This window comes from Diabrotica undecimpunctata, chromosome 6 (genome assembly GCF_040954645.1).
Source record: "Diabrotica undecimpunctata isolate CICGRU chromosome 6, icDiaUnde3, whole genome shotgun sequence".
In the NCBI taxonomy this organism is placed as follows: Eukaryota; Metazoa; Arthropoda; class Insecta; order Coleoptera; family Chrysomelidae; genus Diabrotica; species Diabrotica undecimpunctata.
The window spans coordinates 15,196,467-15,340,645 of NC_092808.1; the positions used below are offsets into that span (position 1 = coordinate 15,196,467).

The window sequence follows — 144,179 nt, forward strand, 5'->3', positions numbered from 1 at the left end:
ATAAAGCACATAATAATAAAGCGCGTATTGACATATTTTCAAATCATTATTTTTAAATCGCTTTTTATTCACTTTTTACTCGAAGAATTAAGTAAAATGAATCTCTTTCAATCGCTATGGATTTTCGTAAAGTAGGATTTTGAATAGAGTTCTAGCTGATTCCAAACTCACTTCAAATAATCTCCGAACTACATCTATTGTTCACATATTAATAGTAAAACATTTAATTCCCATTCAACCTTCAATAGACTCCCATAAAATCTATCCAAACTAAATTATATAGTATCGCACTCAAAAAGCCCAACAATAGCATGTTAAGAGAAACTAGGACCCTCCTTCAGAGTCCTATTATAATACCGGCAATATATTTGCCATTCAAATCTAGTTTGTATATTCCTATTGTATATAATACACTGAATATCCTGCGAAGGAGGGGCAGCGCCCTACGTCATCCGTATAGGGGCGCGGCTTTTCTCAGCTCGCGCTTCTCATTGGCCGATGTAACAAGGCGCAAGCGACCAACAGATGGGGTACTGTATCCACCACCGGTAACCGTATCATTTGACAGTAACTGTCAGTGAGTGCAACATCCCCGATTTGTGCGGCCTAACCGTCACCCCTTCACGTATGTTTCTGAATTAGTTGACAATGAGTATACCCGGTACCGGAGTGGATATGTCTGCTCTAATGTCTCAACACCCTGTGCTAGGCGCTATTCCTCCGGCGTTCTTTTTAAGAGCCTCAGAGAGATACCAAAGAACCCCGAAATGTGCAAGATGTCGAAATCACGGTGTTGTCTCGGCTTTAAAAGGACACAAAAGATACTGTAGATGGCGGGATTGCAATTGCGCCAAATGTACCTTAATCGCAGAGAGGCAGCGAGTTATGGCTGCTCAAGTCGCTCTCCGGAGGCAACAGGCTCAGGAGGAAAATGAGGCCAGAGAATTGGGGATCCTATTTCCCACGCCGATGACCCAATCCGTTGGAGAGACCCCCGTACCACCGCCTCCAGTCTCCAACGCATCTGATATGGGAATGGCTCCTGTTTTGCAAAGAAGTACCTTCACCACGGCGTCTGATTCTTCAGAGGCTTCTAGTCCAAGTAAGTGTTTATTTATTAAATCAAAATAGTTACACTGATAAACTTAAACGTTGATAGTGAATCACATAATATTATAAAAGAAAAACATTTTCTTTTAGAAGGTATTAAATATTCAAATTTTCTATGCAGATAATAAATACTTTTTGATTGTTTCTCTTTTGCTCTTGTTTAATTTGTTGGTTTTTGTTTTTAACTCAAAAAATCAATCTTATTTATATCAAATAATCCATACTGTCTTCTTTTTTGAGCACACTGTCTCCTAGCAACAATGTTTATAGGTGTTATAATTTTAAAACTTTATCAAAAGCAATTAATGGCATTAAGGGTAATAATGTGTGTGATAAAGTATTCAATTTTGTTGATTTTGAAAGTATTTTCGTGTTTTATAGATTAGAAGGTTTTATAGATTAACCCCCTTAAGTTCTCACTATTTGTAGTTATATCAAATGAAAGATGTTAAATAAGAATGTATAACATAATGGAAGCCCTAAGTAATTTTGTGATATACAGTGCTTTTTAGATACAACTATCCACCTTAAATAACTTTTGAACTTCTAGTTTTTAGGAAAAACGCAAAAACACGTTAATTCATATTTGAAGGGGGGGACATTATGTCAAATTTAAAGTTGCTGGGACCATCTCACCTTCCGCATCATTTCTTTATGTTTTTAAATTACTTACCGTTTTTTTTTTTCATTTTATATTTGAATTCTCCATTTTTTACTGATTTCAGAAATGTATAATACATTTGGCTTGAATAGTGATAGTTTATCAGCTAGACAATTTTTCTTTTAACAAGATAGTATCTCTCTCACCTTAATTGACTGTAATAAAATAAGTTGTAGCATAATTTAAACCTTTTAAATATTTAACCGTACTATTTGTAGTACCTTCAAAAACCAAGAAACAAAAAACGTCACTTTTTATTAGAGTTTTATCAAAGGTTTTTGATTTGGACATTCATTTTAATCGGTTAATAGCCAATTTGTTATAACTTGTAACAAACTATTTTGATACGTGTGCAATTTGGTTTATACTTTGCAAGAAATAATCGAAATTGTAGGTTCTTACTACAAAAATAATAATTGTGCAAGAGCTGTTGCCAGAATTTTTAATGAAAGACACCACAATGGACATGCAACTCATAAGTATATTGATTAAACTAATTCGGAAATTTAGAGCAATAGGGTAAGTTTTTCAATAAAAAACATAACCGACAGGGACTTATAAATAACGAAGCAATCCAAGTAGCCGTTTTAGGGCAAGTTAAATTAGAGGCTGAGCAATCAGTGTTTTATCTTCAACAGCCTTCCGAGTCCTCCATAAATTTAAGTTTCATCCATACAAAATTAAATTGGTACAAGAGTAAAATGAAAAAGATTTTGATCGTCGTTATGCATCATTAACAATCCACAATTTTTAAACAATATTTGTTTTTCGGATGAATGCTTATTTTCAATAAATGGTTTGGTGAACAGACATAATTGCCGATACTAGGTTGAGAGTGATCCACATATTGTGCGTGAATTTCACAAACGGCATCATCAAAGGTTAAACATATGGTGTGGTATCCTAGGTGATCACATTATCGGACCCTTTTTATCACTGGAAACTTAAATGGTGCATTGTATCTTGAGTTACTTAGGCAAGTGGTTGATCGTATTAGAACAATAGTAGAAAATGATGATAACCTTTCCAAAGATTTGGTTATATTTCAACATGATCGAGCTCCTTTCCACACTTTGCTCTACCTGTGGGACAATTAAACGAAACTTTTCCCGCTCGTTGGATAGGTAAAAGAAGATAGATGATGGATTGGCCACCTAGGTCACCGGATTTAATACGCCTAGACTTCTTCTATGGGAGTATTTAAAAACAAAAATTTATGCTACTCAACCAGAATGTCTGGATGATTTACAACAAAGAATACAGGATGAATATCGAAAATTAAATGCAGACGTATTAAGCAATGTCAGAGAAGAATTTCAAAATAGATTGTATGGAAGTGAATGGCAGTCATTTTGAACATTTATTGTTTTTGGTAGTAAAATGTTCATTTTAAATGTTTGTAATAAAATTGTTAAAAAAATGTTTTTTTTTTCAATCTAGTCTTCTTGCAATTGTATTTATTTTTCTCATAAACCAATATTTTTAAGCATCATGTGTTATACGTTTTTGAAAAATGTGTATATCTTTTCGAGCGAAGTTAAATTATACCATCGATTCCAAAAAAAGCTACTATGAAAAAGAAGTCAAGGCGTTAAAAATATTTAAAGTTCGTAATTTCTCAAGCACCAAAATTTTTCATTTTGTAGGGCTGTGTTATCATTCCTGTTCCATACCATGCAATTTATACGTTTACTTTGTGTTCCAGTTCTTCCTTTGACGGAATTTTTAGTTGTTTATTGACGCTTATAAAAAAAAAGTATTTGCTTCGTTGTGTAGTTACGGCAATCTGCTGACTCAGCTGTTGATTCATCTGTTATGTCTTTATTTTGTTGTGTAAACACATTTCGACATAACGTCAGAATATTGATTTATTTTGTTATTAAATAGACTCGGTTATTTGACACTCAAGAGAATTAAATTTTTTTCGGGCATAAACTACGAATCTCAATAATTGCATTTCGTTCTGTTTACTGCCGTTAACGCAATACGTAGAAATAATTGTGGGGAGTATTGTATTTGTAACAATATGATGCCTGTCATGAATGACTTGATGTATAAAACACGTTTTGATGTGTTTTTAAAAAACATTGTACAGTGTGACCCATTTAGATTGGAAACACCTCTATAAAAATTGAAGTTGTTAACCGATTTTAACCAAATTTTTTTTAATGTCATGTAATAAAAGGTCTATTGCGGGACAAAATATGAAATATTTAGTTAAATTTCCAGGGCAGTCTACGATACTTTTTCTTCGTCGAAAATAGAGAATTTGTATTAGCGATTTTTTTATTAAAAAAATTTCTACGCCGCTGGATTTACAGTGGCTTCAAATAGCTATGACAAAAATTTCATTAAAATATATTTATTAGTAACGAAGTTATGACAACTTAAAATTTTAAAACTCACTAAGCTGCGAGTCAAAAAAGAACACCCTGTATCAACAGATAACCATAAAACTAATTATTTTTCAAATAATTTTAATAATCAACCACTACTAGACAAAAAAATGTTTAAAATAGTATAAAAATGTAATGCAAGTAACGCACTTACATTATTATTATTTTCTAAAAAACGCGTTGTTTACCGACGAAGCCACTTTCACTACAAATGGAGTAGTATCATCACAGAATTGTCGCTATTGGACAGCAGATAATCCCCATTGGGTAATAAACTGTAAAAGCCAGTATTCTCAAAAAATCAATGTCTGGTGTGGTATACTGAACGAGCGAGTTATTGGTCCTTTCTTTTTTGAAGAAAACTTGAACTCACGGAACTTTTTAGAATTTTTAAACACCGACTTGTGGGATGCTATTCATGAGCTCCCAATTAATGAACGATTAAATTTGTATGTCTAGTTAGATGGGTGTTCTGTTCATTACGCCAGAACCGTGAAGCAATGGTTAAATGAAAATTTTCCGAACCGTTGGATAGGCCGGGATAGTCCGTTGATAGATTGGCCACCCAGATCTCCAGATCTCACAATTTTAGACTTATTTCTCTGGGGAGTTATCAAACAAAAAGTTTACCAAACCCTTGCAAGAGACGAAAACGAACTTCGTGCAAGAATTCGACAGGCATGTGCAGAAATTACTCCCCAACAACTAAGAAATGTAATTAGAAATATTCATAAACGCTACGACAAATGTATCCAATTAGATGGTGGATTGGTAGAGGCAACTAGGATTAAACTAAAATTAGGTTTCCATGTTTCTGTTAATACAGAGTGTTTTTTTAACGTTAATACAGAGTGTTTTTTTCTTAGTGAGTTTTAAAATTTTAAGTTGTCATAAGTTTGTTATTAATAAATATATCTTAATGAAATTGTCGACGAGAGTAGCGAAAGCGAATCCGACATCTCGGATGTAGAGGACGACTTTAGTATAATTAATTGAATATCTGTGAGTAACCTCGATTATTTTACACTGTATATCCAATAAAATGCATTTACCAGTCCAATTAGAGTATGGGCTTTTCGGATATTGGGCTGGGTGCACGGAAATCGAGTTCCCGGAGGTTCCACCCTGTATATTTATAGCTATCAAGAAATGTAATTTAAAATATATTTGTTAGTTTAATAAAGTATAAATATAATATAATGTTAAATAACTTACACTATAAACCTTATACCTGCTCATCTGGTCAAGTGTGGGCAAGGAAAACCATTATCCCATATGGAATAACACAAGGTTTCGCTGAAAACTACCAGGTTGCTATGCCAAGGAACTAGGTAAACTTATGTTGTGTGTAAAAAATGCGAGACTGCATTATGTTTTAACAAGGACAAAAACTGCACTTCAGATTTCCACAAAAAAAATGTTATAGTAGGTGTTAAAATTTCGCAGTGATTCAAGTGCGCAACTTGTTTTTTTAATAACATCGCCGGGATTAAAAAATGTGCAAAGCTTTTTCGATATTCCCGTTCCTGATAATTTTTCACATATTTACAAAAGAAAAAGTTTTTCTTGGATATTGGGCTGGGTGCACGGAAATCGAGTTACCGGAGGTTCCACCCGGTATATTTATAGCTATCAAAAAATGTAATTTAAAATACATTTGTTAGTTTAATAAAGTATACAGTTTTATAATAAAATTCTCGCTAAAAACTTAAGGTCTTTTTATTCAAATTCGTGCCTCTTATTTGGCTACTTGAAGGCAATTATTTTATCAATATATTATTTTATAATAAATAACAGAGCCCGGCGTAGAGATCTGGGTACGGTTCTGTGACTACCACTTGGACCTCTTTGTATCGCCAAGCACAAGGCGTGAAATCCGGCAATTGTGCATTCCTATATTAGCCGTACTGCACTCTCGGTGTGACATTTTCTATAGATCTAAATCTCGATTTATGTTGTATTTATAACCCTTGCCCTCTCTAGAAGCCTCAAGCAATTAAACAATTTACCTCCCATATACTTTCTAACAGTTCTTGTCATTTTTCTTATTCTTATGGAGATTAAAACTATCATTTTTCTTAATATTCTTCTATTTCTGTACGTTTAGTGGTCTAATATACTTCTGTTGTCATGCCTATTTTGTTTTTGATAAACTTTTGTAACTGTAAGAAGGGATAGTACCAGTGAACTTTGATAGATTTTTTTGAAAATGTTTAATACGTAGTGCGAAAACTATATTGTTTCAAAACACAAAATTGATCCTAGCATAAAGAAAATAGTGAAGATGCAGTGACATCAGCGTAAAACTCTTTTCTCTGGCAAAAGTAAATCAAAATATAAACAAGACAACGTATCTAAGTAAGTACTGTACAAACTGTTACACTATATGTTTCGAAGGTTTAGGATGTTTAGGATGATAATTATAGTCATTAACATCTTAGCAGGTTTGTTGTGGTTCATTATGAAGCTTCAGCAGCTTAGATAATTTGATTAATAATATTTTTTTACTGCTCAAGGTCATCTATCATATGTAATACCTCAGTAAACTGTTAGTTGAGAAGTTTTTCGTAATGTATTCTTATCGCTGTGGAGATTTACTACGTTGGAGCTGACTTTAAGACCTTCCTTGGAACACCAACCTCTCCATTTTGTAATCGATTCGATGGATATGACCAAAGAACTTTAATATTCTAAAGTAAACAGTACTAGACAGATGCTGATTGGGTTTAATATCAACTAGAACCGAGACATTCATGCGGCCATCCGTCCATAGAATTCGAACCAGGGTTGAAACGAGTCTCTTCTTGTTTGTCATAGTAATGTGAAGATCCCGCTATACCCTGTTTAATGTTTAGTTCGGTCATTGGGATCTTACCAAAGGTAATAAAAACAAACTTATGACAAAAGAGATAGATTATTTAAGACGAAGTTGTGGTAAATCAAAACTGGAAGCTGTTAAAAATATGCAAATATGAGATGAAATGAAGCGCGATCGTAATTTAGGGAACAGAGACAAGACAGTTGCCATGGTTTGGACACGTAAAGAGGATGCTATAAAAGAGATAACCCCGAAGAATATTAGAATTGACTTCCACTGAGAAAAGAAAGAGAGGACAATAACGAAGAAGTTGACGTGACGATATTAAACAATGATAGAAACGAACCTAGAAGAGGCAAAACCTCAGACAGAAAAACATGAAAAATGGAGATTAACACACACACACTGAGGAGGCCTATGTCCTGCAATGAACTTAAAACGGGTTGATGATATCGCCTTTACGATGATGCAAGTAAACCTGCCGAGCTCTCTAGTTGAAAATAAACTCTTATCCAAAACGGTTACCGCGCAAATCACTTCAAATGAGCATCCTTCCTTTATTAAAGACAACATTCCAAATGAACAAGACGGACTTGATGAAATTCCTTGTGCAGATTGCCCCCGATCCTATATAGGTCAAACAAATCGTAGAATCCAAAGTAGAATTTATGAACATTCCATTTCTGTTTGCAATTCCGATTCAATTTTAGTTGTAGGTCAACACCATCTTCATACAGGTAATAAAATTGATTTTGAAAACTCCACAATTATAGCTCCATACACTTCTATAAACCAAGAATTATCCGAGAAGCTATAGAAATTGAAAAAGGCCAAATTGTCTAAATAAAAAAGATGACAACATACGGTTACCTTCGACATCATAATGACAGCCAATGAGTAGATGTGAACGGTCTTAGAGTAGATGACATTTTTGTAACTTGCCACATTGCTGGATCAAAATCCATGTATGTTTTGTTGTTATCAGATGTTTTTCATACTTGCGCATGTTAGATGATAGGCAATAATCTTAAAATTATTTATACGAATTTAAATACAGAGGCTAACCAAGCGTTGCGCCCATGAAATATATGGCTGTTAGAGTTGATATAATATAATCTTCTTCTTTCTTTCTTCTTCTTTTGGCATCATAACCCTGAATTGGTCTTTGCTTGTCTGGCTATGTCCTTCCATTCAGATCTCTTTTGGGCCCTTCTCCATTGTCTTATATTCATGGTTTTCAGGTCGTCTTCCATGTCATCCATCCTGGGCCTCTCTTTTTTCCGCCTTCCTACCGGCTTCCGCTGTAACATCTTTGTTGTCGTTTTCGTGTCTTCTTTTCGCTGAACATGTCCCAGCCATGACAGTCTTTGACTTTTTATATATCTTACAATGTCATACCCTTCATTCAGTTCTTTAACCTCGTCGTTTCTCCTGATTCTTCATGTGCCGTTTTCCTCTTGCACCGGATCATATACTTTTCTCAGTATCTTTCTTTCGAATGTTCTGAGTTGGGCTTTCTCTTTTTCCGTTATTACCCAGGTTCCATAACCATAGGTTACTACGGATCTAATCAAAGTTTTGTAGCTAGTCATTTTAGTTCTTTTGTCTAATAATTTCGATGTTATATCAGTCTTTTTTTTAGCATAGTATGTACGATTTCTACTGGAAATACGTGCATTAATTTTGCTACTTACGGAATTCTTCTGATTGATTTCTGTGTCCAGATATGTGGAGGCATCCACATGTTCAATAGTATAGTTGTCTATTGCTATATTATTTTTATTCTCAGGTGTTCTTTTGATAGTCATGTATTTAGTTTTTTTTAAATTTATTTTAAGCCTTCTTTTTTGTGCTTCAGGATCAATTTCCTTGAACGTTTCTATTAGTCGTGTCTTGCTTCTACTAATAATGGCGACATCGTCTGCCTCTGCAGCAATTGGCACTTTTTTGGTGTTTATATGGCAGGTTACATTGGTTCTTCTTATGACTGCTTCAAGAACTAGGTTGACCAGCATAGTTGAAAGTGCGTCTTTCTCTGTCTCACCCCCCATGTTGATGTCAAACAGGCGAGACAGTTCTCCATCTATTCTAACTGCGGCTTTTGAATCCTGCAACGTCATTTTTATGAGGCTGATATATTTTTTTGGTATACCTAGATTTCGGAGGTCTTCCAGCATTTTGTATTTTTTCACACTATTAAAAGCTTGTTAAAGTCTATATACATATTATATAGTTCTATGTTGTATTCATAAGCTTTCACTTGTATTGTTCTAAGTATGAATATGATTGTAGTGGCTCTATTTGGTCTAAATCCATTTTGATAATCGCCAATTATATTTTCGGAGTTTTCTGACAATCTAGTGTAGATAAGGCCAGAAAGGATTTCGTATATTACATTTAGCAATGTATAATATAGTACCTTTGTAAAATTTCATTAAAAATAGCTTAAGAACCGTTTGATTGATTTTTATTAATTCCACAATCCTATCATGGTAGCAGAACTCTCCTGTTATCAAGTTCTAGTTCAGTTCATTAGTAAATCGTACAAAAATTATTTTTTATTATATAAATGATGCCTTCCGTGTTGTATTTTTGTTTTTATACGATTTCTTAAAGTTAGTTTTTTCTCAGATTATGTAACGAAACAATTTTACATTTTATGAAAAAATTATATTAAGTTCAGTTAGTTTCGTATACTATAATAGTAAATAATAAAATTGCACAGTATTCTTGCTATAACTTTTGTTTGCGTATTCGAAGCTGGCTTCTTTTATATGATTTCTTGGTATTTTAAAAGTTTGTCTGCAAATATCTGATAAGAAAGGGGGTCGGTAATTAAAATGCAATAAAGTGAAGAAAATAATTCAATATCGAATCGAGAAGTTAAAAGTTAAATCTTCGCCTTTGTTGGGAATTTACGAGGTTCTCCCAAGTTATTATCTCTCATTAAAAAGTTTCTGACTTTATCGACCTATTGTTACTGACATATTTAATTTAGAGCCACGTTAATCGTTCTATAACTTCTCTACAAATTATTTGCTTTTTATAGAAAGAATATATACATTGGGAAATAGTTATGAAATGAAACTTTTCGGAGAAAAAGTATTTTTATTGTTTTCCAGCTTTAATATCTTAAGACAATCTTTTAATTATCATCATTAAGCTACTTGCCTCATTAGCTTTTTACTGATAATGTTTTAGAAAGCTAGAGGTAACACCAAAACAAAAAAAAATATGTTATTTAGATAAAAAATTTATTTTTAAGAAGGGCGGAAACAGTGTGTTTTATATTTTGTATTACATGCCTGTTTTACATGCTTTTTTAAAATTTTCAAAGTATTCGCTATACAAATTTCATTTGTGTATTGGAAACTGCTATAACACCTGTTTTTTAATAAAAGATGAAAAGAGTTTGTCCTATTCTCTGTTCACAAATTGTTGAGAGCACGAAATATACCTCAAACTCCTAAAACGGTCGTAAATCATAGGCGTTCCTAAGGTTTTTATTCATTAAATAATAATATAATGTTTTAATACTGTTATATATAATATTGATAATATTTTAATACTAATATATTTAGCAAAAAAAACAATTAAAACTTTCACGACTAATGTTGGTTATTATATTATATTAATAAAAATAAGAATTTAACCTTTAACAATTTTGTAAATAAGAATACCTTATCTCTTTGGATATTTCAATACTAATCTTCGAGTTTAATCACTTTACTAGAAAACCTGGAATTTATATCCGAATGTACTATTCGTTGCAAGATAATTAAGATGGAATTCCCCAGATTTTTAATAATATAATTATATTCGAAACTTAACTTGAAAGGGTGAAGTTATTACGAACGAAAACAATTTTTTTGTTTAGTACGTTTTTGATCGCATGTAATTTACGGCTCGTCGGTGTTTCCGCGTCTACGGCAGTAATTAGCGTCTCAAATATTTCTTTTGCGAATTATATGCAGTGCGTGAGTGATTTTTTATTCCATATACCTACAAACATATACGTACCTTTCGCTCGTGCTCGTTTTGTTGGATTGTTTGTGATGGCTTCATCATCAAGTTTTACACCGGTACTGTTGCGTACAGTCAGTAAGTCTGTCTATTCACCAAGAGAGAAGACTATTGTCCTGAATGTTCACGATGCTCTGGTTTCTCAGAATCCCACAAACACTGTTCGCAACATAGTCGAAAGTTGTGCCAACATGACTGGCGTAGGAGAGTCAACTTTATATAGGTTCCTATCAGAAAGAAAAAAACACGGTATAGCTAACCCAAACACAAGCGAAAACTTAAAGAGAGGGAAAAAGCCTATTGAAATTGATGAATTTGCCAAAAATGGTATTCGAAGGAAAATTCATGGATTTTTTTTCAAAAAAGAAATACCAAACCTAAATAAAATTTTACAAGAAGTTAGAGACGACCCGGATTTGCCTCATATCGGACGAACTAAATTGTGGCAAGTTTTAAAATAATTAAATTTCCGGTGGGAGAAATCAGACCGAAAATCACTTTTGATTGACCGGGAGGAGAAGATGATGTTGGAGAAGAAATTATCTAAGATTCTTACGAAAATTCCGGGCTGAAGAAAGGCAAATCTTCTACCAGGATGAAACGTGGGTAAACTCAGGTCATACTCTAAAAAAAAATTGGTCAGATAAAAATATATTAAGCTCCAGGCAAGCCTTTATGGAAGGTTGGTCTACTGGTATCTCCCCACCTTCTGGTAAAGGCAGTAGATTAATAATTTCTCACATTGGCAGTGAAAAAGGATTTGTTAAGCATGGTTTGTTGGAATTTCATTCCAAAAGCACAAAAGACTATCACGAGGAGATGACAGCTGATGTTTTCGAAGAGTATTTTGAGCAAATGATTGAACACATACCATCAAATTCAATTATAGTATTAGATAATGCACCTTATCATTCACGACTAGTAGAAAGACTTCTAACGAATGCGTGGAAGAAACAGGATATTCTTGACTGGCTGCGGAATAAGTATCTGCCTTACGAAGATGGAATGGTAAAAGCAGAACTTTTAAAAATTGCCCGGCAACACAAATCTAAGTTCAAGAAATACGTAGTTGACAAAATGGCGGAAAGGCGAAACATCACAGTCTTTAGACTTCCACCCTACCACTGCGAAATAAATCCAATTGAACTCATTTGGGCACAAATGAAAAGTTACGTGGCTAAAAAAAATACGTCATATAAAATACAAACTGTACGTGAATTGTTATACGAGTCTTTATAACATATTACAAAAAAAAAAACTGGAAAGATGCAGTAAGACATGTAATAGAAGAAGAACAAAAAATGTGTGATCTTGATAACATAATTGATGCAACCGTAGAGATTATTAGCCTAATTATTAACCCTCAAGACTCGGATTCCGAAGTTGATCCTATTTATTTTGAATTTGAATAGTTTTCTAATCGTAATTATATAAGGTAAGTAATAGTAGTTGTAATCGTAAGGTATTAAAGGGGAAAGGCGCAAAATGTCGCCTGTGAAAATCTTCAATGTGTTTTAAATGTATCCATTTTTTTTTCAAATCCTGAGAAAACTAAAAAGCAACTTTGAAAAATTTAAAGGCAGAATGAAATATTTTTTAGAATAAATAAAAAGTTTCTTTTGCATGCAATATTTTCAATTAAAAATTATACTATATTTTCTCTTTTATTTTCACCCCTGTTACATAACATATTAAAATAAACATTGATAAGCATAAACATAAACAAGTTTTCAGAGACTTTCTGCCCTGAGTAATAATGTAATCTTTCATTCTGCGTTTAAATTTTTCAAAAATATTTATTAGTTTTTTCCGGATTCGAAAATAATGGATACATTTAAAACACATTGGAAATTTTGCCAGGCGACATTTGGCGCCTTTTTCCTTAATTAAATAAATGTATCTTTTACAAATGGCAAGAAACTTTTTATTTTTGAATAAAATAAATAGGTTTTATTAAAAAATACAATTTACATAAGTACAATTTAAAAAAAATATTTATTTAGTTCAAATAAATGTTTCAATCATATACTCTACGACACTGGTCGTTCATTTCTAACCATTCAAGATACCCCCGTAATAGGATTGATTATAAGGTATTGAATTCCTTCAGATATAAGGTGGGTTAGTCGAAAACGTCTTAAACCGTCAGTTTTAGGTTGGTTTTTACTATTATATCGTATTACTTATCCTCTCTGTATTTCAGTTTTCTAATTAGGGTTAAACTTGTAGTGAGCTATCAACAAATTGTGAACCGTGTATAGTCACAGTCACTGTCGATCTCGAGCTTAATAAATGTTGTGATATCTGCAGCCACCATAGTAAGTTACTTTCTCTTTCACAGAATTTTTAAAACATCAATTTTTTTCCACTTTATGCCGGTGCAACATTTGCTACCAAGTCATTCCCCAATAAGATTGTAATTTAGCAGAGATTTGGTTACTTTGGACTAAAGCGTCCTCTTACTGAGAAAGAAGTGGAGGTAATTATAAATAAAAGTGATTTCAGTGATTTAAGTGATATAGAAGATGATCTAGAGGAGTTAGAAAATCCATTTGACAGCGCCGATAGTATTGAAGATAAAGACTATGATCCTACAGAGGACGAAGAAAATGTCTTCACAAAACTAGCTAACACCTGGACAGATACACCAGCAGAAACTCACAAAGAAACAAGAAATACATGCTCTCGTAAAAGAATTAAAATTACGCAGCAGCCGTCATCAGAATCAACATATAACATATGTTATAATATGGGATATACAGTCTGTAGTAGGTAAAAACGGTTATAAGTGGAGTAATTTACCAATAAATAATGGAGGTCGTAAAGTCGCATCCAGAAATATTGTTTATATCCGTCCAGGTCCAACCAACTTAGCTAAAGATGCTATAGAACCTATAGATGTTTTTAATTTATTTTTTACAGATCAGATTCTGGACGAAGTTTTGCTACGCACTAACGAAAAAATTGCAGAGTTACGAGAGAAGTACCAGACAAAAAAAGCTACTGCTTTAGAAACGACATTGCCTGAACCTAAAGCACTGTTAGGTTTGTTATTTTTATCTGCGGCTTTAAAAATTAATCACCTCTCAGCTGAAGTTTTGTTTGATAGCACTTATTGTGGTCATAGATATAAAGCAACGATGGGTAAAGAAAGGTTTAACCTTTTGATCAATTTTTTATGTTTTGATAACTTTGTGACAAGAGAAGAACGTAAAAAAGAAAGTAGTTTTGCTCGAATATCTAAAATTTGGAACTTGTTTATTGAAAATTGTGTCATAAATTATAAAGCTAGTTCATACGTGACAATCGACGAACAATTTCTAGGATTTCGTGGCAGGTGTCCATTTCGCATGTATATGCCAAACAAACCTAGTAAATAGGGTATAAAAATACTTACGGTTTGCGATGTGGCTACGAAATATGTAATAAATGCAACACCGTATCTGGATAAATCTACTGTAACCAACGGCATTCCTTTAACAGAACATTTTGTCACAAGCCTGATGAGACCTGTACATGGAAGTAGACGTAATGTGACAATGGACAACTGGTTTTCCATAATAAATATTATTATGGCGAATAAATTATTATCCTCTTACCATTTGACAATGGTCGGAACATTCCGGAAAAATAAAGGAGAAATTCCTCCTAAATTGCTCGATAACAAAACTTGGAAGTGTGGTTCAAGTATGTTTGTAGACGATGAAAACATGACTTTATTATCTTATAAACCTAAGCAAAATAAGACAGTTCTTCTACTTTCAACTATGCATTTTTCTGGAAACATTAATCATGAAACAACAAAACCCGAAATAATCCATACATATAATTCAACTAAAGGAGCTGTAGATACGTTTGACCAAATGTCTCAGAACATTTGCTGTAATAGGAAGACTAGAAGGTGGCCGCTATGCATATTTTACAATATGATGAATATTGCAGGAGTGAACGCTTTTGTAATCTACCATCACAATGCAAATAAAACCAAACAGCCATTATCAAGATTAAATTTTATGCTGAAACTTCATGAACAATTAACGAAGCCGTGGCAACAAATAAGACTCCAAACAGTACCAACTTTATCAAAAAGTCTCAAAGAGAGTCTTTCCATGCTTTTGAATTTAACGCATGTTGCTGAAGACCGCCGAGGTCTCCAAGGGAAAGGAAAACGGACTTACTGTAGTTTATGCTCTACAGCAAAGAAACGAATGACAACTACCAAATGTTACAAGTGTGGGAGTGCCTTGTGTGGAGAGCATCAAATAAAAATGTGTATGGAATGTGTACATCAATAGAAGGTTATCGTTTCTATATTTGTAATGTTTATTATATATGGACGAAGGAGCAAATGCCAGAGGAATGAACAGTGGGCCTCATACAGCCAATATATAAAAAAGGAGATAAGAGGGAATGCCAGAATTATAGGCCAATTACATTACTAAATGTAATATACAAAATTCTTTCTGGTATAATCTACAATAGATTATTAGAATACTCCGAAAATATAATTGGTGATTATCAAAATGGATTCAGACCAAATAGAGCCACTACAGATAACATATTCATACTAAGAACGATACAAGAAAAAGCTTATGAATACGACTTAGACCTATATAATATGTATATAGACTTTAAACAAGCTTTTGATAGTGTGAAAAGAGACAGAATGCTGGAAGACCTTTGTAATCTAGGTATACCTAAGAAATACATCAGCCTCATAAAAATGACGTTGCAGGGTTCAAAAGCCGCAGTCAGAGTAGATGGAGAACCGACTCCCCTGTTTAACATCAACATGGGAGTAAGACAGGGAGATGCCCTATCAACCATGCTATTCAACCTAGTTCTTGAGGCAGTCATCAGAAAAACCAATATAACCGGCCATATAAATACCAAATCAGTACAAATTACTGCATATGCAGACGATGTAGCCATCATTAGTAGGAATAAGCCATGACTAATGGAAGTGTTCAAACAAATTGATCCTGAAGCAAGAAAAAGAGGTCTCAAAATAAACGAAGCAAAAACGAAGTATATGACAGTCAAAAGAATAACTGACAATGAAAATAATATCACAATAGACAACTATACTATCGAACGAGTGGATGCCTTTACATATCTCGGCACAGAAATCAATCAGAAGAACTCCGTAAGTAGCGAAATTAATGCACGTATTTCCAGCGGGAATCGTAGATACTATGCTAATAAAAGATTGATGACATCGAAATTATTAGACAAAAGAACCAAAATGACTATCTACAGAACACTGATTAGACCCGTAGTAACCTATGGATGTGAAACTTGGGTAATGACGAAAAAAGATGAAGCCCAACTCAGGACATTCGAGAGAAAAATACTGAGGAAAGTATATGGCCCAGTAGAAGAGGAAGATGGCATATGGAGAAACAGGAGAAACGACGAGGTTAATGAGTTAAATGAAGGTTATGACATTGTAAGATTTGTGAAAAGTCAAAGACGGTCATGGCTGGGACATGTGCAGAGACAAAACGATGCAAAAACAACAAAGAAAATGTTACAATGGAAGCCCATAGGAAGGCGAAAAAAAGGAAGGCCCAGAACGAGATGGTTGGATGACGTGGAAGACGACCTGAAAACAATGAACATAAGACAATGGAGAAGAAGGGCACAAGAGAGATCTGAATGGAAGGATATAGCCAGACAGGCAAAGACCCATCCAGGGTTATGATGCCAAAAGAAGAAGAAGAAGAATGTTTATTATATGCACAGGTTTATCGTGTACATATTATTACAATGATTCTGTTCTGTGTCAAAAGTATGTATTTTATGTTGTTTGTATTTGGATTGTTATTATTTCAATGTTTTTTTATTTGTATCGTTCCTAAATAAACTTCTCTTGAAATTAAACCATTTTATTTTAATTAGATGAATTAGATGAAATAAAAAGAAAATACTAAAAGAAAAAGACCTAAATCAGTGAGTACGTAAAATTTACGTATAGTTAGCATTTACGTATGTTAAAGGAACGTTAGTATTCTAGGGTTAAATAAGATACAAGATCAAGAAAATTATGAAATAAATAATTATATAAGGCAGTTAATCTTAAACTACGAGACATACTATTTAAAAAATATGAAGAATATAAGTTGGATAAAAATAAGAAAAATATCATCCTTACAATAAATAAAGAGTTAGAGGTTTTATTTGCCTTAAAAAATCACAATTTGGTTATAGTTTACAAAATGGTACGATATCTTGAATATATTATTATGTTGAGATTTTTCATTGATTTTAAGTTTGGGATCATTCTCAATAGAGTCAACAACTTCAAACACTATTAGTTTTGTATCACTTTTAACTAAAATTGGACCAAAAATATGTTAAAGAGAGTCACCTAGGTAATATAGTTATTACATCATAGACTAATAGTATGTTATATTAATAATAAGTCCAATTTGCATAACTAACTTATAATTTAATAACTGTATACTTACGATTAGTTTGAACTACTATATCGTTTTTCTTTAACAAAACTAAAATTTTCTGGGTTCTGTTTTTAACACTAGAGGAAGAAATTTTCAATCACCACTTAATTACAAGCAATAAAAAGTATTTCAAATAAATCATGTCACACGTTTTTCAAAAGTAAAATCAAAACACGGCATAAAAAGTGAGGTTACAAAGCACGATAACAACGACAGCAACAAATCTCAAAACTACAAGGCATAGCAATACGTCACTAACAGCTGTTTAGCCTACCGATATCAACAGTATAACTTGACTTGTACCCTTTATACGTATCACATAAACGAAGTCGTGACTTATAATCTTAGGATCAATGTGAGTTGTACAAAAAAGTATGGCTTTAACTGACTTGTACTTTTCAGAAAGTGCGGAGAAGTCAATGACAGAGTAGATGGTGAAAAATTCTCAGAATCAACAAAAACTGACTTATACTATTACTACTTATCACCCTCGATATACAAGGTGCCCCATCTATAGGCTTTCGTTTCTGTAAAAAGCTTTTTTCTTCACAGTACTATACAATATCATTATTAACACTACAATTTAAAAATAATGTGAATTATACAGGGTTCCAAAAAATAATGGAGTATCAAAGTTATATTTTTTAACCCCATATTTTATGACATTTTTAAATTATCTGTTAAAAATAAGTTATACTTTTATAAGGGTTTATTTTGATTTTTCACAAAATGTAAGATCTTAGAAAAAATTAAATACCTACGAATCTAAGAATTTAAGACAAATTTTGTTTTCTGCCTTAATAAACAAGTATTTTTCATATTTAAACAGATGTTTATTACAGCAAAATTTTCTCCGTAGGAGTGTGAGCCATATGGCTAAATCTGGATAATAGAGTTTATTTATAACAAAAAAAATGTGTTACATTATAAACTTACATATTTTATACAATATATATATATATATATATATATATATATATATATATATATATATATATATATATATATATAGTTTAAGTTTAGTTCTTGAACCTTAATATATATTTTTTAGTGGTATTTCTTGGGCTTAGGTTCATAAAAAAAAATTGATTTGATACTAAGACATTTTCATATATATTTTCGACGTTTCGGCAAAAAATCCATGCCTTTTTCAAGAAGTAATATTGACTAAAAAAACATTTTATGACAGACATAATACGGTTTAAAAGTTAAACTTTTGACTTACCAAGCATGTAAAAATTCGGTACTAACAAGTAGACGTCACAATTAAAATAATATTAAAAACATAGGACATACCCACTAAGTCACTACATGTAAAATGTATTTTAAATCTAATGTGTTGTTTATTGATGTTAGTTTATCGTTTAAACAATCAGTTATTTTAACATCATAGGCGTTCTGAGATTGTCTTTTTATGTGTTTTTAAATTAAGTTAAAATATATTTTGTTCAAATTTTTGACATTTTTTTTATCATTTATTGCATTATTATTTTTTTTTATTTGTATAGACTCTAGAAGCTCTCTCTTCTTCCTGTTGGGTTTACTTTTTAGGATCTTGATTTTCTCAAAATTAAATTTATGTTTTTTTTTTCGTTTTCATGTTTTGTGAGGGCGGTTGAGTTTTTTTTGTCATATTTGTGGGAACATATTCTTGAGTTAAGTAGCTGACTGGTTTGTCCAATATAAACTCCATCACAATTCGAGCAGGGAATTTCATATACTAAGTGCACTAACACTTAATTCATACCCACACCACCTTATCGACAACACTTTCAAATCGCGACTGCATAAATTTTACAATAATAATAATAACAATGAAACCAACACGGTAAAGAAAAACTATATGTCTCTTCCCTATATAAAAGGATTATCAGAACAAATTGCAAATCTTCTGTCCAAACATAATATTACGGTTGCTCATAAAGGGCACAATCTTTTGAAAAAGAATTTTACAATATTAAAAACAAAAACCCCTCTATTAAAAAGATCGCATTGTATGCGAAAAGATTGTATATGAAATTCCCTGCTCGAATTGTGATGGAGTTTATATTGGACAAACCAGTCAGCTACTTAACTCAAGAATACGTTCCCACAAATATGACAAAAAAAACTCAACCGCCCTCACAAAACATGAAAACGAAAAAAAACATAAATTTGATTTTGAGAAAACCAAGATCCTAAAAATGATAAAAAAGATGTCAAAAATTTGAACAAAATATATTTTAACTTAATTTAAAAACACATAAAAAGACAATCTCAGAACGCCTATGATGTTAAAATAACTGATTGTTTAAACGATAAACTAACATCAATAAACAACACATTAGATTTAAAATACATTTTACATGTAGTGACTTAGTGGGTATGTCCTATGTTTTTAATATTATTTTAATTGTGACGTCTACCTGTTAGTACCGAATTTTTACATGCTTGGTAAGTCAAAAGTTTAACTTTTAAACCGTATTATGTCTGTAATAAAATGTTTTTTAGTCAATATTACTTCTTGAAAAAGGCATGGATTTCCTGCCGAATCGTCGAAAAAATATATGAAAATGTCTTAGTATCAAATCAAATTTTTTTTTATGAACCTAAGCCCAAGAAATACCACTAATATATATATATATATATATATATATATATATATATATATATATATATATATATATATATATATATATATATATATAAACCCAGTTTCTCACCGAAGTTGTGTGTCACATGGACTACAGCTTGTTCGTCAGGGTTAAATTTTTTTTTAAAATATTCACACAAATTACAATTATGAAAACTTTATAATTTAAAAATATAACATTTATTTGAAATTTCAAGTCATTAATACCTGTTCATTAATTCATGCAATTTATATCTATTACCATGGATCCACTGTTTTAATTTTTTTTTTGATTTTTTATAGTTGTGTATTGTTTTGATGAAAAATTGGTATGTAGGCAATTAAAAATTTTTGGTCCAAAAAAAATCAATGTAACTTTGGCCAACGGTTTTTTCTTTTTTTGGTACTAATATCGTTAAATTCCTATTTCTAATTTGATATGTATAGTGGGTACAATTCAAAAATCATTTCTCACTGTCTAAATATAATAACGATTTGTAGGAGTAGAAGTGGTTTAAATCCATGAAATGATTGTTTTTAAATAATTGGTCCACTGAAGATCTTATACCCCTTCTATATATTATTCTAATTATCCAATTTTGTGTAACGTTTAGATTGTTAAGGTGAGCATTGTAGGCTCCATCCCATCCAATATTTCCATAGTCCAACTGTGCTTGTACTAGAGAATAGTGTGGTGATCATCCAGGAAGTCGCGAAGATATTAGAATTTTGGGAGTAAACCTCTTATTTTTTGGACTGCATATTTGATATGATGATCGTATTTTAGGTGTCTGTCTATTACAATACCAATAATGTTTTCTGCTTCTGGAATTGTTGAGTCGTTGTCAATTTCAACGTTGTTGGTTGAAGTTTGGTAATCAAGTGGTAACGGCAAGTACTTCTTCTAACTTCTAACACTTCTAGTGTATACAAAAACTATACTACTGTATTATAATCAATATGTATATATCGGTGATTATAATTGATTGCTGTTATACCAACAGCGGGACAAATCGTTGACCGATTTGGATAGCACTGTATACTTTTTGAGGATTAAATCCTTGACGGATTTTTAAGGACTTCTTCCAAACAGAGATGCTGCTTCGTCCACGTCTATATTCGCTCTGGGTTGTAGGCGGGATGCCTGATTTTTCGGGGAGTCTTTTTTGGAAGAGTTTTAAGCGCACAAAAAACTATAATACTAAAAACTGTTGACAAATGTTTTCCAATGGTTGACATTTTTTTGTTTTGAGTGGGTGCATTTTTGTCAAAAATGGAGTTAAATACTAAATTAAAAATATTGATAAATAGTTTTACATGTTCGAATGGATTTATTCAAACACCTGTACCTATTTACATATGTTTTTTATTCAATTCTTCTTCTTCTTCTGGTTCCTATCCGTTTCGGATGTTGGAAATCATATTGGCAATCATGACCTTGCTCGCTGCGGCTCGAAACAGCTCCGTTGAGGTTTTCTTAAACCATGTTCTTAAATTCCGCAGCCATGATATTCTCCTTCTACCGGGTCCTCGCTTACCTTTGACTTTACCTTACAATATAGACTGCAGCAGGGAGTAACGGTGCTGATTTCTCATAACGTGTCCCAGATATTGCAATTTTATGCGTTTGATCGTAAACACAATCTCTGGTTCCTTCTTCATTTTTTCTAGAACTTCCTTGTTCGTGATCCTTGCTGTCCATGATATTCTCAGCATTCTTCTATAAAGCCACATCTCAAATGCTTCAAGTTTTTTAATAGTGGTGTCTGTAAGCGTCCATGCCTCCGCCCCGTACAACAACACAGAGAAAACATAGCATCTCAAATGTCTCTAATTTTTTATTCAATATTCCGAAGATATTTTCTGCGGAAATAATTATTAACCTTCATTTCACCTTTCTTGGATGCATCTGACCGTGAAAATAATTTAAGGGCCGCGTATATCTAACAATAACCATACACAAAAGTTTTGCAAGCATTTCAACATTCGAAATGAATTAAGTCAGAAATCGAGATCGGAAGCTGAGCATATGGAGTGTTTTATTAGTGCGGTTTGACTTCGTTCGTACGGATAATAATGGAAAGTAATAAAGGAAAACGCGCTTGAGTGTTGCACCACGAGCCTAAGATTCAATACTTCGGTGGCTAGGCAGTAAATCTCTTTAATTGAGGCAGGGGAAGCCCCTCGTTCGCTAATGACTCTTGAAAACGATACACGAATCATTAGCGAATACTTAACTTACACCACTAGGGTGAACCGCATTCATTTCGAGGGAAATCAATCGAGACTTTAAATTTAATATTGAAAGAAATACAAACAGTAAATATTTTGTTATGTTTGATTTTAATATTGAAACAACCTTTCTTTTTGTTGCTTTTTAGTAAGTTCTATAACTTTCTTTATAAAATCTGTAGTTTGTGCATTGTAGTATATCTTCTTTATTTTTGTACTTCTTCTCTTCTTGATCATCTTTTTATGTAGACATGACTCATGTCTGTTTTTCAATGTGCGACCAGTAAGTTGTCGTTCCATAGTTTTCGTGGTCTTCCTACTGACCGTCTTCCTATTGAGAAACCGTCTCTTGCCGTCTTTACTACTAGAGTAAGATCCCAGAGCGATCAGACATAACTTATTTTCACACAGATGAAACCTTAGAGTCTGAGTAGCGTCTCGTGTGCTTTGAATACCTGCGTATTTATGAAACTTGCTGAGTGACACCTGGGCAGGTACCAGGTGAGAAAGGTAACTAAAAATAAGAGCTATTTAACTTAAATTTACATAACTGATTTTTATACATATTTTGTAGAATATTATTTTGAAAATACTGTAATAAGTGTCAGACACTTGTCATGGACCAGAACTTTTGTCAGACGCTTTAAAGCTCCACTAAAATTAAATGAACTTTACTTACTTTTACATGTCTGATTTTTAAATAGAGATGCAAAAATATTTAATCGGATCGAAAACAGTAAGTATTCTTAATGTATTTGAATTTTTTACTCTGAGGCTCATGCGCACAGCACTCTCCCGCTCATACTTCTGGTTAACTAATTTTTGTGTTTGAGGGATGTTTGGTCATTTTAATTTTTCTGACTGATTAAATATAACTTTATTATAGTTCAATTAATAACATATTTAAAAATCAGACATGTAAAAGTAAGTAAAGTTCATTTAATTTTAGTAGAGCTTTAAAGCGTCTGACAAAAGTTCTGGTCCATGACAAGTGTCTGACACTTATTACAGTATTTTCAAAATAATATTCTACAAAATATGTATAAAAATCAGTTATGTAAATTTAAGTTAAATAGCTCTTATTTTTAGTTACCTTTCTCACCTGGTACCTGCCCAGGTGTCACTCAGCAAGTTTCATAAATACGCAGGTATTCAAAGCACACGAGACGCTACTCAGACTCTAAGGTTTCATCTGTGTGAAAATAAGTTATGTCTGATCGCTCTGGGATCTTGGACTATACGCTATTTGTTATCATTTGACTTAAATGATCGTTCCAGTCTACTCTTCCATTTCTTACCCAATTCTTGATATTTTCCACCTTGCATCTACGTCGTATATCTGTACTTCTAGCTCTGTCCCATAGTGTCTTACCATCAATTTTTCTTTCTTTACTTATATGATCAATTATACACTGACTATGTTTACCAAAAAAACTCATATATTTCATAAAAGTGACAATGGCGAAGATGCTATCAGCAGTAAAAATTCAAAACGACTCGTCAACCCCATTTCAAATACATAGGGGGTTAAGGCAGGGAGATGCGCTGGCGTGTCAGCTTTTTAATGTCGCCTTAGAAAAAGTTGTACGAGGCGCTAATTTAGATAGCAGGTGAACAATATTTAATAGATCAGTCCAAATTCTAGCATATGCAGACGACGTGGACATTATAACAAAAACTAGGGCGAGAACTGCGGAAATCCTAACCGAGCTAGTAGTAGCAGCAGAACGAATTGGGTTACAGATAAATCAAAATAAAACCAAATTCATGGCGACTAACACAAACACAAGAGCTGGAAATGTTGACACAAATTTAATCATCAATGACCAAAACTTCGAAGCAGTCAAAGAGTTCATATATCTAGGGACATCGGTTAACCCCAATAATAAAACATCTGAGGAAATAAAAAGGCGAATAATAATTGCAAACAAGTGTTATCATGATCTATCAAAGTACTTAGCTAACAAACGTCTGTCTCAAAAAACTCGTATAAGGCTGTATAGAACACTGATAGTCCCCGTTCTCACATATGGATCAGAGGCATGGACGCTAACGAAAACAGATGAATCCGCTCCATCCATTTTTGAAAGAAAGGTGCTACGCAAGATATTCGGAGCGGTCTGTGAGAACGGAATATGGAGGCGTAGATATAACTTTTAACTGCAGAATATCTACAAGCATACGTTTGGTGGTAAAGATATTACCACTATAATCAAGCGAAACCGCCTGCAGTGGGCAGGACATGTAGCCCGGGCCCCTAAGTCAAACATGATAAAAAAGATTATAACACCGCAACCCGTGGGAATGAGAAGACGGGGTAGACCAAAGTTGAGGTGGATGGACGGGGTAACACAAGATGCCGAGAAGATCGGAGTCGGCAACTGGAAAATGCAAGCGAGAGACAGAATAGAATGGCGTAGAAAGCTTGAGAAGGTCGAGGCCCTCTAAGAGCTGTAGCACCAAGATGATGACGCGGAAATCAAAACGTTAAAATAAATAATGCATTTTAACTGTAATCGTGGTTAATTTCAAAGAAAAATAGTCAATAATATTAAAATGTTACAAGAAAATAACTTCGGAACAGGTATTGATATATTGTTTTTTCATTTGTCTGGCATTGGTCCCACCTTCATAATTCTATAAAACTAACGTGGACTCGGTTTTGCATCGATAACTGGGTTTCAATATGGGCTCCGAATATTTTTAACATTAACAAAGTTTAATGTAAGTTATAAATTGTGAATCTTAGTGATAAATTGAAATAAACTGTAAGTGTACATCTTTACATAATATCCAGTTAAATTAGCATTAAAGTCAGCAAATGGCAATTATTTGTTATTGTTGTCAATAAACAAATCCAGTTTTACCAGCAAATAACCGCTTTTAAAAAGGACCGATATACCTGTTTTAGCAGGTGTACAGGGACGGACTTACTTTTCACAAACGTTTGTCGAAACGAATTCAAACATGGAATCACACAACAGTTCTACAATACAAGACCATCAAAATCAAATAAACACATCACAGTCATACTCTTCGGCGGCGTCGAGAGTGCAATTTCCTTTAAAGTCCCAAGCAATTATCTTTAGTGCCTTAGAAAACACCAAACTTCAAGACTACCTTCTCCCACTTGGAAATATAATTCAACCAAAAAATATAATCTTCTCTTCTGGATTATCTAATAATCGCATATGTATGTATTTATCCAATAAACAAATAGTGGACGATTTTATAAATAATCATGGTCAAATAGAAATACAAGGTAAAATTGTCAGAGCAAGAAGGTTAGTTACACCAGCAGAACGACTTGTACTCTCCGGCGTATGTCCTTCAATACCGCACGACTTGCTAATCATTGAGTTACAAAAAATCGGCATAGTTCCTGTCTCCCCCATGACTTTCCTCAAAATAAGTGCTTCTATGCCTGAGTACAATCACATCCTTAGTTTTCGAAGACAAATCTATATCAGTCCTCACAATCTAACACTACCAGAGTCATTTACTCTTGTTTTTGACAACACGACATATAGAATATTCATTTCTCAAGACAGTTTAGTTTGCTTTAGATGCAAGAAGCCAGGACGCATCGCTTCACAGTGCTCCGAACCACTAGCTCAACTAAACCCCAACCAAAACAATGAAGCATCGGTATCCAGCGCAACAAATATATCCTTGCAAGCATCCAATGACACAAACCCTTCTCAGTGCGAACAAATGTCTATTTCTAATATCCCGGAGATACCGAACAAAGTAGATGCATCAAATAAGGACAGTCACATAATTAATCAACCAAAAAGAAACTGTGATGAAATTATTTCACCTGAAGCAGATCCATCTTCAAAAGAATGTAACATTTTTCCACCACCTAAAGTCCAAGCAAAATCTAAAAAAGCTAAAATTAGTTCAGGAAGCACTTCTGAATGCTCATTTTCTCTCTTACTTGATCCTGCTAAAAACTTCATAGAAAATCACCCTCTACCTTTCCCTCTAAACGTTGATCAACTTAACATGCTCCTAATGAATATCACGGGGTCAGCAGATCCTATAACCACAATTTAAGAATATACCACAGACCTACCAGCTTTGTTCCATATGCTCAGTCAAGTTTATCCCTATTTAAAGGAAAGATCCATAAAACGTAAATTCACGTCCATAAGGAAAAAAATCCTTAATTATATTAACAGCGAGCCATCGGAAGCGGAAAGTGGCACATCTCAGTTAAGCCAACAATAATTAAAAACATCCCTTGTTGTCTAGTCCTTTCTGACTCTCTCAGTGCAGTCAAAGCTATGCAAAATGTATACCCTAATCACCCCATTGGGAAAATTATCAGGGCCAAATTAATAAAAGCTCAAGAAAATTTCAGAAGAGTCCACTTCCTATGGATACCATCTGATATAGGCATAGAAGAGAATGAAGAAGCAGATACTAGTGCGCGTAACGCTATCACCAGTGACACATCAGAAACAGATTGTCGGAGTATCGCAGGCGATCTAAAAGTTTATTTTAAAAATAAGGTGTTAAGTGCGTGGAATCGGGAGTGGAATGACTCTAGTTCGAAACTCAGAACCATCAAAAATGATATTTTTTCATGGAAGTCCACAGCCAGAAGTAGAAGATGCCAAACTATTATTACATGTCTACGACTTGGACACTGTAGATATGCTCATGCTTATCTCTTCTCAAATAGTGAACCTCCAAAATGCGAAACATGCAATACAGTAGACAGTATAAAGCACTTCTTGATAGACTGTCCTAAATATGTAAATCAAAGACAGTCTTACAATTTGCCAAATAACCTGAAAGCACTCCTCAACAAAAGTTTAGTTCCGAACAATTTATTAGGTTACCTACTTAAAATGTATAAATATGTTACACAAAATTTAACTTAATTAATTGTTACAAATGTTCAATTGTTCTCAAATTCTAATTAATTGTTACAATGATTGATTGTTACAAATGTTAAATTTAATATTATTACAAATGTTAAAGGAATGTCGCTAGAAACCTTTGGGTGGATGCGACTTTATATATTTAAATAAAAAAAAAACTAACGTGTTAGCCAATTTATTCGTGTCTCTTCTAATGTTGTTCAAACGTCCGGTCCCCAGGAATATCATTCGATCCAACTGCTTTTCCTTTCTTTATTTTTTGAAGCCTTTTTCATGTATTTCAGTCGAGTAAAAACAAATTAAAAATATTTTTTACATAAAGATTAATTTCCAATAAACGTTTAAAAACGTATTTGTACATTAATAACATTATTCCGAGTTAATAATATGATGACCTATGTGAAATTATTAAATATTTGTTCTCCATTAAAAATAACACATTTCTGTAGTTGATTGCTTTAAAAATTCTTACGTGATTAAATTTTTTTGAAAAAGCGGACATTGTTTGCCCAGCCATTATCTTTGTCAATATTAAAGAGTTACTTTGCTGCGTAACAGTGTCACAAGCAAGAAATCGGTAATTCTCTTTGTTTAAGTAACACTTATCTTCAAAGCTAATTCTTTAATCGAAAATTGTTTGGTTTGAGGATTCCTGTTTTAACGGTATTTTTCAATGCTGCATATACATTTTCTACTTAAGGCTCGTCAAGGTTTTACCCTACTTTGTTGCTTTTTTACTTTTTACTCCAGGTAATTTTTTTTAAAGAAGCAAAAAGACTTTTTTACAGAGACATTAAAAAAGAAAATCGACAATATTTTCTACTTACGTGGCAGAAATCAGTTTATTTTAAGATGAATGATGAACTTTTGATGATGAACTGACGAAGACTGAATAAATCTGTTCGGTCATTTATAAAATAAAAGAAGTGAAAGAAGCTGCCAGCAATGATATCAACCAAATAAAAGTACTATTGAACATTGCTAGGGATCCACATCTATATTTACATCTACTTACTAAAGATTTCTTCTTCTTCTTCTTTATAAGCAATTCTGTTGCTCATTGCGGATTATTACTTCTATGGAAGGTTGTCAGTCCATCTTTTGCGCGGTCGTCCGATACTTCTTTTGCATTTTGTTTATGTGGTTATTCCATTCTTTTTTTCCATTTTTCGTCTATTCATTTATACACTGTACGTTATATTTTCTTCTAATGTCATTACTTCTCTTTCGATCTCTTAGCGTATTTCCTATAATTCTTCTCAGTACTCTCAACTCTGCCGTTTCCAGTAGCCTTTGAGTTGTGGCTATGTGGGTGTTATTTCTGAGGCATATGTCATTATTGGTCTTACACTGGCTTTATAATTTCTTCACTTCATCTCAGTGTTAATGCGTCTGTTTCGCCATGTGGTGTTATTAAGGCATCCTGCCAGTCTACTTGCTTTTTGATCTCTCATTTCCTTGTACAGATCTCCATAGCTGGATAGTGTGATTCCCAGGTATTTTAGGTATATTACTTATTCAATACTGATGCCATCAATTTCTATTTTACATCTGGTTGGTTCTTTGAGAAAAAGAACATAATGGGAAAGAACCTGCTTAAATATTGAAACATACATAGGAGGTACAAGAACTTCGGAGTCATGGAAAGTACTGAGAGGATTGAAACAAAACTCAAAAGAAAAAATTAAATTGGGAAATATACAGGACAAAGAATGGAAGGACTATTACAAGGAACTGTTAACAGAACAAAGACCACAATTCATTGGAAAAGAAAACAGGCGAAGACGAAGCAGATCCCTATAACAAGAAATAGAAATAACAGATAGGGAAATAAGAACGGCCATAAAAGCAATTAAAAATAGGAAAGCACCGGGACCTGGAGGCATCTCACCTGAGCTTATAAAATATGGATCAAAAAAATTACACCGGACGATACAATGGATATTTCAGAAAGCCATAAATGGAGAACAGCTCTTAAAGGAATGGACGGAAGCATATGACATCTATATTTAAGAATGGAGATAAAAAACGATGCGAAAACTACAGAGAAATAAGCGTAATATCATCAATAGGAAGATTATATGGAAAGATACTGCAAAAAAGATAGAGCAAGCGATAAAAGGCAAAATCGGGGAGGATCAAGCAGGCTTCACGGCAGGAAGACCATGCATAGACCACATATACACACTGGAACAACTGTTGGAAAAGAAAAAAACAAAAAATAGAGATATACATTTGGCATTTGTAGACCTGAGACAGGCGTATGACTCTGTACCAAGGTCAGAACTATAAGAGGCAATGTAAAAATTAGAAATACAGACAAAACTCATAGAAGCTACAAAAGCTCTGTATAAAGAAAATAAAGTGTCCATTAAAATGGGAACAAGAATCATAGGAGATCACCACAACAAAAGGGCTCCTCCAGGGTTGTTTCACATCTCCAACCCTATTCAAAATATACTTAGAGAAAGCCTTGACTACATTGAAAAGAAAATATGAATGCATGGTAATACCGGTACGAACTGAATACCTATATACGTTAAGCTTTGCAGACGATCAAGTAGTGATTGCACAAGACCAAGACGACCTCAGCTACATGATAAAGAAACTACAACAAGAATATACCAAGGCTGGTCTAGATATTAACCTCGCGAAAACAGAGTACCTATCTACAAGTGAAGAAGACATAGAAGATCTACAGATTGATGACAACGTAACAATCAAAGGAAAGGATAAATTCAAATACTTGGGGTTTATAATCACGAAAAAGGCAACAACAGAGGAAGAAATTACACAAAGATTAGGACAAACAAGAACAGCAATCCGACAACTTAACTCAGTATGGTGGGATAGACACCTAAATATGAAGACCAAAACGCAGATTTATAAAACATTAGTGCGAAGTATTATGGCATATGGGGCTGAAAATTGGATCATAAACAAGAAAAACAGCAGTAAGATAGTAGCAACAGAGATGGAATGCCTGCGAAGATGCTGCAGAGTAACAAGAATGGATAGGAGAAGTAATGACGAAATAAAGCAAAGAACATCAATATAAACAGACATACTAACATATATAGAACAAAAAAGACTAAAGTGGTATGGACATGTAAGAAGAACTAGCGACAGCAGATGGATAAAGAGAATAACCGAATGGAGTCATGATGTAATGAATGTACATGATTTTCCACTACAAAAACCCTGTTGTTCATCTTTATTAATTCTTTAAATCGTTATTAATTTTGCTGATTGTTCTGTCATTGCTGCTCCACTATATTTTATTAATTCGTTTGGTATTTCGCGTTTACCTGCTGCTTTTCTGTTTTTCAGCTTGTACAGCTTGTTTCAGCTATTTGACGAACTTTCTGTAAATTTATATTAAGTTCGTCATTTGTGGTAATTTTTGGCGTTTCCGGTTCTAGCGTCGATTGTTCTTCCTCTGCATAGATCTTTTCTGACTAGGTAGTCAATCCACTTATTCTTTTCTATGTGTGTTGGTTCTATTAGTTTCTTTACCTCCGTTTTCTTTAAAATGTCTTTGACATTTTATAAAGCACCATATTTCCTGTTGCAGATCGTAAAAATCATGTTTCATTTCTTTCGAAAAGCGTTCCCAGTGATCATTTTTTATTTTTCTTACAAATGCATGTGTTTCGTTTTTAATTGTCTTGTATTTATGGTATGCCACTATGCCTCTTGTGTTTTGGTTGCCACCTATTTCAGGTAGGCTTTTTTCTTATTTTTTTTTACATTTTTCCTTAACTTTTGGACAAATCCATGGAGTTCTTCGTCTTGGAAACGATTTATTTTTATTTATATTTCTTTCACCAAGAACTTCTTTGGTTGAGGCTAAGATGTTAGACTTAATTTTTGCCCAGCTTTTTTCGACTCCATCACTTTCTGTGATATATGTATTTCTACTTTTTTTTTTCTTATCGTTAATGCTTATTAATTTTTTAGATGATTTAATTGTGGTATAGTTACAGCCTCTTTACGAAATATTTGTATTTTTTTGTATAATTTTAATACGGTCTTTGGAAATATTCACTATTTTAGATAAGTTTTTATTAATTCCTGAAATCAGCTGTTTTTTTACTGGAATATTTTTTAGGTTGTTTATATCTCTAGTTTCTTAGGATTATGTTTCTGTTTTAATATTTTTAGTTTTATCTTTATTTTAGCTATAATGGGGTTATGGTTGAATGCTACATCTACACCAGGTATGACTTTATTTACTTAATACTCTTTTTTACATCTAGTATTAACCATCAAAAAATAATCTATTTGGTTTCGTAATATTTTATGTTATAGTGGAGATAAGTTTCGATGTCATTAAAACTAAGTTCATTTGAGTCAGTATTATTTGTCTAAGTATTATTTGTTTGACTATTCAATTCATAATTTGCTTCCCAGTATTGTCAGTACTTTAAGTCTGAGGATGGTCTCAGATAGATACAGGCTACCACCAAAGTAAATGATTACAGCGGAGGAAGCCTATGATTATCTCCAAAGATACCGTTCCATTACTATTTAAGGCTTCTATTATATTTAAAAGCGTTTATCTTTTTTGCTTGGTGAGGGAGGTCACATAAGATTACAAAGCTGTATTTTGCCACCAAAATACTGAATCATATGTAACTGTCGACCGTATCACTGATGTGTATAACCAACAGATGATTTTGGTTTCAGTATCCAGTCTTACCTCTAACTGGTCTGCAGTTTCAGAAGAGTGTCGAAGCCCTGTTGGTTATGTTGTAGATAACTGTTATGCTGATACTCATAGATAATCGGCCTCATTGGTTCTTTTTAGTTTCTCCCCAAATAATTTTAGGCCACTCAATTCAGTCAGCTTTCTCTTATATATAAATATTTTTTAGACACCAATTATATATGTAATGAAGGGTGTATGATCTGCAACAGTGCTGGGAAATTCTCACCTACTCACTGCTCGGCCCAATAATCAGGTCATCAACGACTATATTCCATAATGTTCATGACAATTCACACCTTTGGGGGCACCCCTTATTTGCCTTCAGGTTTGTTCTATCTTTATATCTAGCTGTGAATATTATTCTGCTCTAAAGCATCTGTATAACTCACTTGCATGTTGTATGGTTGATTTTCTTTTTCACCAGTGCATTATACATTGACTCGATAAATATGTTACCAAGTGCATCTGGGATGGCTAAAAATGTAGTAAGGATAACTTTTTTCTGATGTTAACTCCTTTCGAGTTTCCTCACCAGATTGTGCAAAGCGGCTTCACCTGATTTTCGTGCTTGATACACCTATTTTCGCTGGTGAAATGGGTTTTTAAGGATTGTTTTTCTTGATGTATTTATTTTAAAAAAAATTTCCATTATTTTCAATATAAATGAAGTCAGACTTCACTCAAATTGGTTTGTATATTTTTGCTAAAGTATAATCTGTTTTCCTGCTTTAGCAATAAACGCCACCCGTCTCCAAACTTTGGGAATGTACTCTACAGTAGTGCTGGCTCTTCTAAATATTTGGATCTGGGGAGCCATAATTATCTCCAATCTGTGTTGGAGTTGCCTGGAGTACCTAGATAGTAACTAGAGCTGCTATCTAGAACCCATTCAGACATTATTTGGGGGTCAGTAGCAACCCCTAGTGGGAGTCTTAGGTTACGATATAGGTTATCTAAGAAATACTCAAACATCACAATATAATTTCAATTAAAATGTAAGACATATTAAATTTTGTACCATCTAAAGGGTTTTTACCCAGGTATTTAGTGGCTTAGGTCATTTTTCTGAATTTTAAATAAACTTGTGGACAATATTATAGTTTTCACCTTCATACATACTAATTGCGTTCCACATTCCCATTCTTTGTCTTGACATTGCGTTTATAGTTCCATAAGGATTTTATTAGGTATGATTCTTTTGCATATTTTAAGTTTAACTCTAAACAACAACTCTAAAGAACTTTATAAAAAGCGAATACATCTTCGTAACATTCGAATTCTATTCAACAAATTCATTTTTATATCTCTCTACAAAGTTAAAAACGTGTGAAAATAAATAACAGGTAAAATAAAAACTTTTTGGAGAAAGAAATTTTGAAAGTATACTTTTTCCATCTTAAACAAGTAGGTACTATATTTGGCTTCGCGATTGCATTACATTTTTATTAATCGGCCAAAATGCAGCGCTTCATAGGATTCTATTTGCTTTTTTAATTAACTTGGGAAAGAAATTCTTATTTATATTATATAAGAGGTTTACGCCTTCCAAAAACAGTGGCGTTGAGCATATTTAATAATAATTAAAAAAGTGTATAACAATTTTGCAGTAGGAAAAACACATTTTGGATAAGTAAAAACTCTCAATATTTAAATTAACTTGAATTAATATGAGTAAATATGATAAATCAACTCTGTCATTTGTCAGAAAGTGACTTACAATTTTATTTTATATATTGCTACACTTTATTTAATAAACATAAACATTTAATGAATGTCCTGAAATCAAAGAAGATTGACTACAACGACCTCAGGATCATATCAAATTTATACTATAAACAGCGAGCAAACGTACGTGTTAACGAACAGCTGTCAGAAGAAATTGAAATTAGATATGGAGTAAGATAGGGATGCGTATTGTCGCCAATTCTTTTCAATGCCTACTCCGAAGAGGTCCTGAAAAAAGCTCTTGAGGGTGAAACAGCTAAAATAAGGGTAAATGGAGTTCCCATTAACAACATTAGATATGCGGACGACACTGTGATCTTAGCCGAAAACATTGAAAATCTTCAGAGACTGGTGACCAGAATAGCAGAGTATGAAAAAGAGTATGGTCTAACAATGAATGTTAAGAAGATGAAATTTATGAGAATATCGAAAACTCAAAGAAATCTTCTAATAAACGAAACCAACGTCGAACAAGTGGACAAATATGCATACCTGAGAACAATGATTAACTCCACAAATGATTACAATCAGGAGATAAAAATAAGAATAGAAAAGGCTAGAGCAAATTTCAACAAAATGAGAAAAGTTCTATGTACCAGGGATTTAAAACTGGAACTAAGAGTTAGGTTGGCGAGGTGCTATGTTTTTTCGACTTTATTTTATGGAATGGAATATTGGACCTTGAATGCGACATCAATGAAAAAACTGGAATCATTTGAGCTGTGGGTGTACAGAAGAATTCTGAAAATATCATGGACAGAACACGTCACAAACAAAGAGGTTCTGGGAAGGATGAACAAAGAAACGGAAATTTTAAATTCAATAAAAACAAGAAAATTAGAATATCTCGGACATATTACACGTGGAGAGAAATACACCTTGCTCCAACTGATTATGCAGGGAAAGATCCAAGGAAAGAGAAGCATAGGGAGGCGTAGAATGTCATGGCTGCGCAACCTGAGAGAGTGGTACGGATGTACATCAAATGAACTTTTCAGAGCAGCCGTCTCAAAAGTCCGAATAGCTATGATGATTGCCGACCTCCGCCGCGGAGATGGCACTTGAAGAAGAAGACACTTTACTTGGTATTAAGTAATAGTAATAACGCTTAACTGTTTAAATACCACTCCTTATGCGTACCTGACCTGTTCAAATACTATTTAAATCTTTATTTGGTATATAAATCTTAAGGTAAGAGTGTGTGTTACAAAAAATAACAAGAAAAATCAAGAAATCGACAAATTTTATAATAAAATATATGACGTTACGCCAATGACAAAGAAAAGTAAGTTCACAATGTTCATAGTATTAACATTTGAGCTGTTATTTAAGAAAATTGTTGAACAAGAAAAACAAAAGCCAAGGGGACAGTGCTGAAATATCTTGTTGTACTTTAAGGTGTGTTCTTAAGAATTTTAAGAAACTACTATGGTCTGATCTATGTGTTGACCAATAGTCTAGGCGGGATCTGTTTTGGATTGGACATTTTCCATAGGAGGCTATTTTTTTGCTGGAATCCCTTCAAGATGTACCCAATATCGATAATCACGATATGCGCCAGTCGCAAACCCTGTGCTAAATTTTTTATTTAACAAAATCTGAAAACAATTGAAAATTTCTCATTTTTTTGCTCCTATTTTCGTTTATAATTGGGAAAATATTTATCCTAGAGAAAAAATTATAAGAAGTTAAAAGTTTGGTTATTCAATTTTACACAATATTTCGTTAGCTAGAAATTGAAAATTTAATGTTTATTGTTGAAAAAATAGCAATAATTGGAAAAAAGTACAAAAAAATGAAGTTAATCCTTTAAATGTTTTCGACTTTCTAAACTTGACTTACAAGCTCCATATTCCGCCTGAAAAACCTTTTAATATGTTTAAAACGTGTGCTAAATTTTGTTAAGATCGGTCGGATAGGTTTTTGCATAATAATTTTGCAATCCAGCCTACTGGAAAAAAATCGCAAATTTTCAAATTTACAGTAGGCCCTAAATAAGGCCCTCAGATAGTTGCAAATTTTTTTACACATAAAGAAAGGCTCAAACTTTCAAACGCTTTTTGTAAAATTCAAATCGGTTCACTAGGAGAGCCTAGAAATTTTTTTAAAATTTTAAACATTTTTTTTTATATATTAGGCTTATAAACAAATTGAATAACTTTACGAGCTTTAAACATTTCAATTTCAAAATTTATACACTTAAAGATCATTAAAAGACGCTTCTTTAAAAAAAAAGACGCATTCGGCTTACTGATTGCCGAGATATTGAAGGTCAAAGTTGGCATACATTTGCCGTGTAACCATAAGTGATATAGGGCTCGTTTTTAAACAAATACCCTCGTCTTGTCAAGTACTTTTTATATCAAAAGTTTTACGTAATGCGCTTCATGGCAACATCCATAAAAAAGACAAATAAAAAACCGTTTTAAAATGTCGCTCGGAATGCATGAGAGGTGGTGGTGGGGGACATTCACTCGAAATGTGAATCGGCGAGTTCAAAATCATAGCGCGCGCTAAAATTGCATTATCTCGGCTTCTTGTTAACCAATTTTGCTTTTTTTTTGAATCGCTGTCTCAGACGACAAGGATTTCAAATATCATATTTTCAAATACCATTTTTAATTGCAAATTGGGAAATTTGCAATAAACAATTGTATGTTAAACAAGTAATTGCATTTTTTCTTCATGCATTTTTTTTGAGCTTGCAATTTATACATTGAAGTAAATTGTTACTTTTAGTAAACAAATATGTATTTATAAATTGTTAATAAATAATTTAAATTGTTAAAACAAAGGCGAACGAAAAAAAAATTTTTTTTCATAAATAAACTTTATTTTGACTCAATCTTCAATAATTTTTTTTAAAGTCATTTTCTTTCTTTGGAAGGATATGTTTAAAGCTCGTAAAGTTATTCAATTTGTTTATAAGCCTAATATATATAAAAAATGTTTAAAATTTTAAAAAAATTTCTAGGCTCTCCTAGTGAACCGATTTGAATTTTACAAAAACCGTTTGAAAGTTTGAGCCTTCCTTTAAGTGTAAAAAAATTTGCAACTATCTGAGGGTCTTATTAAGGGCCTACTATAAATTTGAAAATTTGCGTTTTTTTCCCAGTAGGCTGGATTGCAAAATTATTATGCAAAACCTATCCGACCGATCTTAACAAAATTTAGCACACGTTTTAAACATATTAAAAAAATTTTCTAGGCGGAATATGGAGCTTGTAAGTCAAGTTTAGAAAGTCGAAAACATTTAAAGGATTAACTTCATTTTTTGTACTTTTTTTCCAATTATTGCTATTTTTTTAACAATAAACATTAAATTTTCAATTTCTAGCTAACAAAATATTGTGTAAAATTGAATAACCGAACTTTTAACTTCTTATAATTTTTTCTCTATGATCAATATTTTCCGAATTATAAACGAAAATAGGAGCAAAAAAATGAGAAATTTTCAATTGTTTTCAGATTTTGTTAAATAAAAAATTTAGCACAGGGTTTGCGACTGGCGCATATCGTGATTATCGATATTGGGCACATCCTGAAGGGATTCCAGCAAAAAAATAGCTTCCTATGGAAAATGTCCATTATGGTCTTAATTTCCACAGATCCCGCCTAGTCTACAAAATAATAATTGTAAGATGATATTATTGTGTTACTATCTAATGTAAGTAATTAAAAAATTTTTAGTATCCGGACACAGGTTTTGACTCTGTGATAGGCATTTTGCGCTCATCGAAAAGATAAATAAAGCAGTAAGCTATATTCTACTCAAAATTTACTTAAGCTAATCAAATCACCAAGATAAAGAAAACCAAGTAGTTGAAATGAAACAGTAAAATTTTGTTGACGTGACCTCACTTGAAAGACAAATTAAGAACACAACATTAAAATACCAGAAGCACGTTGGATACAGGTCATAGCCAACGAACCGACTGTTCTGTGGATACAAGCGCATAATATCCTGCAACCATGACAGACATCACCTTTTCTAAAGAGTCCAAGAGGACAAGCTGCAGTCCGAAATACAATTTACAATCTTATTGAACCAGAAGCCTTGCCTCCAATGTACAGAGAACCTTTAACTATTTCTAATAAGAAAAAAGCTGAAAATGACTGAATGTATAGAAGAACAGTATAGATAATTTTATTGGGAATTACCTGCACATGGAACTTAATCTGATTTTATTTATCTACTATAGTTTTATTGAGAATAATTTTTTTTACTTTTCAGTTTTTCGTATTTTTAACATTTGCGTTAACACTAGGTACACATGAAACGTTTTTCTTCTATAAAAAATTAATTTTTGGTTTTCGGCGCCCATTAGACTTTTGTTCTGTGTTATTTATATTTAACATTATTATTTTATTAGTCATACACATAAGCAACACTTAATTCACAAAACTTGGTAAATAATATTATTAAAATAGTTTTTTCTTATTATCTGACAAATTTCATTTTGTCGTTTGCAACGTTTTTCCGGGCAGGTCTACAATTGTATTGTATTGTATTAAACTCTCTCAAAAACTTAGAAACGCCCTCGTAGATGTTCACGTTTCGTGTGAAGATCTCCTTTTCCTACTCTCGATATAATAATTGGGTAATTTGATGTCAATAAAGTCGAATAAAAGTGACCACTAATCGCATCCTAATGTGGCACATAAAAGGCTCTTTTACTGCCCCTCGTCGCTTCTTCGCGCTCTATATTAAATAGATACTCATATTTATAGACGCACATCTCGCATTCTTGCGTTATTGCGAATTCCACAAGTATCGTTTGAGGGGTAATGAAGTGGCGACAGACCTTTTATGGCCTCTTTTCCACTTTTCCACAGTCATCTTGCGCTCTTTATCCTTCGCTCGCACGCATCCTTTTCAAGGATTCACAAATTAGTGCAATTAGCTCTAACATTTCAAGGAGTTTTGACACTTTGTCGTCACGTTTGTCATTCCTATCATACCATAATGAAGAAATTAGTTGAAGTACTTTTTAATATTGCATTTAAAATGCATAAAGTATTCAATTAATGAGTTTTTTATTGTTTATTTATCTTTCTATATGCTTATTACGAGACAATAAATTAAAAATTTCCTTACATTGGTAAATTATTAAACACAACAAATCGGAAATGTATTACTTAAAATATATTTATATAATCTACACTTAATTTAGTATTGAGAGGGAGTTATTTATGATTCGTTTATTTGTTTTCCTTAGCCTAAAAAAGATTATTGACAGACATGTCATATTGACAAGTTTTCAGCGAAATAGTCATACACCCTAGTTTTAGATTTTGAATTATTATATATATATATATATATATATATATATATATATATATATATAATATAAAATTAGTATTTCTTGGGTTTAGGTTCAATAAGTAATGTTAAATTTGGAACTAGATTTTATTGTTCATAGAAATCAACATTTCAGCAGGAAACCCTTACCTTTGTCAAGATTCAAAACGTAAAACGGGACAATAACGTGTAAAAATTGTTGGCATACCTGTTGTCTTTTTCCAGTAATTAACAAAAATAATTTTACAATACACTGACGTTTTGATGTGGCTTCATCTACCCTCCTTCTCTTTGGCTCCTCTACTTCCATACAGAACCCCAAATATTGTAACTGTTCATTGTATGTTTATATACAAATGATTAAATAAGTTATTTTTCATTTCAATCGTAATTAACTGACATGTGTTAAACGAACATGCACAAGATCTAGCCTGAAACGAAAATATGAGTTTATAGATTTTTAACACATGTAACGTTTTTTTACTTACCACATTAGGAGGCAATTTTTCTTGAATAGGAACATTTTTATAATCTTTGTGAGGTTGTCCACTGATTTGTAAGCGCTTACGCTTTTCTGTCATCCAGTTCTTAAAAGTTGTTTTAAATGATATGCCACTCGACGACACTTGCTATTTAATAAAAAACGGTGGTTAATGCGGAGTAGTAAGGGGTAGCCATTGTAGCGGTAATAAACATTTTTCAATAATAACTACTTTAGCTTTATAAATCGAGTTCATACTTGACTGATTTTTTTAAAACTTTCCTTAAGGAGAAATGTAGGTTATTTTTTTGTATTTTTTTATTTTTTTATTCGATAGTGAAACTCTTCAAGAGTATTCAGTTAAAATTTCAGAGTGATTTTTATAAATCAGAGAGCAAAATTAATGGAGTTAGAGGCATTTAGGAATGATTCAGTCAGAATCGAAAAAGCACGTTCTAATTTTATGAAAATGAAAAAGGTTCTATGTGGCAAAGATTTAACATTAGCTCTTAAAGTACGCCTAACAAAATGTTACGTATGCAGTGTACTATACTATGGAGTGGAATCATGGACGTTAAATCTAGATACAATGAGACGACTTAACGCCTTTGAAATGTGGACCTATAGAAGAATTATGAGGGTTTCCTGGGCAGATAGAGTTACGAACAATGAAGTACTGAGGAGAATAGGTAAAGAGAAGTAAGTTGAACTTACAATTAAAGAAAGAAAGCTACAGTATCTCGGACATGTGATGCGGGGCGAGAAGTATGGCATCCTGCTACTCATAATGCAACGAAAGATAGATGGCAGAAGAAGCATCGGAAGAAGACGAATTTCATGGCTCAAGAACCTGAGAGAATGGTTTGGATGCAGCTTAAAACAACTTTTTAGAGCTACTGCCTCAAAAATTAAAATAGCTATGATGATTGCCAACCTCCGTAGCGGAGATTGTACCTGAAGAAGAAGAAGGAATGATTCAAATAAGTGAGTGATGTGAGTGAGATAGGCTGAGGGTTTGAGGTGAGTGATTGAGGTGAATGAGTGAGTGAAGTGAGTAATTGAGGTGAGTAATTGAGGTGAGTGAGTGAGGTGAGTCAGTGAGGTGAGTGAGCACTCACACAAAAAGTGGAATAAGTACAGTGTAAAGTTCTCATAATTATGCACTTGCGGCAGATAGCGAGTGAATCGCTAGAATCGATAGAAGAATCGAATTACTAGAGCGGATAAGAAGTTGCAGATGCAACAAAAAAAAAAGGTAGAGTTCGTCGAAAACAAAAAAATGCTCTAGATATTTAAGCAGGAAGCACGTCGCTATATGAGCCATGAATAGATGATACTAAGTGCGTATAAAAAGCCTTATATAATTATGCCTTATATTAAACAACTTCATCAAATAAAAAAAAATTTTAAAATATGTTTAAAACATTGAAAATAAACCTTCCCCTTAAAAAAGATAAATAGACTATTTAAATTCCCAAACGGCAAAATATATGCAATTCTACGAAAAATAAAATAAACAGTTTACTATTTTCCAAGACGCTCATGGCGAATGTTGCATCTGACATCTTATTTCTAGTGAAACGTTTCGACGCCAGTCATTCGACGTCGTTTCATTCAAATTAGAGTCTTTTTTTGATATCTTTTGCTATATTCGAAAATAATTGATTCTCTCGTGTTCTCAATTGTTTGTCGATGGAAATCAGGTATGGGATGGAATGGTATAAATTCTTTAGGCATTCCGAAGAGAGATTTAAAATAAATTAAAATATGTTTTTATACCTAAAGACACATTTGTTGAGAGTATTTAGTCAAAAAAAGCAGTCGCATCAGAACTGAAAAATATACAATGAGGCCTAATTGCTTTAGCGGTTTTTCGAAAATATGTTAGATGCGTAACATAGAAAAATTAATAAAAAGTCACATTGGCCATTGTCAAGCCAGGTTAGTTTGGTTTCTTTCAGTAGCAGATCTAGACATTTACGTTGAAGGTGAACTTTCAATGAAACACCAACCAAAAACATAAAAAAGATAAATCTAAACGACACAAAACAATAGGTTTTAAAAACAAGAAAAACCATACAATTTTCTACCTGGCAAAACTGAATTCAAATTTTTACCACTGTGCCTTCTACAACTTGCAAAGCAAACAGCTTGATGAATTACTCGGCAAGGGATTCTAAAATATGCATTCCACCTGTCGATCATTATGGTCAAAATTCGTAGTGAATTGAGTTTCTGGTACTTCAAACAGAGTAAAGAAATAAAACATACTGACGGTATTAGATTTTTGTTTCGACACAAGGCAGCTAAATACGTATAAACGGCTTGCCGTTTATACGTATTTCGCTGCCCTTTGTCTGTGTCTGTGCTATCTGGATCATATTCCAACAGAATATGTTCCAGATCGTAGAACGAATTTCTGCGAAAAAATGATGGATAAAATTAACACAAATGAAATAGCTCTTGGCACAATTCTTTTTCTGATGAATCAACATTTACATTGAACGGAGAGTTAAACCGACAAAAGAGTAGATATTGGTCAGCGGAGAATCCTCATTGGATGCGTGAGACACACACTCAGTATCCTCAAAAGTTGAATGTTTGGGCAGGTATTATAGAAGATCATATTATTGGTCCTATATTTCTAGATGGTAATTTGACAGCGGAAAAATATTTAAGCATGCTAAGAGACGATGTTATTCCTCAGTTAGCCAACTTAATATCCCAATACAATAGATCCGACCCTACCGTATGAAACTGTCTGGTTCCAGCAGGACGGTGCAACACCCCATGATGCTTTAATGGTGAGAAATTACTTGAATGAAATATTCTTCAATAAATGGATTAGGCGAAGGGGTACTATGGAGTGGCCAGCTAGGTCGCCAGATCTTACACCTTTGGATATTTTTCTGTGGTATTATCTCAAGAACAAAGTATATGTAACACAACCAACTAGCATTGAAGACCTCAAAGAAAGGATAACTACAGAAATATGGAATATTTCACCTAAAACTTTACACAAAGTCCGGAACGAGTTTTATAGGAGACTGTGTTGTTGTCAACAATAAGGTGGAGAACATTTTGAGCATTTATTTTAATGTATTCCAATCAATTACCTCGGGTATTCTATGAATTAATTATCTTGAAGAAAATTATACTTAATTTCAAAATGTCACCCTGTATTATTCACAATAGACCCTACATGATATAGTTCGTTGAGATCAGATTGTTAAGAAGCTTAAAAACATAAAAATAAAAAGGGTGTTTCATTTAAAATACAGATTATGGACTATGCCAGACTTGCATGGATCACCATTTACCGTAGATTGGGGATACTTTGAACTCGGGGATTATTTTGATCAAAACTTTAAAAATTACTTATATGCCTCAGGCGTGTGCGCTTAGCCACTGCCGATAACCGAATTTTGCCTAGTCGGCAGCAATGTTACTGTTATTTAGTATTTATGACCATTCGATACCGATACACACGCGTGTGCTAGAAGTACAAGCATTTTTTTGGAGTATTGAGTTTAACATCAATTTTGTTAAGTGAAAAACTTCGTACATATCACGGTAAGTATATTGTTTATACAACGTATTCTTTCATGTAGTGATTAGAAGTACTTTGATCATGAATCTCACTGAAAATAACGTAAGCAGGTTATGGGAGTGATTAAGAGTACGGCGTGAAATTACTGGGGGAAACATTGATCAATACAATGGGCAACATTGATCGTGTGATCAATGTTACCCCAGACGATCCGTATAATCGTTTTTTCGAACAGATGAAAATATTAATCAAATAAATATTATTTAAACGTATTCTTTCTTGCAGGAATATGCCCCGTAAGCATAAAAGATTACTTGGCAGCAGAAGTTACGCTGATTACCCTCCAGCAAATTTAGAAAGAGCCATTGAACGGGTAGTTGAAGGTACACTATCTATTAGAGAAGCATCAAGACAATATAAAATTCCCTTTGGTACCCTGTATAACAGATATAAAGGAAAACATATTGGCACCCCCGGACGTCCTACTATTTTCACCAAAGGAGAGGAGGTAGCAATTTTAAAAGCAGCCGCTAAATGTGCTGACTGGGGCTTTCCTTTATCTATTCAGGACCTACGAATGATGGCAAAATGGTATTTGGATCAACAAGGAAAAAACGTGGCTATATTTCAAAATAATCTGCCTGGTATTGACTGGGCATACAGCCTACTTAATAGGCATAAGGATTCGTTTGGGCAACGACTTGCAACAAATATTAAACGTGCTAGAGCTGCTGTTTCAAGAGTTACACTAGAAGAGTTTTATAATAACTTGGAGCCAGTAATTAAAGATTTGCCCAGTTCCAACATTTTCAACTATGACGAATCTAATTTGTCAGACGATCCAGGGAAAAACCGTTGCATATACAAAAGAGGCATTAAGTACCCCGAAAAAGTGATGAATCACTCCAAAAGTTGTACCACTATTATGGTATGTGCTGCTGCAGACGGAACTCTTCTCCCTCCCTACGTCATTTATAAAAGCATTCACCTGTATGATACGTGGAAGGAAAATGGACCGCGTGGTTTACCTTGCTGCGATAAACCATGCTGCAACCAAGGGACGAGGTATAATCGTACTCAAAGTGGATGGATAGATGGCGTAACTTTTAGAGACTGGTTCACAACTTGCTTTTTGCCCCATGCACGACGTTTAGAAGGAAGAAAAGCTTTGATAGGAGATAATTTGTCGTCACACATAGATGTTGAAGTTCTTAAGATATGTGCTGAACATGAACTTGACTTCATATGCTTAGTTCCAAATGCTATCCATTTGTGCCAACCACTGGACGTGGGTTTTTTCAGGCCAATGAAACAGGCTTGGAGGACGACGTTAACGAATTGGAAATTACAAAATTTGCGACTAAGTACAGTTCCAAAAGATATGTTTTCATCTCTTTTAAGGAAAACATTAAAAACTCTTGACGAAGTCACTCCTCGAGTTTCGAAAGGTGGTCCATCCCAACAATGAGTTATTAAATAAAATATTATATATTTTAAGATAAAATTGCGTCAGCAGTAAAACGAAACTTAATTAGCTCCTTTCGTTCTACTGGTATTTATCCGTTTTGCCCGGGTGAAGTTTATAAGAAATTGCCAACAGATGACGCTCCACAAGTTCCCACGGACGCCGTTGAAAATGCATTAACTGCACTTCTAAAGGAGCAAAGATTTGGAGGACCAGAGAGACCAAAAACAAGAAAAAAGAAACTAGATGTAGCTCCCGGAGCTAGTGTGTCAACAACAATAATTGAGCAGCATTCAGAAGATAGTTCAGATAAAGAAAGCCACATATCACAGTCAGATGAATCCGAGTACGAAAATGAATCAGACTTGTTAGAAAATGAAGAAAACTACAAAGTGCAGTCTGAAGTAGATAAGGTTCAAGCAGGTAGATATATTTTAGCAAAATTCTTATCTCAGAGAGGAAAAAAAACTTATATTTATGTCTGTAAAATTTTGGAGGTAGAGCCGGAAGTAATAGTCATAGGCTATAAATCCATAAAACCCAGCAAGACAGAATTTAAGATGATTGATGCCGACATATCCCAAATTAGTAAGGAGGATATAGTTGAATTTTTACCAAATCCTGCATCTATAGAGTGTTTAGATGGAAGCACCAAATGCATTTTTAAAAAAGACATTAAAGTAGTTGAAGTTTAGTTTAATTTGAAACACGTTAACACGTTAATAAGGTACACGTGTACCTTATTTTTCTGTAAAATTCGTAGTTTTTAAGTTGTTGAAGTTCAGTTTCATTTCATTATCATCAAATACATTATTTTCTGTAAGTTTCATAATTTTTTTTTACCCTAAAAAGTCATAATAAAATAAGATTTGTCAAAATATGTTTTCAAAGTGAATAACATTGGGGATACTTTCATATTAAACTAAAATTACATGTGTGATCAAAATATCCCCATCTACAGTATATCTTTGATCAGGTCCTTTAAATTTTTTTCTTGAAAAGTATCAAACATTTAGTGTTAATATTTATTGTGTGTCTTGATAAATGAAACCCGATTATTACTGATTTTTTTAGTCGATTTTAACTCTTAGATAAAAGTTTTGTTTAACATTAAAATTTAAAAATGATCAATGTCTCCCCATTCTACGGTACATTCAAATTTATGTTTAAAAAGCGCACATTTAAATTTAAAAGTTAAGGTATCTCAACATTTTTTATTCTTTTCTAAAATAAGGACTCAAACAATTTTATTTCATAAGTGGTGTCCACCCTGTAGGAATTATAGAACTCAATATTTTTTTGTTTGCTTGTTAATTACATTTAAGTTCATTAAAATAGAAATATTATTTAATTTTTTAATAGATTTTAAAATCATATTACTCAATATATTTTATCAATCACTAATATGGCCTTAGTAATATCAAAACAATTGTTTAATGAATCTATTAATTTGATTAAAAATGTTTAAGGAACGAACAATTACATAATTAGTAGATAATTCATAATAAATCTACTACGTCTAGCAAGCTTTTTTGTCATATATGTCACAGATACCATCAAAATCACCCCAGGTAGCAATTGTTACCAGATACTTTATGTACCAATAAGAGGTAATCGTTTGAAAATAGATACTTTTGTTAGTAACGTGAATGCAATACACAGTTTCCCTCTTGTCTCGTCTCTAAGAAGCGGGTATGTAGAAACTCGGCATTTCAAACAGATAAAAAGTAAAAGAATTTCAATAAACAAACACTTCTTTCATTTCTCCGAAAGGTAATTGTACACCAGGAGAGTTTCTCTGACTTGTAACACGAAGTTCAATAGAAATTTTTAAGCTGTCGGGAGTCCTTTCAAAATGAAATTATTTAAGGGGATCGATACTTAGATTACTCTTACTTAGAGACTGGAGTGTTTGTTTGTGTGAAGAAATTGTTTTTGAGGATGTTTATCTTTGATTTAAAATACAAAAAGTTTTTCAAACATCTTTTTGGAAGTAACCTTATTGGTAAAATATAAAAAATATTCTTTATTTTAGCGGTTCCAAAAAAGCAGTTATCGGATATTCGGATTCCGTGAATTTTTTTTTATTATTTAGAATTGCCGCATCAACCATTAAAGGTTATTAGCTGATTTTACGGTTATTAAGGATGGAAGTGTATTATATTATTCCGGTAACAGCTCACAAGAACCCACATCACAAAAATGGTGTAGGTATATTAGTAACATCAGAACTGAGTAAATATGTAACCAATTTCATACCAGTCTAGGAATGAATAATATTACTCCAAATAAATACTCAACCATTTAAAACTAACATACTTCAAATCTATGCCCCGACTGCAGATAGAAAATATGACGATGAAGTCGAGAAGTTTTATGATCAGATCCAAGACATCTTACAGAAACTTAATAAACACTAAATTTTATATATTATAGGCGACTTCCATGCAAAAATTGGGGAAGGTCGACGAGGTCAGACTGTAGGTCCTTATGGTCTTGGATAACCTAACGATCAAGGACAGAGATTGTATGAATTTTGTAAAGAAAACGATATGATCATTGCAAACACCTGGTATAAACTACCCAAGCGACGATTATACGCTTGGAAAGTCTCATTTGATGATGGCAATGAGCCTGAGTCCTCAAGAAATCAAATAGACTATATACTTGTAAATAAGCGTTTCCGAAATGCCGTCAAAAAATTAACTACATTTCCTGGGGCAGATATTGAATATGATCATCAACCACTTATAGCAGATATTAAACTAAGGTTAAAACGAATTCAGCGACAAACACCAAAAACCAATGTACTTAACTTTGACGATATTAACATAAAACATAACATTAAAAAAGAATTTAACAATAGAATAAAAAATATCGGAGAACAACTAGAAGATCCAGAAGAACTATGGAGTGAATTTAAAAACCAAGTTAACGAAATCTCCACAAAGAATGATTATAGAAAAAATTTAATCAAGAAAAATAAATAGATGACAGACGACATCTTGAAATTAATGGAACAACGCCGACTGATAAAATCTAATGAAACAGAATATAGACACCTACAGAGAAAAATAAAAAAGGAGATCAAATTAGCCAAAGAAAAATTGATAAGAGAAAGGTGCGACGAAATGGAGGATGTAATATCTAAACACGACTTATTTAATGTGCACAAAAAACTAAAAGAAATGAGTAACATATTTAGAGACAGAGATTCCTCTGTACTCGTTGACAATAATAAAATTATTGTAAATGAGCACGAAATCAGAAAAGAATGGGAGCTGTATACAGTGTGTAAAAGCCAAATGGAATAAATTCATTATTTAGGTTACTGTACTGTGTCAAATTTAAATTATAACTTGACATTATTTAACGTGAAAATGCAACCCCTACCTTCAACCCCCTTAGATGACAGGTACAACCCCCAATTTTTAAAATAGGAAGTATAGGCTTGTGATATATCGTTTGAAAGGTCTTTTCATTCTCCATTCAAAAATGTTGTCGCTTTCAAGTTTATTAAGATTAATTAAGATAAAATAAATTAAAATCATGTGGTTACCGAAATTCGCTAAAATATACTCAAAACTTATTTCCCGTTTAGGTCTTGATAATGAGAAAGTGAACAAAAATCATAGCAATGTGGTTTTTAGATGGTAACCAATAAAAAACTTTAAAGAATTTCTGTGGCAACGTTATTTTAACACGCATTAGTAAATTGTTTTATTTAAGTTGTCAGTATTTTAATTTAAGTAAAAAGTTAGTTCAATTCAATTCTGAAAAATGGTTAGATTAACGAAAATGCATAAAATAACATTTTTACAAATGATTGGTTACAGAGATAACACCCGAACACAACAGGAAGTAACTCGCCTATTTCATGAGAAATTTCCTAATTTACCGCCTATATCCCAAGGAACAATAAGTAAAATAGAGAAGCAGTTTCGCGAGTTTGGTCATGTAAGGCAGATAAAAAAAGCAGCTGCCAATGCACTGAGTGATGAACTTAAATTAGATGTGTTGCTTGAGTTTCAGGAAAATCCACATACATCGAGTAGACAGGCATCCACTACATTCAATGCTAGCCATACATCGATGGTAAACATATTAAAAGAAAATAAATTGCATCTCTATAAGATGATACCTACTCAGGAGCTCATGGAAGACGATTTTGATAGGAGAACTTTTTTTTGTGAGCAAATGATGGACATGTTGGATAACAATATTATCCAATTAGAAGACGTTATGTTTTCTGATGAGTGTACTTTTTCACTTAACGGTCATGCTAATCGGCAAAATTGCCGCTACTGGGCCACGGAAAATCCTCACTGGATGAGAGAAGAACACACTCAATACCCTCAAAAGGTTAATGTTTGGGCAGGGATTGTAGGAAACAATATCATTGGTCCCTTTCTCATTGAGGGCAACTTGAATGGCAACAACTATTTGGCACTACTTCAAAATGATGTCATTCCAACGTTGGCAAATTTATATCCTGATCCAGGAAACCCTTCAGTTCCAGCGAATACGATATGGTTTCAGCAGGATGGAGTACCACCACATTACCAACTTAATGTCAGGCAGTACCTCGATACAATATTTCCCAATCGGTGGATAGGGAGGCGAGGATCGATTGAATGGCCAGCGCGATCACCTGATCTTACATTATTAGATTTCTTTTTATGGGGATATGTGAAGAGCCATGTTTACAAAACTAAACCTTCTGATTTAAATGACTTAAAAGAACGAATAACGCTTGCGATTAGGTCGATCACGCCTGTTATGTTAAATAATGTTAGAAGACAGTTTTATTTGAGATTAGGATGTTGCCAAGACGTTCGCGGTGAACATTTTGAACATCAACTTCATTAACATTCATAGTTCTTTTTCGTGTTCTACACATTATTACGTTTTGCATTACATTTTAGGTTTTGATTGTATTGTAGCGAATTTCGGTAACCACATGATTTTAATTTATTTTATCTTAATTAATCCTAATAAACTTGAAAGCGACAACATTTTTGAATGGAGAATGAAAAGACCTTTCAAACGATATATCACAAGCCTATACTTCCTATTTTAAAAAGTGGGGGTTGTACCTGTCATTCTAAGGGGGTTGAAGGTAGGGGTTGCATTTTCATGTTAAATAATGTCAAGTTATAATTTAAATTTGACGTGTTTCGGTATTTTTTATAAATATGTACAGTTACCTAAATAATGAATTTATTCCATTTGGCTTTTACACACTGTATAGAGTTGTTTAAAGATGACAGGAATAATATTGCCGAATTCTACTAAAACTGTACTGACGGCCCAGAAAATATGAAATGCGAGGTAGAACACGCTATAAATAATGCTAAAATTAGAAAAGCCTGTGGTCCAGATGATACACCAACTGAGTTGCTGAAACTAATAGAGGATGATAACATAAAAGTAGTAGTAAGACTTTTTAATTCAATATATAACACCGGAGAGATTCCCACAGATTGGCTCAAATCCTTCTTTGTCGCAATACCTGAAAAACACAATGCGAGAAAATGCTCAGAATATCGATTAATTAGCCTAATGAGCCACACTCTTAAAATTTTCCTAAGAATACTTCACAACAGAATTAGACGCAAATGCGAAGAAGATCTCGAAGATACCCAATTTGGAATTAAGAAATGCTCTGGAACTAGGGAGGCACTTTTTGCGCTTAACATCCTATTACAAAAATGCCATGACCAAAGAAAAGATGTATTTGCATGTTTCGTGGACTTCGAAAAGGCATTCGATACAGTACAGCATGTAAAATTAATGCAAATGCTGAAAAATATCGGAATAAATGACAAGGATATTCGTGTCATTAAAAATTTGTACTGGAATCGTAAAAATTGGAGATAACTACACCGATGAAATTTTCATACAACGAGGAGTCAGACAAAGTTGCATTTTGTCGCCAACATTGTTCAATGTTTACTCGGACCAGTTATTTAAAAAGGCACTTGAGAGAAAACCATATGGAATAAAAATCAACGGGGAACTACTTAATGTAATTAGATATGCAGACAATACAGTAATTCTGTCAGATAATATTGAAAGTCTCCAAATTCTGCTTGATCGTATTTACGAGGTAGGAGAGGAAATGGGCATAAAAATAAACTCAAACAAAACCAAATTTTTAGTGTTTAGTCGTTACCCACATACCGATGCAAAGCTTCAATTAAACGGATTCCAAGTTGAGAAAGTCCACAAAATGACATATTTGGGAACTGTGATAACGGACCAACTAGATCCAGACATTAAAATAAAACGTAGAATAGCAATGACTAAAACTACTTTTATGAAAATGAAGTCATTTCTTTGCAATAATTATCTCAGTTTAGAACTAAGACAAAGAATGGTTAAGTGTTATGTTTGGTCCATACTTTTGTATAGTGCAGAAGCGTGGACGCTAAAAGTATCGATCATGAAAAAAATTGAAGCATTGGAAATGTGGGTTCATAGACGAATGCTAAAGATACCTTGGACAGCAGGGAAAACTAATGAAGAAGTACTAAGGAACGCCAACAAAGATAGAGAACTGCTTAAGACTGTTAAACATCGAAAAATGTCTTATCTGGGACACATAGTAAGGGAGAGTTAATATAAAATATTACAACTGATCCTTAAAGGCAAAATAGAGGGCCATAGAGGTGTAGGAAGGAAACGGGTTTCGAGGAACATTCGAGAATGGACTCTGAAATCAAATGCGGGACAATTATTTCATATTGTAGAAGATCGAGAAGCCTTCGCAATGGTGATCGCCAATGTCGGATAATTCTGATATGGAACGCGAAGAAGAAAAAGCTGCTTTTACAGATTTTGCAGTAACAAAATATACTAACTACAAATTTAATTACAAACAATAAATTATAAATTACAAAATAATATATATAACTATTAAATTTTATGTAGTAAACGGATTGATTGTATTAGATATATTACAGTTTAAAATATCTAAATTTGCTTCTTCTGGTATGTGGTTGATGGCTCTTTCGTAGGAATGAAGAGGGCATTCAATCAATATATGCTAGACAGTTATTGGATATTCACAGTAGAAACATTCAGGTGGTAGTTATTTTGTTATGATATGCTGGACAACTGAAACAACTAGAAATCTTAATTAATGCAACCAAAAAGAATGAAATAACACTTATAATGGGAGATTTCAACGCGAAAGTAGGACGAGGCAAAACAGGAAAGGTAGTGGGAAATTTCGGACTTGGTGAAAGAAACGAAAGAGGAGATCGTCTAGTTCAATTTTGCCAAGAACACAACCTAGTACTTACTAACACTCTCTTTAAGCTCCCGCACCGTAGACTCTATACCTGGAAATCACCGGCAGACTCACCTGGTAAAAGAATCAGAAATCAAATAGATTATATCGCTGCACCAATCAGGTTTAGAAACTCCATAGCCGTAAAAACTTACCCATAAAATTGTACAATCAATTAACTATAAAAAAATAAGACATTTTTAAAATTAAAGCATCAAAAATATTTAAAATTCGTTTATTCGTATTTTAATTCGTTATTTGACAAAATTTTTAGTTTTTTATTGATGCTTGTAAAATCAAAGTAGTTCCATGTTGATGCATTTGTTGTGTGTTTATTTAGCTGTGATAATAGGTTTCGATATAATATTAGGACATTGATTAATTCCGCTATTAAATAAACTAACTCGGTTATTTGGCACATAAGAGAATTAAATTTTTCTCAGAAATAAACTTCGAATCTTGATAATTGCGTTTCATTCGAAAAATGTATTCGTAACAATATGAATTATGAACTGCATGACAAGATGTATAACTTCTTTCAAATAAATACGTTCTGGTATAGATATTATGTACGAACAGACCAAACATGCATCTGCGGTTGGTAGTACACTTTCTATTGATAGACTAAATAATTAAATATTCTTCTGAAATAAAATGAATATACTAACTTGAGTATTTTACATCTTTAGGTATATATTCGACTTCTTCTCATCCGTTTAGTCGACACATTAAAAATGTGAATAAAATTATTTACTAGATCTAATGTATTATTTTTATTATTTTAACCAGAAATATAATATTCCATTATTACAATGTAAAGTGACCAACAAGGCTACATATTTTCTAATTTATTTCTAATTCAAAATTTCCGAGAATTCATGATAGGCACGTGATTTCGGCTACACTTCACCACTTAGGGCGCGTTATATAGGATGACTTATTCCACATAATTTTCCAGACTATACACTATCATGGTTATCAATGTGATCACCTCTCCGTTCTACTTAGAGTCAGATACGTTCAGTGAAACGTTCTCCAGAGCAATCGAGTACTTTCGTCTGGCTTCTAGAACTGTATTCTTGTTTCATCCATTAACAAAAATTTCCCCAATTGCTCCTCATTCCAGTTAGAATGGGTTTGTGCAAATTGTGCCCCGGAACTTTGGCAGGACGTTTTGGTCTTTGTTACAAAAAGGTTTATATTATTTATGTACCTTTTTACAAAAAGGTAGATTATGTATCTTTACAAAAATTTGATAAAAACACCTTTTAAATATTCTAGTTTTAATATTAGACCTTGAATAAAACATTAGCTTTTCGGAACTATCTTATTTTAGAAACCTAACCGAAACTGAATCGCAGTTTTTCAAGATATAAATAACGCCCGGAATATCCGTGTTTTTATTTTATATACACAGTTTACACATGGAACAGTTATAACACGTCTCCAACAGCAGTCTATATATTCTGACATATTGTGTAGGACAAAGCAGCCAGTGCTGATCGTCGAAAACCATTCAAACAATAGCAAGGAGAATACACAAGGCAAGGGTAACTAGATTTATAACGTCTACACTTGACGGCGAGGGCGTTACTAGGGATTCTGTATCATATTTGACGATAAATGCAGAGTTGTTCTATTATTCCGGTATCTCCGAATCCAAATTTCTTGTTGTAAGACAAGTATTGATATAAGTATGGTTTTTATCTGTACAGGTACATAGATAATGCAAAACTAAATTTAGATAAAGTAGTTGTTTAATTTGGTTTGGCAACGATACGATAGCGGTGACGATAAAAAGTGGTAAACTTTTTTGCATCTTTTTGGGATCTCAAAATTGACATTCTCAGAAAAATTCAGCTTGTTTATAAAATTTTTGGAGGTCAAATCTCAGACGACTGGAGTGAAATATTTTACCAAAGAATAAAATAATTTTTCACGATTCGAGATTTTCGAGAATCTCGAGCCCAACATCTTGAAACTTAATAAAAAAGTCTTGTCTTTATCTCGTCTCAAATTCGAGACGAGATTCTCGATCCTGCATCCCTAGTTGATATAGAGAAATGTTTAACCAAAAGAGATATCGACGTGACTATATATTCGAATTTTTGCTGCACTACATACATTTGTTGCTTTTAGAATATTATTTAATAAGCCCATTGCTCTAATTCCTTTTAAAAGGCTCTTTTCTATTTCTTTTTCTTCTTCTCCCTTATTCGTTATTGTAACACCCAAATCCTCGAACTGGCTGACATTTTGAATTTTGTATTCTTTTTCTCTCTTCTTCTTCTTAGTCGTTAACCTCATGCAGGTATCGTGATATCATGAAGCTATTAGCTAAATTTCCCAATGTTCCTCCACGTTTTTCTATCTTCTGCCATTCTAGCACATTCTGACAATGGAGCGCCAATGGTAGCAACAATATGGTCCGTGTATCGTGTGGGAGATCTACCTCTATTTCTTTTGCCTTCTACTTTTCCCTTAATGCTAAGTTTTTCAAGACCATTTCGTCGAAGCACATGTCCTAAATAGCTTATTATTTGTTCTGATATTTGTGTTCTTAGTCTTTTCTTTATGTTTAGCTGGTCCATTATGGATTCATTTGTTCTTCGGGCCACCCATGGTATTCTCAGCATTCGTCTCCAGCAGTACATCTTAAATACATCTGTGTTCTTTTTGTCTTTCTTAGTAAGGGTCCAGCATTCCGATGCATAAGTAAAAACTGGAAAAACTAGACTTCTTACTAGTCTCATTTTTGTATCGGTAGTTATTTCATGGCTTTTCAAAATTTTTGTTAATTTTGCCATAGCGCTTTTTGCGATTGCTGACCGCCGCTTTATTTTTTCAGTACAGCCTCCTTTGTTAGTTACTAATGGGCCCAGATACACAAATTTATCTACAACAGTGATATTGTTTATCATGACCAGATGATTTTGATTGTTGTTAGCTCTGTCAATTATCATGATTCTCGTTTTATCTTTGTTTATTTTAAGACCCATCGTTAAGCTTACGTCTTCTATCCGTTATAACAGGTGAATCAATTCAGCTTCAGAACTAGCGAGGATAGTAGTATCATCTGCATATCTCAAGTTAAAAATCTTCTTCCCGCCAATGGTGATGCCACCGTTCCAGTCCTCAGTAGCTTTCCGCATTATCCATTCACCATAGATGTTAAATAGAATTGGGCTTAGTATGCAGCCTTGTCTCACGCCCTTTGTGACCCTGAAACTATCGGTTAGTTCCCCATTTATTCTAACTCTGGCATAATTGTTATTGTACAGGCTTTTAATTAGCAGTATCAGATGATTGGGGACTCCCATTTCAGACAAAACCTGCCACATTTTACTCCAGTTGACCAAATTTAAAGCTTTACTATAATCTATGCAGCACAAATATGTTGTGATGTTGAATTCTCTGGATTTTTCTACAATCTGCCGTACGTTTAAAATTTGTTTTCTAGTACCACGTCCGGGGACGAAACCTACTTGTTTCTCTGCAATGTTAGGTAGTAAAAAGGGCTTTATCCTCTCGAGAATTATGTGTAAGAGTATCTTACTGCAATGCGCAATTAGAGCAATTGTGCGATAGTTGCTACATAAATCTTTCGCTCCCTTTTTATGTATGGGAATATATAGTGATTGTGTCCAGTCCTCAAGCCATTTACCTGTCTCCCACACTCTTTGACAAATTTGATGTATTATATCCACTCCAACGTCATCTAGGGCCCAAATCATTTTAATAGGTATGTTATCTGGACCGGCAGCTTTCTGACTTTTTTGCCTCATAATTGCTGCTTCAACTTCACTTTTGAGTACGTCAGGTTCCGTCGCAAAACTGGCATCTTCTTCTTGTGATGGGGCGTCTGTGCTTTCCTCCATCATCAGTCGTCAACAGTTTTGGTTTTATGCCCTTCTATTTCCATGCCCTTTTTCTCTCATTTTACCATAAATCCAACACTGCTCTTGTCTATTTCTACTATTTCATTTTCTAGTTGTTTTGTTTCTTACAACTCTAGCACGTCTAATCCATATTTTTCTATGATATTGGTTAAGTCACAAAAAGTCGAAAAGCTTTCTATTTGCCTTAGACATACAGGAAAGGGCTAAAGCTAAAATTTAAAGAGCACAACAGTAAGTGTATTTGATAACAATAATAACAACAAAGTTTTTAACGTCTCATTATACTTAAATTATTTTTAAAACGAAGTCTTAAGCTCATATTACCGTAAATAAAACTCCTAAACATAAAAAGTTTTTGCTCGACTAATTGTGACGAAACAAACTTGCAGTTATTTTGACGTTTTTCTCCATTTATTCGGTAAAAGGGCAACGCGCTTGGTCCTTCTGAGCCGGCCACTCGACCACAAACTTAAAACACAAATTGTTCTCATTTGAAAAGAGTTTTAATGAAGCCGAACGGGAATGTAAACTGTTTTTTAAAATTAAATCTCGGACTGACCGCACTTCAAGTGATTTGTTTTCATGGAAAATTCCATAACAGCCCTTTTGAAAAAGGCTCTATTCAAAAAATGAACAGAATATAAAAGACTAAAACTACGAAGTAATTTTTTTCACTTTATAGTAGGTACTTGACATTTTATTTTCTGTTTCAGAGAGACAGACTAAACCTTTTTAATGCCAGGATTGGAGTAGGGTTTTTAGTTTTTATTAAACATATTAAAGAGAGTACCATCCATTCAATCAATTTGCGATATTTTAGATTGAATACGACAACATCGACTAAAATTATACTCTGTGCTTAAAGGGATAATGGTAAATTCTTTGAGTGATCCACGATGAAGATCGATAATAAATTCTATCTACTTAAAATCTGTCTAAAAAGCCTAAATTATACACTGCTGAACGTAGACCTCCCTAAATTTTTGCCACTCCTCTCTTCTTCTTCTTCATGTGCCTTGTCCGTTCCGAACGTTGGCAATCAACATGGCTATTCTGACTTTGTTTACGGCAGATCTGAATAGTTCAGCAGATGACAATCCGAACCATTGCCGCAAGTTTTGCAGCCACGAGTGCCTTCTCCTCCCTGGACCCCTTTTGCTGTCTATTTTCCCTTGAACGATCAGCTGTAGTACTCTATATTTATTATGTTTCATAACGTGACCCAAGTATTCCAACTTTCTTTTCTTTATACTTATTCCTACCTCTCTCTCTTTACCTATCCGGCGTAGTACCTCTTGGTCACGTGCTCAGTCCAGGATATACGTAATATACGTCGGTAAGCCCACATTTCGAAGGCCTCTACTTTTTTCATCAATGTTGCGGTCATTGTCCACGCCTCCATTCCATATAACAAAACCGGGAATACATAACATTTCAGAACTCGAATTTTGAGAGGTAGGGTGAGGCTTTTAAAGGTGAAAATTTGCTTCATGTTAGTGAACGATGCTCTTGCCTTTTCTACTCTTATACGTATTTCCTTCGCTTGATCCCAATTTGAGTTAACTGTTGTTCCCAAGTAGATGTACGAATCCACGTGTTCAATTTTTTCATTGTATAATATCAGTTGCTGTGGTGGTTGTTGGGTTTTGCTTACTAACATCCATTTGGTTTTTGTGATATTTAGTCTGAGTCCGTATTGTGCACTTGTTTTTTGTATCTTACTCATTAGGCAACTCAGTTCCTCCACGCTCCACTCCTCTCTATCTTTTTTAATATTGTTCTGAAGCTATTTGCTTGTGGCATTTTAAAGCAATTACTATTTAAATGGGAATAAGCCACAATTAAAGGTTAAATTACATTTATTGACGTTTTTAATTTCCACTTCGGAAATCGTTCTCAAAATAAAAACATTAGTGATTAAAAATAATTGTGGTACAATTGTGGTATAGCTGTTCACTGGAGTGAAGTTGCTTTTGAGTGGAGACTCTTTTGGAGACCAGGAAATTCCTAAAGATTGGAATAAATCTTATATAAGCTCCATATATAAAAGAGGGAATTCCAATTATAGAGGTATTAGTGTGACGAGCTCTGTGGGCCGGTTGTACGGCAGAATATTAAAGAAGAGGGTTGAAAGACAGATACAAGATATTGAAGAACAAAGCGGCTTTCGTACCGGGAGATCCTGCCTTGACAATATATTTATCCTACGACAAATAATTGAAAAGCGTGTCGAAAGAAGTAGAGAGACCCATTTGGTATTTATAGACCTTGAGAAAGCATATGATAGTGTCCCGTTAAAAAAAAATGTTTGAGGTCATCGAAAGGTCCGGATTGAATTCGACGTATATCCGAGCGATATATAAATTGTACGAAAATGCAGTTAGTTTGTGTAAAAATTGGAACCAGAACCTCAAATGAATTTAAAGTCACTAAAGGCCTAAAGCAAGGATGCTGTTTGTCACCGACACTCTTTAAAATATACGTCCAAGAAGCACTGAGGAATTGGAGAAATAAATGTAGATTTATGGGCATCGAAGTGGGACAAGAAACTCTGTATACATTGTTGTTTGCAGATGATCAGGTGGTGGTTGCAACCGATGAGGAAGATATAAATTATATGAATCGAAAATTATTTGAGGAATATGTCAAATGGGGGCTTACTGTTAATATAAGCAAAACAGAATATTTAAAAATTGGAGGAAATACCACAGATCTGAGGCTTGAAAACGCAGTCATAAAAGGCTGCAACCAGTATAAATATCTAGGAAGCGTCATATCAGCAGATGGCAGAGTTAAGATAGATGTACAAAACCGAATAACCAAGGGAAAAAATGCATCCGAATACTGAATTAATTACTGTGGTCTAATAAAATAAAGATGCATACCAAACTTCGCGTATACAGATCAATTGTAGAACCAATTACCTCATATGGTGCCGAATGTTGAACGATGACAAAGAATGAACGAGATAAAGTAGACGTTGTGGAAATGGATTATCTTAAAAGGTCATGTCGAGTATCGAGAATGGAAAGAATCAGGAATGAGGAAATACGAAACCGTACAGGAATTAGAGATACTCTTTCAGATAGAATACAAGGAAGACAATTACAATGGTATGGTCACGCGATGAGAATGTCGGAGGAGCGGTGGCCAAAGAAAGCCTTAATGTATGTTCCGCCAGAAAGAAGGAAAAGGGGAAGACCACCAAATTCCTGGAGAAGAGAAATTACAAAAACAATGCAATCTAGAGGCTTAGAAGAGGGAGATTGGAGAGATAGGAAAAGATGGAGGCTGAAATGCGGGAAGCGGCAATCGCCGTAGGACCCCCGTTATATGATGAAGTTGCTTTTGAGTGCCAATATGGATGGGTGAGTACTAGGATGGTGAGGTCATGAATGTTACGAAGATAGCTGGCCTCTTTAGATATGGCCTCAGCCATAAATTTATGGCTAATTAGCTGTCTTTTGAAATGGGGTAGATTTAAGATAACCAAGACATATTCTCAAACATGTGTTTTTCTGGGCCTCTATTTTGTTTCGATGAGTATATGCTGCTGTTCCATATAAGTAACTGCCGTAGTCTAAATTACTTCTAACAATTGTTTTATAAAACAGTAAAGCGGTATTTAGATCTGCTCCACATTTGATATGGCAAAACGCTCTCAAAATATTTATAGCGTTCTCGGTTTTTTTTTATTGCATGGTGGATGGTATCTTCCCACAGTAATTTTCTGTCTAAATAGAGTCCAAGGTATTTGACACAATTTTTGGTTGGAAGAAGATATGGTCCAAGTTGTAACTGTCCTTGAGTTATTTCCTTTTTTTTGTAAAAATACACACTTCAAAATTTTTTTGGAAAGAATTAAGTTATTTGAATCTAACCAATACTTAATTAACCATAGGTTTGTATTTAAAATGTTCTGGCAGTTTGAAATAGTAGTACCATTACTGTAAATAACTATATTATCAGCAAACTGTATCATATTCACGTTATTCAAATTTACTTTTAAGTCCATTGTATATAGTATAAAAAGTAGCGGGATGAGTTTGCTGCCTTGATGGAGTCCTAAATTCGATGTTTGGGATCCTTTAAGATTTTGGTTTATTTTTATTGAAAGCCGTCTGTAGGAATATAGTAAAATTAAAAATGAACACATTTGATGAGGTATTCCTATTGATGTCAGCTTATGATACAAAATGTTTAGTTTTACGTTATCAAAAGCTGAGGAAAGGTCAAAAAAACTGCAGCAGTATGCTTTTTTAATGTATATCCTGTCAGTATATCTGTGATCAGGGCAGTTGTAGCATTTTTAAATTCTTGGGTATTTTTTTCTTTGATCGAAACCGCTAAATATCCTGCGATTCAAATAAATATTCCAGTTTATATGTTTTGTTTTTGCTAAGTTAAGACAATGAATTTAAAATATTATTAGATCACTCTCTCTAAAGCAGCTGTCGGCTATAGTCGCTTATAGTGTTAGTCAAAAATGATTCTGCGAATTTGTATTGTTTCCTGTTTTGTTCCTTGTCATGGAAATGTAGTATGCAGTAGCAGTTAAGTGTTTGGTATTGAGCAATTGCACAACAGTTTTTGAAGATGGCCTCATGTTGCCATTGTGCTGTGCCTGTTCCAGTCTTTGAAGGAGACGAGTTTTCAAGGTTTGTGTTTAGCCGGTGCTGATTTCCGCCCTCATCTTCTTATCCCTGGTCGTCATCACGGATCTGCCCCCAGTATAATTCCAGTTCCCGACCCCAGATGTGCAAAGTGAAATTTAGTGAAATTTAAGGTAACTTTTTGTGTTAAATTTTACCGTAAAAGTTAAGATAGACATTTTTTTTAAATAATAATTGCTTTCATTATTTAAAAAAGATAATTTTTTATTTGCCCAGTTTATAGTCCAGTAACATTTGTAAGTTTTTGTAGCATCTCCCGAGTTTGTAAATGAATAGAACACATGTAAGTTTTTCTTTGTTATTGTTATATTTAGTTTTGTGACTGTCTTTATGTATTATCTGTATTTTTGAAACTGTTTTGGTGAGACACAACAAATGTTTATAATGTTTATAACAAATAATTTTTTGTAAACCATTTTGTTTTGCTTATCTTGGCTAACTCTAACCCTTTTTTGAGTTTCATTTGAAAAAAAATGTTTTTTATTTTTAATAATTATTTCGATAGTTACAACTAGCTATTGTAATAGTTATAATTGGGAACCTCGAAGTGGCGTCCTTTTTAAATTACTAGAGGTGTTTCCTGTTTCCTTTCTGTGTTTTGTTTTGTTTGTCCCAATAGATCCATGTTAGTACCCCTTTGTTCCATTTTTTTGTAGTTGCCCCAATCCAAAGCCCTTGTCATTTACTTCTCCACGACCCCAGCTCTCCTAACAAACCCTGACGGCCGTTCGCACAAGTATCGATTATTTTGCTTGCCCATCTCCGCCCCAATAATTTCCGTCCCCAATTTTCTATCTCTTACAATAATACCCCATGTGGTAGGCAAAATATTTCGTTACACAGTAATACATTAAGAGTGGACCTACATTTTCGAAAACCATATTGTGATTTAGGCAGGATGTGTTCAAATTCTAGCCATTGTTCTTATCGATTTTTTTGTGATTCTCTCCAAAGTTTTAAGAACAAAAGATGCCAAGGATATAGGTCTGTACCAACTTAAGAAGTCTAACGGTTTGTCTTTTTTCAAATGGGTAATATTATGTAATTCTTCAACTGATTATGCAGGGAAAGAAGATCTAAGGAAAGAGAAGCATAAGGATGCGTAGAATGTCATGGCTGCGTAACCTGAGAGAGTGGTACGGATGTACATCAAATGAACTTTTCAGAGCAGCCGTCTCAAAAGTCCGAATAGCTATGATGATTGTCGACATCCACCGCGGAGATGTAATTCTTCCAGTTATCTGGAATGGGACTTTCACCAGTCCAGATACTATTATAGATTTCTAGCAGCGACTTTTTATGTTTATATGGGAGGTGAAACAGCAGAGTAAGTTATATTATCCTCGCCAGGTGAAGTATTGTTAGATAATTTCAAAGATCTCTCCAATTCCCACATCTCAATAGTTTAATAACAGTTTACCTGTCTCCGATATAATTTTAAACGTTTGTTTAACTAGAATTGCTGGAAATAATTCTTTTTCGTTTAAACTACCCACACGAAAATGTTTTAGGAGTAACTATAAACACAAAATGGTTAACTGTAAAGCATTTTACTATCCATTTGCTTGTGAATTTAAGAACCCACGCATGAAATACAAGACAAATAACGTTATTACCAAATATTAAAAGACAGTATGATTTTTTCTTGAAATTTCTCAATACACAATCAGTACTATTTAATCACTACATGGTAGAGACAAACAAAGGTACTGAATCTAGATAAATATTAGAAAAGGTAACGCAAATAGAGATCTTTCAGACAAGTCTAGTTTGCCGTGTCAGAAATAGGTAGTAAATACGTCGTGTTGGTCGTGAGTTGTATATATCAACCCACTGTTAGGGGTAATTTTAAAGACCAAGAAAAAATAAAGTAAGCTAATATTTTTGAAATCCAGTAAAAACACGACGTAATTGTCAGCTCTGCTTGTATTATATACTTCGATGGCTTTATATGTAATATACAGAGCGTCCAGAACTCTCCTATTAATCGAAAACAGGAGATTCCTCAGATAATTTTAAGACGATTTTTTTTCTAATACTTCCAGAACGCTACTATTTAGAAAAACGACAATTGATACGATTATTTATCCTCCAGAGTTAAATCGCTTCCATTAATTACAAATTTCTAGTACCGTTCATAGGCGTCCGTTTTGGGTAGGTCAACGCATAACTTTTTTGTCTTTAACTTTTAAGAATCTGTGATACTAGATTATTAAATTTTCAGGTATCTTAGTACTAAAAGAGACTGTTACTTCAAGTCTGTACAATACACTGTTTTCTAGAAAAATCGATTTGAAAATTTTTCGTTTTTTTGTCATAAAAGTTAAATTAATGGGCACCTTAATTAATTACCTTTTATTTCAATAAATGCAGTACACAATTCGTAAAAAAATTTGGGTAAAGAAGCAAAAAATGATCACAAGGATTCAAATCCAGCGACGCTGCTGGCGGGGCAACTAGACTGCCTCTTCCAATCCAGTAGTCTTCATAGTTATTACGAAGAAAGTCTCGTTCATTCCTGCTAAAGTTGGCCGGACAGCCGTCATGTAGAAATAAGTTTTGCTAAATATTTAAATATTTAAAGGTACATCATTTAACAATTTAGGTAAAACATTTTGCAGGAAATGTAAATAATCAGCATCATTTACACGAGCAGGCAATTCCACGGATCCAAGTAGATATTTGTCCACTACTCCTATCCAGACGTGTATGCTAAACCTATGCCGATGCCTTAATTTTTTAACAGCGTGGAGATTTTCACCAATGTACGAATAATTATCTTCATCATGTACATTAAAAATTTCAATTTTTTATGAATGTATATAATCTTCATGAAGGAAGGAAGATCTATTATACTATCTGTCATCAACAAAATTGACAAAAAATCTGTTATCTCACCAGGATTAGTACCAATACTTGTGCCTTTTATTTGAGTACTATACAAATTTATATGCTCAATTATGTTGTCTGAAATATCTAGTGAGAACAATTTGGTAAAATACGCCAATGGAGGAAGTAGTTTCTCATTTATTTTAGAAGCAAACTTAGTATCTCTTTCATTTTGGGGTAAATCGCTTTTTGTCCAATTGAATGTAATTCCTGACTTTTTCCTTTTTCTAGGAGGTTTATCTAGTTCTAGTATCTAGTTTATTTATGAGCCACTTACTTAAAACGTTCTTGAAAGTGATACACGGCAGAATATATAAAAAATGCGAAGAACAAGTATCATGGACGCAGTTTGGATTCCGCGATTCCTTAGGCACCCGAGGGGCTCTATTCGCTGTCCAAGTGCTTATGCAAAAATTCAGGGATGTTAACTGTGATGTGTATACTTGTTTTATCGACTACAAAAAAGCATTTGATAGAGTAAAGCATGATAAACTTATAAACATCTTGAAAGAAGTGGGGTTAGATGATAGGGACTTAAGAATCATCTATAATTTATATTACAACCAAACAGCCAATATTAAAGTGGATGACCAATTGACAGATGCAGTCTCCATAGATAGAGGAGTAAGGCAAGGATGCATTCTGTCCCCGGTGTTATTTAATATATACTCTGAATATATCTTCGAGCAAGCGCTAGGCGAACTACAAGAAGGCGTATTAGTCAACGGAATACGTCTAAACAACATTAGATATGCCGACGACGCAGTAGTTTTTGCAGATAGTCTGGACGGTTTGCAAAGAATAATGTCGCGTATATCAGATATAAGTAGAGAACACGGACTTGATCTTAATACGAAGAAAACAAAGTACATGGTAGTCAGTAAGCGCGAAATATTAAATACACAGCTTTTGGTTAACCAACATCCAATTGACAGAGTGGACAGCTACACATACCTTGGTACCAATATTAACATCCAATGGGATCACTCCAGTGAAATAAAACAACGCATAGGAAAAGCGAGATCGGCGTTCATAATGATTTTTTCTCTTCTCTTTCTCGTCTCTTTTCAGAAGTCACGATTTACCACTTGCTACCAAAATCTCTCTCATTAGATGCTATGTATTTTCTACGTTATTATACGGAGTAGAGGCCTGGACACTTTCTGAAGCTTCTTTAAGAAAACTCGAGGCATTCGAGATGTGGTGTTACAGACGTATTTTAAGAATTTCATGGGTGGATTTCATGGCTGAGAAAGTGGTTTAATACATCGACAACCGGACTATTCAGAATAGCAGCAAGCAAAGTTAGGATAGCCATGTTGATCGCCAACATCCGGAACGGATAGGCATCGTAATAATAAGAAGAAGGAGGTTTATTAGCAGCTGCAGTGTCGTTTATTGTATTTTTCATAATTTGATTTATTGATGTTGATGATATTTGATGAACATGCTTCACTGGCAATAAATTCTCAGAAGAATCAGTGTGCTCAGAATCACTTGGTATTATATCTGAATCATCATATAAAAGTATTTAAGTAGTATTATTTCAAATAAAAATATTATAAAGTTTATAAATTATTACCAATAAATTCGCTAACTCGACAATTTTTTTTTTTTTCGAAGGTTTTCGACAACTATATTTTCTTCATCTTCCGTATCGAAGCTATCAGAAACTTAAGGAGGAAGTGGTGTGTTACCCTTTAATTTTCTGTAGAAACTACATGAAGTTAGTAATCTCCATAATAGCAAAACGCTGAAAACGACAAAATTTTATTGATAATTGTTACCATAGAGTTGCCAATGTTTTTGGATAAAGTTATATTATCAATAATCACGTTACATATAATACATATTATGTTAGACAAATCATTAAATATAAGTTCAAGAAACCATCGTTTATTTCGTTTTGCATAGAAATATATTTTTTACTTACCAAAAAAATTCTTATTAGTAGGTACGTACCGTACACAGCTAACCTAATAACTGACCGAAGAACGCACGAAATCTACAAACATGTGAAAAATCATCATAATCATCAGCCTCTCTCAATCCACTTATGGACATAGGCCTCCCCTGTTTATCTCCAAAGTGTTCTATCCTGTGCTTGCTGTATCCAGTTTTTTGTTGTCTTTCGTAAGTCGTCTGTCCATCGTGTTGGTGGTCTTCCTCTGCTACGTTTATCGGCTCTTGGTCTCCATTCAACTAGTTTGCGAGTCCATCTTCCGTCCTTTATTCTGGCAATGTGTCCAGCCTATTTCCATTTTTAAGTTACAGCTTCTTTCAATGACGTCTATGACTTAGGTCTTAGCTCGTAAATCTTCGTTTCTAATCCTATCTCGCAGAGTGGCCCCTATCATTGATCGCTCCATTCTTCTCTGCGCTACTCTTAATTTTTGTGCGTTTTTCTTTGTGAGCGATAATGTTTCTGCACCATAGGTCATCACCGGTAGCACGCATTGGTCGAAAACTTTTTTCTTCTTAATGAAGAAAAATGTGAAAAATAGCTGGCAAAATTAACCATTGGTTGACGTTCTTCTACCGCAAATGACCGATACCATATGCCTATACTGAGAACAGCAAGCTTTGTAAAGCATATTTTGAGTAAAATATATATTTAAATTCAACGTTACCGTATGATTGCATCATCCAGTAAATGTTATTGAAATGAGTTTTAAATGTGTCCGATAAAGGGTTAATGTTTAATTTACTAATAATCTTTTTTGTTTCAGCATCCAAAAGGCCCAGAATCAACGTCGAAGAATGCCAGTTAGAGGAATCAGACTCAGATCAAGAAGAAATAAAAAGAAGTCAGCACTCGTCGCCAATAAATCCCCAACCGACTCCTTTAGCTCCTACCCCATCTCCAGACCCAGTAACAAGTCCCGATCCAGATCTAGACGTCGAAGAAGATACGCAATCAGAAGCTCCCGAAAACCTTTCAGTCAAAAGGGAAAAACCACCGAGTCCCGAAACCCCACCTCACCAACAGGCGTCAAATTTTATGCCGTACCAACATCCGTTTGGGCAGTTTCCGCCTCAATATCAGCCTGCCTATCCGCAGAGAAGCCCTATTGATGTATTGATGAGGGTGTTTCCGGGCAGGCGAAGATCGGACGTCGAGGCACTTTTACAAAGGTAAGGCATATTTTTTTCGTTATTGATTTCATGTATTAAACACCTAGGTATAATAATTTAAATAAATAAAAGAGTGTGTGCGATATCATAAATTTTTTTTTGTTCATTGAAAGGCCTCCATAATGCATAGATTCTCTTCAATCTTTGTGACAATTCTTAATTTCATATTTTTATTAATGTTTTTGTTAAAGTTGTGGCTTATTCTCATTAAAGAATTAATTGCTTTAAAATGTTACAAAAAAATAGCTTCAGAACAATCTTAATTTCACTTTTACTTGTAGTTCACTGGCTATAAAATTTTCTATTCCTTCTCTTATGTTTTTATTGTCGTTTGTATCCATTTTTATCCTGATATTATCAGGTTATTTTTTCTTATTGTATTTCCTATGTGTTATGACTCTTTCCTGTTTCCGATTCTATTTCGTTATGTCCATTTTATATACGTATATTTTTTATTAATTGTTTATAAATGTTTCAGCAAAATCTATATTGTTACAGATGTAAAGGAGATGTTCTCCAAGCCATGGAACTTATGGTAAGTGGCAGTCACGAAGAACTATCCACACCGTCTGCATTTTCCCCACTCGGCCCACCAACAAACTTCCACAGGTACAGTCCATCAAGGAGGTTTTTGTCCGCTCCGTATGCCGGAACTGGTTACCTACCCACAGTTATCAGACCACCTCCAGACTACCTGTCGCTTGTTGGACCGGTCCACGACCTCTACAAGAACGAGAACACCGCAGCATCCTCCCCTGGTTCCAACACTGGATCAGATAAAACGAGTTACTCAGAATAGCCTCAAATATTCGACCATCGAGGTTACGAGTATCACTAAGAGTAAGCAGTTTCTTGTAAAATTTGTGACCAATAGGTGTATATAATAATTTTGGATAAATATTCTATAAAGAAGACGATGGTGTTTTTTGTAGGAATTATCGATAAAAAGTGAAAGTTAGGTGTACATTTTTGCAAATAACTAGAGAATTGTAAAATTTAGTGGTACAAGAGATGAAAGTTTGATGATGACGTTAATACTATTAGTATTTTTTATAAGATATAAATTAAAATAGACAATTTTACTTAAAAAAATTACTTAAATAGTTTTAAGAGCTTAATTCACTCAATTTTTTTTACAAATGTACGATTTATTCCTCCGGTATAGACTTGTAGAATGGTTATGCCGATAAAACAAAGCATTAATATTATTAAATATGCCAAATTTTTTTTAAAATAGAATCAATATTCCTCTATCGATTTATAAAATGGCATAAGGGATAAAATCTTGGAACCAAACAAATTTGCTGTTATAAGGAAAATTAGATTTTTAGAAAAACGCACCCTAGTTCAACACTAAATTTTCTATTTTTGGTTGCTTATCTCGTATGACACTTTCAGTGCACAAAAAGGCATAAGGATTAAAATCGTGGATGAACTTTGTATTTAAATCCAATGGTCTATTATTCAGTTTCTATTCTGGTTAGGTTCCTATTCTGTTTCTATTCGGATTTGGTCCCTTTTTGATTTTCCGGGATCTTATAAAAAAATGGGGCACGCCTATACTGGGACTGACGTAATTCATCTTTTGACGGGCAATAAATCCATGACGTGCCTGCCGTGGCATCGGTAAGCTCATTTCTAGGTTTGCTAGGGACATTTTTAGTTTAAGTTTTTGAATGATCCTGCGTATATATTTTAAACCATTCAAAGGTTTTAATTTTGATGTTTTGACAAAAAACTCACAGATTTAAATTTTTAATGGAAAGAAAATTTAAAGGTATATCCAATTTTGCAACATTCGTGTAACAACTGGTGTAGAAATTTCAAACCTAATATTATCGCACGGTTGGATTGCCTGGAATTCCAGGATGATTTCTAGCTGCCGCTCTTGAGGAGGAATGAAGGTTCTTTGATTTCATCCTCTACTTAATCGAGAAGTAACGTATCTCTGACTTACACCGACTAAAGGTTCACCGGTGGTTCTGTTGTCAACAAGGTTCTACTGACAATGTAGACTACTTTATCAATTAAAATTTCTTTTACTTTAATTTATCTTAAATAAAATGTCTGTCAGTACTTTACGTACAGGAGACAACTCTAATACCAACAGAGATGTCAGTTCCTCAGGCCTCGACGTGTAACCGAGTTTACTCTTCTCGATGTATAGGACTACTGGCAGAGTCTCGACTCTAACTAGCCCCGGATTGTGGAATAATTATAAGTTCCTTACGGACTTTTACTTATTTCCGCAATCACGCTTGATAGCGAAGGGCTCACTTCGGACCGCCACCTTTATCTCGAACAAAAGATTGTCGAACAGTCAAAATGTCGGTTTTCTACACTTTGATTGTTTGATAATATCAAAGTCGTGAGAAGTCTCGTACTTCGATGAAGTTTAAAATAAAAACGTTTCGTGAAATGGGCTACTCAGCCATAATAGGTCTTGACAGTATCAAGACTAAGAACTAGCTTGATTCTCCGCTTTCTCTTGCCTTCTTTTTCTATAGATACTTGTTTTCGGCATCGTACCTACTTTTCTGACTGGCTGTCTTCGGCAACCACCCGGCTAGACCCTGATTATATAGTCGATCAGTCTATGAGTCGATCTAAACATCCTCTGCATCCGATTCTTGGCGAGGATGTCTCTGGTCTCAAGAAGTCATCTTGTGGCTTGGTGGAAGAAATACCTTGTCCTTTTCTGATCCACCTCCCTCAGTGGTGTATACCGGAGCTTTCCTTTAATGGTTACATTTGTAATCCGTTCTTCCCCTGTTGATCCATCGATGATCCTGTAACATGACGCCTGTGTTGCGTCAACTTTCTTCCAGTTGGATTCCGAAATGGAGATCCAAACTGGGACAGCGCACAGCGTTACGGATCTAACGTAGGCCTGGTATGATTGGATCTTTTTGGCCTTCGTTAGTGGACTGGACCTAAAAATATAGGGAAGTATTAGTTTTTTAGCAGTCTTTGCTTTTACCTTGATCTGTTGTGTGTTTCTTGAAGTTGAGTTTCCTGTCGAGATGGACTCCTAGATACTTGACCGATTCTTCTGACTGGATCCTGTTTCATCCTTTTGTTATTTCTACCACTGGTGGACTCATTTCATGGTTGAACATGATGAATTGTGTCTTTTGGGCGTTGATTTTGATCTTGTATAAAATTGGCGAGAGTATACTGCCCTGAGTAGTCCCTTCTTGTATTTCTTGGATTGTAGACGTCTTTTGGTCGGCTGAAACTTGAAATGTTCAATTAGATATGTATTACATATATTAACTAAATAATGAGGCAATCTAGCTCTATCTATCTTGTAGATTAGTGCCTTCTTTCAGACCGTGTCATATGCCTTCTCGATGTCCAGGACGGGCATTCCTGTTTTCTTTCTCCTGTCGAATCTTATCTTCGTGTCGCTGATGACTCTTGCTAGTTGGAGTTCGCAGTTTTTTCCTCTTCTTAATCCGAACTGGTCCTCCTGAATGACTCCTCTACTCTCCGATCGGAAGGTACGCTGCTTTTATGCATTTCTTGGTTGCATGTGCGCAGCGATCTTCCGTCGAAGGGCCAATATAATTGCAGTTAATAAGAACCCTCATAATTGGCCAGCCAGAGAGACAATTTTTGCTGTGATTGGTGCACTCTGGAGAAAATATCAGCAACGAAGTCATAATGTGTGCTGTATAAAAAATTTCGTAAAAATCATAAAATTCTAATTTACATGAGTTTGTTAAGATCGTCTTGTAACTTAATGTGAGGTTAAAATATGTCCACGAAATAATTTTAGTATTTACTATGACATAAATATTTTAACTAGGTATAAAAAGATTTGTTTGCACAGTATAATTTGATAATCGCGGAAAAAAACAAGTTTTGATGTAAAAAAAGGTTAAGAACATTCAATTGCGGTATTAATACATCGATAAATAAAAAAATCCATTTTTGGCGATAAATATTTGTTTTTACTTGTCTGTCTCAATACTTAGGTATCTACTCATAATATGCTGAATTAAATTCAAGCCAACGTTTGTGAATTTAAAATCAATTTCTCAATACCGCTATTAAGTGGCCGACCCTGTCCCCTCTCGATCTAATAAATCCAGACAGTGGCAAATGAGGGGAAAATTACCACAGCTTAATTCATACAATGAGCGTATGCACACGCCACTGTGTTTACAATATAATTTATACGATCTGGTAGCTACAGGCTAACAATAGAGACCTAATAACTGGCTTTATGTATTCAATACAGACAGGGTCGCCCTTCGATGAAAAGCTAGGGATGAGACTTGATTCATATGTATTTTATAATTAAATTTTGATGTGATTGTTCGGCCGGAAACTCCCGACTAAACTTCTAAACTCCTGCCGCTTTGGCTCTCTTTTAATTGTTCCCATATCTGCTGCAATTCAAAGTTATTTTATTAAAAAATTTTTTGTAAGTATAACAAAAAAATATACAATTTTGAGATACGATGTTAACCTTTCCGTGGTCGTGCGGGGTATTTTAGGTACCCCAGATGCGGTTTTGTTTTTATAACTTTTCAAAATATTTTTATTTTTCTTTATCCCTCCAGGTAATCTTAGAAAATATATTACCAAATCATTTTTTTGTAAAAATTATTAAATATAATTTCAATTTTATAGTAAAATTGAAATTAATTCCTTGGGGTACCTCCGTTACCCCGCACGGCCTGCTGCGTATTGAAATCATACGCGTATATTCCTGTCGTCGGCCAGCCAAATATGATGTAAACGAAATGAAATGAAATGTAAACAATATTCTATTTTTAGATTACTGTTAGACTAAAATAATCAGGTTTAGATTACTTTAGTCGATCTTAGTAGTAATTTCTTTGCTTTGCGATACGTATTTGTGTATTTCGGAGAAAATGGCGCGACGTAAATATTATACTGAAGAGGAATTACGTAAAATTTTAGAAGAGAGTGACAATGATGAATACGAGATCAGTGATAGTGAATCAGAAAGTACCGACAATGTCGAAGAACAACAAACAGTTCTAGATGAAATTACAGTCTCTGAAAACGAAAGGGAAAAGTCTACTTTTGAGCCAATTGCGCAAATACTAAAATCGAAATCAGGATATGAATGGAAAACGCAACCCCCTGCACCTACAAGGCGCAAGGCTCATAATATATTAAATTGTCGAGAAGGTTTACAAAATAATAGGTGAGTATACATTTTGAAAATAAACAAATGTTTTGATTAATTCGCAATTCGTTTTAGCATGGCTCTAACTTCAATAAAAGAAGCATTCCAATGTTATCTAAATGTCAATATGCTAGCTGACATATGCACCCACACAAATCGACATGGAGAAGTATATTCTGAAAAATTTAATGAAACTCATCCTGATGATCAAATGCGTTGGAAGAATGTTACAATTACTGAATTATACGCTTTCATTGCAGTGCTTATAGCAAGTGGGAGGAATCACGGAAGAAAACTCCACTTGTCGGAAATGTGGGCCGAAAATGAACTATTCAAACAACCATTCTTTACTGCTGTAATGTCTAGAAATATATTCAAAATGATATATAGACACTTGCGATTTGATGACCCCTCAACAAGAGCAAATAGAATAATAGAAACAAAAGATAAACTACAAGCAATTCGCAATACATACGATCAATTTGTAAAAAATTGCGTTGATAATTATTCACCTGGTGAAAATATCACAGTCGATGAGAGATTAGCTACATTCAGAGGAAAATGTCCTTTTAGAGTTTATATAAAAAGTAAACCTGGTCGATATGGAATAAAAATTTGGGTTTGTTCGGACTCTGATACTGCTTATATTTTGAACAGTCAGATATACACTGGAATGATAGAAAATCAACGAGAAATAAATCAGGGTTTTAGGGTAGTTCTAGACATGGTTAAACCCTATTTTGGATCAGGGCGTGGAGTTACCACAGACAATTTTTTTACCTCTGTTCCCCTAGCCGAAGAACTGCTAAGACGTCAACTTACAATTACGGGAATTCTAAGGGCCAACAAAAAAGAGATTCCTGCTGAATTTGCTCCAAATTCTGCGCGCGAAGAACGTTCCTCTATTTTTGGATTTTCTAATGATCTCACATTAGTATCCTATGTACTTACAAAAAAGAAAGCTGTCATTTTGTTATCGACACAGTTTCACAGCGACGAAAAATCCTCTGATGAAAAAGAAAAACGTAAGCCTGAAATTATTTTACACTACAATAAAACCAAAGCGTCAGTTGACACCGGAGATAAAATGACTAGAGAATATACATGTGTTCGTTCAACTAGGAGATGGCCATTTAGGATTTTTATGGAAATTATTGATATGGCTGCACTCAATGCCTATATTATATTTACTAAAAAGTTTCCCGATTGGAAGAGTAATGGCCGAAGTAGGCGAAGAATTTTTTTACAAAACTTGGCAGAAGAACTTTCACTCCCAAACGTTCTACACCGGAAACAGAATAATAAAAATTTTCACAAAACTGTAAAACGTGCAATAGATTTATTTCTCTCTAATAGCAATGCCACTGTGTCAGAAACCCCTGCCAGAGACATTCAACAATATACAAATCGAAGATACAGCTTTTGTGCCAGAACACGGGACAGAAAGACTAAAATATCATGTAGTACATGCAGAAAACCCATATGCAACATACATCGAGAAGAAACTAAAACATTTTTTTGCCCTGACTGTTAAAATGATAAATAAGATCATATTATTGTAATTACAGGTAAAATAAAAAAATGTACATCTTTTTAATAATAAAAAAAAATTATTTCAGTGACCAGCGCTTTATTATATAACTTTCCAAACAATAATGTATAATTTAAATGAATTATTAAAGTATTTTAGTGGGGTACCATAGTTACCCCGCACGGCCTGCAACGTAAGTTTTTATAGCACGGTTCCGGAAAGGTTAATGATTTGGTTTGGATAGTAATGTATTTAAGGTATTGAAGATGTGTTACATATTGTTTTTACTCAAAGCTTCTTCTACTGGTTAAGGTTTTTCCATTTTTTTTCCATACACCATCACATCTGTCTTCTTCGTATATTAACCTTATTACGAGTGACAATTATGGTACCATCTTTTCTGGGTTAAATCTGTACTATATGTGCATGTGGAGATTTCTGTAATGCTGGGTAAGTCAATTTAAAGGTTAATTATAATCAAATGTTTTTAATTTCACGAGCTTGAGCATTGAAAATTTTATATTGCTGATTCATTTTTAAATTAAATGAACAATTATACAAAATTCAAAATCACTACTATTAAAAATTACTAAAAATTGAGATTTTACACAAAATTTGTCAACGCATTGAATCGCTTTTACAGTGAAACTGTCCACATATACAGCTAACTGAGCTCTATGTGTGGTAATTTGCTAGCGCGCACAGTGTGTTCATGTCTATTCGTATTCTGGTTTACCTGTATTCGGTCTTATGACTGGACATGTTTTTACTTATATCATGAATGTGTTGCTTGTGTGAGTCCATTTCAAAAGGTAAAAGAAATAATAAATTAGACTTACTCACAATCAATTTAATTTAACTATCCAGACGACCGGTTTCGCTTTCTACAATATGCAAAGCATCTTCAGGTCTCGATACAAAGTTAAATAAATGATGCCGGTACTCTATTAATTGATGGTTGAAAGAACATGGTTCAAACTATCCTGTATTGTTGAATGGAGAACTTAAGTCTACTATTGTAATTGTTTGATAGTAAACGGGGAACTTCTTAAGGAGACAGATTTTATCCAATGAAGTAGAGATAGGTGTAATGTGATTGTTTGTTAGATGAAAGTAATGTTCCATACCATTGAGTTATTTAAAAGTTATTTATATTTATTCTAGAGATATATTTATGAAATGTGTGTTATTTATTGAGATTTTATTTTATGGAGGTGACAGTTGTAAGACAATGAATGAGATTAGATGTACAAATTGTGTGGGTGTGCAATTCTTTCAACTTGTAATTAATAAAACTCATTGTCTCCAAATAAGAGATGTAGTGCATTCAAGTCCTTCCCCCCTTTTTTAAATGTAATGTTTGTTTTCGTCCCCCGTTTAAGTGTTTTCTGCGTGTCTTAAATTGTCCTTAATTTTTAACTTTAAATACTTGACTTTGCAATCATTTGCCATATACGAGTATTTCAATAGAACTTTATCAAAGAAATTTGATAATTACAAGTTGAAAGAATTGCACACCCACACAATTTGTACATCTACTCTCATTCATTGTCTTACAACTGTCACCTTCATAAAATAAAATCTCAATAAATAACACACATTTCATAAATATATCTCTAGAATAAATATAGAACATTACTCTCATCAAACAAACAATTACATTACACCTATCTCTTCATTGGATAAAATCTGTCTTCTCAAGAACTTCCCCGTTTACTGTCAAACAATTACAATAGCAGACTTGAGTTCTCCAATCAAAAATACAGGATAGTTTGAACCATGTTCTTTCAACCATCAATTAATAGAGTACCGGCATCATTTATTTAACTTTGTATCGAGACCTGAAGATGCTTTGCATATTGTAGAAAGCGAAACCGGTCGTCTGGATAGTTAAATTAAATTGATTGCGAGTAAGTCTAATTTATTATTTCTTTTACCCGTTTTTACTTATATTTATATGCTTTTGTCATTACTAATTTCACTTAGATAATATAAAATCAGTATTTTTCAATATAAAATATTTTATAAAAAATATCTTTTGTAACGTCATCATCAATTTTCTTTGAAAAAATGCTTTAAAATAATTTATATGTCGGTAGAAACGTACATTTTTGTAAAATATAACAAATAAAGTGGATAAATATTTCTTTTACCTGTAAATAAATGTGTATAGTAAACCGTTGTGAAGATTAGTGTAGAAAATATAGATAGAGATTATTCCATTATTTGTGTAACATATATATCTATACTAGAATTGAATTGCCTCTTTCATTTTTTTGAAGGAAATAAAACTGTATACGAGAAATAAATGTTATTAAATATATGATTGGGTTTTTAATTAAAACAATTTTACCTTAGCCTCCTGCGTTAATAAGAATGTGAGTTCTGGACTAACTAAACATTTTTTCGGGTTATGGAGAAGACAGAAGAAGTAATTGGGAAGCTAAATGGGACACCACAAAGTACAAAAAGATAGAGATAGCCTGAAAAGGCAAAATTTCCCTGAAAATTATACTAAAAACCTATAGTTTAGTGTAGAAGTATAGAAGTATAGAAGTAATCTATAAATATTATTTCTATACTTCTCACAATCTAAAATAGATTCCTTGAGATATAAAAAGGATGATCTTCGACATATGGCTTGCATAACAGTTTATCTAATACTTTTTGTAGTTGCAGGATTTAACTAAAATGAAGTAAATTAAAAAAGATATTAAAGTATTAATTATGCTCAAGGTATTCCATTTTAGCACATGCCAATACCCAAATTTTAAAGTCTCTTTTTATTGGTTTCATTGGCATGTAGTATTTTAGTGATGTACGCCCTTTGAAAGCACACATGCTTTCGTCAATAGATAAGTGTCTATATAGCTTAAAAGCATTTTGAAAGGTTTCTGAAAGATGGTTTATGAGTGGTCTAAGTTTGTATAGCCTATCATATATATATATATATATATATATATATATATATATATATATATATATATATATATATATATATATATATATATATATATATATATATATATATATATATATATATATATATATATAAGCGGGGATCCTACAGCTTCTGCCGCTTCCCGCATTTCGATCGCCATCTCTCCAGGTGTCTTCATCAATGGCTCTATCTTTCATGGTTTCCATAACACCTTGTATCCAAGACTTGGCTGGTCTTCCTCGTTTCCTTCTATTACTTGGATTGTATTCCATAGCTCTTTTTGGCCATCTGTTGTCGTCCATCCTCTGTACGTGTCCATACCATATTAACTGTCTAGTTTCTATTCTTTCAGAAGTTGTATGTACTCTATCTGTTTTTCTTCTAATTTCAGAATTAGGTATATGTTCTACTCTTGATATACGGCAAGCTCTTCTTAGGTAGTCCATTTCAACCGTGTCAACTTTTTTCTTTCCTTTTACTGTCATTTGCCAACATTCTGCTCCATATGTAAGAATGGGCTCTACAATTACTTTGTATAGCCTATCAAATTTTTTAATTTTCGGTTGGGGCATGTCTTCATTATTGTTTAGATATAAAAATCACAAGACTTTCAGGAACCTATTTAATGTAAATACTTTAGACACACGTTCAACATGGAATTTTTCATTGCTGGACCAGTATGACCTTATCGTTGGAAGGCTGTGAAATCTCATGACATAAGTATTTTCAAGAAAGCGTCGAGTTCTTTTATATCCATAAAAATTTACGAATTCTTTTGGGTAGCTTAAAGAAAACTCTGAAGAAGTCTATCGGCTTACTTCAATTAATATCAACATTGACGCTTGAAAACTCAGTATTATAATTCTAAAAGGAGATTGGGGACGTTTTTTCTTGGACCACACAAAAGATTGGATTTAAATGAGCCGGAGCTCTTTCTCTTCTTTATCGGCAGAAGTTAAGAAATTTGTTGCTTGAGATAATGTTAACGGTTGTTTATCCTCGTCTTCTTCATCAGAAAAAAAAATATTTTTAGGGAATAACCTAGTCAACTTGTTGTGTTTGAAACCAAATTCATCATCTGGATCAAAGTCAGGATCTTGATCCGAATCATTAAAATATTCGTTTCCGCTAAAATTATTTGTCTTTCTTGTAAGTGTACATTTGCACACCCTTTTCAAGTACTGTACTGAAGTACTGGAACATGTCGGCTGGCTATCGATACTAGTACTCGAGGATTGTGACGGAGTTCTGGAAATTGAGCTTGTCTCAGGGAAAATGTAGTCCGCATTCTCATCGCCCTCAAATTCGGAAATACAATACTCTTCATCACTTAGATGGTCTGCTATATACAGGAGTTCAGCTTCTGTAAGCGGTCGGTTTTGGGACATCTAAAAACCGTAAATAAGGTACTTAAAAAATTGTAATGACAAATAGGCATAATAAATAATTTAAAGTATTGTAGAACCTGGTCTAGCAAAGAAATACTAAAGTTTGTTTTAATGTATCCGTAAAAATTTTAGTATTGTGCGTAAACTACGATCGATTTTTTTGGTTTAGTATATGAAAAAATATCCTTTTATTTGGTACAATCGTCAAAATGATTAAAAATATTTTCCTAGTGCTAATGTCAAACAACAAGATTTTTATAGAAATTTGTTGCCACAATATTGTTCAATTACTGGCATAAGTTTCAAAACTAAGAAAAAAAATTGTTTGTACGCCAGGATAAATAAGAATAATAAAAATAAAGATTGGGGTTAGAATTCTTATAAAACATATTTATTCCTACAACAACTATTCCAGTGCTTTTAAAGAAATATCTGCTTCTTCTTCTTTAAGTGCCATCTCCGCGACGAAGGTTGGCAATCATCATGGCTATTCTGACCTTCGAGGCAGCTGCTCTAAACAATTGCCTTGAGCTGCAACCAAACCACTCTCTCAGGTTCTTCAACCAGGAAACGCGTCTTCTTCCTACGTTTTTCCTACCCTCTACTTTTCCTTCAAGTATGAGTCTCAATATGTTGAATCCTACGCCTCTCATCACATGTCCGAGATATTGCAATTTCCTTTCTTTTATTGTATTTTCCATTTCCCTCTCTCTGCCTATTCTCCTTAATACTTCTGTATTCGTGACTTTATCTACCCATGGAATCCTTAACAATCATCTAAATCTCCACATTTCAAACGCGTTAAGTCAATTTATTGTATTCCGGTTTAATATCTATAATTCAGCTCCATAGCAGAGTAAGCTGTGTATATAGCATTTAATTAGCCTTATTTTGAGGGCCAATGTCAAAGTTGGCACGTGCTTTTTCAATTCTGACTCTTATTTCTGCAGTATAATCGTTATTTTCTGTGATTATCGTTTCCAAGTCGGTATATCTTTTTACTTTCTCAATCTGCTGGCCGCCTACCGTAAATATTTCGTTTATATTGTTGTTCTTGCTAATTTTAATGAATTTGGTTTTTTGACGTTAAGAGAGAGTCAGTATTCTCCACTATATCTTAATATTTTGTTCATTATTATTTCTAAGTCTTCCAAGTTGCCGGCTATTATAACTGTATCATCGGCATACCTAATGTTGTTAATTAAATTTCCGTTTACTTTTATGCCGAATGTCTCGTTTACCAAAGCTTCTTGTATGATTTCTTCAGAATAAGCATTAAACAATAACGGCGACAGTATGCAACTTTACCTGACCCATGTCCTTATCTCCACTTCTTTTGACACTTCTCTTCCAATTTTCGTATTTGATCGTTGGCTGTAGTATAAATTTGATATCAATGTTACATACCTCACATCCAGATTCTTGTTTTTGAGTACTTCTATTATAAGCCGGTCATGTTTTACCTTATCGAATGCCTTGAAAAGTGCCTCTCTTGTGCCCACTTCATTCCGAAACCCAAACTAGGAATCACTAATATCCATGTCCAGCTTAGCGTATATTCTATTATGGATAATTTTAGCAGGGTTATTAAGGTTTTTAAAGTATGTGACATTGATTCGATAATCACTACATTCTTTGGCATTTACTTTCTTTGGTACACAAATAAATGTTGATGTCCAGCATTTCACGTGGAATGATTTCTGTGGAATAGATTGTGTTCAGTTGTTGGACTAAAAGATCTATGTTTTTTTCATTGACCAGTTTTAGCAATTCACTTGCTATTTCATCTGGACCAGCAGCTTTATTATTTCTTATGGACTTAACTGCATGCATAACTTCTGACTTTGTTATTTCGGGTCCCTCCTCTTTACTCTGATTATCTTCATATATATTTTCCTGTCTCTGGTCATAGAATAATACCCCTATATATTCTTTCCATCTTCCTAATTTTTGTTCTGCCTTCACTAAAATGTTTCCTTGTTTGTCCAATAGTATGCTTGTGGTTTTTTGTTTTGCTACCCCAGCTAATTCTTTAACTTTTTTATGGAGATTGAAGTTATCATATTTGTTTTGTAAATCTTCTATTTCTTGGCATTTTACATGTAAGTCTCTTTAGCTTCTCTTATTATTCTTCTTATTTGATTATGTAGCTGTTGATACTGAGTTATGTTGATATTCTTTTGCCTTCTTCTGTCCTCCATCATTTCCAAGATTTCTTCTGTCATCAAATCCCCTTTCTTGCATTTGGTTGTTGTGAGTTCTCTGCGACTTGGTTCGATAATTGCATTTTTAAAGAATTGCCACTGTTGCTCTACATCACCATCAATTGATTCCGGTGTGGATTCTAGATTTGCATGAACTTCTTTTGAGTTTGCATTTGTTTCAGTTTTTCTTTGACGTCTTCTGATTATAATTTTTGTATGTTTAGTTTATCACTTTTTTAGCTTTTTTGTATCTTTTTTAAGTAAAGTTGGAATTTTGCTACAAGAGGATTGTGGTCGCCACGTTTACACCTGGGTAAGCTTTCACCGATTGTATTGCGTTTCGGTATCTGTGTATTTTTTATCTTATCTTTTATCGACCTTGTCAGCTGGCGATTTCCAAGTATAAAGACGTCGTTTAGGCAGTTGGAAGAAATTATTCATTGCCGCAAGATTATGTTCTAGGCAGAAATCTATACGGCGTTCTCCTCTCTCATTTCAAACACCGAGTCCATATGGTCCTACAGTAGACTTACATTTTCCTTCTCCAACTTTGGCGTTAAAATCACCCATGACTACTGTTATATCTGTACATGTTGTATTTTGTAGGGTTTTTTGAAAGTCATCGTAAAATTTTTCAAATTCTTCCTCTGTTTTATCGGCGGTTTGCGCATAAATCTGAATAAGGTTTAATTTCCCATGTGTTGTCATCATTTGTATTAGCATAATTCTTTCCGACATTGGTATAAAGACTACAACTGATTTTGCAACTTTTTTGCTGACATTAATTGCTACTCCATACCGATGTTGGCTGTCGGTACTACTAGAGTAGAAAAGTCGACCATTGGTTGTACTTAGTTCGCCGGAGTCGAGCCATCTTGTGTCACTTATTCCCAATATGTCGATCTTAAGTCTCATCATTTTTTGTTGTATATTCCTTAGTTTACCAGGCACATACATGCTTCTAACATTCCATGTCGCTATTTTAAAAGTTGAATTTTGTATTTTTAGTACGCAGGGATTTCTTTGGTTAACGACTTGAGGAGCCCTGTCATCTGCCAAATATCTGCTAGTTAAGAATAATGAAAAAAGTACACTTGGCACTTACCTTTAATTATTGTCAAAGTATTTTATTCCAAATGACACGGGTGTAAAAACAAAAATAAAATTGAAAGATTTTTCATATAGACTATTGAGGAAAGGCAAGCTGGTAGCTTATCGTACCAGTTTTATAAAAAGCACGTGGTTTCTACCCCGCATACACGTTTTCGGTATTCATACCTACCAGCAAACATTCAGTGTATCGACTGTGCCTATAAGGATTATTTTCACCGCAACTCTGATGACAAAATAAGCCGTAATAGCTTCTGGTATATATAGCTACCAGAGAGCGTTATAGAGTTCTAAAGTAGCAGATGAAATAATGAATAAATTTAAAGTAAAGCGTTCTATGAAAAGGATCACATAACGATTTGGTAAACGATTTGAAATTGACACGAGGTGTCGCAGTTGGCATGATATAATAAATGGCCCTTTGTAAAGATAATGAAGGCAACTTCACTTAGTAACAAGCATTTATTCCACACATACTTCAATATAAATTAACCTCGTATGTGATATGTGATTGACAATATGACCAACAAGATTAATTTAAACAAATATTTATTTAGTTTTTTTGCTTCTAGATTTAAGATCATTTTGAGGTCTTTAAAATAAATATAAATATAATTTTAAATAAAATCACGCGACTTCTGAACAGAGTATATATAACATTACATTTGCAAACGACATTTGTCATATCATAAGATGACAGACAGAAACTTGTCATTACTTATTTAGAAGTTTTATTGCATGATGTTACAAACAAATTAATATTATTTTGATTTATAATACTTGCAACGATAAATTAATATCTTCAAACCTTAATTTATTAATCTTGTTTATGGCTGAAAATCGTGGTAGAGTATTTTTAAGGGCAGTAGCTCCAACTGTTAACGAGTATCCTACAATTACACCTTACGAAGAGGAGTATGATATTTACGAATCAATAGAGGACAAAAACGAAGAAGCTAGGCAAAAAGTATTAATCGTGCTGATAGTGATTCATGGAATAATCGTTCTGGCGATGATAATAACTATTATTGCACCATTATTAAAAAATAGAACTTGTTAGTGAAAATAATTTGAAAATAGTTTTAAATCATTTTTGTTTATTGTATTGGTTATTATATAATGATCTTATATGGTTAATAAAAGCATAACATATAACATTGATTATAAAACATTATAATATAAGAACAGTTATCTTTTCTCTTTGTACAGTTAAGTATATTATAATCTTCAATTTTATAGAGTCTTCTTGAGCCAGTCGCAATATCGTCTGCTGTGACGATTATTTGATTATTATTTCTTGTCTATATTTTTTGGCTGGATTTTTGGCTGGCTAAATTGGATCCGGGTTAAATGATGATGATGATGATGTTGATGATGATGATATTTTTTGGCCTCAAGCAAACAAGCTACTACTACTATCGGTTCACAGCGTTCTCTGACTTCTTCCGACTATAAATGAATAAATATTAAAATTTTGTTTTACATGTCTAGCGATTTTCTCATATTGATCAAATTTTATAATAAAAACTTAAACGGTAAATAAACCAACTCAGTTAGGTGTTACCACTCGTTGGACCAAGTGCATTTTTCGAGCTAGTAATTTTTATGTTTCCTTAAAAATGTAATCCTTTATCAGCGACCTAGTGTCATAATATTTAAAATGTTTATTATTTTAATTATGTAAATTGAGGGTAACCTCACCTCTAATTTCACGGTTATGTATTTGATTTCAAATACTAGATAGACGTTTTTCACTGAAGATGGTTCGATAGGACTGCAAACGTTCTGAAAATTTATAAATGTACTTTGGATAATTTTTGATAAAATTTGTACCATTTTAAGAAATTTAGTTTTTTAAAACTATAGCATACAGCCAACTACTGAAATTTACCTTTTTAAATTTTAAAATAACTAAGTGATGATAATTCATGGTAAACTAAATTTAATGCAGATTTTAGTTAAGATTTGTCACATCTTTATGGTGTAGAGAAATTTCTGGATGTAGTAAACAAAAACACTAACAAAGTTTTGATACCAGTGTGCCTAATTAGCTATTAAATGTCGTACTTACTTACTTACTTACGTAAAACTTACAATAGAGGTTACAAGGCGGGATTTTGGTGCCTAAAAAATAAATGAAACTAATAGACTAAGATAAAAAAAACTAGACAAAAAAATAGATTAGAAGGCCCTGAGGTAGCATGGCATCATCTTCTTAGATTATCTGCAAAAAAATTAATAATCTCTTATTTGTATTTACACCAAAGTCCATTCATATTTCCGACGAATCTGAAACAAAACACTCTAAATGCAAATCAATCTTTCCTACAGATTTTATTAACTTAAGCACCCCGTTCGGAACAGTTCTTCGAACGGTCGCCACTGAATCTGCGAGTGACAGACATTATTGCCGCCCTTCGCCCCACTATCTTGATTTGAGCTACTTAAAAATGAATTACAATTATAGACAGCGCCCTCTACTCCGTGACACGTTTGTTACAACCATTGTTGCGACCGGTTGGGATTTTGTATGACCCTTCAAAAATTAATTACTTAACGTATGTTTGGTGGTCATGTGCGATTGTTGGAGTGACGGATACAGTGTTTTTAGAGGTTAAGGGTCCTTTAAAGTTTGTTTCGTAGTTTGTTTGCTATAATTAGGGACTAAATAAATTACTGACTGATGGATGACGACAGAAGGGTTTGTATTATGGATTAGGTATATTCGGAAATTCGTTACAAATGTTTTATCCCATATTCATGATTGTTAAAACGCTGTTGATTTTATGTAATCAATCACGATTATATTAGTATACTATGACGAAAAAAGTAAACAAAATAAAAAAACAATACAATGGAAATAATGTATAGTGAGGACCACAAGTATGGAAACACCTAATTATCTCATATTGACGGTATTAGATTTTTATTTCGATGCTGGGCAGCGGCAAGCCGCTTATATGTATTTCAACCTCTTTAGGTCTCATCAGAGCGGCATATGCCACTGTTCTGAATCGAAACAAAATCTATCCCGTCGTAGGGCAACAATTATTGAAATAATTATTTACAGACGTAACAACGGCCATCTAATAACAACAAGAGAAATCATAAGATTTCCTAGCTGCCGAAACTGAATTCAAATCTTTACCACTGTGCTTTCTACAACTTGCAGAGCAAGCAGATTGATGAATTAGTCGGCAAGGCAATCTAAAATATGCATTCCACCTGCCGTTCATCATGGTCAAAATTCGTAGTGAATTCAGTTTCTGGTACTCCAAATAGAGTAAAGAAATAAAACATAATGACGATATTAGATTTTTATTTCGATGCGGGGTAGTGGCAAGTCGGCATAGAGCGGCAATAGAAGAGTTATTGAGCTAAATACTCATGTATTTAAAAAAATGGTCGACACAGTTCGTGATTGTTTGTTCTACTCCTTAGCCCTGAACGAATCTGTTGATATTACTGACACAAATCAGCTATTAATTTTTGTTAGATACATCAGTGAAGATTTTTGTGTAACTGAGAAACTTCTAAAACTGCACCACATGGAAGACGGGACCAAAGGTATAAATATATTTGAAACAGTTAGTGACGCCGTGAAAAATATAGGCGGTTTTCAAAAGTGATCTTGCGTTTGTACCTACGGAGCAAAAGCAATGACGGGACGCATAACGGGATTGGCTGGACTTTTGCGGGAAAATGGTGTTAACTGTATTTTGTTTCATTGCATTATCCATCAAGAGGCTCTCTGCGGAAAGATAATTAAAATTAACTATATTCTGAAAACTGTAGTGCAGATAGTAAACAGCTTAAGGGGAGGAAACAGAGCTCAGCGACATCGAAAATTTATCTCTTTCTTGGAGGAATTAAATACTGAATATAAGGACGTCCCCCTACATTCAAAGATACGCTGGTTGAGTGCAGGTAAATGCCTTAGACTTTTGTTTCTTTAAGAAAAAAAATCTTACTGTTTTTGAAATGAAAATTGTTATTAACACGGATGTATTTATAACAAAGCTTAAGAACAAAACATTTCTTCATAAACTGGCATTTCTAACATACATTATCTCCCACTTAAACACATTAAACCTACAACTCCAGGAAAAAAATAAGACAGTATCAAATTTGGTTGGTCAAATTGAGACATTTTGCAAAAACTTGAACTTTTTGAGAACTGCATGAAAATAAACGACCTCACATATTTTCCTGCATGTTTCGAAATAAATAAAGAAGAAAAAATAATCGATTTCTCGAGGTTTGCAAAAGTTATTAGAGAAATAAAAGGAGAATTCGATTAAAGAGCTTCGGAATCTGATGCACTAAAACCCATATTGAGCTTTTTAACAATCCAATGAGAGTCAACATCCAGAACCAATCAGCCGAATACCAATTAGAGCTGTGCGAACTACAGACCGATTCGTTTTTTCAAGCAAAGAAAAATGAAGACATTAGTACCTTTTGAAAGTTAGTCTCCAAGGATCGTTTTCCTAAACTTCGTAACTTTGCATTGAAACTATATTCAGTGTTTGATAGTACGTATATATGTGAAAGTACATTTTTTGCTTTGAACCATATTAAATCTAAAATACGTAATCGCATGGAAAACGATTCTCTGGAAGCATGTATTAGACTCACTACGACTAGCATAGATATAGATGTGCAAAAGTTAGTAGAGGATAAACCCTTGAGTCAAGTATCCCATTGATTTTTTATTTTATGTTAAATTTTAAACATAATAGGTAAATTGTCATAAAATACTTGTAAATAATATTTCATTTGCATATTATTTTTTAAAATAAACTTTTTGAACGAGTCGAGTTCTCTGACCGTTCATAATAATTTCAAATTTAATACGGCCCGCAACGTCTAAAAGGTTGGACCCTTGGACCACACTGCCATAGATTATAATCTGTATAATTCGGTACCTCGGAGGTAAAGGACACTATGTAGATTTTCTTAGTTTTTCAGAAGAGCAGTTTTAAAATTTTTTAAATTTGTAATCAGTAAATACTACCAAAATTTCTTATATTTAACCAAGATTAATATATTATTATTGTGGTGTTGTATAATCGTTTTTCATTCCATGAAGTGTTATATACCTGAGGTTTACCGTTCATTATTTAAATTTTTTTAAAATGTGTAGTTGGACATAGTGTTGTTTACCTCTAACAACTTTTTTAAATAATGTAGCATTGCATGTTAACGTCTTTACGAAATAAACAATACAAACACATTAAACAGCCTATACTATTATTTTATTAGAGGTAAATATTATAATGATATAATAATTAAGTAAAATTATAGACGACAAGTTTCAAAATTGTTAAAGATACTCCATATCATCTTCATCTTCTTGTGGGTAATCGTTTGTGGCTACATCGCTATGTAATAAATTTTGATAAAACGCATGACAAACTGACGGAACAAAAGGCAGTAGTGCAACTAACTCATTGTACTTTTGTTTTGTGATTGGTAATGAGATTACTGAGACTTGATTTAATTTGGCTGGAAACGTTACTTGCTGTCTTCGATACCTCATGAAGTCCGCTTCATACATATTTTGATTATTGAAATCGGTCTTATAAAAGAACTTTCCAATGTGTTCTTGTTGGACTTGTAGGAAAACACATGTTGACAGTAGAACGGTCTTTATTAACATTTTTTTTCTACTTACAAAGGGAGGATTAGATGACAATTTCTTATCGAACAGCGTTTTGAAGTTTTTGAAATCTGCAAGTTCCATATTGTGCACTGTGTGTTTACCTGTTGTTTGCCTAACTAGTTGTTGCCAGTCCCATGGTGTTAAAATGGCCAAATTGGAGAGTTTCTTTCTTTTTCTTTCGATTAAAGCATGAACAGTGTCTGCTTCCATATGTGTGCCCTTTCAGTAAAAACTTTTGAGTGATCGTCTTTATTTGCAGTATTCAAAAATAGCACATTATAATACTTATATTTTTATTTTGTGCATAGCAGTTATCGGTCCAAAGAGTGATGTACTCTACTTGACTACCTGGAATTGTATTGTCAGCCAATTTCAAAATTGACGAGGCAATTTCATTTGCACCTCGGGCCCCTTTCGATTCGTCCCACATTATACATTGTACAGAAGAATCACTGGCATCATGTAATGTAAAATTTAATGTTCAAAGCTTTCTTTTGTAGAAACTAATACAATTATTTGTTAGTGGTAAAGGCAAACATTTTTGCAAATCACCAGATAGTACTTTGTATTTTGGTGACACTTTAGCTATTATAAAGTCCAATTGTTTTAAGTTATACCGAGTTTAAGATTCAATTAGGTGAGCATCATGATCAGCCTGTACACTGGTTAGTTCATCTGCAGTAAGATTATTTTTTAATTGAGCGGTGAATGTACTGCATGTATCTCTTTCGGGTGGTTTAAACGACAACTTGAAGTCTTTATTAAAAATATCTGCGTACAACCACTTTTTTGCTCTGAGCTTTATATCTACATGTCTTTCATTGCATTCATCAATGTACAGTTGATACATCTTTTCTATTTTAAGTTCTGTGCCCAGATAATCTCTCTTACTCATTTCTCTGGAATAATGACTCTCGTATTTTGGGAATGATTTAATATGTTGATGTATACTATTTATGGTTTCGGTAGGAGTTTTATTGGTTGGCGTGTGTCTACCTCTTTGATCAGCTTTTATTAAACCTCCTGGCTCAATTTTTTTCAACATATTTACTACTACTAAATTAGATATACAAAGTGTGTTTACAAACATAACCTTGCACACCTTCAATAGCTGATTGTTTACTGTAAAATGGTAATGTAGTGTATTATTTTTAGATTTGGTAGAATTTAGATCTTTTTTTCTTGATCGAAGAGTAGGTTGGATGTCGATACATAAGAAGATACATTGCTTTTTAAGATCTGAAACGTTTGTCTCAGTCCAGTATGAGTTGAAAATTTTTTGTCTTTTGTATTCTGGCAATCTCTGGACAAAAACAAAAATATTGATTTAAGGCAATGAATTCTAAATAATTTTACAAATTAGCAAACACTTCTTGCTGGAACACTGTTTTTATAGTATACATGAATTTGTTTGAACTATTAGTGTGGTCGTTTTTATGAAAACTATTTTACACCTAATTGAATTGTTTGTTTTTAAATTTTTATATTTCTACTTTTCACTGTATATGTTATATTATGTGTTCTTGTATTATTTTCTAGTTATTTCCTATGTATACATAAGTGACTTATTTATATTGTGACATGACAGGTAGTGTACACTATGTAAAAATTGTCAATAAACGTATTTATCTAACATTCATAACCTTCAAACTGACTGTAAACCTTTTTTTTAATTTCTTAACAAATATAACTTAGCAAGTACAACATACTTTTTGTACGCCTATTTTATTTTTTTTACCCCTTTAATCAGCTACGTGGTTAATGCGGATATTGTCTAAATGTAAAAAAATATCTATCTGTCTATGCATTGTAATGTACCTACCTACTCACATGTAAGATAATTAAAGTATCTATGTATTTCTATATAGTTTTTAGTCACCTGGTATATGTTATTTACAATTATGAAAAGTTCTCATGTATAATCACTAATAATTATTTGCTGTTAGAAATCAGAATCAATACTCTTCATAAATATTTTCCTATTTAGAATAAATAAGTTTCGCTAGTTTATTCACCTAATACTTCGTATCTATGGAATAATAATAATTTATTTCTCTTATTTCTTTGTTCGATAAGCTATCCGTATTTGCTATTTTAATATTAATATTTGAGTCCAATCTCTTGTACTCAAATCCATCCAAAAACATCGTTAAATAATTGTAGATAACAGAACTTATATATTCATAGTTTTAAGAAATAACAAGCAGAGTGTAATTTTCATCCTCTAATATAATAAATTTATACATGTCAATATATTCTGTTTAATTCCAAAACAAAGAGTTAGTCCGGAGAAGAAATAAACGCATAGTATTCCATAACAAAATTTGGTGTCAGAACGTGGGATATTAGTAGCAGAGTTCCTCTGATTGCTGATAGAAGGAGAGCTGAGGAATTTTTGAATTGACTTGTTTCCTTCGAGGAATCATTCAAAAAAAAACTGTCAGTGTGGAAAAATCGCCACTACAACTAATTACATTGGGGTCCAGTACATCCAGTTCGAAATCCAGTTCCAGTCATAACCCAATTGTAGTTCCATCGGAAGTAGAGGTGAACCCGTGGAATAATAGACTATGCGACCAACAACAATATTCTACTTGTAAGTACATTCTATCTTAAATTCTGTCTCATATTTTAAAAATCTTGTAAACGTATGTCTACTTTATATCCTGATATAAGTAACTTATTTGACGAACAAATACCTTCTCCCGACTCAAATTCTCTTTCAAATTCTTCTACTTCTAATTCAAATAAAATGTCAATATCAATTGAAATAGCTGAAAAACTTCTCATTCGATTTGATGGTACAAAATCAAAATTATACGAATTCATAGACAATTGTGATAAAGCATACAATTTAGTAAATCCGCAATCCAAACCCATCTTATTAGCCATTATAGAAACTAAATTAACCGATAAAGCTAGGGCCATAACTAGAAACAGAACATTTGACGAATGGAAAGATTTAAAAGACTTCTTATTAGATGCTTATTCTGAACGCCGAACTGAAGGTCAGTGGCAATTGGAATTACATTCCTTACGTCAAATGCCCAGTGAAAATGTAATGTCATTTGCAAATAAAGTTGAAAATTGCTATATAAAATTAATAAATACACTTGATCCAGACTTATCTCCAGATGCAAGAAATGCATGTACTAAACTCTTAAAAACTCAAGCACTAAATGTCTTTATTAGAGGATTAAACAAAGACCTCTCTATTTTAATCAAAGCCCGAAATCCAGATTCCTTAGAAAGAGCTGTTGCTATAGCAATTGCCGAAGAACAAGAACAGTTATCAAGACAAGAAATTTTCAGACCATTCTGTAATATTTGCAAACGAAATAACCATTCCTCAAATAACTGTCGATATAAAAACAATTCAGATAGAAATGTTAGACATCTTCAAAATTCTAGTTTTCAAAACCCAAAATATCCTAATTCAAATCTTCAAAGGTCAAATTCTCAAAATCAAAATTATAAACCTTCAAATTCAAATTCCAATTCTGATTTTCCTCCAAACTTAAGAAAAGAAAATACCAACACTTCCCAACGTTTTTGCAGATACTGCAAAAAACCAGGTCACGTTATAGAAGAATGTAGAAAACGCGAATTTAACAATAAAAACAAAAATCCAACAAATTCTTTAAACTTCCAGAATCCTCGACAACCAACGGTCGATTCTCGAGGAGTTCGTTCAGTTCAGGCCGTATCACAACCATCAACTTCTCAGTCACTTCCTATGTAGATTTACCCTTAGTAAATAATTCTAATCCATCCTCTTGCAAGTTTCTAATCGATACAGGCGCAGATATTTCTTTAATTAAATATTCAAAAATACTAAACATTCCAAAAATTTATTCTAAGTCTATTACTCTACGAGGCATTGATAAAAATGTCTTAAATCCAAATAAAACTATATGTAGTTGTAACGTAAATTTCAAGATAAAAGATTTTGTCCAAACTCATGTTTTCTATGTCGTAGAAGACGATTTTCCTCTTCATTTCGACGGTATATTAGGTAGCGATTTTTTTGAAATAAATAAATGCCAAATTGATTATAAAGAAAATAAATTAAACTTTAAAAATTGTTCTATTTCAATCGAATATATAAAATCTCCATTAAACAATGACAATGACGAATTTCTGAGAGATCAAAATATCGAGACAAGTTCTAATATCGATGAAATATTTCCTTATGATGCTAAATCCATAGAGGATCATTCTTATTTAGAAACCAATGATATCCAAATAACCTTAAGTAGTGAAGAACTACTATCCAATCCAATTCAATCTAAATCTAACTCTAAATCCAAAGAAAATTCAAGTCCAAAATGTGTAAAATCCACTGAGATATGCACAAATAAAACTTGTAACTCTTCACGAAATCATAAATCAAAATCCTGTTCAGAAGAAAAATCCTGTTCAGACGATCTTATACTAAATCAAAACTCTAATTCTAACTCAAGAAGTAATAAAACTATTCTATCCGCAAGAACTGAAACAATTGTTCAAATTAAAGTAATAAATAATGAATTAAGCGAAGGATTATGTCCCGAACGCGAAATCTTTAAAGGTGTATTTTTATGTCCTAGTGTTGTTAAAGTAAAAAATGATTTCTTTTTAACCTCAATCGTAAACACTACTGAAACGGATGTTGAATTAAACGATATTCAAGTAGCAATAGAAAAAATTCCAAATTTACAAAACAATGCAAATATACGAAAAATGTCTTCTTATAAAGATAATACGAATTCTAACAGAATTGCTAAATTAAAAAATGCCTTGAGAACAGATCATTTAAATAGTGAAGAAAAATCATCTTTAATTTCTATTTGCAAGGAGTACAATCATATCTTTTATCTGGAAGGAGATCAACTTACCAGTACAAATGCCATAACTTGCAAAATTCCTTTAAATTCTAATGTACCTATTAGCACTAAATCATACAGGTATCCTGAAGTACACAAACATGAAGTCGAAACTCAAATAAAAGGTATGCTAGATCAAGGTATTATCGAAGAATCAACTTCGCCATGGAATTCGCCCCTTTGGGTTGTGCCAAAAAAGGCCGATGCTTCGGCAAAGAAGAAATGGCGAATTGTTATAGACTATCGACGACTAAATGATATTACTATAGGAGATTCATTTCCACTTCCGAATATAGTCGATATATTAGACCAATTGGGTCATTCAAAATATTTTTCAACAATAGATTTAACATCAGGATTTCACCAGATCAAAATGGATCCTGAGGATTCTCCAAAGACTGCTTTCTCAACTCCGTCTGGACATTATCAATATTCACGAATGCCATTTGGATTAAAAAATGCTCCCAGTATTTTTCAAAGGCTAATGAATACTGTCCTCTCAGGAATACAAAATTACAGATGTTTTGTCTATCTCGACGATATAGTCATTCATGCCGATACATTAGAAAATCATAATAAAAGATTAAAAGAAGTATTCGAAAAATTGTCTACATTCAACTTAAAAATACAACCAGATAAGTGCGAATTTTTTCGTCGCGAAGTAATGTATTTAGGACATTTAATAACTGAATTTGGTGTCAAACCGGACGAAAAAAAGGTATGTGCTGTTACAGATTTTCCTATACCCAGAACACAAAAAGATATTAAGAGCTTTTTGGGTCTCACTGGTTATTATAGACGCTTTATAAAAAATTTCAGTGCTTTAACACAACCTTTAACAAAACTGCTGAGGAAAAATGTTGAATTTAATTGGACAAGCATTCAACAACAGTCATTTGAGAACCTGAAATCAATACTTTGTTCAGAACCAATACTTCAGTATCCAGATTTTACCAAACCCTTTGTCTTAACAACGGATGCTAGTAATTATGCAATAGGGTCCATACTTTCTCAAGGTAAAGTACCAGATGATTTACCTATTGCTTATGCTAGTCGTACCTTGAACAAAGCGGAATCAAACTATAGCACAACAGAAAAAGAATTACTTGCAATTGTATGGAGTGTTAAACACTTTAGACCATATTTGTACGGAAATAAATTTTTCATTTATACGGATCATAAACCACTCACATGGCTATTTAATGTAAAAGATCCCGGATCAAGACTCGTTAGGTGGAGATTAGCATTAGAAGAATATAGCTATGAAATTATTTATAAACCAGGTAAATTAAATCAAAATGCTGATTGTTTAAGTCGTCCTCCTTTAACCATATCTGAAACAAATATTTGCGAAGAAAACAAAAACCCGGCAACAATCACCTTACAAATAAACAAAATGAGTAAAGAAAATAATGACACTTATTCACAGTTCTTATCTAAATCCGAAACTATATTAATAACAAATGATAATATAAAAGAAACAAATGAAAAGATTACATCATTTTCACAAAATTTAGCATTGTTTGTTTCCGTAGATTTAAATTTTAATGAGATCGTTCAGAAACAAATAAATAAACAATTCAGTCATATAGAAAAATTGAAAGCCAAAAATCCAAGACTAAATGACATTATATATATTTCTGATCAAAATAAAAACTTTTATTACATATTTATAAAAAATAATTATTGGGACAATACCTCTTATGAAGATATATTTAATTCCCTAATAAAATTAAGAGACTGGTTATTAAACGATAAAATATTAAAAATTTGCCTACCCAGAATAACTTTTAGCTACGATAAATTAAGTTGGGGAAAAATTAGATCTATGATTAGATTTATTTTTAGAAAAACTGATATATCTATTATCATTTATCATGATATACTAACAAATCCTGAACCTGAGGAAATAACTACAATATTACAAGAGAATCACACTAGTCCTACGGCTGGACACTCTGGTTTTCATCGGACATACAATCGTATAAAAAAAACATTTCAAATGGAATAATATGAAAAATGATATTAAAAACTTTATAAAAACCTGTGAATCTTGTCAGAAAAATAAACTCGTTAGAAAAAAATTCGTAAAGCCCATGGAGATAACAACAACAAGCTCAAATCCATTAGAAAAAATATTTTTAGATATAGTAGGTCCTTTACCTTTAACCGAGTCAGGTAATAAGTTCATATTAACATTACAAGATGACTTAACAAAATTTTCTCAAGCTTATGCAATTCCGAATCATGAAACCAAGACTATCGCTGAAAATCTGGTTCGTGGATTTATTTGCAAGTTTGGAAAACCCGATATAATAGTTACTGATCAAGGCCGAGATTTTACTTCCAAATTATTTTCTCAAATCGCCAAGCTTTTTAAAATCAGACATATAAATTGTACTGCTTATCATCCAGAATCAAATGCTGCATTAGAAAGGAGTCACGCTACTTTAGCAGACTACCTTAAACATTATATTAAAGCTGATCAATCCGATTGGGACGAATGGCTAGATTTTGCTATGTTTTCATATAATACAACTAATCATACTTCAACCAAATTCACACCATATGAACTAATATTTGGATATACACCTAATCTACCTAGCAGTATAATACGACCAGTAGAACTCAAATATACATATGAAGATTATTTAGATAATTTAACACTTAAGCTTAGAAAATCTCATGAGTTAGCAAAAACGAATCTATTAGAATCTAAAGTAGTCAGTAAAAAATATTATGACCAAAAGATTAATGACACCGTTTTCTTAGAAGGACAATTAGTATATCTCCAAAATGAGCAAACAAAGAAGGGTCAAACCAAAAAACTTACACAAAATTATAATGGACCTTATAAAATTCTAGAGATAAATTCTCCTGTCAATTGCACAATTTTAGTAAATAAAAAACCAATAAAAGTTCACATGAATAGATTGAAACATGCTTTTGTTTCAGGTATGCAATAATATGGCTGACAAATAGTGAACAAATTCACAAGAAATATACCAATACTCCTATCAACAAATCACCTGGAATCTATTACGAACACATAAAAAATGTTCAATTTATTGAAACTCATTGGAACATATTAAGTCATATTCCTTTACAACCTTTTACAGACAAATTAAATTTTGTAGATCTCACCTATCAAAAAACATTAAGACTGTGTCAAAACAAACCAGTTCTTATTGAATTACGATTATGCGATACTTCACTAAAACTCTTAGGACAAATCATACCTAGACTCTTTCAAGATGAACAAACTTTAAAAAACATAATTCTGCATGAACATTTTAGACCAAAACGCGCTCTATTTAATGCAATTGGATCTGTTTTCAGGACCTTATTCGGTACCTTAGACAGTGATGATGCTGAAAATTTCAATAATGCTATTAACAAAGCTGAAAGTAACGAAAATCATCTTCTTGATTTACTAAAACAACAAATTCATGTAGTAAAAGCCACGATTGCAAATTTTAATAACTCTATTACAAATCTAGACCGAAACAAAGTGATTTTTGATAAAAATTTTGAATCAATTACCAATTACACAGATAAAATGAATAATAAATATTTTAATTTAGATTTAAAACAAAAAATTGAAGAACATTTTACCTTACTAACTTTCTTTATAACAGAATTACAACAAGAATATTCTACTTTAATAAACGTTATTCTATTTGCAAGAAATAATAACCTTCATCCTTCTGTTATAACACCTGAGCAACTAATTCAAGAATTATCTAAAACGGTAACGCATTTACCTAGTACATCGACTTATCCATTTCCATTGACTATCGATTATGCTCATAAATATTTCGATATCATTTTACTTAAATATATATATTTTGATAACAAGATTTTAATTACGGTTAGTATACCTTTGGTTAGTAATACTCCTTATTCTCTTTTTAAACTAATATCTCTTCCTATAATTCATCCAACATTAAAGAGACTTACCTTTATTCTTCCATCTGTCAAATATCTTGTTCTTTCAGAAAATAGAAACATTTATGTTACTATTGATACATTAGAAGACTGTTATTCATTAGATGAAGAAAAACTTATTTGCAAAAATCCTGATACTTTCCGATTTACACACACTAATCCAATTTGTGAAACTGAATTGTTAACTTCAATAACAAACATACCATCTAGTTGCGATACTCGTATAATTCAAACAGAATATGAAATTTGGCATAAATTAAACAAACCAAATTCTTGGATATATGTTTTACCCAAACCAACAGATTTAACTTTAAGCTGTCAGACTAGTACGCCAATATCTATTGTTCTTTCAAACACAGGTATTTTTTCTACTTCGAATAATTGCAAAACTTACACCGGATCAACTATTTTGATATCTGTCTCAAATCCAAAAGAAAGTAATTTTCAGTCTATCATTCCAGATTTATCCCTTCCAGAAGTCTGTTGTGATGATATTAAGATAAATAATGAATCCAAATTACACCTTGTTCCCTTACAATTAAATAATCTCGATCGAGATGCATTAAATTTAGCAAGCCATAAACTAGATAATTTAGAGAAAATGACCTCAGAAACAAATATTAATTTTTCAGACACAATAAAAAATAGTTCTTATTTCACTTATGCAATCTTATTTTTGATAAAATGTATGTTACTTTATATTTTATACAGGATAATTAAATATTTTTACCGACGATTTCGTAGAAATCCGTCACATAGTTGTCAACAAATTACAAATTGTTTAACACTAAATATATGTCAAAGTAAACGAAAACATGTACATGAGACAGATTTAAGTATAGATTGTAAACATAATAAAGACAATAATTATAGTGAATCCAAAAAGTGTGAAGAGACTAGTTTCACAGAGACTACACCGATAAGACGAAGTGAAAGACTATCGAGACTAATAGAAACTATTTAAATGTGTTAAAATAAAATAATAATGTATACAAATGTTTTATACCATTTAAATGAAAATTCATTTTACAATTATTTTCATTCTTACAAAAGGAGGTGTAATGTACCTACCTACTCACATGTAAGATAATTAAAGTATCTATGTATTTCTATATAGTTTTTAGTCACCTGGTATATGTTATTTACAATTATGAAAAGTTCTCATGTATAATCACTAATAATTATTTGCTGTTAGAAATCAGAATCAATACTCTTCATAAATATTTTCCTATTTAGAATAAATAAGTTTCGCTAGTTTATTCACCTAATACTTCGTATCTATGGAATAATAATAATTTATTTCTCTTATTTCTTTGTTCGATAAGCTATCCGTATTTGCTATTTTAATATTAATATTTGAGTCCAATCTCTTGTACTCAAATCCATCCAAAAACATCGTTAAATAATTGTAGATAACAGAACTTATATATTCATAGTTTTAAGAAATAACAAGCAGAGTGTAATTTTCATCCTCTAATATAATAAATTTATACATGTCAATATATTCTGTTTAATTCCAAAACAAAGAGTTAGTCCGGAGAAGAAATAAACGCATAGTATTCCATAACAGCATTATAACGTTAATCGTTTGCAGTTTTCTACGGAATTTCGTTACAAAATTACAGTTTGTTTCAAAAGATAAAACTTCACATAACCAAATTTAAAACACAATATAACATCAGCATCTTCAAAAACTCTTAGCAATTTTCAAAGGTCGTAAAAACTACTTAAAAGAAATTAAAGCTATCATCCCCCACAAAACTGTTTACAAACACACAATCAAATCCTGTTCGAAATCGACCCTAAAAACTGATTTAAAGCGAAGCCCTCAAGTAGCATCTACCTTCACAAATTTTTATAAAAGCCAACCTTTAACAGTTGAAAAAGACAACTTTTAAAAGCGGCGAACGATCAGCATCTCTGGCACGAAGGGCAGAAGAGCTTAAGGGCGAGATTACGCCTTTTCATCTCTGTCTCTCGGTTCGGTCAGGATAACCTTTCCATGTGGACACTCGAGAGCTCTACACTGAAAAGGAGGAATTGTGAACATCCCGATTTTGAAACCTATACAAGTATCTCGTTATCTGAATACGATGAAACCGAACTTATATTGTGGTTAAGTCAAAGGCGTATCAAAGGGGACGTGAATAAATTTCTCCTTCGATCCTAACACCCATATCGTTTCAATATTTGCAGTATTTTTATTAAATCACAACAACAGTAAAAAATTTGATTTTTAAATTTTTGATCTGATTTCTTTACTAAAAATAATGCCTCACATGTAGGTACCTCAATAACATAATAGTAATTCTGTAATACACATTAATAATTAAAACTTACTAATAATAAAAATATCAGTAAAAAGCAAGCATTTTTCGCAAATCCTATTCAATTTCAGCTATAGGTCAACACCATCTTCATACAGGTTACAAATGTGATTTTGAAAACTCCAGAACCATAGCCTCCATCCATTCTATAAACCAAAGAATTATCTGAGAAGCCATAGAAATTGAAAAAAGTCCAAATTGTCTTAAAAGAGATGGCAGCATAAGGTTACCTTCGACTTGGAGGCCTCTCATAAAGAAAATATCGTCCAAAATCTCCAAATCCTACTGGCAGAAATGTTCACGCCACCATTAATATTAGACAAAACACCACACAAAACTAGAAAGTATTAAAAATATACAGACTTAATATGTAGTATCATCACGTTAGAAGAATGAAGAAATACAAATTGCCGAGAATTATCCTTAAAGGAAAAACTCTAGAGAACCCTAGAAGTAGTTGATAATTTACCTCCCAGCAAATATTACAGTGATGCATCAATCAATATTAACCGAACGAAAGATTTTCAACAATAATAAAAAGAAAAAACCCTAACTTTTTGCGTTCACACATGTAAACGTTAGATGTTCCGTTGCTAAATTAGTCCATTGAAATGCTACATTTTTAGGCCTTAGCATGCATTTTATAGAGGACGCAATTTTATATTTTTGGTGTACTGGGAAAATAAGTATAAGGGTGGGTTCAAGTTTATGTGTAAACTAGAAATCCCACAAAAAATTTTATAGAATGGTATGAAAAATATGGGAGATTGTATCAAGAATACAGCGAAAGCCAAGACCAATAAATTGCGGACGAACTACTAAACAGTTTGGATGCAGCCAGATGATAAAAATGTATGGAAACTGTGGAAAAACTAGCTTTTGGTAAATTAAGCAGAAAAGCATGGTGTTTACTTAAAAAACTTGGAGCAGACTCCCAACTAGAGATAAAGTATCAATAGCTCCCAACAGAATGGCCTCCCGCATTATAGCAACCTCAAGAGCACGTGGAGATCGTGACCACACCACCAAAGTAAAACAAGAACTAAAAATACTAAAGTCTGCATGCCCGCCTACATCTGAATACTGTGACGAGTTTACTAGAGAAGAAATTATTTTATCAATATCAAAAATTAGGTCTGAAAACGCACCCGGCTCCAATATAATCCATCCAGAATTTTCACTCCATTGTGGCCAATATGCTAGGAAGTGGCTAGCTGATTTCTATACAGATATGTTAAAATCAGGAGAAATTCCTCATTTACTAAAAAAGGCCTCCATTAAAGCCATATTAAAACCAGGAAGGGCAAATGATCAGCCCCAGAATTACCTAATGATTGCACTGCTGAAGCAATGAAGCTGAAAGCAAAAAACATTCGTTGCTTTCATTAACCTATCAGCTGCATACATTACCCTCTGGAGACAAGGACTAGTCTGCAAACTAACTTGTGCCATCTCGTGTCAAAAGGTAACTAAACTCATTGATAGCATGCTCACCGACAGACCTATTTAAGTCACAATGGACAACTTTAAAAGTGTCCAAATGAAGCTCAGCAATAGACTGCCACAGGGATATCTTTTGACATACTTACTGTTTAATTTATACATCGCTGACCTACCTGGGACAATTTTACAGAAATTTGGCTACGCTGACAACTGGGCCATTGCAGAAAGACATAATAACATGGATATTACAGAAACAATACTAACGGGTGACCTTGCCGTTATGGGAGAATACTTTTGCAAATGGAGGCCACGGCCCAATGTAACGAAAACCGAAGTGTGCTATTTCCATCTGAATAATGCTCAAGTCAATAAAAAAACTCTCCGTTTACTTTGAAAACAGACTGCTCACTCGTAACTCAACACCAAAATAATTAAGTCCAAAAGCTATGTGGTACCACATGGGATTCCTTAGCCTCCGTACTCAGATCATCCGCCCTCGGACTTGTAAACTCGGCGGCTGAATATGCTTCCGCGGTATGGCCCAATAGCAAACACACGAAGATTATTGAAATCAAATTAAACCAGACAATGCGAATGGTCTCAGGTACAATTAGACCCACACCGAACTATTGGCTTCCCATTTTTAGTCACATTCCAGCGCCGAAACTGCGAAGAAGTCATTCTCTTAGAAAATATCGAAAAATCGAGGCTAACCATCAACTACCCATCCGCCATGATAAGCTTGATATCAAAATAAACAGACTGCGCTCCAGATATCTTTCATTGCTAAGAGCGAACTCCTTACATCAGGAACATTTCAACCTCACCAACTCTTGGAGAAGACAATGGGAGAACGACTCACCACATGAAGCACACCGAATGGCCTGACAACGCTAAACATAATAAGAACAAGCAGCGGTAGATGTGCTGATAGCTTATATAGATGGAGAAAAGTCCTTACTTCTGAGTGTGACTGTGGTACACAACGACAGACCGTCCGTCACATTGTTGAAGAATGCCCCCGAATACGATTCCCTGGAGTTTTCGATGAGTTCCTGAATGCGACCGAAAATGTTTTACATTATATTAATAATATATTAGATTATGTTCGTTTGTAATACTTTATGTAACGTTTTGGAATGATTTTTAATTTGATTGCGAATTTGACCGGGTTCTTGATTACTCGTAAGAATACAATAAAAACGAACCGTTAGACTTACTTTTTTATTATATGTATATGTATTTTTTATTTATATCATTTTAAATGAATTTATCATTTTTTTAACATATTTTTATGTTAATAATAATTTATTATATACCCTTTTCGCCACCACAAAACTTATCCCACCACGAACGCTTCTGTTGCACGAAAAAGCAACAATCGACAGAGATGAAGTTTAATAAGAGCATTATCCTAAGATAAATTTTTTGGTAAAGAAAATATCAAAACAAACTTACATAGACATCATTCGTTTTACGTTTTGTGTGTCCAAAGTGTCCAATTTTTTTAAACCTTCAAAAGGGTGTAAGTCAATTATACTGTCCTTTAAGTTTTTTATATAGAGACATCATTGCAGAGAATTTGCTGTTTCTCCATACTTTTCAGGATAAAACACAACATTATCAGCTTACAAGATCGGCAAATAAATAAATAAATATCTCGGAGCAACAATCACTGCAGATAACGATATCGCGAAAGAGATTAAAGGAAGAATTCATGCAGCAAACAGATGTATGTACAGCCTCCATAATACTATTAAATCTACCACGAACATCAAAGATTAGAATATATAAAACGGTGATTAGACCGGTGCTCATGTATTCGTGTGAGATGTCGACCCTGACTAAAGAAACTGAAAGAAAACTTAAAGGAAAATCCTCAGAAGAATCTTTGGGCCTTATTACGACATTAATAGCAACCAATACCGAATGAGAACAAACGCTGAGGTCAAGCAGATGTATAGAGCGAGCGATATAGTCCAACAGATTAAATCCCAACGTCTAAGATGGGCTGGCCATGTCCATAGACTCCCTAATAATCGCCTTGCCAAGTTAACACAGGGGTCAGATCATATGGTCAGATCTGAGAACAATGGGGCTACCCACTGACCCAACTATTATGGACGACCATTCAAGATGGAAGCATATTGTGCAGTCAGCCAAAACCCACCCCGGGTTGTAGTGCTACGAGAAGAAGAAGAAGATCGGCAAACTTAAATTAATCAAAGAGTTAGGTAGCGGAACAGCATTATTTCTCAGTGAAAAGGTCGAGACATTTTTGCTCACTGTCGTTGGCGAACGAGTTTCGTCCTTTTCTATGGTAGAAATAAAGATGATTCTCATACAGCATGAGATGCAACCAATTCGCCAAGAGAGCGACCAAAAATACATTTAACTTATCATCGCTTCCGCCAATACAAGATGCAGCTCATTTCCACAGTATCACCAAGAAACACTGCGATCCTGAAGATTGGAGCTATAAAAAGCATGGAAAAATTTGGATACCAATTAAAACTCTCAAAACTCCAGCATTCCTGTACTTTATTTATACTGAAATTTATTTTTTGCAGATGCAGATGCAAAGAAAACTGTGGAAGTATGTGTGGTTGCTGAAAAACAAGCCTCAAATGCTCTGCTTTGTGCCTCAATTATTCTGGTGAAACCTGCGGTAATATCATGAAAATATCAAAATTAATCAAAATATTCGAAGAATTCGAAGATAAATTGCCCACAATGACTTCAATTTTAACTCCCGTTCTTCCGTGAACGTTCAACTTCGATACCGAATTAGACTTTGAACCACAATCTGGACCATCAAAAAAAAATGAAAAGACAATAACTGAAAAACACCTTTATAAATATATTAATATGCTCAATATTATCTCGCCTGGAAATTGTTTGTTGATTAGGTCTAATAAGTATTAAAATAATATTTGGTTGTGTGCCCGAATATATAAACTTTTTTCCATAGCTAATGTTAAAGTGTTGCTATAACAACTATTTTGAGTAGATAAAGTATCACTTTAACCGCAAGGGTAGATAAAGTGACACTTTAACAGCAAGAGTAGATAAAATGTTTTACCTTTTTTTTATTCAATAAAATTTACAAATTCAAACACATTAAGGATTAAAAACAACTGAAATTTTACAATTAACATTATTAGAAATATCTTTTTTGGGAGCATCACAACTTGTACTTGTTTGCTTAAAGACTTGATTCGAGGTACTGGATTGATTTTCTGGTCCGCCAAGTATACACTTGGATACAGCAATCTTATTGCTTATTGACTCCTCAATGTAAGATTCTGCAACAGATGACGATTTCCATCCTCCTAAACGTTTAACTTTTACTAGATCAGCTCCAGAATTTGCGAACATAGTAGCTGAAGAACGACGGAAACAATGCCCCGTGTACATTTCTGAATTTGCAAGTTTCAAAAAATCTGCAATTTTCTTGGGGATATTATATATAGTGTTAATCCCCACCGGTTGAGTACTGCACTTTTGCTGTCGGTAATTTACAAAAAACTTACTGTGAGGTACGTTTTTGGGGCACAAGGCAATATACTTTCTCACAATTTCCAAGAAACTCAGTCCACTTTTCTTGTCAGTAATACAAAACGACCTTTCCTGCTTGGTTTTAGTATCAGATAATGAAACGATTATCACCGATTTTGTGTCGTCCACGTTAAACACTTCTAACTTGTACAACTCATCGGACCTAGTCGCTCCATGCACAACAAAAATAGCAATAACCTTCATCAACAAATAGACGTCATCAGGAGCTTCTGTCGGAAATTTAATAATGTCATCTGACTCCAGGATTTTGGACTTTTTACCTTTGTATCCTCCACTTAGGTTTTTTAGTAAGGTGGGTAACTTGCTGAATTTAGAAATGTAACAATTTTCATTCACCAACAACGTACGCTTCAGCATCGAATAATACGACCATAATGACGATGGCATCGCTTTCTTCGACTTTTCAGAAAAATAAGCCAGAAGTATTTTTTCACTCACGCCATTGATATTCTTAATGCTTTTCCACTTTTTAAAAGACTGGTATTCTTTCTCATACATCATTCTAGATTTTTGTGACAACAATAAACTTTCTGCTTCCAACGCTGCATTTTCTACATCTGATGGCAGGTTTTCCTTTTCTTGTGTCAATTCTTTTCCGTCCATTTAGTATTTATTCACTTTGTATACAAAACGCAACAATATTTTCCGCAAAAACCAAAACGTAACATTTGTTTGACATTTGTTGACAGAGTAATTCATATCCCTAGCAACGGAGCAACACAATTGCGATTTTTGTGCTAAAAATTACAATTTTCTTTGAATTTCTATTTTTCACCTAAACTTGAAGTCTTGCTATAGAAAAAAATGTTGTATTGCACACGACGATATAATGGCATTATCTCCTCGAGCATAATTAGGGTCTCGACTGACGTGTCGACGCTAAAAAACGCTCTCGAAAATAAAGTACAATTTTATCGTCTTGTACAATAAATAACTATTACTCAAATAAAAGGCAGATTTTTTGACGAAATGCCCCAGAAGATGCTCTGAGAGCGAAAGTACTTGGGCAAGATTTAATAAAATACTGTGATCGATATCTGCCTAATATTTAAGTAAAATTAATAAGCATTAGGTCTAATAAAGATGCAACTTAAAAAAATGCGCCTCCAGACTCTACTTTGTGGATGGTTGGGAAAATATGCAGTAATAAATTAATAATAAGATAGGAATGTTAACAAAATCATAAATTTTATGAATAAAAAAATACACAATAGAGCAATAAGCATAATGATTCGTTTTTATAGTATTCTTACGAGTCAAATTGGGCGAGTTGTAAAATCCAGAGAAATTAATAAAATTAAACAAATTTGCAGTGAAAATTATTCTTTGAAAAACCCTCTATAATATTGCTGAAATGTCATTTTATTGTAAAATAACAATAAAAACAATAAAATGGCAATATAAACAGAATAAAAGTAATAAAAATAAAGTTGTAGACAATTAAATTTTCTACAAATAATGTTTAAAAATAAAAATTAATGGGAAAATCCCAGTAGTTGGCTGTATACCATCGTTTAAAAAAACATACAGAAGTTAAAACACTTCACCATTGTATTTAGATATATAAAAAGATATAGTTAAAACTTTTACAAGTGTCGTCAAAATTTATACAGCAGCAGCATAACGTTTTCGATCTAATCAGATCATCTTCAGTGCCTTATGTACTTGAAGCCAACAATGAATTTGTGGCTATGACATCGATATATGGTTTTACATCTTTCCAAAATTAAATTATATGTTGACTCTAGGTCGATGACAATGGATAAATTTAATACTTGAGGAGCTACATGTCTCTCTGCTCGGTTTTTAACACGTGGTTCTTGTCAGTTATGACGACACAGACCAACTGGCTGAGGTGACAGGAATATAATTTAAGAAGACAGCTAAACATGACAAAGTATTGATGTGTTCCGTGACTAATGTAATTTTTAAAAATTATAAAATTTTTTATTTTGTTGTAATAATACCTAATATCTTACTAATGAACCTTTAATTAAAATTGAATGTGTTTAAATGATAGAAATTTTTTCCTTTAAATCTGCAAATCTCTATTTTGAAAAAACAACAAGTGAGTTATTAAATTAGTGGAATTAATGTTTGAGGTTGAATCTATGACATCATAAGTGGTATGAAACTTGATTGATATGGAAAATGAAAGAAATTGATGTGGTACTATCTACATAATAGTGTAAGAATGATATAAAAATAAGTATATAAATGAAACGATTAAGTTGGAATCCAATGAAATTGAAGTTAGAAATTTTTTTTTATTATATTTAAATTTGGGTAATGGTGGTTGCATAACAGCAGTAAGAGACCTGGTGTGTAAATCTCTGAGAGTTTGAAAATTAATTTTTTTTTTTTAATTATTAATTAGTAAAATGAATAAGCTATTAAATATTATTTTTATGAGATAATATGATAACAGAATATGATATTCGAACTATAGTTATATTGTAGTTTTGATGGTGTTAATATATTCTTCTTCTTCTTCTAATGGCGCTACAACCCTTCGTGAGTCTTGGCCTGCTTAACAATGTTCTTCCATTCTGCCCTGTCGGATACTTTCCTTCGGCACTGCCTGATGTTCATGGTTTTAAGATCCCTCTCTACGTCGTCTATCCATCTTTTACGGGGCCTTCCTCTTGTTCTGTTTCCTTGGGGCTTCCATCTCTGGACTACTTTTACAGCTCGATTATCTGGCATTCTTTCTAGGTGACCAAGCCAGTTTAGTCTTTGTGATTTTACAAATCTGACAATATCTGCGCTCTGCATTAGTTCATCCAGCTCGTGGTTCATTTTAATTCTCCACGAACTATCGCTGCATTGGGTTGGTCCAAATATCTTCCTTAGTATTTTGCGCTCAAATATTCTCAGTTGATTTTCATCAGTGGTTGAGAGGGTCCACGTTCCACATCCATATGTGACCACTGGTCTAATTACTGTTTTGTACATCTCTGGACTACTTTTACAGTGGTTGAGAGGGTCCACGTTTCACATCCATATGTGACCACTGGTCTAATTACTGTTTTGTAGATTCTCAGCTTAGACTCACGATTCAGTAACTTACTTTTCATTAAGTCTTTGTATGCATAAAAGCACTTATTACCGCTAAGAATCCGTGCTTGTATTTCTTGACTGATGTTGTTGTTGTCATTTATTATTGAGCCTAGGTAGGAAAAAGTGGAGGCATATTTGTAGGTATGGTTGTCTACCTTCAGATTCTCATGTTCATTCGATTTTGTGCACTCCATATATTTTGTTTTGTTTTCATTTATATATAGACCAAACGTAGCAGCTTCTCGTTTCAGTTCTATAACTTTTTCGCTTAATACCCTTTTGTTGCGGCTTATTATGGCAACATCATCCGCATATGCGCATATTTGCATAGATCTTGTATTAATACAGCCGTTTATATCCAGTTTTCTAACAACAGCTTCTAAAGTTAGATTAAAAAGTGTTGTTGATAAGGCATCCCCTTGTCTAACTCCATTTTCAATATCATAGGCCTGCGTCATATCTCCATCTATTCTCACCATAGCTTTGGAACCATCCAGAGTCATTCGTATAAGTTTTACCAACTTATTGGGTATCCCTAACATAGATAGTTTCTTTAACATCTTTTGTCGATCTACTCCATCAAACGCCTGTTTGAAATCGATATACAAGTTGTAAATAGGTATGTTATATTCAACACATTTTTCATGTATACCTCTTAACATATGTATTTGGTCTATAATTGACCTCTTTGGTCTGAAGCCACATTGGTATTCACCAATAATCTCCTCCGAAAACGATTCCAGGCGGCTATATATAATTCCTGATAATATCTTGTAGATGACATTTAAAACTGTTATGCCCCTATAATTTTTGCAAAGTCGTTTGTCTCCCCCTTTGTACATAGGAAGTATGATTCCCACTTTCCAATCTTCTGGGATGACTTCTAGTGTCCATATGCGGTCGATTAGTTTATGGATACGCCTCCATAGCGCATGTCCACCATTCTTTATCAGTTCTGCAGTTATTCCATCTGTGCCAGGTGCTTTGTTATTTTTTAGATGTTTTATGACGTTTATCGTTTCTTCCAATGTTGGTTGCTCAACTAGTTGTTCTGCTGTGTGGTGAATTATCTCTTCATCTTCGTTTTGTTCTTTTTCTGGGTTTAACAGCTCTTGAAAATGCTCCTTCCACCTTTTCATTATTTCCTCTTTCTCGCTGATAATTGCCCCATTCTTGTCCTTGCAAACTGTTGATCTTGTTATGTATCCTTGGGTGCATTGCTTGATTTCCTTGTAAAATTTTCTAGCCTCTCTGCTGTTATTATAATCTGTAATTCGTTGTATTTTCCTATTCAACATTTCTCTCTTTTTCCTTCTGCATATTTTCTTTGCATCTTTTCTGAGTTCTTCATATGATGGTGTTAATATAATATTGCCATATTGTGAAGTATGTTAAAATGAATATAAATTCAGTTGAGAAAGAATGAATGAGAGTATTATTATAGGAAAGAGGAAATGTAAACTGTTGGTTGAGTAATGTACAGCAGCAAGAATAAATTGGATACTATGTTGTTGTGAACTGCATGGACAAAGTTAGATATTTAAGTATGTAAATGGAAAACCAGACTAAATGATAATAAAATAATGTTTAATAAAACTTTTTGTAGGGTTGCTAATTTATGAGATACAGCGGGAAAACCACTTTTTCCAAGGCGGCGGTCGGGAGACAAGAGTGGTAACATACATTTGTGGTATGTGGTATTTGTGGTACATTTGAGGTAACCCACAAAATAAAATTGCGCCCTATCAAAAATGTAATCTAAATTTACCTTGATGAAATAAATAACCTCTTTAGAAAGTGGAAATTTTGAAGACTAATTATTAGTCCGATAATTCTTCAGATTTAAACAATATTGAATATATTATCACCCGGGTATTTCCTAAAATATATAAAATAAATTTGTGTGGCTTCTCAAAGAATTATATAAATGAATTCTCTGACCATGCAATCAAATTTATATCTACGCCTATGACTGGTTTATGTATTTCAAAGAACATGATTCGATGCTGCCATTGATGCATTGAAAACGTTTAAAATTTTATTTCCCCATAACATTTTGCATGGTTCTATGATCCTTGTTATACGAATCGGACAATTTTTTGTGTTGAAATTTTTGTCATTTTGTCAGGGGATGTCCGCTTATTAATAAATGTACAAAAATTCTACCACTTGAAAAATATTCACTGGATATAAATGGTTCTTTTACGGTTATATCACATACGAGTACTATGCGGTATATATAGATATTATTATCGAGACTTGTATCAGTATAAACATGTGAAATCTTAATGAGAATAGAATAACAGAAGGAGAAGACCAATACTCTTGTAATGGGTCCTTGTCAAAGAGAGAAATACTTGCCAATTTATTATTCTAATATACAAATAACGAAGACTTATACAAATAAATATACGAAAAAAGAAAAAAGATAATGAAAAAATGAAAAAAAAAAGAATGAAAAAAAATAAAGAAATACTCAACACTATAAAGAAAAGAAAAATGAGCTACTTTGGTCACATACTAAGAAACGAGAAATACGAATTGATGGATTCGACCGTTACTTGATGGAAATTAATTTTATGTACCAATAAAACACTGAAAACTTTGTTTTCAAAACTTCCACAAAATTTATTTTAAATTCTAATCACTACAGATGTTTTGGCTCATTGCCTTTCTCAAGTGATCTGTTTTTGACATGGATTTATACTTTATAGCCTCTAATAAAATAGGTTGAGGAGGGGAAAACTGTTTGTCTCAAGCTGGTCATTCAGAATTATATAAGTCCTGCACTTACAATGGGCAATCCTCTAAGCCCATTGCTATCGGATATTGTTATGGATCATCTAGAGACAAAGATTTCAAAACATCCCTTATTCAAACAGTTTTTATATTGGTGGAGATACGTAGACGACGTACTGGTATGTTTCACAGGAACTAACAGGCAGCTCGACCAATTTTTATCGAATATTAATTCACTTCATAGTCATATTGAATTTACAATAGAAACAGAACAAAATCAATCCATAAATTTTTTAGATTTAAAAATTATTAGACTTAAAAACAAACATGACTTCTCCATATTTCATAAACCTACCCATACTGATACGACTATTCACAATTGATCATCCTATCCCACACAACATAAACTGGCAGCATATCATAGTATGTTACATAGATTAACAAAAATTCCGATGTCAAAATACAATTTTGAGACAGAATTAAATATCATTAAGAAAATAGCAGTAAACAATGGATACAACGAACAAACAATTAATAAAATGTTAAATCAAAAACTATACAAGAAAGCCCTGAACTTAGTATTTCTACCACCAGAGAAAAAACCCAGTACCTTCTGCTCGATTACATATACAGGCAAAATATCAACAAAAATAGCCAAACACACCAGCTTTCAAAACAAATAACAACCTAAGCAAATATATTAAAAACAACAAGAGCCAACATAAAAAACACTTACACAGTGGTATGTACAAACTTAAATGTGGCGACTGCCCAAAAACTTACATTGGTCAAACTGGTAGAAATTTTAATAAACGAATAGCAGAACATAAAAGGGCTTTCAATAATAGAAAAACAGATTCTACATACGCACTTCACCTTCTAGATCATAATCATTCTTTTATTGAAGAATTTAAAATTCTTCACATTTAAAATAAAGGCCTTAAGCTCTCTTTGTTAGAATCTATGGAAATCAACAAATTAAAAAACACAGATATAATTCTGAGTGACCAGCTTGAGACAAACAGTTCTCCCCTCCTCAACATTTTCCATTAGAGACTAAAGTGTAAACCCATGCCAAAAACAAATCACTTGAGAAATAAATTTTGTGGAAGTTTTGAAAAGAAAGTTTTCAGTGTTTTATTGGTACAAGAAACGAGAAATACTAATTGATGCGGCTGGTCATACAAGGGAAGGTGGAAGGCAAGAGAGGGCCGGGGAGAAGACACACATCCTGGCTGAAGAATCTGAGACAATGGAGTGGGAAAACGTCAATAGAACTTTTCAGAACGGCTGCAGATAGAGTCAAATGGGCCATGATGATCGCCAATGTCCTTAGGGATGGGGCACGTTAAGAAGAAGATACAAAAATATCGAATAAATACAAATATTGAATAAATACAACTTTAAATAGCACTAAATATAACTAACCAGTAATTAAATAGTAAATACTGATATACAAAGTATGTGTATGATACTTTAATTGATGTGATTAACTGATATTTATAACTGTTCTGCTTAAAGTTTTTATACTATTCTTAATTAAACATAGACAACACTAAATAGTTAATAATTGATTTTGAACCATACAATGTTGCAGTAAATAGTTCTTCTTCTTCCTCTTTATAAGCAATTCTGCGTGTTCATTGCCTAATTAAAACCTCTATGGAAGGTTGTTACTCCATCGTTTGCGCGGTTGTCCTATTCTTCTTCTTCTTCTTCCTCTTTATAAGAAATTCTGCGTGTTCATTGCCAAATTAAAACCTCTATGCAAGGTTGCTACTCCATCGTTTGCGCGGTTGTCCTATTCTTCTTCTTCTTCTTCCTCTTTATAAGAAATTCTGCGTGTTCATTGCCAAATTACAACCTCTATGGAAGGTTGTTACTCCATCGTTTGCGCGGTTGTCCTATTCTTCTTCTTCTTCTTCTTCTTCCTCTTTATAAGCAATTCTGCGTGTTCATTGCCAAATTAAAACCTCTATGGAAGGTTGTTACTCCATCGTTTGCGCGGTTGTCCTATTCTTCGTTTGCCGATTGGTGACTTATCTCTTGGTATTTTGACGACACGTGTTTCCTCCATTCTGCTTATGTGGTTATTCTATTCTTTTTTTCTATTTTGTGTCCATGCATTTATACACTGTACGTTACATTTTCTACTAATGTCTCTTCTCTTTCAATCTCTCAGCGTATTTCATGTAATTTTTCTCAGTACTCTTATCTCTGCCGTTCCCAGTAGCCTTTGCTTTATGGCTGTGTCGGGTCTTGTTTCTGAGGCATATGTCACTATTGATCTTACACTGGCTTTATAAATTCTTGACTTCATCTCAGTTTTAATGTGTCTGTTTCGCCATGTAGTGTAATTAAGACATCCTGCCAGTCTATTTGCTTTTTGTACTTGACCTCTCACTTCTTTGTCCAGGTCTCCATAGCTGGACAGTGTAATTCTCAGGTATTTTATTTCCATTACTTGTTCAATACTGATGCCATCAATTTCTATTTTACATCTGGTTGGTTTTTTTCCGACTATTTGTTGTTTTGGTAGATGTTTTCGATAATTTTTATAATATTTACGGGAACTTCTCTATTATACAAACGATGGATTACATCTTTGAGTCTTACTCTGTCAAATGCCTTGTTTAGGTCAATCAGACACAGAAATGCGGGTCTATTATGCTCTAGTGATTTCTCAGTAATTTGCTTTATAACGAATATTGCATCTGTACACGATCTTCCACTACAAAAACCCTGTTTTTCGTCTGCTAAACTTATCCTCTGATTTATTAACCCTCGTAAAGTTTTAGTTGTAAGTTTTAACGTAGTATTTAACAAGTTTATATCTCTGTAGTTCCAGAAGAATGAAGACAATCGTATATCTCTCCAATACACAAGAAAGGCACAAAGATGGATCCTAAAAACTATAGAGGGATCGCAGTGATTGCTACTATAGGCCGACTATACTCAAAAGTACTACGAAACCTGATAGAAAATGATATTAAAGACAAACAACCCGAAGAACAAGCGGGATTTAGGGCCGGACACTTCACTATGGATAATATTTTCACATTAAAAATTGCAATGGAAAAACGAGTGCAGAGAAATAGAGAAACTCATATAGCTTTAATAGATTTGGAAAAAGCATATGACAGTATACCGATCTCCCAATTATGGATAGAAATAGGTAACTTGAAAATAAATCCAATTCTTATTAACGCCACCCAAAAATATTACGAACAAAACTTTACAAGAATTAAAATGGGACAAGAAGTCATTTCTCCTTTTCAAACAACAAAGGGACTAAGACAAGGCTGCTGTCTGTCATCCGCCTTATTTAAAATCTATTTGGACAGATCCTTAGTGAAATGGGTAAAAAAATGTAGAAACATGGGAATAACGGTGGAAGAAAACAAGGTATATACACTTTTATTTGCGGATGACCAGGTAGTAATTGCCGAAGACAGCTACGATCTATATGGTAATAAAACTGCAAAAAGAATATGAGGTGGCAGGTCTAAACATGAATATGACAAAATGTGAATATTTCTCAGTGGGACCAGATGAAATACGTGACCTAGTCTTGGAAGACGACAAAATCAAAGGCTTGCAATCCTACAAATATTTGGGGGTCATTTTCAACAAGAAAGGAAATAGCGCAGATGAAATCAGGGAAAGAATAAACAAGGGCAGAGCAGCGACCTCTGCCTTAAACTCTCTTCTCTGGCAAAAAACAATTCGACGAGAAACCAAAAAACACATTTACGGTAGTATAGTCCAAAGTATTACCCTTTACGGTTCGGAAGTATGGGACGTCACCAAAGCTAATAGAAACAAACTTATGACGACAGAAATGGATTATCTGAGACTAAGCAGCGGGAAATCGAAACTAGAGAGAGTTAGAAACGAACAAATAAGAAACGAAATGAAAATGGGGCGAAATATCAATGATGACATAGAAAGAAAACAATTAATCTGGTTCTGACATGTTAAAAGAATGCCAGAGTACAGATGGTCTAGAAGAGTACTGGAATGGATCCCTCATGAAAGAAGAAAGAGAGGACGACCACGGAGAAGTTGGCGCAATGATATTGATGAAGCAATGGCGGCAAGAGACTTAGAAGAGGTAACTGCATATGACAAAAAAGATGGAAATTAGGGGGCGGAGAAGCGGCGACAGCCGTAATAAATCCGTTATTATATTTATATATACATATATATCTCTGTAGTTTTCTGGCAGTTTTTAATCTTCTTTTTTGAATAGTAGAATTAGTTCGCTCGTTCTCCATTCTTCCGATATTTTATTCTGTTTTATAATTTTATTAAATAATGTTGTTAATTGTTCTGTTATTGCTACTCCACAATATTTCAGTAATTTGTTTGGTATCCCGTCTTTACCTGCTGCTTTTCTGTTCTTCAGGTTTTCAGGTATTTTCCGAACTTCCTGTACATTTATATTAAGTTCTTCATTTGTGGTAACTTCTGGTGTTTCAGGATTTAGCGTCGTTTGTTCTTCCTCTGCATAGAGATTTTTTAAGTAATCAATCCACGTGTCCTTTTCTATGTGTTTTGGTTCTATTAATTCCTTTACATCCATTCTTTGACCTCTTATAAAGCGCCGTATTTCCTTTTGCAGACCGTAAAAATCATGTTCCATTGCTTTCGAAAAGTATTTCTAGTAATCATTTTTTATTTTTCTTAGAAGTGCGTGTGTCTCGTTTTTAATTGTCTTGTAATTATGGTATGCCTCTTGGTGTTTTGGTGGACATGTATTTCAGGTAAGCTTTTTTCTTTTCTTTACATCCTTTATTCACTTCTGTACAAAACCATAGAGTTCTTCGCCTTAAGAACCTCAGCTAAATAGTTAATGTAGATAAATGTTGTTATTTAGACACAAAGCAAAATGTTGGAAAAACACTTATTATGTTTGAATTTATGATTTAAACTTTCACACTTTGGAAATATGTTTATCTATTTTAATAATGACTTAGGATTGTTATTGACGTATAAGTGTAACAAACAATCTACAGGTAAACAGGTATATTACACTATTCATAAAATGAGCTCCTACAATGTAAAACAAACGTTTAAATCTTAATTTTAGTGGCCTTTCTTCTTTCCTTACTAATACCAATGACATCCCATTTTATATGCTGAAGTTTTTCTTGCAGTTCTATAATTTTCTTTCGATGGTATAGTCCTATACTGTCACACCTGTTTAAAATACTCACCAAAGTCATAACTACTCGACTAACAAGGAAATTAGACGAATACCAACCATATGAACAAGCAGGTTTTAAAAAAGGCTATTCAACTTCCGATCACCTGTTAACCACAAACATATTAATAGAAAAATGTAACGAATACAAGTTTCCAGTTTTCCTAGCATTTGTAGACTACGAAAAAGCTTTCGATACCATAGAACACGCGGCCGTAATAAACGCAATGCAAAATTGTAGAATAAACAGCAGATATATTAACTTAATAAAAGAAACGATGAACCAAGCTACAGCTACATACTACTTAAATGAAAATGAACACACGAACCCTGTACCATTAAACAGGGGAGTCAAACAGGTAGATACTTTATCACCCAAACTGTTCACCTTAGTTTTGGAGGACGTTTTTAAAAACCTAAATTGGAAATATAAGGGAATAAACATCAATGGCCGCTACCTCAGTAATCTACGATTTGCAGATGACATAATCCTGATAGCTATTGACCTACAAGAAATGCAAACCATGCTTTTAGAACTACATACCGAATCTTCTAAAATAGGACTGAAAATGAATTTAAACAAAACAAAAGTCATGCACTCCGAAGACACCGTGACAATAATAAACGATTAAGTTATAGAAAAAGTTAAAGAATATATATACTTAGGACAAAAAATAATACTAAATAGGGAAATTCAAACTGAAGAAATAAAAAGAAGAAGAAAGTTAGTTTGGGCAGCATTCGGTAAACTGAACTATATACTCAGAAATCAACAAATTCAATTACATCTTAGATCTAAAGTTTTTGATGCATGCATTATTCCGATATTAACTTATGCGGCACAAACATGGACAATCACAAAAAAGAATATGAATATACTTAGAGTCACTCAACACGCGATGGAAAGAGCAATGCTAGGTATATCACTTAAGGACAAGAAAACAAACACATGGATAAGACAGAAAACCAAAGTCACCGTCATGTGGTGCAAAAATCATTAAAGTTGAAATGGGAATACGCTGGACATGTAGCTAGGAGCGATATAACCAAAAGGCACAGACAATTTTAACCTGGAGACCATACCAACACAAAAGACCCAGAGGCAGACCTCCTATGAGATAGACAGATGATCTGAAAAGGACTGCCGGGAAGAATTGGCTACAAGTAGCGTACAATAAAAAACAATGGAAAGGAAGACTTGAAGAGGCTTATGTTCAGATGTGGACGTGAATGGCTAGACGAAGAAGAAGAAGAAGAAAGGTATAGTCCTGGTATGTTAGTATACCTATAGAATATTAGTCGTTTTGGTAGTCTTATTGAGTCCGTAGATTTTTACCATATATGTTCTTTGCTTTATCTAATGACTATCAAAAGAGGATTTTAGGAGTGAAATGCGCTGTTAGTGAATTCTGAAATTTTTTCTGTAGGGTTGCTAGTTTACGAGATATAGTGCGAAAACCCTTTGCATCCCTTACTCCAAGATGACATGTATTTAAGAACCCTTAACTTCGTAGAGCTGTTAAATCCAGAGAAATTTATGAAATTAAACAAATTTGTAAATTATTTTATGGAAAACCCTCTATGATATTGCTCTGATGTCATTTTATTGTAAAATTACCAGAAAAAAGTTATAAGGCCCAAAAGACAATTTATTCCAAAATTGTTTGATATTTTTGTTAATAACTTATTTATTTTAAATTTTACGATTAAAAGTAATAAAAATAAAGTTGTAGACAATTCAATTTATTACAAATAATGTTTAATAAAATTTTCTGTAGAGTTTCTAATTTACAAGATACAGCGCGAAAAAACTCTTTCTTCCATTTTTCAAAGATGGCGGCCGGGGGTCAAGGGCTAAGACCTAATATAAAACTGCGTCCTCTAAGAAATGAACGTGAAGGCATAAAAAATGTAACATTTCAATTTCATTTTATATTTTTAAGAAGCAAGGAATAACTAACAACCCAAACGTTAACTACACATCAAAACTGCTATCTACAACACTAAATAACGAAGCTTGAAAATTACTTTGCTTAATAAGACAATCACGGATATTTTTAACTGCATAAAACTTCGTAAAACCATTAAATAATAACTAACTGCAATTGACTTAGCCCTTTCTGCAAAAAGCTGTTCAAATACTTACTATCGGTATACTATCGTTAGTGGTTTTTTTAGTATTCCCTTATGATTTACAATAAATTACTAGCAAAAAAAATTTATTGTCGATTAGATATGACAGATTGTGTAGTATTATTAAAGGTTCATCGCGTAAAATTGATTTCGTAGAACAATCCTTTAGTAAAGTCATTACAAGTTCACATGGTAAAAAAATGAGAATATAATTTTAAAATCTTACTTTTAAATATACTCGTTTGACATAGCAATATAACGAGACAGATAACTATTAGAAATGTTTGATTTCCAAGTAAAAAAAAAAACAAAATAATCTGTTTAAATTCCAAATTATAAAAACTTTAAAGTATAAATTTAATTTAAGAGATTGCATAGGTATAAATGCACATTCATTATAAAGAATTTCACAAAAGAGAGACCAATAAAGACCGCTTTACAGCTTGCAAGAAAACTTGCTGCAACTTCTTGCATGACTAACTTTCATGCAATTTATTGCAGGGCTTTATGTGCGACTTTACAGCTTGCAATTAATGTTGAAATTTTTACTCTTAACCTAACTTATTTATGATTTTTTTTAATTACTTGTTTATTTAAAACACTAGTCGATTTAGATTGATAGATAGATTGAATTAATTTCGATAGATTTAGATTAGAATTTAGATAGATATATTTAGAATTAATTTCAATAGATAGATTGATTTAGATAGATTGATAGTAAATTTCGTAATGCCAAGACTATCGAAAATAGCCAAATGTAAAAGGAAAAAGGCAGTGGCAGAAATCTTAAGTATTATTATTGCTGCAGCCAGCCTTTTAGTTACTAATTCAGAACGCCGAGAACGGAGATGGTGGATAAGACCTTGGTTGAACAAGAAGAGGGGTAATATATCTCTAACGGAAGAATTTATCCAAGTAGATGATGAAAAGTACTCTAATTTTCTACGAATGAATGAAGGTACATTTAATAAACTCTTGGGAAAAATTGAACATGTAATAACAAAGAAATCTATATTTCGAGATACCATTTCTGCTAAACGCAAACTAATTATTATTACCCTACAAAATCCTCCTAGACTTGCATGAAAACTTGCACAGAAAATGGCACCAAACCGATTATCGCGCAACTGCAATAAGTTGCAGGCAATAATCAGCTGACGACATACTGCGCATGCTTTTGGGCAACTTTCTTGCGTCTTTCAGGTAAAATTGCAAGCTGTAAAACGGACTTAAGACATAATAATGACAAATCTTTCAATGAAGAATCTCCTTAGAGACGGATATGGCAATAATGTAATAATCAAACAATTTTATAAATTTTATTTTTTACCTTACACCAATAAGACCCCAGTTTGTAACTATATTACAAAATATTTATTATCTAAAAAATTATACACAAATACCTAAGCTATAATAAATACATTTACATGTGAAAATTTTTTGGTATTTTTTAAAATTGCTTATTAACAGTTAGTACATTTTGAAATCAAAGATCATTTAACTTAACTTCGAATTCCTTTTCTAGCAAAACCCGGTAGGAATCCTATGTTTCTTTTAGTCCTTTCAGAGTCCTTTTCTTCCTCGTCATCTACTGATCGTTTGCTTCTAATACCTTTTCTCGCAAAACCAGGTAAAAAGCCGATATTTCTTCTTTCCCTGTTACCCGATTCTTCATCTTCTGTATCTTCTAAGTATATAGAACGTCGGCTTCTAATACCTTTTCTTGCAAAACCAGGGAGGAAACCAATGTTTCTTTTTGCTCTTTCGTTATTTTCTTCTTCTGGTTCGTCTATTTCAGCAGATCTTCTACTTCTTATACCTTTTCTTGCAAAACCAGGGAGGAAACCAATGTTTCTTTTTGCTCTTTCGTTATTTTCTTCTTCTGGTTGGTCTATTTCAGCAGATCTTCTACTTCTTATACCCTTTCTTGCAAATCCAGGAAGGAAACCAATATTTCTTTTAGCTCTTTCGTTATTTTCTTCTTCTTCATCATCTAAGTCTGTGGATCTTCTACTTCGTATGCCTTTTCTTGCAAATCCAGGTAGAAAACCAATATTTCTTTTATTTCTCTCATTATTTTCTTCTTCAGTATCATCTAATTCAGCTGATCGTCTGCTTCTTATACCTTTCCTTGCAAAACCAGGTAAAAAACCAATATTTCTTTTGCTTCTTTCATTGTTTTCTTCTTCCGCATCAACTAATTCAGCTGATCGTCTGCTTCGTATACCTTTCCTTGCAAAACCAGGTAGAAAACCAATGTTTCTTTTACTTCTTTCATTATTTTCTTCTTCCGGATCTAGGTCTGCTTCAGCAGATCTCTTGCTTCTTATACCTTTTCTTGCAAAACCAGGTAGAAATCCAATATTTCTCTTAATTCTTCTGAATTCTCGCCTGGCGAAGTTGGGACGAAAAGCAAACGTAGATGCATCTGCTTCTAAACTATCGTCAGACCTTCTAGCTCTTAACAAATTTTTTCTGGCAAATTTCGGTAACCAAAATTGTTCAGATGCTTCTTGATCGTCTTCTTCTACTGCACGTTTGGAAATTTTTTCAACACCAGTAAGGGACATTTCATTTTCTGTATATAGAGATCTTTTAGGTCTGTCTTCATCTGTCGACCTCTTTGAAATTTTCTCGCTACCAATTAAACCATAATCAGCTTCTCTAAAAAGAGATCTTTTGGATATATGCTCACCACCAGGTAACCCGGGCTCAGCTTCGGTTAAAAGAGATCTCTTGGAAATTCGCTCAAAACTAGGTAAAGCAGGATCTGCTTCTCTGAAAAGAGATCTTTTGGAGATTCGCTCACCACCAGGTAATGCAGACTCTGCTTCGGTTAACAAAGACCTCTTGGAGATTCGCTCGAAACCAGGCAAAGCGGGATCAGCTTCAGTGAAAAGAGATCGTTTAGATATTCTTTCACCGCCAGGTAGGCCAACATCGGCTTCAGTAAGTAAAGATCTTTTGGATATTTTTTCTCCTCCAGTGAGACTGGTATCGGCATCTGTCAGCAGGGATCGTCTCCATCTATCCTCTTCTAACCCATCAAAGGATTCACATGAAGATAGTGTTGCCGCTCCTACCACTAGGGCGAGGACGAAAAATTTCATTGCACTTTTGCACTGACTTCTATAATAAATTGACTGTATGTAACACTCGTGAACTTTATCGAAATCGAAAATATTTTCGTATATATACCAACTTTTGGTGCTAATTGCGTTGACGCTCTGTTACAGAAAAATATCCACCGAATTGATAGCGATAACTTATTAAGTAAATATATTGAAAAATTTGCGTCAACATTACTTTATTAAATAGTGAAAAATCAAGAACAGATTATTAATAACAAAGGAATTTGTTGACTGTAATTAATCAGTGCTAAATGGATTATTACTTGCCGAGTGATATTGAAAAATATTTCCTTTTAAGAATAATAATACCTATCCACCGAAGCTAATAAAAGGTGACAATATTTAGAATAAATACATTCTTCGATTAATGTGAATTATTGCATCCTTGTAAATAGAATTAAAAATATTATTTCTATTTATATACGGGCATTTAAACAAACAAATCTCGGTTTCCAAATTAAATTTAGAACATAATTTACTGTTGAAATATGACAAAACTCTTTTATCGATTAAATAATAATTATATTGGGTGACTAGAAATATTTCTGTACATACTCTTATACAGATCATGGGATCTAGCTAGCAAAAGGTACCCCCGTTAAGATAAGCAAAATGCCTTTACTCCAAGAATTAATTTTTTTTCATTTTTTTATTTTCTATGTGATTAAAAAATTAGGCTTAGTGCAAATTTAGCCCCTTCTCCCACCCCATACCCCCGAAAACGTCATTCTTCCGGTATTTTATTGTGTTTTATAATTGTATTAATTAATATTGTTAATTGTTGTGTATTATTGCTGCTCCACAATATTTCAGTAATTCGTTTGGTGTCCCGTCTTCACCTGCTTCTTTTCTGTTCTTCAGGTTTTCAAGCATTTTTCGAGCTTCCTGTACATTTATTTTAAGTTCTTCATTTGTTTCCGGTTTTAGCGTCGTTTGTTCTTCCTCTGCGTAGAGCGTTTTTAGGTAGTCAATCCACGTATCCTTTTCTATGTGTTTTGGTTCTATTAGTTCCTTTACTTCTGTTCTTTGACCTCTTATGAAAGACCATATTTCCTTTTTCAGACCTTTGCATTTCCTTTTCTTTTGAAAAGCGTTCCCAGTGATTATTTTGTATTAAGACCCGTAAGTTGAGTGTCTTCTTCTTCAGGTTTCTTCTCCTGTCGGAGGTTGGAAATCATCATCGCTATCTTAATTTTATTGGCCGCGCTTCTGAATAATTCTAATGAGCTGCAACCGAACCACTTTCTCAAATTTCTTAGCCAGGATATTTTGCGTCGTCCTGGGTTTCTTTTCCCTTGTATCTTCCCTTGCATAATTAATCTAAGTAATACGTACTTCTCGCCCCTCATTATATGACCCAGATATTGAATCTTTCTAATTTTAACAGTTTTTATGACTTCACATTATTTCTTTATTCTTTGTAACATCTCTATATTAGTTACTTTTTCCGTCCACGATATTCTGTGGATTCTCCTGTAGCACCACATCTCAAAGGAGTTTAATTTGTTGATTTCAGACTGTTTTATTGTACACGCTTCCATGCCGTATAGTAAAGTAGAAAAAACGTAACAACGTAGCATTCTTGTGCGGATCTCTAGATTAAGGTTACGGTTGCAAAGTAAGTTCTTCAATTTTATGAACGCGTTTCTTGCCATTTCTATTATAGATCTGATTTCTTTTGTTTGATCTCCATCTTCGGTTAGCCACGTTCCTAAATATTTATATGTTGTTACTCTTTAGATCGTTGTATTATTGATGATCAGGTTATCTACATTTTGTGGTTTTTTTGAGAATATCATTGATTTCGTTTTCTTGAGATTCATTTGCAGTCCGTACCTTTCACATACATTGTATACATGTTGTATTATGTACTGTAGATCTTCCATGTCACTTGCAAATATAACCGTATCGTCCGCATATCTAATAATATTAATGCTATTTCCGTTGACCAAAATACCTTCCACAATATCCAATAAAGCTTCTTGAAATATCACTTCACTGTAGACGTTGAATAAGAGTGGTGAAAGTATGCACCCTTGTCGAACTCCTCTAAGTATACTTACTTTCTCTCTCAGTTCTCCTTCGACCCTTATTCTTGCTTTCTGATTTTGATACAGATTCGATATAATTTGTAATAAGTTGAGTGTACATAACCTTAAAAGGCATTTTTTTACAAAAAGCGTATAACTTTTTTTTGGAGGTAGCTGCATGACCATTTTCTTTTATTTTGTGTACTGAATATAAAAATATATCCCTAATTTTTTTTCAGATTTTTCCGTATGGTGCGCCAACTTCAAAAATCCGCAAACACTGTTTTTTTAGAGATTTTGAGGGATTGTCTCATTGTCATTGTCAATGTCATTTTATAGGCTTTAGCATTGATTAAATCAAGATTTTTAAATAAGTTATATATATTTTAAATTAAATGAGGTCTTTACGACATTCAAAAATTGAACAAACACCTTTAAGCCCCCCAAAAAATATTTTTTCGCGGTTTTCAGGGGTTTTGGCGGGGTTAAGCTTAATTTTTGACATCCACACATCCTGAATAAATTTTTCCATATTTTTAAATTTTATGTGATTAAAAAATAGAACTCAGTGCAATATGTCTATCTAGAATTGACTGAATCAGTAGTATAATATGTCGGTTTGATACTTTTTTTCAACTTTAATTTTTATTTCTAAATATTTCAATTTTCTTTTCTATAGTATTTGTAGTTCTTGGTAGACCTTTTTAGTGTAATCAACCAAGCACTCTCTAGCAGATTGTTTAGTATAGTTCTTATATTCACACTCTGTGTCCACTACATTTGCCCCCAAACTAACACCTGTTAGTTTGGGGGCAAATTCAAAATGGCACCACTGACTTGTTTGAGTCTGAGATATAGATTAGACAGTCTACAATTTAGTAATTAATAAATTATATAATTTCATATTTAATCAGTTGACTTCTCCTATATTAGTGGTCAGTTGGACTTTTGGTCAATATTCAGTTTACCATGGATTTTTTGAAATTTTCAGATCACTCTAATTGTAACTGCCTATCTAAATTGCGATATGTCAGATGTCACGTTAACATTTACGTTAAGACCAGGAACCATTATATCTCTTGCCGTTGTCCACAATGTAGCATCGAAACTATTTTTAAACTGTTTGTCTTGTGTCTAGTGTTAGTTTTTGTGTAAATGTATTTGAATATTTTCATTGATGTGCTGGATAGAGAACAATTTTTGACAAAGTAAGTCTAAAACGTTATAAAATTTTTTATCAACCATAAACTTCGAGTTTTTTGAATGTTGCTACTTTTCCCTCACGTATAATTAAAAAATTTTTCTTGACTTATTTCTCTGAAGATGTTCTGAGAGTGAAAGTACTTGGAAAAATAATTCTTATTCTTACTTATTCTTATTCTTATTCACAATCAATTTAGTCTACCTTGGATGACCGGTTTCGCATACTACAATTTTCTAGGCATCGTCAGGTCTCCGGTCACAAAGTGTGTGTATTACCGTGATGTGTATGTTAATTAATTTCTGTTTTGTTCTATATATTTTTATCATTTGACCCCAAAATTAATGTAATCTCCACCAAAAACTTAATTTTGGAGTTCCACTTTTTTGTTTGTGTTCTATATAATGAATGTTGGATAACTTACAGGGTGTTTCAAAAAAAGGTAACCCGGTCTCTAGGGTAGGTAGGTAAAAAACTGAAAAATAATTGGGGTTTGCAATATAAAAAAATTTTGTAACGCCATCCGTTTTCAAGATACAGGGCGTTGAAGAAAAAAAAATTTACGCATTTTTTACGATTTGCCGAAACTACTGGCAACATTGTAATGAAATTTTATACGAATATGTTTTGGAAGCTAATACATCCCATGCATTTGTTTTTATATCTGATTCTCATAGAGGGCGCTAGTTACACGGATCGTACTAAGTATTAGTCAATATAACTTTTTTAAGAGTATAATTATTAATCAAAATTACACGAAAAAGGTACTCTTGGTAAAACTCGATACTGTGTACCGTTCTCGGAATATTTTGATTTGAAAATTATGAAGTAATAATTGATGCTGGTATAAAATAGTTAGTAATTCAACAAAACTCACAAGAAGAAAATTAAATTAATGACTAAGAACATAAAATAAAATTGAATTACAGTAAGTGTTCAAAATGCCCTCCGTTTTCGCGAATACACAAGTCTATTCTTTTTTCTAAAGCTTCCATTAACCTTCTAAACGGTAGGGTAGGGGATCAGCTATGTAGTCATTAAATTGACGTTGAATTCTTTCTTCCAATTCTTGGGGTGAATTTACCTCTATAGCATAGACTTTTTCCTTAATATACCACCAAACTGCGTAGTCCAAAGGGTTAAAATCGCATGAACGAGGAGGGCAATGAATCGGAGCTTCTGCACCTATACCAATCCATCGATTCGGAAAATGATTACTCAAATAATTACGGCACCTTCTATCAAAGTGTGGTGGAGCTCCATCGTGCATAAAAAATAAAGATCTTCGCTCGTTTAGCGTTAAATCTTCTAATATCTCGAATAAGGAATTGTTTAAAAAATCAAGATATATATCACCATTTAAATTTCCAGGTAGAATATGATAACCTATTAATTTGTTACCTAAAGTTGCTGCCCAAACATTAACTTTAAATGAGTGTTGGTAATGTGATACCCTTTTGACTCGTGGATTCTCATCACACCAGTAGTGTTCATTATGGGACTTAAACATACCTTGTCGCGTAAAGGTGGCCTCGTCCGTAAATGCATTTTAAAAAATTTGGATTGTGGGCTGTCCTTTAGTGCAATGTTTCACAAAAATCCACTCTAACCGGTAGATCATCTGGCAAGAGCTCTTGGACTTGTCTGTAATGATAAGGATGTAATTGCTGTTCTTTCAGTATCCGCCAAGTACTTGAACAAGAAGTATTTGTTTGTCTTGCTATATTCCTTACGCTAACTGTTGGATCTTGATCAAGTAAATTTAAAATATTATTTTCTTTATTAATTGTTCTTGTTGTTCTTGGTCTACCAGAATTTATTTTATTTGGTCTCACATTCCCAGTTTCTCGACAACGTCGTTCAACGGCTCTAAATGTTTTTTTACTTGGTAAGTTTCTTCTAGGAAACTTTTCTGCATAACGTGTCACAGCTGCGCTAGAACATCCTAAACATTCGCCTAAGGTTAATAACATGTCAGTGTATTCAACATTTGAGTACATTTTGATTTGATTTTACAAATAACAAGGTTTCAAAACTCTAATTATTGTTGATTTATCGTCAAAACAATCAAGAAATGTCAGATTTCCATGGCACACTTGGAGAAAATAGTGGTATACCTATTAGAACTTTATCATTACTACCAGCATCAATTATTACTTCATAATTTTCAAATCAAAATATTCCGAAAATGGTACACAGTATCGAGTTTTACCAGGAGTACCTTTTTCGTGTAAAATTGAATGATGTTTAAGTTTACTTGAAATTTTGATTAATAATTATACTCTTAAAAAAGTTATATTGACTAATACTTCGTACGATCCGTGTAACTAGCGCCCTCTATGAGAATCAGATATAAAAACAAATTCATGGGATGTATTACCTTGAAAAACATATTCGTATAAAATTTCATTACAATGTTGCCAGTAGTTTCGGCAAAATCGTAAAAAATGCGTAAATTTTTTTTTCTTCAACGCCCTGTATGTTGAAAACGGATGGCGTTACAAAAATTTTTTACAAAGCAAACCCCAATTATTTTTCAGTTTTTTACCTACCCTTGAGACAGGGTTACCTTTTTTTGAAACACCCTGTATACTAATCCTAATCTTTGGATAATTTGCACATCCGGTAAACAAATTTATTTCTTATCCGGCCTTATTACAGTGCCTACTGCCCTCTCTAAATAGTTGTATAAAATTAAATAAATAACACCACTTTGTAAATATATCTCTTCAATAAATAAAACAATCTGTGAATATTATAACATGACATAATATTTCGACAAACAAATATATCAATAATATTTTTTTTTCTGGTTGTTACCCAAACGTTCCTGCTCAAGAACTTTCTTATATTTGTCAAAGTTTAGTAAAGCCAATGCCTTAACCTCAAATGTATCTGCCTATCTGCCCCAGCTGTTGGGTTAATAGTGGTATCTAATGTCCCACCCACCAGTTGTTTTAGCCGTCGGCAAAACCTGTGAGGGTTTTTCCTATCCGTCACCTAGAATGCGCTTTCTAGGGCTTACAGTTCGCCTTGTTTTCCTTTATCTGAAAGTGTTCAATTATTAGTTTAAAATAATATTAATTGTTTAATTTTAAATAAAAAATATTCTATTTTGGCTTTGTTTTCTTAAGATGTTACTAGGTTTTCCTCTTAAAATTTGTATTAAATTCGACCCTGTTTCTTTACAGTTAAAAAGCTGTTTAAATTCGTATCGAAAAGACATTAGATTCGTTTGAGGCAATAAAATGCAGCTAGACAGTAAAAATTCAACAATTTGCTCCACCCCTTCATCTCAAGGGTTGTTCCGCAAAGGGTACATTTTGGTTACCCTAAAAGTTTCGTCTTAAGTATCTGCTGTGACAATAAAAACTGTCACAAACATAAAAATGTATGAAATAAGTTTAAAAGTGGAGCGAAGATTACAGTTTTATATTAGAATATTTCACAAGGCGATTTAAACTTGATCAAGTTATGCTCTAGGTGGGAGTTATGTACATATGTGTGGAGTTTTGGCTTCGAACTATGTTCATTCGCCACAGATTGATTAAATATTATTTGACTTAAAATTAAATGTATTGTAATATATCCATTTTTAAATTGTATGTATTTATATTAATTTTATTTTAGTGACTACCTCAAAAATTTTTAGGCTGTTTTTAAGGCAATACTTATTTTTGTAAATCATGAATGTGTTGCTTGTGTGAGTCCATTTCAAAAGGTAAAAGAAATAATAAATTAGACTTACTCACAATCAATTTAATTTAACTATCAGACGACCGGTTTCGCTTTCTACAATATGCAAAGCATCTTCAGGTCACGATACAAAGTTAAATAAATAAATGATGCCGGTACTATTTAACTTTACTTAAACGATACTTTGTATCGTGACCTGAAGATGCTTTGCATATTGTAGAAAGCGAAACCGGTCGTCTGATAGTTAAATTAAATTGATTGTAAGTCTAATTTATTATTTCTTTTACCTACTTATTTTTGTTTTTCTGTTTTCTGAAAATCAATTAAAAGATCATACACTGATTTGTTAAATGAGGTAATTAAACATAATATATTAACTGGACCTGCAATGTGTAGTTTGTACAATTTGGATAATAACTCTTTGGATGATCCCATGTACATTCGAAAAATATGTTATTTAAGTCTCCCACTGAAGTGTTGCTACACTCACAAAAGGGGCTTTGAAATACTCCTATTTTAAACAGATGAGCTGGACAGCAACCATGATGAATTGTAATTCTAATAATAGTGAAAGCATATGATTTGAAAGAAGAAAAGGTGAGGCTAGGAATGCTATTGGGCAGACTTGGATGAATTAAATAATAGCGACTGTTATGAGCATTAGTTATACTTTTATATAAAGTTTCCCATTTATTCCTGGCATCTTTTTTTATTAGTGGCAATAAGATCATTATTACTTTCATTCGTTGCTTATATTCGAGTGTTATAAGCACTTTTGGCTGCCATATCTACTTCTTAATTGTCAATTATACCTGCATGTCCCTTAACCCAAGCAAATTTGATATTTTTTTGGTACTGCATTAAAGACTATAGGTTAGATTTAATTTTTAGTATTATATCGTTTTTAAAGTGTTTAATTCGAGATCCAATGAGTGCTTGCAAAACCGATTTTAAGTCAGATAGAATTACAGCTCTCTTAATTGTATTTTTTTCACACCAATCAAACGCTCTATTTATTGCTAAAGCTTCTGCAAAAAAATTTGTATATACATTTGAAATCCACGTATACTTCTCCACGTATTGGAAATGACACAATACCCGTGTCACCGTCAACCACGTATTAGTTGAGTGCCAGCTATATACCAACACACCAAAACAACATAAACTGGATAAAGACATAACCGCCACCCTTAGTTATAATGGTAACTTAAACAATGTGATAATGTTTCATAAAGAGTGTTAGATATACTGCGCCATATAGATTGTTTTTTACCATTTTGCTAACATTGTAATCTTATTTTAATATACTGTAATCCTTACTCTTGTAACCATGTCAATGGCGTTTGTTGCTGAAATGCGTTTATTTAAATAAAAAAAAATGTACTACGAAGTATGAGGTTTAAGGTTTAACTTTAAATTAAGCTTTAATTAAAATATGAACGCTCTGGCTTACCCAACGAACCAACCAACCAACCCAACCCTGTACTCCGGATCTCCGTAGCAATATCACGTAGCTAAGGCGTGCTTATGTTTTGACGGGGCTTATCTTGGAAATGAACACAGTATAGAACTTTCTTCTTCTTCTTACGATGCCTATCCGTTCCGGATGTTGGCGATCAACTTTGCTTGCTGCTATTCTGAATAGTCCGGTTAGAACTTTAGAGACAATTATCTATACCAAATAAATGTATATATGCTATCAAACTCAAGATGTCATATATATATATATATATATATATATATATATATATATATATATATATATATATATATGCCATAAGAATGGTTGATGACGGCAATTACGTTATTTGTAGCCGTTGTACTTTTATCTTCTTCTTCTAGTTCCATGACCGTTATCGATCGTTGGATATCATGTTGGCTACCATATTCGCTATCCTGACTTTATTGACAGCAGCTTTAAATAACGATGTAGTTGATTTTCCACACCATTGCCTCATATTTTTCAGCCATGATGTTCTTCTTCTACCAGGACCACGATTACCTTGGATCTTTCCCTGAATGATCAGATGTAAAAGATCATATTTTCCAGGGTGTCTCATAATGTGACCGAAGTATTCCATCTTGCGTTTCTTTATTATATTGACCAGTTGTGTTGTTTGGTTCAGCCGTCTAAGGACCTCCTTATTTCTAACTCTGTCGACCCAGCTTATTTTCAGTAGTTGTCTGTATATCCACATCTCAAAGGCTGTCAAGCGTCTAAGGATAGCCTCAGTTAAAGTCCACGCTTCCACTTCATACAGCAGGACAGGAAAAATGTAGCAAGATGTCATTCGAACTCTAAGGTCAATGCTAAGATCGTGACTGCAAAGTACGTTTCTCATTTTTACAAAGGCAGCTCGGGCTTGTTCTATTCGGCTTTTAATTTCTGCGGTTGGATCCCAGCTCTCATTGATATTACTGCCGAGATACACGAGTTTCGCTACTCTGTCCAGTGTGGCATCTTCGACTTTTATACCGTCATCCTGTATATAATTTTGTTTGCTAACTATCATATATTTAGTTTTCTTAACGTTGAGTTTTAATCCATACTGATCACAAGTCTGTTTTATTTTGTTCATTAGATTTTGAAGGTCTTCTCCGCAATTAGCAAGCACTAAGGTATTGTCGGATATCTAATATTGTTGACGGTTACTCCATTCACAATAATACCTTCGGTTGTCTCCATTAAGGCTTCCTTAAATATTTCCTCCGAATATAAGTTAAAAAGTAAAGGCGACAATATACAGCCTTGTCTCACTCCTCTTTTTATATTTATTTCATCCGACAGTTCTTGTTCAACCTTTATTCTTGCCACTTGATGCCAGTATAGATTTGTAATTATTCGTAGATCTTTATCGTCCAATCCAGCAGTTTCCAATATTTCTAGCATTTTGTTATGTCGGACTTTGTCAAAAGCCTTTTCAAAATCGATTGCACAAATGTACACATTTTGATTTATATTTCTGCATCTCTGTACTAGCACCTGTATACTAAACAAGGCTTCTCTTGTACCCAAGCCACTCCTAAACCCAAATTGAGTATTGCTAATTCTTTCCTATAACAGCGTGTAAATTCTGCTGTGTATTACTCGCAGGAAGATCTTCAAAACGTTACTCATGAGACTTATTGTCCGATAATCACCGCATGTCTTTGGACGATGTTTCTTAGGTATATTGACAAATGTCGACTTTAATCAATCAGTTGGTAATATCCCAGTGTCATAAATTCTGTTAAAGAGATTACACAGAGCTTTAATTCCATTTTCTCCCAAAAACTTTAGTATTTCAGCACTTACTTCATCGGGGCCAAAAGCTTTTCCATTTTTTGCCGTTTGTATTGAACGTGTAACCTCACTTTCTGTTACAGATGGACCTGATATAGCAATCGGTGTATAGTATTCTACTCTCTCATCTTCAAATAATTCAGAGATGTAGTTTTCCCATTCTATTAACTGTTCATTGATGTCTAATATTCTGTGTCCGTTTCTGTCTTCTAAACTTTGGGATACTTGTTGTACTTTTATCTGGCTAATATATTTCGACTCTTCCTAATTATACTGTTTCTACTTCCAATTTTGTAGCATTTGAGCCTAAATTTCTTTGTAAAATAAACATTCCTACGTCAATGATTATAGAATATTTCTGTTTTGTATATTCGTAGAATACTAAATCAAATTCGAGCACGTTTTGTCAGTCTAATAAATTAATTTTTGGTACTAAAACAATTGCAAAGTATTACCATAATACGACATTTAAATTACAGAACAATCATGAACATATATAAAATATTTAATAAATTTTGTAAATTCACTTCCAAACATTTTGAAGTGAGTGATTATCAATTGGAATTTGCATTCATATAAAGCAACCCGAGTGAAAATGATGTTTTAAATTATAATAACGAGGAAATTTCATAAAAGTGTATTTAAATTAAACTAATTATAAATTTTAGAGTTTATTCCAATTATAAAGAGGTTCTGAAACAGTTTTCTTGTGGCAATTTTAAGTCAAATATTTTACTTATATGAGATTAAATCAAAATTAATTGTAATGAGAATTACATTTTACATTTGTTTTGACATTTCGTTTCGTTTCAATCCCGAAGTCGTTTTCAAAAATGATTTTTTTTTTATTTAAAACACTTACTACATATCAACCACGCAGGGTTATTATTGGGATGACAAACACAATAGTTTTAACATGATTATGTATATTAAATAGTATAATAAAATTATTTTATATCTCTTAAATAATTTAAAAAAATTAAATGTTTATCTGTCAGGGTGGATTTGAGGTCGTCTGAAATTCCATGCATTCTTCTTTGATTATGGAAACATCGGCAGTCAAGCAGGAAGTGTTTCACTGTCAAAGAAGTGGAACAGTTGTTGCAAATTGGTGGTGGATCTTCAAAAAAGATTATTATAAGACAAAGAGGTGTTTTAACGTGTAGTTGTTTATTAGTTTTCACTTTGTTCAGTAAATTTGACAAGTAACTTACGTGGCCTTGATTTTGTAAGTAAATAGCCGTGTGTTGAGTTGAAATTCTGAAGGTAACGTTGTACCCTCGGATTCATATCAAATTATGATTTTTTTGTATTTATGTAGGTAATTATAGGTGATATGTCTCTGAACTTCTATTAATCTATTAATGTTAGTATATCCTTGTTGCTGAATTCTTCTTTCCAGAGTGTGCTTTCCATCATGGACGGACAGGGTCAGAAATGAGGAAGTACTCAGAAGAGCGGGCTTACAGGATAGGGAACTTTTTAGTTATGTAAAAAGTAAGAAGACTGCATACTTGGACATATATTACAAGGAGAAAGATATACTTTTCAGCAACTGATACTCGAAGGGAAGATAGAGGGTAGGAGAGGTCTGGGACGTAAAAAAATGTCATGGCTGCGCAATATTCGACAATGAACAGAAATCCACAGCTATGAAATGCTTCGCAATGCTGCTAAAAACAGAATTATTCAATCCTGACTATTTAACATCTCACCTGACAAGACGATGTACGGTGGACGCCTACGCAAAAATGCACGGCACTTCTATTACTTGTTCAATACTGATGCGTGATATATCGGTAGACATGTACTGTTATTTTATTGACTTTCAAAAGGCATTTGATCGTGTTAAGCACTCTTTATTGATCGAATGTCTAAGAGACATTGACTTGGATGGCAAAGACGTTCGCATAATTGCAAATTTGTATTGAAATCAAACAACCTCAGTTTTAGTAGACAGTCTGGAATCGCAGGCTCTTAATATTAAAAGAATAGTACAGCAGGGATGCCCCTTGTCGCCATTGCTTTTCAAGGTTTACTCCGAAAGAATTTGCAAAAATTCCTTTTCTGAAAAACAAGAAGGAATAATTGTGAATGATAACGTCATCAATAATTTGCGGTATGTAAACGACACAGCACTCCTTGCTTCTACTCAAGAAGATCTACTTGTTTTAGAGTTGTATTGTTGCCTATAGAGATATGGGTAAATTGGCCATCGTGTTAATTGTACGGCAACGACGGTTATGAGTGTGTATCGTGTGTGGACAAACGAAGAAGACCAACTGGTCAACGGAGGCGTACCACAGAGCACTTTAGACTACTGGCTCTGTGAGATTGTTTTGCTACTACGCATCAAATCGTTGACCAATGATTTGAAGTAGAAGGTAGACCTGTGACTATTAGTAGATTATACCGTCGCATTCAAGTCAATAGACTGGTTTCATTCCGCCTACGACTAGAGCTTCCCTTGACTGCTGACTACTGTCATCAAATGGTCGTAGGATGGTAAGACGCCGCCATGGAGAGCGACGAGATATCGGGTTTGCTGTTGACAGTCATGTACACAAGACAGTTGGAATAATAGTTTGGGGGGCTATTGCCTATGGTAGCGATCATCACTTGTGTTTATTTAAGGCAGTATGACAGCTGTTCGTTATGTTGATGACATCTTACAACCAACTTTACTGTCTTATCTAGATGGCCGTCAAAACGTCCTTTTTCAGCAAGGCAACGGTCGTCTTCATAGTTCTCGTCGAAATATGGACTTTCTTCAAGAAGCTGGCGTTAATGTTTTGCCATGGCCACCCCGTTCACCGGATTTAAATAAAGGAAGGAGACTGTCTACTTTGCACCATCCTCCACAGACTCTGGCACAGTTAATCCATGAAGTTTAAGTTGTTTGGAACGAGGTGCCACAAGCAACCATTTTTAATGAATACAGGAGTGTATTTAGCTACGAGGTCGCCAAACATTATTATTATTTTTTTATTTCAATTTTAATAAAAGTTCTTTTGACATAAATCTACTATGTTGACAAAAAGTTAATTTCAAGAAATTATTTCTACTGGGTGTAACACTTCTAATGTATCTAATATAATCTCTAATATATCATGTCATACAATATTCTAATGTCATATATATATATATATATATATATATTGTTGTACTTTTGAATGTCCATAAGCAATAAAAAACCGATATACAAATTTTATTACTTAAATAAAAATTAAAATTATTGATATTTCATAAAGACACGGGCATATGAATTTTCAAACATCCTGTATAAGACAAAATATGTATTTTAAGTTGTTCGAAGAATTGTTCATTAGGCCTCAGAGACAAGACTTTCAAATATTATCGATAAGAAATTTAAATAAGTCGGTTATTGTGAAATGGTTTTACCCGGAATAAAAGTGTATATAGAAAGTGTTGAACAATGGACCGGGATTTGCGGTGGTTTTCTCCCCGAAAGATTATATCGGTAAAAGTTTATTAACAAAAGACATTGAATTGAGAAACAGGTATCGTTTGTAGCTATTAGTAAGAAATATTTGTAAAGTAGATAGATTTAGTTAGAATAATTAAAGAAGATTTGTTTTCTGGAATTACCCGAATGACGTTTTATAGAGAGAGTTGGGTGGTAACGATATACTCACAAGAGGTGGATGATTTTTATTGGTCAAATTTTGAATGCAAGGAGGTTTGGTTTTGGCTATGAGATAGGAGAGAGAAAAAAAGGTTAGTTAGTCAGTTTTCGTCGTCCAAGAAGGAAGGAGCTTTGTGATTTGTGTTTGTTTGAAGTCCCGAAGACGTAATTTACCGGGTGTGTTTATTTGCGGTGGAAAAGCTGACCAGTGTGAGGAACGGGGTACAGAGAGATAGAAAACCAAAGGGCCTAAGAATATTAATAGCAGACGAAGCCGGAAACATTTGGAGATACAAGGACAGATAGGAGAAAGGTGTACGTCATCTGGACCACAATAGGAGCAGAAGCAGAGAAAGGATTTTTTTGTTGTGGCGTGGCCATAGAATTGCAACGGCAGAGAAGGAAAGGTCAGTCAAATTTCATTAGAGCCGGAGTGTGATTTTCATTTATTAATTAAGTAAATTGAATAAATAATAGAGACAGTTAATTTTGCGATCACTAAAAAAAAAGGAATTATAAAAAGAGCTTAGTTATAACACATATTAAAAATCAATGTAAAATAACATTTGGGTACATGATAGAAAACAACTTCTCATATATTTAAAGTTAGTATATTGCAAATATTACAGGATTGATTGTTATATAAAATTTCATTAAAATAAAGGACATCTCACATATAGTTCAGTTGAAATTCTATGTATTTTATTCAGGTCATATTACCTATCCCGATTAGGACGCCAATTGGAAAATATTTTGAATCCACGATCAAAGGTAAATCGTACAATTTAAATAGCCTGAGATTGTAATTAATTAATGCTGATTTATTGTGATTAATTGGAGAGTAGTTCATTTAATAAATATAGACAGGATTTTTCCTAAGTAAGCAATATAATACAATTTAAATAGCATAACAAAATGGCCCCCAACGTGTAAAGCTTTGAAAAATATTTCTAGTTGGCAAATTTGAAAGGATAGGAGTAGACGAGCAGATATTTGAAAGTTTATATGCCGGGGATAAAGTGAAATATTATGTAAAAATTGAGGACATAAAGATTATATATTTTTTTTAAGATACAATTTACCATAATTGATTTATTCGTGATATTGACAATTTATAGGTTACCATAATTGATTTATTTGTGTGATATTTAAATTTGATAATTTTACCATACTTGAATGATTTGATTGATTTTGACATTTGATATTTTACCATTTGATTTATTTGTGGGATATTGAAATTTGATACTCGTACTCAAGAGTTATTACATTTGAACAGGAAAAGTCCCGTTTGTTGCAACAGACCAGTAGAATTTTATATTTGGCGGGGAAATTATTGCACAAATTTCAAAGTTTCATATTTGGCGGGGATAAATAATCTAACGAACATGTCGGCCACAAGGAGTCAAAGCAAAACGCAAGAAAGGAAAGAGGATAAGATAGAAGAGGAAACAATTATTGATGAAGGATCGGATAATGAAGGAAATGCTACAATAATGGAGGAAAGAAAAGAAACAGGGATGTTAGAAAAATTATTAGCTATGATGAAAATACAGACACAACAAATACAAGAATCGTCACAAAAAATGGATAAAAATCAACTGGAAACAAAACACATAATGGATGAATCACAACAAAGAACGGAACAAAAATTGGACAATTTGGAAGAAAACCAAAGAAAAATGGAACAAAAAATGGAAACGCGTATGGACAAATATGAAAACGAAATAAAAGTCTGTTTAGAAAGAAGTAGGGAAGAAACAGAGAGGAAAATAGAATTGCAGAGAGAAGAAATCGAAACTAAAATGAAGGATATTCAGAGTATGCAAAAAAGGGAATTAGAACAGATAGAAATAAAATTTGAAAATGCGCTACAAGAAGACCGGAAAGAAACGGAAAGGAGATTTAAACAAATTGCAGAGATGGAGATAAGAGGAGTAGAAAGAAAGGAAGTCATCGTACATAGCACAGAAGACGTAAAAGTACGATTTGGCGGGGATATAAGGAAAATACACCCAGTGCTTTTTATAAATAACCTAAAGGAAAAAGTCAAATACATAGGACCGTTTGCAACAGCAAAGGAAACCATCAGAAACCATCTCACAGAAGAGGCAAATCTTTGGTTTGTCAGCAAGGAAGAAGAATTGGACAATTGGCAAGATTTTGAGAGAAGATTCTTAAATTATTTCTGGGGAAAAATCCAGCAACTACAAGTAAATAAAGAGTTACAAAATGGAAAATACCATGAGAGGATGGGCGTATCAGAAAAGATGTACGCATTACAACTCTATAATAATGCAAAACATTTGCAATATAATTATTCATCAGAACAATTGGTAGAGTTGATATCGCGACATTTTGAAGATACTTTGGAAGACCGCATAAATCTCCAAAATTACAAGGACATTGACAGCTTATGTCAATTTTTGCAAATGAGAGAATCACATAGGCATGAAAGAAGAGAAAGAAGACCGCAAGAAAATTATAGACAAAGAGAAAACCAAGAATATAGAGATAGAGGTCAAAATTTTAGAAGAGATTATACAAGACGAGAATTCATACCTAGACGGGGATATGAAAATAGACCGAACGGAAGAGAGAATTATGAACCCAGAACCCAGAGATGGAATGAAAACAGGGATCGGGAAAATCAGAGTAGAAATAACCGCCCATACCAAGGAAACAGATACAATAACCCACGGAATGAACAGGAATCTCGCGGTAATCGATACGGGAATGATAGACCAAAAGAGAACAGAAGAGAAATAAATAATATGCAAAGAGAAGAAAATGAATATGAGAGAGAAGATGACGGGAGAGAAAACACAGAAGAACAACAGGCGTGTTTTCAAGAAGGCGCTCACTAAAAACGAAGAAACAAACAGGAATTTTTTGTCACCCCAAGGAATTTATTAAACTGGCAGGAAACAATGAAAAGAGAAATGGAGTTAATTTAAAATTTGTGGATGGATTTATAAATGAGAAACCAATTAAAATTATGATAGACACAGGCTCTGAAATAACACTGGTCAACAGAAAATTAATCGAAGAAGTAAATTTAACAAGTCTAATTTATAAAATACCTAGGGTGAATTTAGTGGGCGCAAATAAACGGACATTGGCAACAATAAATGAAGGTATACGAGTAATGGTACGATTGAAAAAAAATATGTATGCACTTCAATGTGTAATAATGCCGAATATGTCACATGACATGATTGTAGGCGTTGACGAATTAACGGAAAAACATGTAGTGATCGACTTCAAAACCAATACGATGAAAATAACCAAGGAAAAAGAAGAAGAACAGGATAAGGAACAAGAGAAACAAATTACGGACGAATCAGAGAAAGAACAAACGGTGGAAATGAACCTGGCGACGAAGAAAGGAAAAGGAAGAAAGAGGGGAAAAGGTCTGAAAAAGATCAAAGAAAAAAAAACCTGGGATTCCTCAAAAGATGAGACGAGCTCAGGACAAGAAGATGGAAAAATTTTGACAAGAAATAAAAGCAAAACTTGGGATTCCTCAAAAGAAGAGACGAGCCCAACAAAAAAAAACACAAAGGAAAATGAAGAGGACACAATGGAGACAGTGGTGTTTGAAGAAGACACGGAGTACACGGTGAATATGTGCGAAAAATTTGATGGGAGAGAAAAAAAATTGATATGTGGAGAAGGCAAAGAAAATGATTTGCGTATAATTTTAAGAGACTATGAAACGCTGATAAATGAGGAAAACCGAGTGGCCACAAAATACGAGCACTCATTTGAGGTGAAAAACTTGAGAAATTTTCGATCGAAGACTTATCCAATTCCTTATAAGTATCGGCAAGAAGTAAAGCAAGAAATCAAAAAAATGTTGGAAGATCAAATCATTGAGAGATGTGACTCACCCTATATTAACCCAATTGTGATAGTGAAGAAGAGCAGTGGAGAGTTAAGACTCTGTTTAGATGCCCGAAATATCAACCAACACACAGTATCACAATATGAATCACCGTTAAATATCGAGGCCATTTTTGGAAGGATCACGGGATCACATATTTTCTCAAAAATTGATCTAAAGCATAGTTTTTGGTTAATACCTTTGGCTGAAAAGTGTAGAAACTACACTGCCTTTTCAATTGATGGTATAGTATACCGATTTAAGGTAGTTCCGTTTGGATTACAAAGCGCCTGTGCAGCACTTGTACGAGCTTTGCATACCATTTTGAATCACCATGAAGAGTTCATCGTCCATTACATCGACGATTTATTAATTTTTTCACAAGATATGCAGAGTCATGTGGAACATATCAAAATAATTTTGAAAGAATTGGACACAGCGGGATTAAAACTAAACATTGAAAAATGTCAATTTTTTCAAAAGGAAGTGATTTATTTGGGTTTCAAACTTGACACCGAAACTGTAAGTCTAGCCGAGGACAGAGTAAAGCTCATCGACGAATACCCAAGACCAACAAATCTAAAAACATTGCGAGGGTTTCTCGGTACGATAAATTATTTCAAGAAATTAATTCCCGATTTAAGCCAAAAAGAAATTCCTTTAATAAAATTGTTAAAGAAAGGGATAAAATGGAATTCGCCAGTGTACTATTTTGCGTAAACAAATTAAGGTTTTACTTATTGGGAGCTAAATTCACCATCGAAACGGATCATGCAGCATTGATACACATCATGAAGAATCGATTGGTAAATAACAGAATACACAGAGGCATTCTGCTCTTACAAGAGTATGATTTCCAATTTCGATACATCAAAGGGAAAGACAACATAATAGCTGACGCTTTAACACGGGACGAAGATACAGGAAAAAAGGAGACAATTACATTACATGTGGGATTGAATATACTGACACAAGACGAAGGGATATTTTCGTTAAATGAGATAAGGACCGACCAGGAAGGCCTAGAAGAAAGAGAAAAGAGAAGAGCAGAGCTAGAAAACGAGATATTTTTTAAGAGAATAGACGGAAAGGAATTATATTTAGTGACACCGACATTGGCAGAAAGAATCATCAAGAAACTACACGAGGAAAATGGACATATTGGCAGTAGAAAGGTATGGCTTGTATTTAGGGAAAACTACATCAGTCGACAAGATTACCGCATTGCAAAAGAGATCACACAGAAATGCGAAGTATGCCAGAAATACAAGAGCAGGAATTTTAAAAACGAAAATATTGCAAAGAGCATTGTTTCCCGGAACAACCTGGACATTATAGCCATCGACATGTTAAGCGATCTAATTGTGACCACGCAAAGGAACAAGCATATTCTGGTGATGGTGGATGTGTTCTCAAAATACGTAAAATTATATAGTTGCCGCACCACAAAAGGGGAAGAAATATTGAGAAAAATAGACAATTTCATCGCTACGGTAGGAACCCCAAGAAAAATTTTACTAGACAATGCAACGTACTTCCGAAATTATCGTTTCAAGGGACAGCTTAGAGAACGGGGAATCGAGACGAACTTTGTAAGCATCAGGCATCCCCAAAGTAATCCTTCTGAGCGATTTATACAAGAGGTAACGAAATTTCTTCGTATTGCAACGGATGGTCAACATCGGCGATGGGACAGAAAATTGGGAGAAATAGAGATGTACCTAAATTCCATGCCAAGTACAGTAACGAAAGAAACACCAGAATACATCATGAAAGGCGTCATGCCGATAAGACCGTGGGAAGATCCAGAACAAAGAGAGTATCGACAGGTTATAGAAACCGTTCAGAGGAGATTAAGAAGAAGCAATGAGAAATACATCCAGAGACAGGGTCATAATAGGAAACGAAGACCAGTAACTTTCCAAAAGGGTGACAAAGTAATGGTAAGAGCATTAAGAGTGTCAAATCTTCAGACCGGTATTTGCGCAAAATTGATGCCTGTTTTCGAAGGGCCATACATAGTAAACAACGAAGATGGAGTAAACAGCTATGAGTTGAAACATATGGATTCTGAAAAGATCAGAGGTATTTATAATATCCATGATGTATATAAATATCACGAATGAAGATTTAAATTTGTATAAAGTAGATAGTAGGATAGGATAATACGTAGCATAAGTACAGATAGCATACAGGAAGTGCGTTTATTTTGCCTCGAGAAAATTTAGTTGCATAAATTGATAAATTTTATCGATTACAAAGGCGGGGATTTGTTGTACTTTTGAATGTCCATAAGCAATAAAAAACCGATATACAAATTTTATTACTTAAATAAAAATTAAAATTATTGATATTTCATAAAGACACGGGCATATGAATTTTCAAACATCCTGTATAAGACAAAATATGTATTTTAAGTTGTTCGAAGAATTGTTCATTAGGCCTCAGAGACAAGACTTTCAAATATTATCGATAAGAAATTTAAATAAGTCGGTTATTGTGAAATGGTTTTACCCGGAATAAAAGTGTATATAGAAAGTGTTGAACAATGGACCGGGATTTGCGGTGGTTTTCTCCCCGAAAGATTATATCGGTAAAAGTTTATTAACAAAAGACATTGAATTGAGAAACAGGTATCGTTTGTAGCTATTAGTAAGAAATATTTGTAAAGTAGATAGATTTAGTTAGAATAATTAAAGAAGATTTGTTTTCTGGAATTACCCGAATGACGTTTTATAGAGAGAGTTGGGTGGTAACGATATACTCACAAGAGGTGGATGATTTTTATTGGTCAAATTTTGAATGCAAGGAGGTTTGGTTTTGGCTATGAGATAGGAGAGAGAAAAAAAGGTTAGTTAGTCAGTTTTCGTCGTCCAAGAAGGAAGGAGCTTTGTGATTTGTGTTTGTTTGAAGTCCCGAAGACGTAATTTACCGGGTGTGTTTATTTGCGGTGGAAAAGCTGACCAGTGTGAGGAACGGGGTACAGAGAGATAGAAAACCAAAGGGCCTAAGAATATTAATAGCAGACGAAGCCGGAAACATTTGGAGATACAAGGACAGATAGGAGAAAGGTGTACGTCATCTGGACCACAATAGGAGCAGAAGCAGAGAAAGGATTTTTTTGTTGTGGCGTGGCCATAGAATTGCAACGGCAGAGAAGGAAAGGTCAGTCAAATTTCATTAGAGCCGGAGTGTGATTTTCATTTATTAATTAAGTAAATTGAATAAATAATAGAGACAGTTAATTTTGCGATCACTAAAAAAAAAAGGAATTATAAAAAGAGCTTAGTTATAACACATATTAAAAATCAATGTAAAATAACATTTGGGTACATGATAGAAAACAACTTCTCATATATTTAAAGTTAGTATATTGCAAATATTACAGGATTGATTGTTATATAAAATTTCATTAAAATAAAGGACATCTCACATATAGTTCAGTTGAAATTCTATGTATTTTATTCAGGTCATATTACCTATCCCGATTAGGACGCCAATTGGAAAATATTTTGAATCCACGATCAAAGGTAAATCGTACAATTTAAATAGCCTGAGATTGTAATTAATTAATGCTGATTTATTGTGATTAATTGGAGAGTAGTTCATTTAATAAATATAGACAGGATTTTTCCTAAGTAAGCAATATAATACAATTTAAATAGCATAACAATATATATATATATATATATATATATATATATATATATATATATATATATATATATATTGAGATGATATTAAATATAGGAGAAACAAAGATAGTGTTTAAGAAATAATTTATAAGTTATATACTAGATAATATTAGTTATAAAAATATTTATGTGAGGGCATTCTTAAGGAATTAATATAATAATAAGTTTAAAAAGTGTTTAAGTTGCAATGTATTTGTTTATTTTCATAATTATGATATTGTAAATATATTTGTGTGCACCATCTTTGTATGCAACCAAGTATACACTTAAGTGAATCGGGTAATAAGAACTTTTATATAGAATTATGGATTTAAAATAGTGTCATTTAATAATTTAAAATGTGTAATTTATATATAAATTTGTATTCTGATCTGAAAAGCCTAAATTTCCATAAAATTCTAGATAGAATTTTAGTTAGAATAGTAATCTTCTATATAGAATGGGAAGGAACTATCTAGAAATATAGAAACAAGACGTCAATAGACAGAATTTAACCTTTGTTTACGGTAGAACCTTCGCGAACATGGTTATGTCTGTGAAATGGAAATATTCGAACATATATTTTTTCGGGAACATTCGTGAACAGAAAAAATGATATAAATATGAGGTGATTTGGATTCAAAATGGTCAGTTGGGGAGATTTTCAAGATAGTATGAAGTCAGTATAAGGAGTCGGTCATATTTTCAATATAGTGAAGTCAGTTGTTCAGTAATTTTAAGATAGTAAGCACAGAAAGTCACTCAGAAGGTCCAGATGTTCAATATAGTAAGTTCAATGAAGATTAAGAAACAGAACAAAGAGAATATTATTGAAGATTAAAAATTATATTATGTATATTGTAATTGGAGATATATTTATTGGAGTTAATGTATGTTGGATTGGAGTTAATATATGGTGATTGGTGATTGGAAGAAAAAAAAAAGATTATTAGAAAGAAGAATAAATAGAAAAGAGGAAAAAACAATATTTTACTCATTTTTAAATACTATTAAGAAGAAAAATATTCTAAAATGGTGGAAGCTGATAATTAAAACATTGTGGAGTATTTGGCAAGGCAAGTTTACAAAAGAAAGATAACCGAGGCTGAGAACGAAGACATTCAGTGGTGACTACATTTTTATTTTGGAGAACAGTTTCATTTAGGCATTCAGAGACAGAAGGTACCAAATTTTGTTAATATAATTTAATTAGTGTCATAAGAATTTCAATTTTAAAGATAGTTTGTCTTAAATTTACATTGTCTATATTAGAGATATATATATATATATATATATATATATATATATATATATATATATATATATGTGTGTGTGTGTGTTTCATAATTGATATAATAAAGATAATTTCAAAAGTGCTTACAAACTAATTCTTTGAGAACCGCGATAAAAACTCTATATATATATATATATATATATATATATATATATATATATATATATATATATATATATATGTATATATATATATATATATATATATATATATATATATATATATATATATATATATAGCTACAATCAACATTATTCCAACAAAAAAATTTTTACTTGATGTTATTAAAATAAATCGCACTGCCATTAACCTCAATTAAGTAAGTATATAAACAACAAACTATTATTAAATTGTATTTTACCATGTTTTAAATAATTGTAGCTCTCATCTGATGATGCCAATGAAAATTGGCGAAATATAATGAATTGTTGAACAGAGTACACTTGGCTTTCAATCAGCTGTATACCCAATTAACCTCAACCCCCCTTTTTCATCTACCAGTTCAGCTGTTATTTTAGAGGATATATATATATATATATATATATATATATATATATATATATATATATATATTTTAATTAATATTTATATTTCCTTGACTATTTTAAACATATTCAATAAAATCTCGTACCAAAGTCCGCATCTGTTGTAGTCATTTTCACAAAAGTAGGTTTTGGGCGTAGCTCGAATGACTTTTAGGATCAACACAGAAATGTAAATATTCTTCGTCCCTTTTTTGATATTCCTTACGTTACACTCCGACCTCTTTTTATTGCCTCTTTTATTACAAAAATGTCATTTGTATTTAAATTCAAGGAGTATGAAGCAATATAATCCAGGCGAGATAATATAAACACATACCATGAAAGTTTTTATTAAAATTGAAAAATATTTTCAAATTATGTATATAGTTCAATGTAGAGTAAATAATTTCTTAGAAGATATTTTAACTTGAACGGTATATAAAAACTAGCTGTGAAAGACACGTAAACATATATATACAGGGATATATCGAAACTATCGAAAAAAAAAAAGAAGTAATTTAAGGAGGCTGTGAAATAGTTCGTTTCAAAGAACATTTGAAAATCCACCACAATGAGATAATATATCAAACGTCCTTATTTGTTACCACTTTCTAATAAATTTTTTGCATATTATCTAAATTATTCCAAAGTCTATATTTTTTGTAGATTATTGTCATTTTTTTTAAATAATTATTTTATTCCAATTTCTGTTGATTTTATTCATTGTTAACTTTCTGTTTTATTTTACTATTCTTATTATAAAAATAGTTGGCGCTCAACTCTTCGATTAACTTAATATTCCGTTTAATCTTTCGCTTAATATAATCGATTCTCCGTAATTGGACCCATTCTATCCTACGAAATAGACATTTATAAAATGTCTATGATCTCTAAAAGATAAAATATATTTGTTAGTTGGCAACACTGTTCTGTCATGTGAGTTTTGACTTCTATACTTTCTAAAGTTTGTTCGCCTAACAGAAAAGTAGAATATAAACAGTAGGAACGCGTGATCAATTCATTCGCAATTTCTAATGATACTGAAGAGGTATCTACTTGTTACAAAATCACTTATACTGTAACTGATTATATTCAAAAGCGTATTACAAGTAACAAGTAGAAACTCACAAGTAACGACAATCTACACCTCTAAACAAAGACGATTAATTTGCAGTTTTAACAGATATGGTTACGAATCACATTTATGTCTGTTGAATTTAATTATATAAATATACTTTTTACTTTTAATAGCTCTATGTATGTGTGTGTAGGTATAATTATAGTGTTGGTTTATAATTACAGTGTTATTTAAATAAACTTAGAACTGTGAAAATTTTTAAGGTGTTTGCTGTTTTCTATCAACTTAAGTAAGTAAATTTGATATTATTTTGACTCTATTATAATAATTATCTATTATGATAATAAAAGGGTTGCAAGTGTGAGTCCATAATTGAACAGATATATTAAAAAGGTCAATACTCACAATCTAATAGTTACTTTCAAAGTATTACAGAAGCGATCGGTTTCGAGTCTTACAATATTTGCCTCATCCTTAGGCCCAGCAAAGAGTTTATTTTGTTAAAAAACAATAACATAGATATCGCCAATAAGAAGTTTTCCGCTTACATCCAGAGTACTGTCTGTCTTTATCTTTTCCTTATGACACTATCATTGTAGTGAGGTGATATGTTGATCATTATATATGTATGTAAATAAAAGGTCTTACAAGGTAAAGACCTTTAGGTTTTAGGACCTTGAGATTGGATACAAATCAAACACACTGTCCCACACAAGCTGCAAATGATTTGGATGGGCCCATGGGGACACAAAATGGACAAATCTTGGGGGGGTCAAACATTTAATGGGGCTTCAGATTATCCTGGATGATAACAAAATGTATTCCTCAAAAATCGACTGCTTAATTCTCACTTAAAATCATGTGGATTTCTTAATACGTTGGAAACGCTATTTTTCAAGTTCCTCGCATGGGATACAGCACAACAAATCAGTGATTAACTAACTCACTGAACAAAGACAGCCAAATAGCATTTTGAGTTTAAATTCGCCTCTTAACTCATGAAATTAAGCAAAAAAATTGCCGGTTTTGAAAAAACTGCATGTCGAGATCTTATTTCTTTCGAATCCAATCTGCTTCTCCTTTAACTGCTACTACACTTTACACT

General features: G+C 33.1%; 3 protein-coding genes across 3 annotated transcripts; 2 read left to right on the top strand and 1 right to left on the bottom strand.

Moving 5' to 3' along the window:
- Positions 1 to 572: 572 nt before the first annotated feature.
- LOC140443171 (doublesex- and mab-3-related transcription factor A2-like) lies at positions 573 to 67,610 on the top strand. Its single transcript, XM_072534268.1, has 3 exons — positions 573 to 1,102; positions 65,923 to 66,328; positions 66,827 to 67,610. The coding sequence occupies exons 1-3, from the start codon at positions 649 to 651 to the stop codon at positions 67,125 to 67,127; spliced, it is 1,161 nt and encodes a 386-aa protein (XP_072390369.1). The 5' UTR covers positions 573 to 648; the 3' UTR covers positions 67,128 to 67,610.
- Positions 67,611 to 88,149: 20,539 nt separating this feature from the next.
- On the top strand, positions 88,150 to 97,447 carry LOC140443172 (uncharacterized). The gene is made up of 2 exons (XM_072534269.1): positions 88,150 to 88,930; positions 94,155 to 97,447. The coding sequence occupies exons 1-2, from the start codon at positions 88,905 to 88,907 to the stop codon at positions 96,109 to 96,111; spliced, it is 1,983 nt and encodes a 660-aa protein (XP_072390370.1). The 5' UTR covers positions 88,150 to 88,904; the 3' UTR covers positions 96,112 to 97,447.
- Positions 97,448 to 116,939: 19,492 nt separating this feature from the next.
- LOC140443173 (uncharacterized) lies at positions 116,940 to 118,818 on the bottom strand. Its single transcript, XM_072534270.1, has one exon. It carries the CDS (start codon positions 118,742 to 118,744, stop codon positions 117,137 to 117,139), a length of 1,608 nt encoding a protein of 535 aa, XP_072390371.1. The 5' UTR covers positions 118,745 to 118,818; the 3' UTR covers positions 116,940 to 117,136.
- Positions 118,819 to 144,179: the final 25,361 nt, after the last annotated feature.

What these genes read in the sequence shown, in the direction of transcription:
- LOC140443171 (XM_072534268.1), top strand. Translation starts at nt 649, where the DNA reads ATGAGTATACCCGGTACCGGAGTGGATATGTCTGCTCTAATGTCTCAA. An exon ending in TTCAGAGGCTTCTAGTCCAA is followed by an intron (nt 1,103 to 65,922) that starts GTAAGTGTTTAT and finishes TTTTTGTTTCAG; the next exon opens with CATCCAAAAGGCCCAGAATC. An exon ending in GTCGAGGCACTTTTACAAAG is followed by an intron (nt 66,329 to 66,826) that starts GTAAGGCATATT and finishes ATATTGTTACAG; the next exon opens with ATGTAAAGGAGATGTTCTCC.
- LOC140443172 (XM_072534269.1), top strand. Translation starts at nt 88,905, where the DNA reads ATGCGACCAACAACAATATTCTACTT. An exon ending in CCAACAACAATATTCTACTT is followed by an intron (nt 88,931 to 94,154) that starts GTAAGTACATTC and finishes CTTTTGTTTCAG; the next exon opens with GTATGCAATAATATGGCTGA.
- LOC140443173 (XM_072534270.1), bottom strand. Translation starts at nt 118,744, where the DNA reads ATGAAATTTTTCGTCCTCGCCCTAGTGGTAGGAGCGGCAACACTATCT.